Source organism: Centroberyx affinis, unplaced genomic scaffold (assembly GCF_046629955.1).
Source record: "Centroberyx affinis isolate AG114_WGS23_722 - 3 ecotype Tasmania unplaced genomic scaffold, CSIRO-AGI_Caff_v1 ptg001613l_1, whole genome shotgun sequence".
Taxonomy (NCBI): domain Eukaryota; kingdom Metazoa; phylum Chordata; class Actinopteri; order Beryciformes; family Berycidae; genus Centroberyx; species Centroberyx affinis.
This window is the reverse complement of record NW_027280055.1, coordinates 16,007-145,833: the sequence shown is the minus strand read 5'-3', so window position 1 is coordinate 145,833 and position 129,827 is coordinate 16,007. Positions and strand designations below refer to the sequence as shown.

The following is a 129,827-nucleotide window of genomic DNA, read 5'->3' as shown; positions in this document are numbered from 1 at the left end:
GCATCACAGCTTTTCTTCAAGGCAACAATGAAAACTGAGTCAAAGCTTAAGCAGTTGGTGACCTGAACCAAGGCAAGAGTCCATTGAGAACATACGGCCAGTGATTAAATCAGATTTGTCAATGAGAGTCGTGGGCTTTAGCCAACAAGCAGGGAATACTTGGGTGTAAACAGGCCCACAGGTGCTGAAGCCATATGTCTCATCTGACTGTAGGCAGAGAAAATCCCGTACAGGCTGAGCATCCCATTCTGGTCAGGTGGAGAGGTAGAGAAGTAGCTTCACACTCAGATTATCAATGGGACAGGATTACAAGGTGAAACAGCAAGTCCAGAGAGCCCAGGTGTGAGATGGTGCTAAATTTACTGGATTGTGTGGAATATGTATGTTTGATACTGTAGTTGGGACTCTGTATTTACATCTATTCATTTAAATGATGCTCTTTGGAAATGTTTGAAATATCAATTGAGGGCAACTAGGCAGCAGTACTAAAAAAACTCAAACACATGATACAAAACAATCTTGGATGTCTAAAAAAAAGCAATTAAAAAAAAAAAGTAATATTTGAAGGAGGATCTGCAGTTGCATTAAACCAGAATACAGTATTGTAGTGCTTACACAGTTGTTGTTCTCTGACAGATGAACAGCAGCCTATGGCCTTTTGTAATCTTATGCAAAAAAAACCCAAAGACTACCTTTAGCAACGCCAAAGGTACCCAGAAGCAATTCTGTCTTTACCATTTTCTTCTGGCTATTGAGAAAAGCCTATCTAATATATATATGTATATAAAAAAGAGCTACTGCACTCATACAGTATGTGCATGAATTTACTTCAGCATGTCTCAATGAAGCTTAAAGAGTCAAGGTGAATGGGACAGAAATAAAAGTTACAGGTGTCCACTTCCACAAGTACTTCAAAGCTCATAGAAGGCTTACAGTGCTAGACGGATTACAGAGAGGGTAAGTAATGTTGTAAGTAAGTCAGACCAAAAGCTTTTGGCCAAGACACTCAGTTCAAGTGCAAATTAGAAAATGCATCTTCACTGCTCATCACTTTCTTACTTGAAACCTTGCCTGAGCATGTAATCGCAAAAACTTTCGCTGTATAGTCTCTTAGTCATTAGCAGCCTTTAGGGACTATGCTGACTGATCGTTTTATGCATTTTTGTTGTATGCTTACTTTAATCTGCTCTGATTTATATATTTGTAGAGAAGAGAAACTAAGCTATTCCCACAATTATCAAACCAGAATATCCGCATAACATAAACATAACACAATCAGTGCCTTACTTCGCTAAATCGCTTGAAACAGATAATAACCCATCTTTGGTATTTGACAATGCACTGGCACATCGTTTAGTGTTTGATTGCACAACTACTGAAAGTAAAAGAAAGTGGTTTCATGGCTGGATGGTGGGGGTGTCTCCAGGTTTATTTAAGGCCATTAAAGGCTACAGGGAACTGGCCTGTTAGCAGGATGAGAGGGAGAGAGTGCATCTGTCACTAAGACTCAGGGCAGCTGGACACCATTCCCCCGTGCTGCAAAATCCACAAAATCTTTTACAGGATTTGTTTTTCCATTGCAGATGGCCCTTTGCACATGTTTTCTTCCCATTGGTCCGGGGTCCCAGGCTGACAGTGATATGGCTCTGTGGGTGCTGCTTATAAGAGTGCTCACTCCCTGCACTGGGTTTCACCTCAGGCCATCACACACTGAAGGGAGGAAACTGGAGAGCAGAGGCTGAAGGGGATAAACAAGCAGGTCTGCACGAGTGCTGCATGACAGGTAAGAGTCCTGCAGAGACAGCCTGTTTTAGTTTAACCACATAGTCTGGAAACTACATAAGATAATGACTGATAAGTTAATATACTGTGCATTCAATGCATTTGTGTCTGCAATGCATGCACAAATTTAATTTATGTGCATGCTTGATATTGAAAATTAGAAGTTACTGATTTTAAGATAAGCAGCATATAACTTGCAAAATAGTTGTGATGCATATAGCAGAGTTTGTATTGTGCAATGGTTTCATTTGTCAAGTGGCATTTTAGTATGCTACCATATTTAGTGTCATGATCTCTACATTTGTTGGATGAATTCACCCAATATTGCATTTGTTCTGCATATATTTGAGATACCAATATCAGTCAGATTTATAAAGGCGATAAGGTTGTTCTGACAACGTGATATGCATTTAGCTGCATAGTAATTCAAATCTTATTTAAAAATTAAAAAAAAACCATAATATATCATTATATTTGTGATTCATATTTTTTTTTATAAAGTCTGACTGATATTGGTATCTCAAATATATGCAAAACAAATGCAATATTAGGTGAATTCATCCAAACAAATATAGACATAATGACACTGAATATGGCAGTGTACACACACACTATAGTATATATACTATTTTAGAGTACATATACAATTTTATATATAATACTACTATATATAGTTATATTATATATAATACTATTTGTATATAATAATAATAAGGGTTATAAACATTAAAACATGTTATTAAAACCTGGTCATAAACTACTACTACTATATAGAGTGTATAGTAGAATAGTATATGTATAGGTATATACAGTATAGTGTATATATATCTACACATACACACACATAAATATGCGTGTTAAATGTGTAGTTTAGAACCAGTTTATAACAATGTTTTCATCTATAACAAAATCATTCATGTCAAAATAAAAAAATCCTTAGTTTTGAAATGAAATCAGGTGATCATTGCGTGTTTCTGCAGAGGGGCTTTTGCTGTTTATGCTGTCAGTTTGTGCACTTTGATGTTTTGTCTTTGATATACCATAGCTAGTTAATATTGAACTACTCCAAAGAAACAGATGATTACTCTTCCTTTGATACTTCCCAAGATAATTCATCAACTAACAGAAATGTATCATCCCCAGTTTATTCTCACACAGATCCCTGACTTTTATTCATAGTAAGAATAATAGGCTTGTACAATGTGTTCATGGCCTGGATTTGTGTGGTTCTATGTGGTTAGGGGTTTTGCCACTCTTTTCACCTGGTCAAGTTACTGCAAATTCAATAGCCGTTATTGCTCTTACCATTACTTTTTGTAACGGTACAATCTTTTACTCACAACATATGCATTTCTACTAAGAATTAATAGAAATTAAGAATTGAGCAAGAAAGACTGTGAAGTGCAGGTGTTAAATGACATTTGTGTTAAATGTTTTCTGATAGTAGTACTCTGATAGTAGTACTACTTGTTGGCCAGTCACGAGAGTTATCGTAATCCACAGTATCGTTTTGAATGGATTACATACACAAGACTGTAAACCAGTTTAAACAAGAGATAGGCTGGGCAAGCACGTTATTGTACTATTTGCATTATTTTCTTGTTTTAATGATGAACAGAAGAAAAAAAAATCTAGTTTTAATAGAAATATAGCTACGTTCAAATTGGTGCAAAATGTGGAAGTTTGCATTAATAAATTTACTGAGGTTTTTAATTATGCATTTTAATGACAATTTTGAGCTGCAATACAATAAATATAATATATGCTAAAATAAAAATCACACAGCTGATCAGGGGTAAAATAAGGAGAGATGCTGGCTATTATGATATTAATATAGTTGTCAAGTGTGGTAGAGTGCGGCTCATGTTCTGCAGTCTTTGCCATATTTTTCTGTCTTTCAGTATGTAAAAATGTGCCAATAAATGCATTAAGTCAAAATACATATGTCAGTATTACCAGAATAAAGGAGGCTGTATGTGCAGTTGTTTTGCATGGTAAAACTACTTCCATATCCAGCAGATAAAATAAATAGTGCATTCTTATGATGATTAAGGCTCTTGACAGTTACAGACACTTCAAGTAAATGCCATACATGTATTCAGTATGTAATAAATACAGCATTTAGACTATAGTTACACTGCACTATCCATGTCAGTGCAACTGCTATTGGAAATGCATAATTGCATCTCTCTATCCATGTACCTTTTTTAAAGAAGCATACACCCAAACCCCTCTATTTGATTCTCAATCACCAGAGGGCAGTATGATACAACCTGAGAACAGGGCAAACCAAAACACCATGGCAGTAAGTCTCATATATTCCCCAGTAGGGAGCTAGTTTATAGTACACATACACAGGAACAAAACTCTGTGGCACTCTTGGTTAAGGAAACATTTACAGTGTCTACACATCTATTATGTATATTCATTTAACTTGATGCATGTATAGAAATATCGTATGTGACCTATTGTTGAGCTCTCCATGTATTGTCTTTTTTTTTCAACAGCAAAATCAATTCTGAAGAGGAAACGAAACCCACTGATAAAGCTAACCTGGGTTTATCAGAAATGTGAGTGCAAAAACTACTGTTTTCTTAAAGAAAGGAGTAGGATTTAGTAAATAATATAAAACATTTTGTGCATACAGAGCCTGGATTTCCATTATTGTATAGTCTGTTGTAATTTCGTCTATATTGCCATACTTCTGTTTTTATATTTGCCCTACATTTCTCTCATGTCTGTCATGTGTCCAGCAGCTTCTCATTATTTGGACAGATCCAGTGTCACAGTCATCCAGGCAGATTCCACATAATCTCAGTCTAATCATCACTGTTTGATGATGTAGGAGAGGTGTGTGTGATGACCTTTTATGTCTAAGATTGGGTATGTATGCAATAAAGGTAAATTGAAAAACTACTGCATAAAATTATGGACAGAATGTTCAGTGTCAATCTGCCACCATAAAAACAACAATCTGCATGTGTGCCTAGATAGTCCAGCAGTAAAGTCCACCAACTCTGCTGTAATATCTACCCCTGCTGGTCTAGGTCCAAATCCTGATAGGACATTCTCTGTTGTGTATAGCTGCACAATTGATTAAAAAATAAAAAAGCACAATATGAAACTATTTCGATTTCCAAATCTCATTAGGCTGCAATTATTTTTTATCACAAAATTGACTCCTAAACATGGTATTCTGGTGCTGAGCCCAAATTCTGGCCTATAAATTAATTTGCACATTGTAAAAAAAAAAAGATGTTCAAAAAAAAGATTGTATTCAAACAGAGCAAATCAACATCTCAGTTTTTCATTAAAGATGAGATGACAAAAATATTGAAAAATCTGTCTGTATACTGTATTGCAATTTATATTGCAATTGCAATATTCAGCAAAATCATCACAATATGGTTATGTGTCAATATGCAATGTGCAGCTCTACTACTGTGCCTCCACTTCCCCTCTCTGATCCTTTATTCAAAGGGATTTGCCCTTATCCCGGTATGCCTATCTCCATATATTGCATTTGGAATTTATTCATTCCAATCAGCATTTCAGTCCAATCAATAAGCCAATGTGATTTCATTAAATTATTGAATTGTGCTTGAGATTACTCATACTGTGCCTACCCATAGTTTTATTTTTTTGAATCACATGATTTGTATTAAAAGTTAAGTGATTAATTCCATTTATCGATCCATCCATCCATTTTGTTCCCGCTTATCCGGGACAGAGTTATGGTGGCAACAGGTAGCAAAAAATTTATTAATACATTAAAGGAATTAATCAGTTATTAAGGTATTAAGGTATTGGATACATAGCCCATATTTTACTCTTCACCACTGCAAATTCCACAATACTCCCTGTCACATTTGTTGTCAACTCAGGAACTATAACCTGATTGGGCATTTAGTCTTACCTGAGAGAATTAGGTCTCCACAGGAAATTCTGTGTGGTAAGAGCTGAGAGTAAGTGAGGGTTAAGGTGGAACAGCAAGGACTGTGACATTAATTCCCTGAGCTGTGCTGATGCAAGCTCCTGCTGGCCCATGAACTATTTAAATCCAGTAGCCCCTGTCCTCATTGGAGCACTTCCCCACACCCCACCTGTTTTCAAGGCACTTGGCTTCAAAAACCAATGGAACCCATTGGATGTCAGTAATAGTGACGTTGAGCAGGACATGATCCTGACAAAAGAGGGCAGCTTATAATGAGGTCAAGGATATGTGTTTTTTTTCCAGTCTTAATGCAGGGGAAACTAGTTTATATGCAATTGAAAGAGAAATGTACATTTCAAAGCAGGAAAAACAACATACTGTACTGACAATAAAAACAATCTTGATCAGGACATGAAATGTGTCTTGTCTCTATTCACTGCTACTGATTGGATTTTGACGAAACTTCGGGGAATGATGCAGGTCATTGCTTTATTCTGGCATTTTCAAAATTACACTGATTGGCCTAAGGGTGGCGCTACAACTTTTGCTTAATTGTAAGTCACACATAGTATCATGGATGCTGCTGATTGGATTTTCACGGAATTTAAGGGAATTATGCGTCTCATTGCTTAGTTCTGGAATTTGCACTGATTGGCCTAAGGGGGTGCTAAAATTTGTGTTTACTTGTTACTGATTGGCCTAAGGGGTGCCTGCATCATTCATGGGGGGAAGACATGTTTACTTGTGTGTGTAGATGTGTAGCCTACTAGCTATTACTAACTAGTGCACTATCTACTGCACTAGCATGCCTGGAGATAACAGGAAAGATGAGTGAGAAAGACAGTATGCCATGCAACAAATGTTGTGAGCCACATACAAAACCACATATAGTGTTCACAGAATTTTCACGTGCTGCGGTTACCGTTGTCTTTTCAATGCAACTTTTGTGAACATTTGTGTTAGTATGGCATATGGTCTTGCTCATCAGATCATAATGCGATGCAAAATGACATGCAACAAAGGTCCTGGGCTGGATTCAAACCCAGGACGTTGCTGTTACATGGTATGAGACTTAAGCCACCCCGCAGTTGCTGTCTTTAAAGCATAACTCTGGGTATTTTCAACCTGGGCCCTGTTTTCCCATAATTTTCCTTCATACCGATGGCCTAGAAAGCTACACCTCCCATCCACCTGTAGCTGGAAGGTGAAAAGTCAAAGAGTCTGGTTAGGACCAAAAGCACCCAAAGCCTTGTGTTTTTCACCATATTGACACTCAATCTGCAATGGCACATGTATATATAGAATTTATAGTTTATCCATGACCTCACAATTTTCACTATTTATTTTGCACTACTTTACACAGCAGCACATGTACACGGGCAGTTGCAACCGGCTGGCAAAGAGTAAGCAAGGAATTGCTAAAGCAATGGACAAGGTAGCATCAAAACTGTGCAAGAAAGGCATAACTTCAGATAATTTTCATTTACAACTTTTCACCGACATGTCTCATTACAGAGCAAGCCATCAGTGTGCTGAAAAAGATGCTTTGGGTGCTTTTGGGTTGTTTTTTTGAATGTTCATTGGCCCCATAGGACTGTATTAGAGAACTGCGCACCCATACAAGGAAAGCTGTAAGTATTTCTATAGTGAAGCAATTATAAAAAATTTGGTAAAAAATTATTGGTATAGAGGAGAAAGATGGGAAAATAGGGTCCTAGTCGAATTATGAGTTGAGTTATGCTTTAAATACAATGGATACGAGAACATGCACCCTTCCATCCTGAGGGTGGCATGGTGGCTCAGTGCTTAACACTGTTGTCTCACAGCAAGAAGGTGCAGGGTTTGAATCTCGGTTCTGGTCCTGTCTGTGTGAAGTTTGCATGTTCTCCCCCATGTTCACATGGGTTTCCTCCCACAGAACAAAAACATGCAGCCAGGAGACTCTAAATTCCTCATAAGTGTGAGTGTGTTTGTTTGTGTCTGTGATAGACTGGCGACCTGTCCAGGGTGTTTCCCTGCCTTCCGTCCAATGCATGCCGGGATAGGCTCCAGCCTCCCTATGATCCTGAATAGGAATAAGTGGGTATGCAAAATGAATGAACAAACCTTCTAATGACCCTTCTTCTCTGACTTCTACTGACAAAAACTTTGATTGTTTACAGTTGCACCTTGCTAGCTAACATCTAACTTGACTGTTGTACAGAGCATTTCCTACCAGCAGGGTTGTTCCATTTATAAGTTAGCCAGCATGTGTTGTTGGACATGTCCGTTGTTTTGAAAATACATGTTGAGGGTTGTCTTGTTTTTGACTGCTCCAGCGGCTCAAGTTGAATCAGAGAAACCTTGTTGTCCAAGGTTCTAGCTACCTGTACCACAAATACCTGTTGACATGCTGAACAGACAAGTAGGTGCTTCTGAGAGTCTTGAGAGACAAGTTCCAGAGACATGCTAATTAAAAAAAAGTACACTAATATCTGACTACCACAATCAACATGTATCTAAAAATTGCCTGGTCGAAATTCATTACGGTGGCTTCTCATCTAGAGAAACAAGAAACAGGTATGCATGGAAAGTCCATTTCCTTTTGTGCAGTCCTTGATAGCACGGCATCCTGCTTGTTCTACCTTGCTTTAATGTATGTTCTGTAACCTTGACTACAAATTGAAAACAGTAAAAATACAAGTTAAAATGTACCATCTTTAAAGGCACCAGTAACACTGTAAAATTCACAAGAGTTCAGAGATCTCGCAAGGTAGCAGTTAGTTTGGTCATAGCACAAAGCATTTCCCAGTGGTACACCAGTTATTCATCAGGCAGATCCCGTTCCTAGTGCAGCTCATTTGTGTTACATGTTCTTTTACTTTTGTCTCCAAGTGACAGCCATGTATTGCTTGGGGAAAATAGCCATTTACCCATATTTTTAACTATCTTGCTATCAGTAATGTACAGTATGTGTTGTCTTTTCATATTATTTTGCAGAGCCAGAGTGCCAGAGGTCATACAGTGCCAGAGAGGACCTATAATGTGTGATTGTCCTTTAAAATGGGGTGTCCTTTTGCAACCAAAAGCCTAACTTATCAGGTAAGGACTGTTTTGTAGGTGCAAATTGTTGCAGTAGGATAATGTTGCTAGGCATGTTGAATGTGTTTTTTGTTATATGTTTAAATTGCTTCCAAGAGACTCAGTAGCCAACTATCTCAGTTGCCTCAGGTTAATGGAAAAAATAGTCTGAGGGTGTTTCTGGAGCCCTTGCCTGGTCCCCAAACACCGACTTTGGGCTCAACCCTGGGATTTGGGTCTCACTTTTAAGCAGGGTACCTTGGTAACTTAGGCTGCACACCTAACCTGCTCCAAACACTTAAAAAGCCTGCTACCTCACCAATAAACAATCCTAGAGGATCCTATGGACTGGGGTGCACAGATGTTAAGGGCTCTTTACAAAGCAACAGTGTCAGAACCCCTTTACTTTCCCTGATGATTAACTTTATCAGAGATATAAATTCTCTGCAGATGGGATGGCCTACCTTTGCAAGCTGATACAGACTCATATCATTAATGCGACTGGACAAAGCCAAGCCATCACTGTGCTGCAGACTATGTATTGCCCTGCATTTTTTGCTACCACTATGTCCTTTGTGACACAGGCCCCTTGACTCTTCAGAGAGGCAGCAGAAATATACTTCAATAATGTTTTTAGCAACAACCTGAGGCTAGAAAAGTCAGATGTAACTGCTGTTTCACTAGTAAAACAAAGATAATAGAGCCCTGACTATCACACTCAGCATGTGTATAGAAATTCCCAGGTTGGCATGCCCAAAAGCACTACTCTCACAGACATGCTCCTGACATCTAAAGAAACATATCAGTGAGGCTTGCCTAAACCCAAGTCATCTTGACCTCATCTTTCTCTGATCAGTTCCAAGGAATCGAGTGTGCGTGTCTTAACCAAATGAATATTGGCTACAAAGTCAAAACGGCCAACACATAATGTTTCTTAAGGCTCCAGCAACACCTTAGAAGGCAGAGATTCAGAGATCTTTGGTATTCTACTTCAACTTGTCTTCCTTCAAGGAATACCATGTGGAATTTCATGTCCATGGATGTGCTATTCTGTTTTCTTCAACTACATCGCCAGGTGAAGGTTTTGACACTGGAGAGGCATAAAGTCCAACATTAAGTCTAGTGCCCTCTGCTGACCAAACTGTGAAAAGACACAACAGCAGTCACTATTATCTCAATTTCTCACTTTACTGGTCAACTCAGAACTTTGTTGACCAGGACACGGCATTGGTTTGCGTTTGATGACAACCCAGACCAATGCCTGTCCAGATATGACATATTTCTGACAACTTTGGACCCCCTACAGTCAAAAGGGGATACCACATACAAGGGGATCCCTTTAAGGTTCATAGTTTGTACAAGACTCAACCAATTTCTCATAACTAAAATCATCGCTCTGTTGGTCTCAAGTGGTTGACAATCTTGGATTTTGAAATTCTTGGAGGTGAACATGTGAAGGGGTGAATAACCCGATTACAGTAAAACAGGAGTTGATTTAATTGGATTTATTCCCTGTAGTAAATCTGAATGAGTGAAACGCCAGGCTCATTACTTAGACAATGCCACCAAGTGGTAAATATTGGAAAGTCAGTTGACCGCTGAATCAGCAGTTGACAGTATACCAGCAAATATGCTACTGTTTCTTTGGCAGGTTCATGAACATGAACATGAACATGAACATAAACATAAACAAATACATTTTAAAAATATATTTGTATCAAAGTATTTTTGCATATTTTGAATAGTTTTGTCAAGCAATGAATATTTTTGACAATTTGCTGAACTGAATTCAAATGATGCTGGATGATTTGATTGGTTGACAAAAGATACGGTAATGTCACCACTTGATTAGGTTATGAATCATGATTAGATTATACATCATTACAATGATAAGTCAAAATAAATCACAACATCAACATTAGGATTGCATATGGGATATTGTAATATTATTAAATCTGGTTATTGGATTGCCTCTTACTATTTGCTGTTTAGTAATATACTGTATATATATTTACCATCTACTGTCACAACATTTTGCTTTTGACAGCTCTCAAGTTTCCTCTACATAGATAGATAGATGTTGAGTTTACAGGTTTGTTTTGGGTTAATAGGTTTTTTGGAATAGAAACAATTTACTATTTACTACAGCAGACATAACTTAGTCTCTTACATTCTCTAACATTGACACTGTGAGGTAAAAACATAATCTACCACAGCTTCAAATAAATTCAAATGACTACAATTATATGTAATACGGTCTTGCATTTTCTTCTGTTTAATATAGAACTTTATCTATTCAGACAAGACTACATAAATCAAATGACCTCTTTTACCTTGGATATAAAGTAAAAAGTGCAGCTTTATCTTAATAGTGGTAAAGTAAGGTAGTCTAATATTGTGATAATCAAAGTTTTAATATTTACATCTTCTTTAATGTGAATTATCAATATACATTCAGCCCCATTAAATGTTCAGTATCCTTTAACCTTAATTCCATGAATTGCAGAGTTCATGTTAAGGATGCAGGATATTGTTCTGCAGTAAAGCAGTTCTGATGTAACACATAGAGATATATCAGGTAACTGGGTCTGTCGTAATGGGATCATCCTGTGGACTTAAATGTTATGGAAGTGCCCTGTACGTTGCTGAAGGACGCTATCCAGCCTACATTACAGATATATTTTAAAGTAGCTTTCAATATATGATTGGGTTTAGGCTTTATGTCCATAATTTGCATTTCAAATGAGAAAAGTATAGTATGACATTTAATTGATTAGTGAGGCCAATTGAATGCATATTGATATAATGTAGGCTTACTTGAATTACAGCTTAAGTTAATAATATATTATGTGGTTTCTCTTTGACAAGTTGGATAGCTATATATGATATGTGTGTCACCGACTGCTTTAAGGACATTAACATTAACCTGCAAAATGTGTGAATATTTCTGACATGAAACCTGTACAATAATACCTTCATGTGTGAGACACAAAAGAAACCATAGGGAGATCTCAGTGGAAGGATTCAGATAGAAGTCAGCTATAGTTCACATTGTGTTTGTGAAGGCTATACTGCATTGTGCCAGTTCACTGAGCTGGCTCCGTCTTTAGCACAGAGTGGCAAATTGAATAATTGAGCTCTCTGCTTAGGGATTTGACTTGGCATAATCAACAGCAAGTCTCACAGTACTTCTACAGGCTCGCTTTTAAACTTGACAGGCTCACTTTTTAAGCATTTTCCCAATATACACATGAAACACATGAAGATATGACAGCAGGAATTAGTAATATATAATAAATAAGTATTACTGCATGTAGCTGTTTGTGCGCTATTCTAAGCAGCCTACATAATACTGTTGTTTACTGTTGTTACCTGAGGACAGCTGAGGAGAGAGAGTGTGAGAGCGATATCCTCCCAAGCTGTCCTGTCATGACACCGCAGGGACGCGTCTGACTGACACCTACCTTAACCCTCCTCAGGGGATTTGTGGGATTGTGAGCGGAGTGAAGGATTAGGGTTTTAGTGGTACACAGCAATCAGTGTGTCTGTGGGTCAGTGTGTCAGTATATCAGTGAGTCACTAGGTTTTTATTTTTCCCAGAGTAGGCCAGCAATCTTCTTTCCGTTAGCATGGCCAATGCATTCACTTCCTGGGGTCATGGAGTATCCTGTTCACCTGCTCACACGTTGACACCAAACTGCCTTGCACATGCTCTAAAACCATCACACGTGCAGCCACACACTTGGACCCTTTCCCCCATGATCTTGACTTGACATAAACAAACAGAGCTCCATTTTAGTGATGGCTGATGGTGGGGCTTTACATACAGTTTTCTTTCTTTTTTTGCACCCATTAGCAGGGGCGTAGCTAGGAATTGTGGGCCCCATGCACAAGAGGTGACTCTGGGCCCCCCTCCAGTTTCCTCTCATCCCCACACCACCATTATCCCATGTATGACAAACTATATATGTCTACCCATCCACAATTCAAACACTTCTTCACACATTCATTAACTGATCAATTATCAGAAACATCCCTGATTTAAATTATGGATTTTGGAAACTAACCTGATAGCACTGACCAGCTGCTATGTGCATACTGTCACTAGTTAGTCCCCTGTTCAAAATCTGTCTAGGGAGGACATTTTTGTTTTAGTCTGCACTGGAAAAACCGCACCAACTTTTCTTTTTTTTTATTATGTATTTTATTAGTTTGTGTTATATAACACAAAAGTTGCTGTATGATATTTTTGAGAGTTATATTTGTTTTCAGTGTGATAGATTTCAACCAATCCCAATTTCAAAACCAAAGGTGTATGCAATAAATGTATAAAATATTTATAAACATACACTTAAGGACCACAAAAGGCATTTCTGTCCAGACACTTTAGGGTTCCTCCTTCAGCTTGGGGCCGTGGGTAGGCAGTACCCCTATTCCCCCCGCTATGGCACCCCAGCCTGTTAGATATTTTGATGACTCATGGTGAACTTGACTGCACCTAGGAGAAGTGGGAGGGGAGGCGCAGTATGAGTGTATCAGTAACAATCAATCAATGCAGTGCAATTTTGGTGTCAAGGATTGTGCTTGCGTCAGCACATTAAAATTGCACGGTGCACAGTGCAGGTGTTCTTGCAACCAAAGACCGCACCAGGTGATTTCACTGATTAGCACACCTTCAACCAGGGGGGAACTAATCAATGAAAACACCTGGTGTAGTCTTTGGTTGGAATGAAAACCTGCATGCTCTCGCTCTCGCTTAAGGTGCTGTATAGTCTGCACCTCCTGCACAAGGACATCAGTTTCCTTTTGGGAGAAGATTTTGTGTGTGCACTGCTTTTAAAGGGGAGAAAATAGGTGCTTTGACTGGTCATGAAGCCAGCCATTGAAGCCAGGCCCACCACACCTACTGATAATGTATTCCTCCTAATCCAACCCCATTTACAACTGCATCTCAGTCGCACCACACCCTGCAGACACGCAACATGCGCCTGCGCTCTGCGCCATTGATCCACGACAATTTAGCTGAGAGTCATAAACAATTATACTCAATCTTTGTGTTCTTCTTCTTGTTATTAGTGTTGTTGATGACGATAATATCCATTAATAAGAATAACCACATCAGGCCACATTATTTTTTGTATGTAGCTACTGGTAGTATTTAACATAATGATGAATTTGGACCACCGTACCTGGTACCCCAATTAATCATGTGAAATAGTGTCTAGAATCTTGTGTGCACATTATAAAACTAAAATTACTCGAGTATATTTCAGGAATATGCATTTTTAACATTTTTAACATCAGTACAAGAGATACTGATGTTAAATTGTTCCATGCTGGATGTTGTAACACTGTCAATGGCTCTTCAGGACCAATGTTGGCTTTACTAGTGGAGTTGGCAAAGTCTGGCACCAGAGGACCTTATGCTATGACCTAATGTTTTTTTCAAATGCAAGTCAGAGGTTTTTTCAGTTGATCATTAGGGAATTCACTGAGAAACAGTTTTAAAAGTGGTTTGTATTTAAATAATTGCAAATAACTACTGCAATAAATCTCTACACTATATCCGTTGAAAAAAACCCTATGTATATTAGTTATTCCCTCCAAGTTTAAAAGGTAGTTACTCCTGCAATTTAGGAATAGCGTTGCCCTTTGCAGTGTTTACAGAACAGTGTACATTGTGCACTGTGTAATGATTTGTGGTTGCATACTCTGTATGAATACAATATGAATGCAACACGTCAGACATGTTCTATAATGTGAAAATAAAGTTTAGTTTTACCCCTTAATCAATGCTTTATTACAGTTTGTAAACTTTATCTACTGTGACCAATATGTGTGTGCCAAATATACTCACACTTATCACCATATGCAACTTCACCTCAGCAATTATAACGGCAACAGATGCACTTTCTCTGCAGCTCATGATTTATCCCTGTTATCCACTCGTACCAAAAATCATTGCCAAAACGAAGTATAGAATACAATCTACCATTATTGTTTCTTAGATTGTTTACTTCTAACCTAGTGTCTCAGCTTTAGATTGTGATCAATGCATAATGCAAATGCGTGATATGATGATGAATACATGCCAGGGGAATCTGACAACTGTTTACACACCAAACACAGACAGTCCATAAAACTACTTCCACTATTTGCGTGAGCAAACATGCCCTTTGCCTTACAGACAGTACCAGTACCACGTTTTCATGGAGGCTAAAATTGGAAACTTGATCACTGTGTTTTCAAATGCAAAGAATTATTTTGACTTATTTTGATGTATTTTAATCATTTGTGCTGAATCAAAATGCTGATGCTTAAAGGAGCATCTTATACAGTTAAATTTATATTTTGGAAAAAATCACTGATGTTGGCTGTGGCAAGAAAACAAGACAGAGGTGTTTGTCCTGTCCCCTAATTTGTGACGTCACACTGATGTACAGCTTCACTGACAATGAACGGGAAAAGATTGAAAATGTGACTGTGAAAAGCATCTAGGAAGATTTTCTGGGGATATGGTTAAATTTTTCTTGGTCAAAACTACTGTATCATAAAGTTCAGTGCAAGGTGAAAGCCTAAATAAACACTCTACACGTCTGCATACTCTTATTGATAAGCACAAAAGTACCTGCTCACATCTTATAGCCACAAGAGAATAGGGATAGAGTTGCTCATGTTCACAGATATTTATTCAGTTGTCTTCTGCACAAAAAAAGAACAGTGTTCTGCTCTAAGGTGCAGGGAGCTTGTGGAGAGATGGAGAGTGGAGAGATGAGATGGTTTAAAAAAAAGTCCCATGGAAATAAATAATCGCATATTCAGTATGAATTCAAAACATTTATTTATTTATTAAAAATATATTTGCACTGTAATCATGTAATTTCAGGACAAACTATTTACATTTAATTTGTATTACAAAGTATTTATTATGCATAAAATATAGTATAATATAAAAATAAAGATCAGAATTACTCATTTCAATTGATACAGGGTTCAAATGCTGGCTCCATTTTCACCAGTTACAGTATACAGAAATTCCTGCATCATTCCTGTGCTCTGCAAATATATACAGTACCACACATTTAAACACAACTACAGCTAAAGAAAACAACCTGATTGACATTTTCTTTTTGCTTTTGCATTTTTTAGTTAGTGCCCACCAGAACTACAAGTAGTAGATGCTTCAAGCAGAATTTGCTCTAAAATACAGTAGGGTGATAAAGTGCTTAGTAAGCTATGTTATGGTGGCATCTCAATGTCACATAGAGTCCTGGGACAGGAAGTGCTTGCAAAATAAAACAAATAAACAATAAACTCTAGCATTAATTTGTTGTCCGCAGGTTTGAACAATAAGGTGATAATACATGGGCAGCTTTTTGAGGCAGTAAAGTCTGGTGATATTCAGCGTGGATGGCGAATGGCAGATGGGATAAAATCAAAGTGAACATGTTTGTGAGCTATTAGGGGAAACCTGTAATGAAAGATGTTGGTCATAATTGTTTTCAAATTCGCCATCTTCATTGCCTCAAAGTGTTGCCTGTGTATCATGGCCGTACAATACAGTGGTTAAGGGCCTCAAGCCATACAGTTTATCACTAGAGTAAGGATAATTGCCACACAAGACACCATCTAGAAAGCAGAGAAGATCTTTGACTTCTACACTGCTAAGCTTAGTGTAAACTTAGTTGAAAAGACAAACTCCAAAAAATCATTACCAGCTTACCTTTGCCTGGAAAGCTTATGATTTTACATCATCCAAAAAAACTTTAGACTTTGAGAGATGGGAATGCCAACGTGCCCACAGCACATTGACCTACCTGCCTCACAGACCTTCACATTACCTGACACTGAAGCAATAGCTAAATGTTTGCTCATGCTGCTGAGAAATAACCTTGAGTTCATGCCATCAGCCATCAGAACCTCAGTTGCCCAACTGATTACCTGAGTAAATAATACAGTGGAGATGCTGATCAAACACTTTCATAATGTATGTAGCATCGGCTAATGTATGGACAGCTCTCAGGGCGGATTCTACTGTGCCGGTTGTCACTGTTGTCTTGTGTTGCATTCACACAATCACAAGAATTGCTTCTAATCGCTTCACAATATAATCAATATAATCAAACGCTTGTTGAATGTAGTACAAAAGAATTCAAATTATGACCATAATATAAATAAACGTTGATGTGAACATCATGTCACACGTCTACACAAAAGAATGCATTAGTCAGTAATGAGTAAAGTAAAAATAATATACTCATACTGTGTGAAGTATAAATATGAATATAGACTTGATTCTCTTTGTACTTTAGACGTTGTTTTTACAAATGTCTGACTTGATACCAAATATCCAAGTTGCACTTGTACTTCACAAATCAATGTGGAAGGCACAGTTTAAATTTAGGGATATTTAAAAAAAGAAAAAAAAAAAAAAGTTCCAAATGCCTTACTTTAAAATGGCAGCATTTAGGAAATGTAAGGAAAGTGGCAGAGTAGCCTTGGAAATACAATAGCCCTGTAAAACAATAAGCATTGACAGATTTTATATAGGTGGACATTGTCACTGCAACACAAAACAGATGGAAACAAAGCCATTGTGCTTTTTAAGAGCTAGAAGTGTTGTTAGTTCTACTCCCAATTTCCTGAGATCCATTAAAATCTTTACTGCATCCTTGAACTGAGTCCCAGCAGCAATTGTGAAGTACAAAATAAATATATATGAAAATAAAATGTTTGCAGCTATAAATTTAACATTGGATTGAAGGCTTTACATTAATCTCTTTTCACTTTTGTAATGCATTTTTTGTATATATACCTCTGCTACTTACTTCTAAATAGAAAAAAATATAATATATATAATAATCCTGAATATCGAACCTGTGTTTCTGACTTCAACACTCAACTGATTGTAGGCACTGAAATTGTGTTCCAGTCTTTAAAACTGAATGGATGTGGTTTGTTTTTTGCCCAGAACTGCTCTAGACATACTGAACATTACATACAAGACTTCACAATTTAAATGCAAAATTATGATGCATGACAAACAGTATGATTTCAAACAGCAGATTCCATCTTTTCTTGTCATCAGACTATGCCTAGGCACCATCGTAACTGCCTCTCATATATTTCTTATTCTTTGTGCCATACCCTATTATTAGGTTGACGCAATCTTAATTTGAAACGCAGTTTGTGACACTATAGTTGTCATATTTGTGTATGTGTGTGTGTGCGTGCGTGTGTCATTTTGTCAACCAAGGACTTAGATTACCTACTATTTTTTTGTAAGATAATGTATCACTTTTTTCCAAATAGACATTTCACATTTTGTAGCCAAACTTCAGATGTTGTGTCAGAATTGAAAATGTGTAAATTTTCACATCCTTTGTACATATGTTTGTGTCTGTCTGCCTGTTTATAACGTGCTTATGATTCTTTTTAGTTCTCTGCATAAAATAAATGCAAATGTGCATTAACTTAACTCCTCCTCCTCTCTCTTTCTCTGTCTCTGCTTTATGTGCATCCGCAGGACTCCACTATCATGTCAGGGACGTCTGTTTTGACAATGCTGTGCTGTGAGTTGAAGTACACCATGGAGAGGGGCCGGCGCTCGGTGGGAACGCAGCACGACGATACGGCTGTGTTAATGCCATTGACTTTCAGCAGGCTGAAGACGCTGGCGTGGAATGAGGAGGCGATTCCCGGGGAGCCAGACAGGTGCTGGGGGCACTGACCCATGCAGTAGTTCATATGGTAACCCTCGGGAGCGATGATCCAGTCCTGCCACTGGATATCCTTGAACTTGATGTAGAAGTCCCTCTTGCAGCACACGGTTACATCATCACCACAGCGCAGTGAGCGCTTCCTGAGTACGTGTTTGGAGCGGTCCTCACGGAGACGCACCTGGGCCACCAGGAAGGGCTGGTTGGCGGCGTCGGTGGGGCTGTCAAGGGAACAAAGGTTCTTCCCATCCTCGTCACAGCTCACCTCCAGCCGCAGCCGGTGCTGGCCTCCGTCTAGGAAGGCCTGCAGGGTGCGGGTGATGGGGATGGTGTGCCAGTTACTCTCCTGCACCTCCAGCATCTTCTCTATCACCAGGGTGCGGTTAGAGCCTGAAACCCCACCGTCTGCGGAGAGGAAGACCCGGGCGGGGAGGCGCCGGTGAGGGTCCTCAGAGGAGCGGGCGTAGATCCACAGAGAGGACTGGAGCACCTGGATACTCTGGCCGTGCTCCTGCAGGAACTGGAAGGTGAGGCTGAGGCTTGGTCCATCACCATTGTCATCTAGACCAGAGACAATTAAAAAACAACACAGATTGTGGATATGTTGGTTATTTTGGAGATTGTGAACTGTTTTACACAATCAAAAGGTCAAGTCATTTTAGACTAATTTCCTTGCTTGCAAAATACAATTGCGGTTTTATGTAAAAATAAATATTGTTCAGGTCAAACTGCTTCCAGCTGTAGTTAAAAGCCGTTTTTTTTCTTTTGACTACGTTATGGATGATCAATGAACCTTAATATTTTGCTTCCGACAACCACACAGGCCTTAACAAAGGTATAATCTGCATATTGAGGACCAATGATTCATCTTCAACCACTTTATAGGCTAGTACAATATCAACAAGTAGTTAACAAGGCATATGGAAGCCCTGACCTCATTCTGGGTGTATTTTACGCACTGACATAAAATGCGCCCACGTAGGCTTAAGTGTTTCAATGCCAAAGAAAACCCAGCTATACAATGTAAACGATGAATGCCAAACTTACCTATATCTGCAAAGCTCACTATTTCATATCCTTGGTCTTTGGTTGGTATATTGTTGTCTAGTTCAAGAGTGCCATCCTGCCTGACGCGTCCTGAGTGCAGTTTGCGCAGCGCAGTGAGGAGCGCCACCCGAGGCACGGTCTGAGTGATGTTTGGTCTCTCTTTCAGGTGTAACTTGTCCAAGATTTGTTGCTTTGCGATTTCTATCATCAGCCTTTCCTCGGCGTCCTTCTCCATCGCCGGCAAGCCACAGGACGCGCACCCCGGGGAGTCACCAGCCCAGAGACCTTTCAACAGCAAAGATGCCAACAACAAAAACGTTGGAAATACACAGGACGGCACCATCCTGGACTCCTTCGGTGAAGTGAATAAGTGCATTTTGTGGTCGGCGTGCGTAAACGAACGAATAAAAATCTTGAATGCGTGTTTGAATCTGTTTCCCTGAGTTGTTCTTTGGCAGTCACAAGTTTTTTCAAATGTTGTGAGAGGTCCTTGTAGCTGCAGGTGGACACCGTGAAGACAGGAGTTGAGAGAAAGGAGTGGTGTTTCACCCACCTGATGGTGGAGATATCTGGGATAATCCACCAAAACTGGTGACACGTTGGAGGGACGCACCAATGAGCGTACCGGGGCATCGAGGAAATTACTGGCAAAGCATCTCTCGCCCTTTCACAACACACACACACACACACACACACACACACACACACACACACACACACACACACACACACACACACACACAGTGGGAGAAAGGAACGGGACGGCAATGACACAACGGAGCAGCAGTTGCGGTGAAGGACATACTGTGCCGCATTCACCATGTATTAATACTGACAATAGCTTAAAGCCACAACTAATTAGCTTGGTTTAACATTTCAGGAAGAAGCAGGCTATGTAGGCTGTAGCCTATACGTATGACAGCATACACACGGGACGGGCAGCGCCCAGTGCCACGTTGCCCTCGTTTAGTCTTACCGATTGACAACGGAACGCGCAATCTGCCACCTTGCTGACCGATCAAAGTTGAAGATCCGTGCACTTTAACCCAGTTACATATATCTACGAGCCTCCTAACCCAACAATTAAATTTCACTTGGAAAGGTGCTAAAATGGCTTAGGGTGGGGACCGCAATTTGAAACACGTTCTGTCATGTTCCTTGCAAGGCAGTATAATGTAGCCTAACATTGCAAACTGATGCGTCGTGCGTGAGTCAGTGTGTGTGTGCGTGAGAGAGAGAAACAGAGAGAGAGAGAGACACACTTTTTGTCATGGTGCTGTCTGTACAAGACCATTCAGAGCTTTCACACCAAACTTTATTTAAAATTACAGAATGTGTACAGGTGAAAAGTTCAATAGCCTGATTTGTTACTTTTGTAATTGTGAATTACACACACACACACACACACACACACACACACACACACACGCACACACCCCTAATAGCCTAGGTCATCGTCCTCTCCACACAACCAGCTTGAGAAATGGCAGAAAAGTTTCCTCGGTGATTTTTTTTTCCACAGCCAGAACATTGAACATCAACGCTATGTGATTACCCAGATCACTCCCAGGACAGGTTCAGTTACCCCAAATTTTGAATGTAGGTTGGGTGTTGAGGGAAAAGTAATGTAACGTGTTTATTCTATCTCTACTTTCTATTAAGTAATTACTTTTGAGAGGAGTGCGAGTAGCTAATAATGACACATTATTTTTTAGTGTATACAAGTAAGCAGAGAACATACAATGTAACATAAAAATGTGTGAATAAGTTTGGCGCCAGCTAACATAAGACATTATTTGATAATCAGATCATGCGAACTTGTCCTGAACAACATAGGTAGCCTATATCTTTTTGTGTTTCCTATCACTATAATATTCCTACAAAGTTAGTGGTAGGCTACTCAGTGGTAAGTTTATTGTGACCTTATCGTATTTTATGGTATGTTTTATACCCCATGATAGCCCTATCACTATACAATTCATATAGGCTACTATTCTTAGGATATTCCTCTTTGGTATTTGTACAGTAGCTATCCTTCTGAAATGTAGGCCTATAGGTTGAATGTAGATGTTTTTGCATTAGGAATGAATAGTAGTACTTGGCTGCCGACATGTGGAGTATTTTAGGAACTACAATAAATTAAAGTAAGTAAGTATATAAAGTAAGAGTAAAGTAGGCTAAGCGTAAATTGAAGTTTCACTGCACTCAACTGCCCTCCTGTCTGTTTACGAAAATGCAGACATTCGTCCTCCTAAGTCAGGTTATCTGTAACCTACTGAGAGTGGTTATAAAGAGATAGAATTCAAATAAAAAAACAGTTAGGATGCATCCAAATAGTATACCATTCTAACCTACCTATCAGACTGATATTGGTTACTACACATATAGGCCTACATGTTTTGATATGTTTTTTGCCTATGTAAGTCTAAGTATAGAAAAAGCCTCCATAAAACCCCAGATGTCATTTAGCAGCTTCACCCTTCTTCGATCAATGTTTTCAAACCATGCATGCAAAGAGGAAATTTGCCCAATCTAATAACAAAATTGGTAACTTACTGACAGATGTTCAGATGCCAAAACCTCTGGCAGTTTTTACATTTAGTGGCCAAACGCCTGATTTTGCGTAAAAGTTTACTGTATCCTGAACGTTTCCCTGCGACTGTCAAGTGCGCCGCTGACGTAAACTATCAGTGAGGGGAAAAAAAAGTGACGCTGACATACAGAAGCCGGAGCCGAGAGGGGGAACAGCGTTTTGTTTCTTTTTTTCTTTCATTTGGGTCCTTTATTCTTTGGTGTTTTTGTTATTTAGCTATATTACTGTAACGATTTCGCGTAGCCGTTTAGCTTTGACTGCCTTGGCCCGTACTAGCTAGCTAACGTAAACGTTCATGTCCCTCTTCTCTCTCACGCGGCGCTGTTTTGACAGTCGGGGTCGCAGTGAACCATCACAAGCTAGCAACACCATTATATTAGCATCGGTAAGTCATTCGGGGAGCTAGCTAACCATACCAGCTAGCACCTCCTATTTTGAGACCTGTCAGTGCTGGTACAGTTTCATTACGAGGTTGACCTCACTGTAAATATCTGTTCCGTTGTTGGACAACCAGCTGTTACTCGCTTAACATTAACGTTTGGTATTGTTAACGCTAGGTAAGTTACCCTACACAGAAAAGAAAAGGCTAGCTAGCAGGCTAACATTAGCTAGGTAGGTGGCTAATTATACTCGCCGGAGGAAGCAAGCTAATGCCGTGAGCTAGCTATTGTTAGCGTGTGGGTTAGCTAATGTTTCAGTCGGCACTGACCACATTACCACCTGTGCTCCACAGACACAACTTGAAGACTTCTCCACACGGACTCCCTAAATACAGCCAGCAAAACGGTGAGCTGAACCTCACTAATAACTCTACTTCAGGTTGATTCCATAAGTTAATCCTTTGTCAGATATATAACGTAAGCTCCATCTTTCAAATCCATGTTTCCCATTCCTGTCATGAGATGGCCATGTTAACGTTATATCCATCTAGCCTTAGGTGACAGTCCTAAAGTCCTCATGGGAAACAGGTGGATGCGTTGTCTTGACTGCGTGACTAAATTATTGATTTAGTTGAATTAGTGACTTAGTAACTATTCTTGCCTTATGATCCAGGCGTGTGTGTTCAGTGGCAGTCAGAAATTACAGCCAATAAGGTGTTGATGTTATGACAAGGGCAGGTGGCAATAACAAACCCATGGCTGGTATTACTGATGAAGGATTATGGACATCTTAGGCCTACTCTAAGTTAGTTTGTTGTTTTAGAAATGAGTCTAAAAACAACTTTGCTACACTGTTATGATGCTGTGTTTATAACTCCACTGCACTGAAGTCTGTTTTTGTGTTTAATGGGCTCCTAAACTTTCTCTGCCCCATCCAGATTTAGTTAATTTAGTATGGCTCTAGGCCCTAATTGTTCTTTAGTTTGCTGGGATCCAGCAGAAACAAGCCTGTGACTCATTTTGTGTTTCAACCCATAATTCATAAAACACTGGTGTTTCATCAGTGGGTGAACACGGGTGAGGAAAACTGGAATAAGAAATAATTGACAAATAGTCATCTCTCTCTCATCTCTCTGTGTCTTGGCTCTACATTTTGACACTTGAGCCTAAAATAGGAAGAGTGTGTCAAACTAGGTGGGATCACAGCGCAGACTGCTGGATCTGTGATTCAAACATCTGCTCTGGGTAAACGGCATGTGTGACTGGAAACATAAATATGCATATTAATTGGCATAGGCCAGGCCAGTGACGTCTAGGATTGGTAATTGTAAGGCAGGGACTGCCACCACGATTACATTGTATGTTCAGATTGTCTTGAAAATGTCACCATTTAGCCTACTTCTTCTTTTATAGACTGTTCTGAATGAGATCAAGGATAGGTAAAGGAGATATTACCTTCCTGAACAACATTCGGTGTTTTTGGACAGAAGGCACTGGTACACTGAATGGCTCTTTTTGTATCAGAGACTGGTGACCCATCTGTATCTGCATCTGTATGTCAGTCACCTATCTTTTCTGAACAATCTTGGGTCAGATTGTAGATGAAAGGGCAATGCATTTAGACTAAGTTTATCCACAGCAGGATCTGAGGAGGTGAATCATTGAATCAACAGTCTGCTGTTGCTAAGGCCAGTGATAAGAAAGATGGAGTATCCTGCCTGCCTACCAGCATGTTTCTTCCTTATGCTCTGCACCTTGCTTAGCTTGGACATTGCACTACCTATCAAACCATCTAGCATTGATGGATAAAGGCGAGTTTGTTCCAGTTCCAAATTTGCATTCTCAGTTTGAGTGTGAGATTTTCTCAACTGATTACAAAATTAGGCTTATTCATTTTTTTTGTTGCAAGATGCACGACTATAGGAGTTACTGTATTTGCACGCCTGCAGAGCATATGATTTTATGGAATAAATATATCCTGCTTGGTTTTACTGTATTAAATATTTAATATATTAAATATTTATACATGTAATGTTTCTCAATATAGGCCTAAATGCTTTGGTTTTTTTATACTGTACTTTACAGGCCGAAGCCATTCAGATTGGCAGCTATTATCAAATAAAACATGATCTCTGTTAGTTTTTTGACCAGGTATCCATATCTGCTTCTGTCTCTGAATCTGTGTTTGCAGCAGCAGCAGCAGAAGAGTGGCTTTTTCTAGAGAGATTTGAAGAGCTATTTATAGATCTCTGCCAGAGCACCGAGCGTGGTGCTGTTGCTGCTGCTCCTCTCTCTCCCTTCTCTTCACCACTCCTGCTTCTGTTTCACCCATTCTCTCTCCATCTGTATTTGTTTCCTTTCCTTTTCCTGTTCTCTTTCTCTATATTGTTCTCCTTGCTCTTTTCTCCTACCTGTCTCTCTCTATTTATTGCCGTTTCTCCATCCTCTGTTACCGTCTCTATCCTCCATTGCTTGCTTGATGTAAATTATTGATCAGAGCAGAAGGGAGGTGACTGGTTGCGTGGCTTCAAGTCTGGCCTCAGATTGGGCATGGCTGCCTGACTGACTTCACTGTCACTGCTGCAAAGCAGGAAGGTTTTGGCATGATACTTTAAAGGGACAGACAACAGACAAACCCTCATCCATCACATGTTGAAATCCACCATCGGACCGCACAGCTCCAAGTCACAGCTTGAAAAAGTGTCTGTTTTGTTAGAAAAACTACTTGGGGAAAAAAACTTGCACATGTTTGGAGTGTGTATCTAATGACTTAGTAGGAGGCTTTTTTCTAATCCAACATAGGCCTCATTTAACCCATGTGTTCTATATCCAAATATCCAAATGAAGTTGTCTTTAACAAAGACCTGTTTTGGCCTATTTTTCAATGCAACATATTTTTACAGTGTTTACTAATGACTTTACTCCAGTTCTGTGCAATGTGCAAGGTCCTCAGCACCTTGTTAGGTGATCGTGTTAATGGTTCAGTCAATTTTATCTGTGGTATCTTTGGCTACTGATCCTCCTCGACTCCTCCCCTTTCTCCTTCCTTCGTTCTCTCCCTCCCCTCCCTTCTCTTACCCTCCCTTGAAAGAAAGAGACTACCTGCCTGCCTAGATGCAGAAGAAGCTGCTGGACTTGGTTGGAAGCATTAGGTGGCATTAGTGCATGCCGTCCCCTTTATCCCACTCATGTGGCCAGCCTAAGACAAACCTTTTCCAAGGGACATTCTAGGACTGCAGAGACATTGGTTGGATTTTGCTCTTTAACTCGGCTAGATGAGGACAGGAGGACAGCTCAATATTAAATGTATACAGTTTAAAGTGTAAATACCATATACCCTAAAAGAGAATTCATATAGACTAGCTCATTCCTATGATCTAGCTTGAGTTTTTGTTGTCACTTGTTATCATCAAGAGACAAATCCTAGATCTGATCCATACTAGTGCACTGCCCGTTCGTACCGCTGCTGCACAGAGCGCTGTACGCTTGTTTATTCAAAGTTTACTAATATTGAACGTGTCGCGTGTCCAAATTGCACCAAATCCGACACTGCACTTCCTTGGGTCCCCAGCTATACACCCGCCAAGTGTGACGATCGGATGAACGGTTCTCGAGATATGCCACAGACAGACGGACAGAGATTCCTTGCTTTATAATATGATACTGTCAGTGGGAGACTGACTTTGTGGACAAAGTGACAGCCCCCAGGGTGATTTTTACAGGGATGTGGGCCTGTTTTCTGCTTCATAACTTTTAGCACTGTTGTGAATGTAGTTCTCTTGGATATAAAAGCTCAAACAATATGAATCCACAAAATCAGTCTCCTATTCACTGCCTAGGAGCAGCCCCCATTTTTTTCCTCTTCATGGCAGCATAGCATCCTCTTCATGGCATCATAGCATAGAGCTGTGTTTTTTAATCTTGTTCCTCTGGATCCAGAGTGCTGCTGTTTTTCTCTCCTACCAGATAGTTAATTGCATTCACCTTGTATTCCAGGTGTAAAATAGACCTGTATTAGAGGCTAGAATGAAAACCAGCAGGGCTGTGGGTCCCGAGGACCAGCATTGAAAATCACTGGCATAGAGCATTGATGCTCTGGGTTCTAGCTTTGGGAGAGATTGGTTCATGTTCACAAATTATTATTGATCTGTCTGAGACTGTCTGGTTCAGTGCTACTTGAATGCAAAGCTGGAATACTGCCTAGTTTGGCTGCATACTGTTCTATTCAAATTTTACTAACGTGCCTGGTTACGCCTGGTCACATGGCATCAACTCAAGAATCCGGCCACCTATGGGACAGATATCCCATAAAGGATAATTTTGGTTATTTTCAACCTGGGCCAGCCTAGTTTTTGCCATTGTGACGGTTGATTGTGTTAAATATTTAGTCACTTACTTCACTGTAGAGCTTTGAACCCAAGTTGAACCCAAAAAACGATTAAAAGAGGGCCTTTCAACACAATAACACCCACACTGCAGTCACAGCAGTCACACGTCTTTAAATAGGCCTAGCTGTTATTAAACAATTGTCACAACATTTCAGGTATAATGGTCCATTTGATACCTTTTAGCTTTGCTCACACACTTCCTTGTTTACTTTGCTGGCTCACGTCACGCCGTTTACGTCATATCAGAAGAACGGGATTTTGTTGCCCAAGTTGTAGCGGCAACAATCAATTGCATTTATTAATTTAAAATCAACCGTAAACAAACAGATATTTCTTGCTTTTGTAAGTATGGTTGATGGTATTTGTGTGAATATTACTGACAGTTTTGATTTTTGATACCTTGGACTGACGACATCGGTGGATTCCCTGCTATGTTTACCACTTGTGTTTACACACTTCCACAATTCGTAATACCAGGTGGGACATAACGGAGCCCACAAAAAAATCTGTATCCTACTTGTAATTACCACTTGGAGGTCAACATGTACAGTTTTTCCATGTCAGCAGTTTGTATTGAATGTGACATCAGATGAATGTGGCATCAGAATACTTGAACGGTCTACTTGCCAACTAACTCTTGCTAGTTAAAATAACATCTCATACTGCAATATACGTGAGTTTCAGGCAGTGGATAATTGTAAAATGTAGGCAGGCCCCACTGCAGTGTGGTTGTTATCAGAATCAGAATGAGAATCAGCTTTATTGGCCAAGTATGTACACATACAAGGAATTTCGTTTTTTTTGTTGCTATGTGTTGTTTTGTTGCAATGTGCTTACACAGAATAAATATACAGCTAAAAACAAGGACAACAAGATGAACAGAGAGAGAGAGAACACTAGGACAATGGTGCAGAGTGCAAAGATGCTGGAATAAATATGGAGTTGTTGGTGTAACAGGTTACATTATATACATGAGTTATTACACACATTATATACACATCAGAAAAGTAATTATTGTGTTAAAGGACATGTTTTAATCAATTTTTGGGTGTGACTGTTGGACATCGTGTTGGCCCGCTGGGTGTGTATTGGAGAGGAGTGCTACCTGCAAAGTAGAAGTAGGTAAAGCTCTACAGTGAAGTAATGGATGAAACACCACAATCGTCATGATGGCAAAAACTAGGGAAATAAGGCCCAGGTTGAAAATAACTGGAATTGTCCTTTAAGCCATGCCACCTTACTTGAAGTTCCCTGCTGTAGTTTCCTTTGATGCTGAACTTTTGACTGCCTCTCTCAGGCATTGGTTGCAGTGAGGGGTTGCAAGGAGAAGAAGATGCAAGTATGTAGTCTTGTGGGATTAATCTTTTTCCTAGCTAATGAGGTGTTTTCGTTACCCCCCCCCCCCCCCCTTCAATACCCGCTGTTATTTATTTTTGACCATAGCAGCAGTGCTCTATTTCACCAGCAGTAGTCAATAGCCCAAGCTTGTTCATGCTTTCGAGACACAGGCTGCAGATTACGACTTTTTGGATTTGCAAGGAATGGAGAGTATGGAAGATCTGCTATTAGTGAGAGTCAAAGCAGGTGCTTGGATTGTATCTGTTCCTGCAGATGCTGATCTGTAATATGTGTATTTTATGCAAAAAAGTAAAAAAAGGAGTTGTGAAAGAAGAAATCTATTTAATTACTTTTCGCTCTCATTTAACGGTCTTGCCATTGCAGCTAGTGACATACTGACTGATCCGAGGAGCCCTTTAAACAGCTGGGTTTCTTGACGAGCCCTGGGCTGGCTGTCATTGCAATTATATTGTTACAGAGAGAGGGAGAGAGGAACAGATAGAGAGAGCAAACAAGATATATAAGAGAGCGAGAATCCACACAAAAGGGAGGGTTGGAGGAGAAGGGAGCGGTGAGAACTCTGCGCATGATAGGATAAGAGCAGTAGAGAGAGAGAGAGAGGGAGAGGGAGCCAGCCAGCGAGCAAGGCTTTCCGTTTCCCTGTAGTGCTTGTGCTTCATTCAGAAAAAGAAAGGGGGCAGTCAAAAGAGAGGTTTCTGTCCTCGTTCACAAAATAAAACAAAACAAGACTGAGGTGTTGGCACCTATAGACAGGAACGGGACCAGAACGTGCGTGAGGAGAAGAGAAAGAAAGAAGAAAGAGCTGAATAGAGTGACAGAGCTATCCAAACCTTAAATTCAGCTGATTTAGTTGCTGCAGGGGATGGAATTTATTCAGCTCCGGTATTTATTGAGACAAAACTAATGTCAGTGCTGTCTTGGTCCAGAGCTGCTTCCTCTGCTTCTGCTGCTGCTCCTGCTTCGATAATGTGCTTTTATCTGTGAGACACCTGATCCTACTTGGCTGGAAACCCACAGAGCTGAACTCTAAATACAGTAAGCCTGTACTGTGTGTGTGTGTGTTCATGTCTTTGTCAGTGAGTGTTAATAATATGAAGGTAAGTCAAGTAAGCTGTTGCCTATTCTTGTGCATTTCACAACTCTTGAGTTTTGGTTCAACTTGCAGCCATTGCCACTGTTATAATTGCCTCTTATCTTGGCACTTTTCATTGTTGCTCTTTTGTAATGTTCCTGAGGTATGATTTTGCTCTCAAAGAGTTCAGCTCTTTTTGCCGTCATCTCCCTATCGGAAGCCCATTATAGCTGTAAAGCGCTATAACAATTTGTTTAATTAGGCCCTAGTACCAGTGTAAAAATCAAAGAATGGGGCTCGCTGTATGACACAGTGTGACATAGGTTACATACTCTTTCACTTGCATAGGCTCGACTCGCTCTATTACGATATGCTATAGCTGGAAAAAGAGCCCTGATTAGTTTTTAAGCAGATGGATTTGAATGATTATGGGCTGATGGTACCGTTTCATTTGTGGTGACTTGAATGGTGGCGGTGTGTGTGCCTTGTCAGTTTGTGTATGTGTATACACACACACACACACACACAAAATGTGTTTAGTGAGGCCAGCACTGAGGTAATGAGGAATTCCCTTCTACTGTGTCCCTGTGCAGGAGGAGGGAGGAGGGAGGGGGTGGAGGAGGCCTGGTGGGGGTGGAGAGTCACGGAGAAGTGGGCGTCACTCTGCAACCCTGTCATACTGAGGAGGGAGGGGTGCAGGGGAGAAAGGACACCCTATGGGTTTACATACAGCTACATGTGGGAAACCTTGCTTTGCATGGGGACCCTAGAGTTTATCCAAGAAGATACTTCAGGCTTGAAGGAACGGTGATGGGTTATGATTAATACAGTTGATAAATGCACAGGAAATTAAATCTCTTTTTTTATCTCTAAAGATAATATGCATTTATTTGCACTCCCACCCTTGCATGTCGAGAGAGAGAGAGAGAGAGAGAGAGACGCTATAAATAGCAAGTCGTCCTGATGGCCTCAGCGCTGTTTGAAAACCTGGCTTTTCCCTCTCTTTCTCTGTTCTGATGGTTATGGTTAGTCCTCCTTATCACTTGTTCCTTTTATTTTTTTTTCTTGCAGATATGTCTTGTGCAAAACATGGCTGTTTACATGATGAGTGTCCGTGTGTGTGCATGTATTCAAGCATTATAATAAATCAAGGTGCATGAGTGATGCATCCTAATTCAACTAGCTTGATGTTGATGATGCCATGATTCTAGCCTCTTGCCAATTAAAAATCCAACAGGCAGACAACAACCCCCAAATTGGATAGAAGCAGCCCATTTGGTGTCATGTTGCCAGTGCTAATGCTGTTTTCTCTGTAATGTCTCCTAGCCTACACATTTGGACCCATTCTCCAGGGAGAAAAGACAGACTAGCTGAAGTGGCGAAAACCAGCAGCTTAGCCCCAACCGACATAATGAAGTCTGTCCTTTCACTTTTAGGAATTGTGTGCACGCATGCCTGTCTGTATGACCATGTGTCTATTTGTTGTTTGTTTGTTCTGCTCCCCAGGTAGTTGGTGCTCCTGCAGCATCCCTCCTGCATGCTAATTAGCAATCCGTGGGAAAAAGACTGAGCACGAAGGAGAGGGAGCTAGAGAGTTAGAGAAAGGGAGGAACAAATCAATAGCAACCCCTGGAGTGGCTGCTGCTGTAATTGCTTTTAAAGTCAGCAGGTTCACACTTTTCTCATTCTCCTAACTCATATGCCAGAGTTCTTTTCTCTTCATGCTTTTCTCTTTTTAGATAAACATAAACATGGAGGGGAAAATGGTCATACAATGTTAGCTGTACTGTAGTGTAGTAGCAAATCCCACCCCCACATCCCCCTCGTCTCCTCCCCATCCTTATCCTCCTTCCATATCACCCTCTTTCTTTGATCTCTTGCTGCCTTGGCTTTCGCCATCATGTTGTTATGGTGTGTTTGTGTGTGTGTTGAATGTATAGATCTCCAAGCCTTTATTTTGTTCAAAGGCAATTCGATCAGTTTAGTTTTTAAACTCCAGAAGCGGAGGAGGATGATAGCAGTCACATGCGCAAATAGAAGTAGCAAGTCAAATGGACACAGTGAAAGCAGAGGGTACGTTGGTAGCCAGCTAACAGTAGCCGGGCAGGGGGAGTGGGTGTCTTAACCCCTTCAGTATCATTTTGTACAGTCAGCAGACACAGTGTAGGTTTGCCTGTACAGGGTAAAAACCTTGTCAAAAAGTAACAGAGCTTGGATATCTTTTTACGCCATTATCAATCATTAACCACACAAGTTTGGCCCATAAAGCTTGCAGAAATGTAACTGTTTGTTCACATGTGTAGTGCTTTGATGGTTCTTTGTTTCAGCAAGAAAAGATAGGAAAAAACTTGCATCTTAGTCTGCTTTAGGGCAGACGTGATGAAGTGATGGCCTTTTGGTTTGCAAATTAGCTAGGCCTAATCTTGTAACTACTTAAGAGAGAATAAAAAAAGTGCCACTATACTTAGCGCGGTGAAGTGATTGCTTTTGGAAGGAGAAAGCACTAAGGAAATGATGTGCAAATTGAGGGAATGATAACTAGAGAGAATAGGTAAGATAGGAGAGGAGGAGGATACCGAACATGCTATACTCAGCCACCTTAGGTTTAGGGAGTGGTTGCTTATGATGTAGCGAGAAGGCAGGGATGATGGATGGAGAGATTGAGGGACTTGGAGAAGAAGAAAAACTGGAAGAAGGTGGTGATGGATAAGCTGCTATACTTAGGCGGATGGAGGTTTTGGGAGCGGTTGGTTGTTTTTGCAGGTGAGCAGATGGCAGAGCGCAGCAAGACGCTGACCTGCCACCACTGTCAGGCCAGCTACGTGATCTGGCTCCTCGCGTGCCGTGTGCAACTCCTCTAATTAACACTACCTCCTAATCTGAGCTGGGGCTGCAGTGCTGCCAGTGCCATACACACTCGCTCTCTCTCTCTCTCCCCCTCACACACAAAATGGGTGAGCAGAGCGCGACAGATCTGATGAGTTGAAAAATAGCAACAAATTTCAAATGCAAAGATGTTCTTGATTAAACATGCATAGGCTGTTTGGGGAGACGTTTTTATTTGCTGAGGTGGAATAAGCACAATGAAGCAAAGGGACCTTGCGTTCAATAGGACTTTTATCCAAACCTCTATGGAATAAGAGTTTACTCTGTGTTTTGAAATGAAATGTTAAATATTTGAAGTCTGGGGGGGAGGGCTAGATTGGGATCTACTCTACTGTATTCAAAATATAGTCTTACCCATACTTAATCTAGCCCACAGGTCTGTCAGATGTTCTCTGTAGAATGTACAGTATGTCATTTTGAGACCGTGGTCCATACATATCCCAGCCAACAGCAGGTCTGTCATCAGCCCCCTATTTTCCTATTTTAGCAGAGTGTCGTCATTGTCAGAACATCATAGTAGCTCCTTGCCCTGGTGTAATGGCAATGCATAAGGGACAGAGACCATGTTTATATCTGTCTGTGTCTGAGCTGACTTGGTGTTATTGTTGCTGCTGTTCCCACTGTTTATGCTGTCCCTGTTGATGTGTGTATGAGATCACATCTGGTGTGTGATAGAGAGGTCTTCTTTTTGTGGTGTGTGTTTGGTTTGCAGACCATGACCTGTGGGTCTGTGGCCTAGGGGATTTGAGGGGGCTATATTTAGCTGGCTGGGTGCCTGGGGAGAGGAGGAGGAGGGGGAGGGTGGTGGGAGGGTGGATAGGCTATGAGGAGGAGTGGTAGGGGGATGCTGGCCGGTAGACTGAGATGTGACCAGGCCTCTGTCTCTCTGTTGGCTGGCTGGATGTCTGAATGACTTGCTGGCTGGCTTGTTGCCTGCCTGCTGGCCATTTTGGGAGTGGACAAGCCACATTGAAAGAGGCCACACTGACTGCTGGCCCAACAAAGACAGCCTGGCTGGTTGACTGGCTGGATGCCTGACTTCTGGGCTGGTCGGCTGGCTGGCAGGCAGGGCTTGTAGCTCTTGAGAGTCACTTACACAGCCACCATCACTATTTTGGCAAGGCAGCCCAGCCAGCCAGCTGTCGTTAAAAGTGTGGCTGTGGCAAATGGAGGTGTGTGTGCAGGTCATTGAGGACATTGGCTACCATCTGGACACATCAGCTTTTGGTCTATCTGTGGGGCTTTGTGGGGCAGTGCTTTGATTGTGCCTTTTTGATTACTTAATATATTTCAGGGTATAGCTAAGACCATCTTTTTCACCATGCAAATGCAAGTTCCAATTACTATCAGTCCACAATTAATCACTAAAATAGTAGCAGTCTTAGCCATAATAAGCAGCTCCACAGCATTTCATCTTGAGGAGATGACAAAGGTGTTTGTTGCCAGTGGGATAGGTTTGAAAATGCTTTGGATTTAGGAATAAACATAATGTTTGACCCAATTAAAGACACCACTGGCACTGTGTGTGGGGGCAGTTCATATAAGAAATGCAATTCATCATTTTGGGATTCCACATTGATTCCACAAAGATACCGGCTAGTGTGACTGTGACGGGTGACCTTTATTGATTCATCTGCTAAAGGCTATTCATTTCTGACCCCTGCTTACTTACTACTTACTACAGTGGGTGTTTTAAAAGGAGTTAAAATGAAATCAGATGTTTTAATTTTGATGAGGTAATTGTAAAATTTAAAATGGTAAAATACAATTTATTGTGCAGCCCTGTTCAGAAGTTCAGAGTTTTGATAATTGGGATTTTCATTTAAGTGGTCAGAAAGAAAATAACTTAAGTGGGCTACCTAAGGGTTCAGTAAGCAGGGAAACCCCTGTCTGGTGTGGCCTGAACTGTGGAAGTTGGCTGTGTTTAATAGCCTAGAGTCCATTGATTCCAGTCTTCTAAAGGTGTAGATGCTGCCATCAGTCTGTTCTTCAAGTGCTATCGTCATGTAGGCTAGATTTGTTTTTTTCCTTTTTGGCTGCTCCCAGTGGGTCATCCATCACACTTGACTACGCCCACAGCATGTGTGTCAATCACAGGAATTGAGTGGGTCTGTATTGATCTACAATCTTCATTATTGAAGAGTGGGCAACTCAAATACACCATGTTGCTGTGGCTAATCATTTCGTTAACAGAGCTTGAAAATGTACATTTCTTCTACAACAACACACTTTTATGAGTATGTTGATTGCTGACTTGATAGTGAATTGGTGGAATTTGATCAGGCCGGGCATTGAATGGGTGTACAATATTTAGGTTTCTTTTAGTTACTTTCTTTATATTCTGTGTTCCTTGCTTGCTAATGTTGCCAGAGTTATTTAGGCCTTGATGTATTCAGGATGTTGTTTAAATGAGCTGTCAGGAGGGGTTATAAAGATGATGGAGAGTGGATGTTGATTTTCCTGTAGTTGTTGATTGAGGGTTTGCACTCTGTAGGCTCAATGTCTTAACCTAACTTAAAAATGTAGGTGTATATCCATGATACAACACTTGCATTTAGTAACCACTTGCACTTAATAAGTTACATTTTAGGCATGTATCTGATGCTCTTGTCCAGAGCAGCGTAGCATAAATGTAACCAGTTGAATAAATTAAAAATCATGAACCATTGTAATTTCATGTAGCCTAATAAGATAGGGGTCCAAGGGAAAAATTCATAGAGAAAGATAGATGCTGGAAAGAAACCATTCCAGTAAGCATCTGTTCAGAGGAGGGGAGGGAGGGGGGTACAGAGAGAGATGACTAGAGAGACAGACGGCAACAGCTGGAGGCAGCTAGAGAGGGAGAAGGAGATTGAGGGATAGGACTAAGAGAGGTGTGGGCAACCTGTACAGTAGCCCTTTTACTGTATTTGCTGTTCCCCACCTGGGGCCAAGTCAGTAGCCTTGTCAGTGTGTGACCTGGAGGATGCTGGCCAACTTGGCTGATAAACAGTGGATCTCTAGCTGGGGTAAAGAAGGGCCGAGTGAAAGAGCGGCAGAGAGACAGTCAGCTACAGACTTCCAGCTAAACAGAGAGACAGTTAGAAATGACAAGAGAGAGAGATGGTGAGAGAGACACCTAGAGACAGCCAGAGAGAGAGACAGCGACAGCTGGAGATAGCCAGTTGGAGAGAGAGAGAGAACAAGAGACCGCAAGAGGCAGCCACAGAGTGAGTGCAGGAGAGGGATGGGGATAACAGAGCAAAGTAGTTGTGTGATGGCTCAGGCTTGATTTATGCTCCAGCAGTCATCGGTGGTCCCTCCCCGGGGCCTGGGGTTCCTGCCTGCCTAGCTGGGTGAGGCACTCCAGGAAAGCCCCAGTGATGGAGCTGCTGACTTGTGCTCTGCCGGACTAGGGCTTTCCTCATTAATACATCAACCATGGAGATTGGCCATGTGGAATGGCACACAGGGTTCACAGTGGCAGGCACACATGGAGTCATACACATGCACACAATTCCCCATTGCATGACAAAGTCACATGCACAAGCATTTGACACACGCTCAAAAATACAAAGCAGGCGCAACAGATTTATTATTGCCTTTGCGTGCATCACAGGAGACACGAACCGGCCAAGGTTCTTGCATTCCTTCTGCTGCTCCTTGCCTGTGGACGTGAGCCAATGGTCCCCTGGTGGGTTGGTGGCACTTCATTTCACTCGACAGCAGAATTGATCTGGTGGCAATATGGAAATCTAATTAAGTTGTTACATAGATTGAGCTAAGAAACTGTAGCTTTTTAGGGACTTTATCATAGCAATCACAGACACTTAAAGGCAACGACCAATAGTGCATGGTAGCCTAGATTTTTGTCATTCTTTGAAATGCTAGAAAGTCTTCTGAGTAAGAATACAAGCAGTAATCATGTGATATTGCTCGTTTGATTGCTATTTCACCGTGGCCCTCTGGTTTCCACTATACAGCCCAACTGAGGTAGTCTGGGCTTAGTCATTTATGTCACAGAATTTACCCCAAAACAGCACTTTAGTGTTTCTCTCTGCTGCGTGTTGCTAGCACAAGTGCCTGTTGTCTACACTTTGAAATAAACAAATAGGCCTACTGCAGTGTTTCCCCTATATGCACCACCTATCATAGGTGGTTGCTTGTTGATAAGTGGTTGTTGATACAATATATTTTTTGTTCAATATAGCCTAATTGTTTTAAAGATTATACTTTTATTATGTTCAATAAAAGTGTATTTTCCTACATATGTAAGCTAGACAGACATTTCCCCTGCTCATTACTGTGGACAAATGTACTGTATGTACTTAGGCCTCAAGATCCCTTCTGGTGCCGGCAGACACATAGAAACCTCCCGGCAGGGCACGCTTTGCGAGCGCACAAAAAAATTTTGTGCAAAAAAAAAAAAAAAATTCGCTTCACCTTCGCTGCTACAACTCCATCCTAGGGGAAACACTGTACTGCTTTGTCATTTTCATCAAGTCCCACTTGGCCCCTCAGTGGGAACGGGTCTAATGTGTCAGACACTGTGTCAAACTTTAACTTGCACATTTGGAACAATGTCCCATGGTCTACCTCCCCATGTGAGCTAGCTATAGCATACTAAATGCGGTAGTAAATCTGGCTCGCTACTTAGGAGTGATGCCTAACAATGCATGCTGAGTTCACCTTGCCCATATGTCAGTGAGGGAAGGGAACTTCCTCTCTATCTGCTGAGGCCTACTTTCTTATTCTGGAGGCCTGTTCTTCTGTCTGTGAGCTCAATCTGTTTAGTTCAGGGTTCAGCTCAACCAGACCTTAGTCACAGCTCCCATCAGGATGGAGTGGAACAGTTCTGTCTGAAAGCAGACAGTGTGTGAGGGGAGTCACTGTCAATCTGCACACTTAAATAACGGTGTGTGAATGACTCTTATTCTGATCACTTTGCAATCCCCATTAACTGTGTGTGTGTGTGTGTGTACGTCCCTGTGTGTACATCGTCACGTGCACATTTATGCATGTACATGTCTGTGAGAGTAAGCCGTGTTGCTATAAGTAACCCATGCTGTTGTGAGTGTGTATTAGTGAGTGTATCTCTGTGTTGGTGTTTATTTGTGTTTATGTGAGTACCCAGTGTGTTTGTACACTGGTAAATACACCGAACTCAGTAATTTGGGAAGGGGGGGGGGGGGGGGGGGTAGAGAGAGAGAGAGAAAAGGAGAGAAAAATATGGGGGTGTTGTGGGATATGGCTGCTTTTCTCTTGGTGACAGAGCCTGTTGCCATGGAGCTGGTCCTCCCATTGGTGGAGACCTGGTCCAATCGCTTAACAGCATAGACTGTTTCATCATTGAGAATTTTTTCCTGTCTTCCTGTCTCACTAGCCATCCCTCGCTCTTCCATCTTTCTCCCTTCTCTTTTTTTCTCTCCTATCTCCCTTGCACTTTCCTCTACTGCTCCCCCCTTCCCAGAGTAAAAGAAGTGCAGAAATTACATAAGGTTTGTAATGAGAGCAGGAGCTGCTATCCGATTTCGATTTGACACAGTTATTTTTATTTATTTAATTTACATCAGCAGCCCAAGTAAAGCAGGCAGCATCTTTCACAAATCTCCCTACTATACTTGAGAACGCAAGATGAGCCCTCCAACCCCCCACCGAGTCATTTATGCTTTTATCTGCCGGCTAACATATTTCGTTATCTTGAGTCATGCTGCTGTCAGGGAGATTTGAAGGCTCGGAGATGCTGTACGGCAGTGAGAGCATCATGTAGCCCACCTTTTGGGCAGGCAGTGCTTGTTTAGAAGTGGCTGATGGTGCAATATATGTTTTAAGTTAGAAGTTAGTGTCTGTCCAACACCTCAATAGTTGGGGAAATTAAGTTGATGCTCTCTTCAGCATATCAGTGAAGTAACTACTTTGCAAAGCTTGGCAACTGCTTCAGTCCTGACCCTAACCTTTTGTTTGCTTTACTTCAAACAACATGCAGTGCACTTGCTACTGCACAAATAAAGAGTTTAGGCTACATCATCCCCTTAGCACCTGCACTATTGCATGTGAACGTTTTCCCATATCTGCTACTCAGCAGTTCAATCTGCCAAGCTTTACATGAGAGTGGTGTTTTTCAAGGGTCCTGTGCTATTAGAGCTACTATGCTATTCTATTGTTCTTCATCTTCCAAGGTAAAACACTGTGATGTGCTCTGGTATTATTAATGCATTCCCTAAGAGTTCCCTCTTGTTTGACAGGCTGATGAGAATATGCCTCCTAGGCCCATTTGCCCAGCATGCTCCTGTTATTGGACATTACAGTGGCTAATGATGGGGTCAAAATAGAGCTGAAGTGCATTAAATAGCAGGGTTTTCCTGGTTTCTGTAGAGGCTTAGGTAAAAAGTGCCAATGGTGTGGATTTTGCAGAGTGACCTGGAGGTTTAAGACTCTCAAAGATCAAACAGCAATCTTTGTGGGCAACAATAAGGCGATCAGAATCCAGTGTGATGTGCTGTGCAAGGAAAAATCAAGATAGGAAGAGACTTCAAAAGCTGCATGCTTTATTTTCTGCGTCAAGTTTTGTGTTGGGTTGCAAGAAAAGAACATCCCATCCCATCATGTCCCTAAAATTTGAATAGACATGGCAAACTCTGTTTAAAGTTAAACTCTCGGCATGCTACTCGTGCATTGTGTTGTTGTCCAAAAGTTCCACTGTCCCTTGCATTTATTTTTTCCTGTGGGTGAATGTTTTATTTGTCAAGCTGAAGAACTCTTTCATCATCTCTGTCCATCAGTGTCTTTTGCTCACTCCTCTCTCATGTGTTTCATTTTCTTTCACTCTTGTCTATGTCTCTGTTTATCTCTTTCTCTCCCTCACCCACATTCCTGCACTCTTGCCTTCATCAATAATACATGTGAGATCAGGATCCCTTCTTTCTCTACTGGCACTCATTCATTATGAAGAAGGGAGGTTGTCGTTCATTTGGCCAACACCACTTTCTCTCCATCTCCTCCATGTTTAAAATTTGGTTGCCTCTCCATACATTCCTTCTGTGTCTCTTTCCCTCCATCCACCCCCACCCCACACAGCAGAGAACATAGGTTATAACCAGTGAGAGAAGCAGAGCCAGAGTTAGACTTGGAGAGAGAGCGACAGAAAGGTAGGTAGCTAGCTAGCTAGGGAGGGAGGGAGGGAAGGAGGGAGAGAATGAGTCATAGCTTGTCCCACAGGACTGCGTGGGCTGGCTGAGTGGAGGAGGATGGCGTCAGCAGCAGGCCTGACAATTTAAGAGGACACATTAAAAGAGGAAGAAAAAGAGGAAGAAAAAGGAGGGAGAGCTAACGGTTAGCAGTGGGTGGATGGAGAGAGAGATATCGATGGGAGGGGTTGAGGTGGAGGGGGCGGAAGGCAGGCAGGGGTATCCTCGCTGCACTGAGAGAGAAGCGAGAGGGGGTGGCAGCAAGGACAGAGAGACATAGATGGAAAAAAGTGAGAAACTCTTTCTTCCGCTACGTTTCGCCGTTGACGTATTTTTCCTCGTCAGTGTCTTTGCCTCTATACACTCTGCCTTTGGAATGTCTTTCTCTCCATATCTTTGTCTTTTGTCATCTTAGTTTCCCCGCTTTGTTCATTTGAGCCTTAGAGACGCCTGTTTTGTGAAGACACTTTTGTCTTCATCACTGTCACACATGACAGTGCTGTGTATGTGTGTGTGTGTGTGTGTGTGTGTGTGAGAGAGAGAGAGAGAGACGGAGTGAGAGAGCGCATGACTGCACCAGTTATGTGTATGCATGTTGGTCGTTGTCACAAGCAAAAAGCAGCAGTCTCTGTATTGGTGTGGATGCGAGTCGTTAAAGTAGCTTACCCCTCCCAGACCGTTCCCCCTCCACCTCTACAACCACTCTCGCTCTGCCAGCCCTCATTCCCTCCCTGTGTGAAATCATACAGTGCAACCGACGGAAAGGGGAATCCTCTCTGACATGCACAGACAAACACACACTGGTGTGCACACACCGCAAGCACCGCTGATATATAATATGCACACACTGAGCTTGCACAGACTCTACCAGTCACACACCATCCTCCACTGTGAAGACATAACCTTGCTGCCTTTTGTGAAATGGGTTCTCTCTGACGTCAAACGGGCTAGGTGCGCGGCTGAATACAGAGGAGCTGAATTGGGTTGAGCTGCCTCTGTACTTCTCTCCCACTGCTGTGTCTGTGGGTTCGTACGTGCCTGCTCACTCTTGTTTGCACTGTGCTCCATTTCCATTCACCTTCATCTTTCATTCAGCTTCTGCAGAGAAAAGGGAGAGACATGTCTGTGCTCTGCATGTCTGTCCTATTATGAAATTTCCCTCGATAAATGACTATGATTACAGATGCGGTTCTCAGAGATTACTCAAGATATTGTAGGATTACACAATGTTCATTCTTCGTTCACTTGTACTGACTGTCATTAATGAGCATTAACTAGGATAGGATAGTACAGATATAGCCATTGCCCCCATTTTTTAATGTATGCACTCACTGCATGCATTCATAAATTCAAGATGCACTGTTGCACTGCTGGTGAATTATTTTTCTGAATATTTTTTTTATTCATTCATTCAGTATTGTTTTCAGTGCAAGCAATGCTCTTGCACCTATTTGATCGAGTTTTGTGTTCCAGTATGCCTGTTGGGATAGATGCATGATGGGGAGGACTCAACACCGACTGCCACTGCAGTTTAACTTGTAGCTCAATGTCCCCTGTTTGTGAAAATAAAGACTTTTCACACTTTGGTAACAGTTTGCATAAGACCCTGCCTATCAGGCTGCTTCTGTATGTCTGCCAGTAGTGTAAGGGTTTTTTGTAAGAACATGTATAAGTGGTTGATGACCCTCTAAGAGCACACAACAACCTTAAATAAACAAGCTGCAAATCTATCAGATCCCATTCAAGAACTCTATGTAAAGGAGGAGGCATCAGTTGAACTCATTCAGAAACCTTGTGCAATTTAACAGTCAAAATATTTCCTTGACATTTTTAGGCTATGAATATATGACAATTTAATTTATGTGGTAAAGGATAATGTTTAGATGGGCCACCATAACCTCAGCTTGGGGATACTATTTGGAGAAAGCAATGATAGAGCAGAGGTTTCTTTAAAAAGGTTTAGGGGGCAATGTTGCTTGTATAAGATGTTGAGGATTCTCCCCTGAGCACAAAACAACCTTTTTGGAACAAACTAAAGCTGTTGGAACACATTCAAATTGATGAATGTATTCATGGGAGTAGAGATACATCATTTGGCATGACATTGAGTGCATAGTCTTCCGTGGTCAGGAAAACAAAATCCACTTAGATCAGCCACTTGAGAGTTTAATAGTTAAATAGTTAAAAGACTTGTTATAGCCAAGCTCTGCTCTCCTAGCCGCTACCATGCAGTAGAATTCCTCTCATTTCTGTGGCTTGCCCCGCTGCTAACTATTGCCGAGACCCTGACCCAGCTTGACCTGGAGTGGCTAAATTTGACAGCGAGAGTCATACCTGCACTAAATATCTAGCCTGACTAGCCTACTGTCTGCGAGGTGGTCATACACCTGCTTGTGTGCCCGAGAGAACACGCACACATTCACTCACACACACACACACACACACACAGCGTAGGCCTACTCTCTCTTGTGCTTACACACAGACAGCTCTCTCTGTCTCTCTCACTGACTCGCCCACTTACTCACGCGCACACACCATCACTCAGAGCTCCCAGCATTGGCTGTCTGTTGTGTGGTAACCTGACACAGTGAGCAGAGCAGTGTATGACCTGTGTCTCTCAGCTGGTTGCCTGTCATCAGGAGGGCCCATGTAAGAGACTGTATGGCCATTAATGTGTGTAGTGGGTCAGAGTGCCCTGCACCGCATTGTGAGAGTTGATGGTGATTTTGTGGGTGGTGTGTGGGTGTGTGTATGTTCCTGTGTGGCCCGTGTGTGTGCTTACCTGCGGGATGTTGTCAGATTTTGTAGGATTCTCAAAGCTTGCTTGGCTTCTGTGGTACTAATGCCAACGTTGAAGATAGGAAGCCAAATTGTGTGGGATTGTTATTGTGTGTTCATGTTAAAGGTGATGATCATCGCTATGTTCACATGGTTGCTGTGAGTTATCTATCAAAACATCTTATTTTGCTGGGTTTTACCATAAAACCTTAAAGGAGCATTTTTTCTTTGTGAATTATCAGTAGAGGTGTGAATCTTCACTGGCCTCACGATTTGATTCGATTACGATTCAGAGGGCTACGATGCGTTTATAAAACGATTATCGATGCATCTTGATGCATCAAAATTTTTGATTTCTATACATGATTTATTTTTTCTCACTGTGTGACAACTTGCTACTTTTAAACCATAGCGTATTTGTAATGATCCATAATTTAACAAACAGACAAACAGAGATGCAAACTCCTCACCTTTCAGCGAAATTCGCCGTTTTGAGATCAAAATAGGTCACCTATGAGATTCGTGTAGATCCGAGGATAATTCTTTTTAGGGGGAGGGGGGTCAGTTGGGTTGATCGGGTTAGATGCAGAAATGGTTAATTGAGGTGAAACGGACTGAGCACCGAGTTATTTTCTTCACCTCAGAGTTGGTTTAAGTTGTTTAAGTGCTGCAGTGTGTGTTGGTCAGCCGGTCTCATTGTTTGTTACTGCTGATCGCTGCTCCGCTGTGCTAACGTTAGTCTCTGAATGACGCCGTAGAAAGTTCACAATATACTTTGTCTCGCAAAGGTAATTATTAAGTCATTAAATCAAAAAATGCTTGCAACCGCTGCCTTTTTTTGAAGATGAACTACAAAAAACATGGATGTATTGACAAGATAACTCTAGCATGTGCGCGCTGTAGACTGTCCGGGTGCTGCACTGCCCTCGCAGTTGAATTCCTTTTTCATTCCGTCAACATCACGTTATTAACTAACATTTAGAAAATAGATTTTTGACATTTGTGAATCGATTCAGAATCGACCACGTCCGCATCGCGATGCATCTTAGAATTCGAGAAATTTCCACACCTCTAATGCAGCTATTTATTGAAAGTGAATCCAAAACTTGATATCCTGCTGAAATATACCATTTGGTTCATATGATCTAATTAGACCAATATGGTGCGATAATCTCTGCTGCTCCAATATGACTGACCTGAGTCCTGCTTGAATGCGTTGCCCTGCTGCATGGCTGTAGTCAGATGTGATGAGTCCAGACGGCTGGCAGACAGACGTCGTCATCAGCCCCACAGACACACTGACTGAACTGGGACACAACAGGCAGAGTTCAGTGCTGCTGTTGCTGTTATTGTTGTTGTTGAATCTGCAGAGTACAATCCTTATTATGACACGCTGAAGTTTAGGCTGTCTGGTCTTACACCTGCATCACACTTAAGGTGTTGAATACATTACACTTCAATGGAAGGTCATTAATTTCAAATGAGAGAATTCATTACCACTGCATCATTCTGTTACAGATGCATTGTGTTGCGATTAGGGTGTTGCATGTGTTTTTTTTCTGCAAATGCGTAGATAATGCATGCGTAAACTAAAGCCAGTATTGTGTCCTGTGTTGCTGCCTCTTGGAGAGGTTTTTGTGCTAAAAATATTTTGTCAGTGAATCGGAGTTGTGGCAAACAACATCTAATCAGTTTCATCACAACACATTTGAGTCACAGGATCCTTGAATAGAACTCTGCACATAGTGTTTTAGCAACACAGATGCATTGCAGATAAGGTGTGATCCTGACATTACTCTGAGACTCCAAGCAATCACATTGCTGTGCTACTGTTTGGTGGACAAATTGAGCTAGCTGATTGCCAGCTGTAGCTCCCAGTGGTATTGCAATAACAGGCATGGCGTGAAGCAGTGCTCGGACATGACTGGCTGCTAAGAGGGCTCTTCCTCAACTCTTCCTCCCTGATGAAGAAGACATGAAGACCGACTGGTCTCAAATCATACAAAATTAATTGATTTCCAGAAACTGGTTGTTTTGAGTTGCTTGCAGTGTGAACACATAGTTAGCTGTGTCACTGTTATGTGTTCATCCAGGGTATCATGTCCCTTTGTATTTAGATGTTCAGCCATCTTTGTTATGTTTACGAGTGTGTGGAATGTAGGCATGTGTTTTTCTATTTGCGTGTTTAAGGTGCTATTGTTGTTCAAGTATTAATGTCTTAGATTGCTTGAGCTTAGAGGAAATTGGAATACCAACGACATGCATATTCTGGTCTCTCACTCTCTCTTTCTTTACCTCCTCCCCTGTTCTCTCCCCTCCTGTCTCTCCATCCCTTTCACACTCACTGCATTCCACATATTTATTTTTAATATCATCCTTCTCCCTGCCCTTCTCACTGGTACTCGCTCAACGCAAATGGCAGCAGTTGAGAATGACGTTGCCGTCTCCTTGGCAACCCTGTGGGCCTGTGTGTGTGTGTGTGTGTGTGCGTGGAAGAGGGGAGGGAGTGAAGAGAGAGCCGAGGGAGGGCGAGAGAGGAATGGGTGGAGGAGGAGAGAATAGGCAAGGCTGGTTCATTCATAAGCGCCCCCATCTGTGGCTCTCATTCACTGTGTGTGTGTGTCTTACCGCCTGTCTTTGTCATATAGCGGGGACAGTGCCACTCATGTGATTGACACTTTAGATGAAACATTTGCATTGCTCTCTGACCAACAATATTCACTTTTTTTGTGCAACAGTACACTGTGTGCGAGCAAGCAAAAGAGGGAGATTAAAAGAGACTGAGCCCGTGTCAAGCTTTTGTATCTGCCTAGATAGTGTGGCTATGTTCTGTTCTGTGCTGCTGCATGGTAGGCTTGTATAAGCGTCTCCAGAGTGGGGTTGGGGTGTGTGGGTGTCCTGGTCATTGATGCAGTGTGGTGATGCTGCTGCTGCTGCTGATGATGACGCCTTTGCTGTTGCATTGCCTGGGTCTTTCCCACACTGGGAATCCCTGCCTCGTCTGTTCGCTCATCTCATCTATCCTGCAGCACAGCACAGAACGGCGGTACAGGCAGGGACACACACGCACGAATGGCATTTATCCACACAGACTGCATGCCCACATGCGGATAATCATGCTTCCATAACCTGAATTTGCTCTTCTCTTGCACACTCTTTGTGTTATAATTGTATGCATGCACATAGGATTGGATTCATTCACTCGTGTGCTCTTTCAATCTTTTTTTTTCCTCTTTTATCCTTTTCTCCTCTGGCGTTCTCTCAACATATAAACACAACCACACACAACGCATGCTGTTGTTGACCCTGTGACGCCAGAGGAAATAGGCTTGTAGGACAGATGGAATGTTACTCAACTATGTGTGTGTGTGTGTGTGTGTGTGTGTGTGTCTGTGTGAATGAGTGCACATATGCTAAAGTCGTCAGAGTTACTGCACTGGCGCAAAGATTCACCCTGAAGCTGTTTGTGATTCCATGTCATGTTTTTCCATGCTGGGAAAACTGGTTTAATGATGTCAGTGATGCTGAGAGTGAGCGCAAGAGAGGATAGGAGTCATGATGATAAGGATATGATCAGCATAATGATTGCTGTAATTTAACAATTTTGTTAGCTGTGTTTTTTTCTGATTGGAGGAAGTTTAATTAAGAGTTAGTAGTTTGTAATTGGAAGAAGTCAATTTCTTTTCATCTTTTAGGTTACCGTTTCAATTTTCCATTTTCAGTTTCAATTTTCCATTTTTTTTTGTAAGACATAGTAAGACATTTAATGGTAAAACAAAGACCTTTCCCATTCAAAAGTAATGGTGTCTACACATTGGAGAACTAATTTTTAAACAGTGGCAAGGGAATACAAAAATAAACATCTTACCAATTGTTTTTGGTAGAATAAACCAAATTGACTATAATTTTGCTGATGTTTGGTTGATTTGCGAGCTCTGTGTGCCAGTGGGTTCTGAGCTTTCAGCTGCTCTGCCTCCCTGCCTTCTAGAAGCAGCAGTGATGAGTCACTCAGTGTGTGAAACATGACGTCATCCGTGTCTTCCTCTTTTCCTTTCGGTCTCCAGGGCTCCTGAGTGGAGGGCAGACCATGTTGCTGCACTGAGCTGGAGGGAGAGAGAAGAGAGAGCGAGAGAGATTTCCCAGGAGGAACGTTGAGGTGGTGGCTGGTCTGTCGGTGTCCCCCTCCCCCCTTCCCTTCTATCTGGCTGGCTAGCTGCTGCCCATTCCGTTCACCTGATCACTGTAAATATCGCTGCCTCTTTTTTGTTTTAAAATTTTTGTGTTGATTTGCTTGTCATATTGTTTTCCTAAATGTGCACGTTTTGGAATGAGTTTATATCCATGCCAGGGAATTAAACCTTTGTGTTTTTCTTTTTATTAGTTAGTTTATTAGTTAGTACAAATTTGATCCTAGGGGCAATGGATTTTCAAACTAATTATCAGGGCTGGATTAGGTCTGGGTTTCCCTAAAACATCTTGGCACCTCGGCCAGACGATCATATGTTTTAACATTTACTTGGAATGGAACAGAGATGATTATAGTGTCAGCTAAGATATTATTGATAAACCTAGCTGAAAACATAATTGAACCAAATCATGCCAAACAACATCCCTTTTTAAATGTATGTGCTGTATTCTTACACAAAAATACACAAAGTAAAATCAAAGAAAGTAAAAGTCAGATATCTAGGTTAACTATCTGGTTGGGTTTGCATTCTTTGCAGTCCATTCAGGTCAGTTTTCAGTGCATAATTCAACCTACTGTTAATGTTTCAAAATTGGCTGAAAAAGTCCAGCTAATATTTTTCATCAATGCTGAATCACCACTGCATATTTTGCATTGCAAAACACACAGAACATGTGACATTTACTGTTCTCTTTAAATCTATACACATTTTTACATTTAACACTATCCTGAACATGTAGCAGCTTTTGTTCTATCTAAATATTCACATTTGGACTTTTTTATACTTTGAACAGTAAATAGTCATCATAGTATAGTGACGTGAAGTGAAAAAGTTGGCTATCATTGCAATCATAATAAAACTTGGTGGTGTTGTTGCTACTTTCAAGTTTTGTTTACCACAGTATATAGAGTGTATCGGCCTACCCATGCTGTACATTATTACTATCAAAGCAGACTAGCAGGGCAGTAATATCAGCAGTTTCATTCTAATATTAGAGAGCGACAATTTGAAAAAGACTGCTGTCTACTCTCACAAAATATAATCTCTGTATGAAAGTAAAGCACAATATGGGTTGAATATTCTTTACACCTTTGCTTACAAAATAGTTTTGTTTTGGATGCATCAAGATGATGGAAGATGAATGGTGAAAGGTGACTGAATATAACCAACTAATTTCTATTTTCACTGGTTACCAGATGGTGTCAAGAGGTTAATAATTTTGCTGCAAAGAGCAGTCATTTCACCAAGTAAATATGTCATTGTTTATTGTTTATTCATTGTAATTGTTGCATTTTATTAATCTGTCTGTTGTCTCCTCTCAGCCCCACCCCTGAGGCCCTGGCTAAGGTTTGCTATGGACTGCCCTGCCCCCCCTGCTGCAGCCCAGCCCAGTACACCACTCTAGCGGGTTCCCCTCCTCTTCCTGCGTGTGGTTCCCATTCAGACTCACTGTACAGCGAGTCAACACAGATCTGATACCAGCCACAGGTAGTCAGTATAGTCGTACACTCACACAGACTTGCATATAGACACACACACACATGCACATGTGCTCTCAATCTCCCTTCTCTCTGTCTCCCTCTCTGACACAAATTTGTGCAGTCTATTGGAGCTTTCATCTGTCAGAGCCTAACTCTTTCCCCTCTTTTCTCTCACCCCTTTTCCCCCAGCCTCTCCTGGGTCGTCCACCCTCCCCCCCCTCCCCTCCCCAACTCCCACCCTCTCCCCTCCCCTAAGAAGATGTCAGTGAGCCTGGCAACAGACATCCAGCAGGAGGGAGAGAGTGGGCCACTCATCGAGCCCTGCAGCCGAGGCAAGACCTCCCCTCAACCACAGGGCACCAAGGAGGGGACAGGAGAGGGCCTGGAGCCCGAGGACAGCACCCCGCAGGATGCACAGGTGAGAGGGAGGCAGGGAGTAAGGGTGCTGCAAGGAATTTTGGACCAAGATATGGCGCATCACAATGAGTTAAGTCTTGTCCCAGAGTTTAAAGTATTAAGGGCTTTTTAAACGAGATGCGACAGCCACATGTGTCTCAACACCTGGTGCACCGCGCATGGTAACCATAGAAACAGCCGCAACACACAGTTGTGTAGTCACTACGAGTTGCTGCTAAGATGCTGCTATAATGATAGCTAGCTAGCTAATGTTTGCATACGTTTACGTAGCTATTTATAACTACCTAATTGTAACTTGTAACTTTACCAGGCAAAGGCTCTTGTTAATGTCCCAGTAACTCCTTAGAAAGCAGTCATACAGTTCTTGGATATCACAGACCGCAATAATAAATTTTCCTCCATTTTTCAAACTTGGCGACAACAGAGCAAACTCTCATTTCACTAGTCAGGCAAAATGGTGTCCCCTGGTTAATTAATTGTGCGGTGAATCTCAGCGTTGCGGTGTCAAAAAGTTCAAGACAATTCAACATTGTGCAGGATACGAGCGCAAATGCGCTATTTTCACGATAGCGAGCCTCTCATTGAAAATGAATGAGGACCTGATTTTGCTCATCTTGTTTCATTTTGATTGTGTTACTTTGTCATATCAGTAATACCTTACGTGTTTAATGTGCAACTTCATATACAGTACAAGGGATACTGTAGCGTACAGTAAGATCTAAAATATCAATTTTGTCTTGCAGAGACGGGCTCCTAACCATGGCCATGGCAGGAAAAGGGCCAAGGTAAGTGACTGATTCATCTTTGGTGCCCCAGTGGCTGACCTTACATTATTAAAATTCTTATCCTCTCAACTACAGTCTAATAGTCAGACACCCCTCATATTATCAGTGGCTTATTATTCTAATTCCGATGAGAGGTTTAAAAGTAGGTGTGGCAGATTGATCTCACTGAGGCCATAGAAGCCCAAAAAGGAGAATACATTTAAGCCAGTTACGGTAATATAATTTTAGGCTCAGTGGAATTGTACCAATAACCTTTGCGCACGCAGGTCTGCTGCCACGCTATAAGAGTAAGAGTTCTTCCTTAAAATGAGATAAAAAAAATATGTGTGTGTATAACTGTTTGAAATAACTATATTGTAAATCACAGAAAAGTATGCTAAATTGATTTTCAGATATTTTCCTGTGAGTGTCTAAACTTATTATATTGACTGTCACTTATTATATTGACCCAAGACAATGTAAACACTAAGAATTATTTACATTTACTTTTATGGCAAACAGGTAGTAACATTTTCATAGGATACTACGAAATAGAAATTAAGATAAATTAATTATGTTCAAACCATCATGTTTTGGCTGTTACAACCATCATCACTGTTCAGATATCTTACTCTGAACATGAAGATGTGTTTGTATTTGTTTTGCCTCTGAGTGCAACTTTAAAGAGGCCAGGGCAGAGGTTAGTAATGCTGGACATAAGAGTTGAGCCTATTACTGTGTGTATTTATGGGAGTGGCTTTCTCACACTACATCCTGTACTTGAGCTGCTCATAATGCCTTCCTGTAAGTGGGATCAGATCAAATCTTATTTTCTTTTTGCTCTTCTGCATAGCTATGTTTGCACACACTATTAACACACATGCACACACGCACACACACACACACACACACACACACACACACACACACACACTCACTCACTCATACAGCCTCCATTCATCATCTGGGCAATGTCTTTGCAGCAAAACCTCTCTTGTCCTGACCTCATTTCTGCTGTGTGGATCCTCTCATCTCCACATACCACTGGATGGCTAAGATGCCAAGTGTGTCAGTGGCATTCTCTTAAGACAAAAACACTATTAACACAATGATAGAATTTGTGAAGATAGATCATCCTCACTGTGTGTTTTCCTCTAGGTTTTAGTCCATAATCTGCCAAGGGACAGCGCCCTAATCAGCTACATTGTATTTATGTTCCCTGTGTTCTCCCGGTCTCCCTTCAGCTCCTCCTCTCTTCCTCAGGGAATCACTCTATCATCACTCATTATTCAGGGTTTATGTAAGCGTTACAGTCGCAAGAGGCATTTAGACAGTTTCTAAGCACTTGCTTATGGAATCAAAACAAAAAGCAACAGCAGAACTTACATATTGTATGCGAAAGAAAGGGTTAACTTTGTGATATAGAGATGCTTATATCTGTATATTAGTATATGGAATTCTTCTCAAACGAGGCTTTGTAACATACGCGTTGTAACATATTTGGGCCTAACAAACATTAATATTTAATCGTTAACTAACAGTGCAAATCGATCAAGTTTTCTTTTGAAAATGTGCATCCTTAATACTAGTAAAACATTTTGAGAGCTACTATGTCATGATAACTAAAAGACAGTGAAGCTATGGAGTGTAGAGTGGATCTGTTCCTCTTGACAATATTTTGGGTGAATGATTTGGTTATCTTGATTGTTCCAGGACTGTAGTAACTACAGCAACATTTGATGCTGCACACCTAGCTAGGTGTCATGGGACTGTACAGCATCTGTACTTGTTTATTATTATTTCATGTTGTAAAGTCTAATATTGAGAGATGTACAACAGATGTATTTGATTGTATTACAGTCTAATGCCAAGCTGAAGCTAGTACGGAGTCTGGCAGTGTGTGAGGAGTCCTCTGGTCCGTTCTCCAATGATGGACCTCCAGAATCGGTAACATTCCTATATCCCTTCCTATTCCATTCCTATATATATAGATTTAGAAATCCTTAGTCTGTTAGTCTAGCTTGCAGGTTTTTTTGCATGCAGCTGTGGTTTGTGGAGGATCAATAATACGTGACAGACAGCAAATGAACAGAATTAAAATACAAAATGTTACCATCTTCAGTTATAGCAATGGATTGTGATTTTCCAGGATATCATCCAACTTCACATCAGCTGTCCATCAGACAAGGAAGAGGAGAAGTCCTCCAAGGACGAGTATGAAAATGAAGAGAAGGAGAAGAAGGACAAGACTCCACGCAAGATGTTGTCACGTGGTAAGATGCATTCTATTCCTTTTTGTGGCATGTTGGCCTAGTCGTAATCAAACCCCTGATAACATCAGTTTTGGTGCCATAATCTACCTGCTGTACACAAAACAAGACCACAAGCCCTGCTAAATATGTGAGGAGTTGAGTCAATTTTTTCCCTCATACTAACATGATCACCACTACAGTATAAGTGAAAATATCCTACGTTTGTCATTTTTAAATGGATGTTTTCAGGAGTGATACATGTACCACTGATATCCACTGAATTATTACAAACCAAAATGCAATGATGTCACAGTAATTTCTTAGAAAGGCAAAGGGATCCCTCTCTTCTTTTTCTTTCATTCTCTGTCTCTCTCTTTGCCCCTCTCCCTCCCTCCCTCCCTCCCTCCACTGAGGCCTTCAGGCCTCATTAGAATCTGAGAGCAGCAGAGATGAAACGGCTAGCCTGACTGTCTAGTGTGGCGGAAAATAGTGGAAAATGATCCCCCTGAAGTGTGTGTGTGTGTGTGCGCGCACGCGCGCATAAGAACAACTACCTTGGAGCTAGCCGGTGTCTCAGTGTATCTGCTGCTGATGTTTATTCTCCCTGAACAACCTGGCATGTTGTTGCTGGTGTGGTGGGGGGTCATTTTAGCAGCTATGCTTAGCATCCTGATGTTTGGCATTCTGATTTAACTCTTTCTATCTCTCTTGCACTCTTGTGACAATGTCTTAATCACTCTCTCTTCCCATCCAATCTCACAAATGCCAACTTTTTCTTTGTCTCCCCTGGCTATTTTCTTTCCGTTTTTCTTTTCCTCTCCGTCAGACTCCAGTCAAGAGTACACTGACTCCACGGGCATCGATGTTCACGAGTTTCTGGTCAACACACTGAAAAACAATCCCAGGTATGAGACTGCCACGCAAGATTGATTCGGTCTCTGTAGCTGTGAAAGTGGCACCTCTGCTGCACCAAGGAGACACACTGACCAGTGTTCATATAGAAAAGAATTGTGTGGGATAGGGCTGGGTACCGACAGTTGGCACCGACCAAATCTTGCTGGTACTACTGATTACCAAAATATGTTAAAACATTTGTTGGTAAAGTTCTGTACTTTTAATAGTTAATCTTACATAATCTTTGATTCAGTAACTACCTATTCTATCTTCATATTCTATCTATAACTAATAACTAAAATGACTGTGGATTGGCATGCTAGGTAACTACTTGCCACAGGCAGGAAAAACAAATTTGTCCTGGCATCACTGCACCTTCATCTCTGTTTGTTCAAAGTTAGTACACACATTGCAGAAACAGTCCAAGAACAAGACTTAAGTTATGTTCTTGTCCGGCAACACCTCGACCCAAATGAAGCACAATGTAGTGCACAGTTTTAACCTGAAGCAAGAGAGCTATACCATGTTTGACTGCAAGAGAAAAAAAAATGTTCTCTTTTTTTTTTTTAAACTGCATTTTACACAAATGCATATACAATTTATTAGACCTTGATATTCTTGAAATGGTTCTAAATGTGACACATTGTTGACATAGTTATAAATATTTAAAACGTAGGCTATTAAATAGTTTTAATAGTTATAATAAGGTTTTGAATCTGATTAAACCAAAGTGTGATTTTCTTTTATATTGTAAAATTGCATTTTAAACACACAAATACTTTGTTCTCAAGGGCTTCTTTAATAATGTTTCAGTGATGAAGAACAATAAATTCTTAAAAATTCGTACTTGCGAATTCAAATGTTATTTCTTTTGGTTGGGAAAATTGCATAAATTATATGATGGTCAATAAAATTGTCTACTGCAATTACATAGGCTATTATTACTACAGTATATAATACGATTTTATCCAACATATGTATCAAAAAAGGACCAAAATACCCAGCCCTAGTGTGGGACAAGATAGGCCTCTGTAACATACAGAGAGGGGAATCCCATCCTTTCTCATTATAGGATTTCTGTTTTGAGGTTTCTGTGGTGTTTGGCATTGAATAGTGCCCCTGCTGTAAGCCTCTGGGGGTGTGTGGTTGAGGATAACTGCCCATCCTCACTTTAGATGGATTGGAAAAGTATTTATTGCAGTGCCTCTTGTCTTTGATCTTTGCTTGGTACACTGTCTGCACTCTGCCCAATAATTCTCTCTCTCTCTCTCTCTCTCTCTCTCTCTCTCTCTCTCTCTCTCTCTCTCTCTCTCTCTCTCTCTCTCTCTCTCTCTCTCAACCACACCCTTTCCCCCTCTCTCCCCCTTTACCTCAACAGGGATCGAATGATGCTGCTCAAACTAGAACAAGATATCCTGGAGTTCATTAATGACGACAAGTGAGCCACGTCTTCACAACCACTCACTCACATTTAAATTTAGCTCTTCTAAGTCCATCCCTTTTTATTTATAGACTGCTGTGGTAATGAGATAAATATGGCAAGTTGTAGTTGATATTATGGAGCAAGTTTAGACTGACAGTTCCCTCTTGTATTTTAACCATAAGGTATTTTTGGCTGGGACTCTGTGTTCTCCTGTCACTGGGATGGTATCATCGCTAGTGCTACTGTGTTTAAATGTATTTGAAATACTTCTGCAATAAATCCCCTTGTGCACAGTGGAGCCAAATTAATTGTCATTAAAGTTCAGACCTTGTTTGTCAAACACTTCAGAAAGGCAAAAAGTTTACAGTTTTTTCTCCCAAGTTATTTAATTTGTTTAATTGCTGAAAAAGAATTTTAGACATTATCACATTATGACTGTTTACATCGCAACATTAAGCAAAAAAGAAAAAAACAGCAATAGTTTACAGTTGTATTTCTTTTTCAGTGCCTTCCAGTCTTTTGGAGTAATCTTTAATTGTAGCCTCCCTTCCCTAACCCATATGACATGTTTTCTGATATGCACTTGTTTGCCCTCTGCAGTAACCAGTATAAGAAGTTTCCTCAGATGACCTCGTATCACCGCATGCTGCTGCACCGTGTGGCAGCCTACTTCGGCATGGACCACAATGTGGACCAGACAGGCAAGGCCGTCATCATCAACAAGACAGGCAACACGCGCATGTGAGTGGCTCACTGCATAAGGTGTAATGGCCGGTTTCACAAATATAAGTTAAGTGTAGTTCTAGATTAGTTAAACCATTAGTTGAAGAGAAGGATTTAAAACTGACATTTGTCGATCTGGTTTCACACACAGAGTGGTACTTTTTCATTGTTTAACAGGGTTGGGAGGTTAAGCAAATACTTTGCATGCATGTTACACTCAGTGTATGAGGAATGTGACCCTGGGAGGGTTAATGGATATAAACAGGCGTAACCAACCATATATTTCATAGCAGCCTGGGTTGTGCACCAGTTTTGCAGGGAACAGCGTGAGGAGAAAGAGTAGTAAGCTTCCTGAAATTGTTTAGATGGTCAATTTTCCAACATGTCTTGTGCTACATTGAGCACTAAACACATGGCTAGACCAATTCAAAAAGGGGGTGCGGCCAACCGAGACAGAAGATTGCTTAGCACAAAGCTAGCTAACTTGACAGGAGTAAGCTAGCAGTAGTTGGCAAGGAGACCTAGAAATGGTAAATAAAAAAAAAAGGAACCAAACCTGTCTGTCCCTTGCTCAGTGACTGGTAGCAACCAAAAAATTATTGTTTTACACAAAACAGAGCAAAGCACATATAATTACACACATGTGCACAGCCCATAGGCCAGATAATGCCAATAATAAGGCTGACACAGAGCCACCTCCTAACAGTTGTAGTTTTCAAAATCACTGCATTAGGATTGAAAATGCAATTTTGACTTTGCAAATCCTGTAACCCAGAAGTAGGAAAACAAAAATATCTGGGTATAGGTGGTATTTCCGATCAGAAGCACTGATACTCCTATATCTGCCTACGGACCTACTATAAGATATGTGTTGTTTTTGCGGTGTTGCCTTTCTGTAATGTTATCACTACAGGCAGCCAAACGTAGGCAGCCGTGTGTAATATTTTGTTTGTTTTAACACTTCTGTCATCTATCCGTCTTATTTTATCAGCAGTTCATTGCAAATCTGACAAAGGTTTTCATTTGAAATGTCTACACAAAATCTGACAGAAAGTTTGATTTCAGCCATCATTTATACCTTTTGCAACTGCATCCATGATGGAAGATATTTAATCGACTGTATGTACTTAGAAGGAACTGTGTTCGCTGGATTCTATATGCTGGTTGGTATGCGGATACAGTATGACAGTGTGTTGGTAGTATGTTGGTAAGCATGGCCTTTGTACTCTTTTTCTTCCTGCAGACCAGAACAAAGGTTCTCTGAACACATTAAGGATGAGCGCAATATGGACTTCCAGAAGAAGTTCATCCTCAAGAGAGATGATGCCAGCATGGACAAGGACGATAATCAGGTACACTGCACTGCCTTCAGCAAGTCTGTCCCACTTCACCCAAAATTATAGTCCAGTTCACATACAATGACTTCACTGTACAAGGGGAGACTGGAATACAGATTTTTTTTTCTGAAGTGTAATTATATAAATAATTATAATAACTTTATAATATAGAACTTCTGAACTTCAAAACCAGGTTGCAAAGTGCTTTACAGAGACAGTGAAGTAAAACAGAGGTAATAGAATCAGACAAAAGCACAGGACAGAAAATGGTAGTAATAGTTAGAACAAAGCCAGTAAAAGTTAATAAATCTAGGGACAAGTTAGAGGCCTTTTTTAGGCTGCCACTTGTCACAACTGCCCCAATAAGGTAACCTGCACCATTTTAGTTGCATATTATCACAAATTACATGCTTGTTTCTAGAGACTATATCAGAGAAGTATGTTGTGCGCGTATCCTTAACTGGTCTCTGATACTGTCACATAAGTTCTTTCTTAAGGATGTCCAAATTGATTTGTAGATTCTTGGCTTTCCATTTCCATTTGGCTTGTCTACATTTCCTCTATAGAGCCTATGTGTGCTTGTTTAGCCAGAGAAAGGCTTTAGCCTTTCTGTTTTTTAAAGGGGCTATTGAGTCTAAAATGGCCAGGGAAACTATTAAAATCATTGACTAATTCCTTAGTGGGCTGTGGGAGTAGGTCATGAGGACTACTATAGGTAGCAGCAATGAAAGCTTCACAGAATTTGGTAGCAGAGGTTGAGTCAAGGATGCAAGACATGTGTCGTGGAATGCTTGGAATCGGCTTTATGATTAGACACACATACATCTTCTAAAACCAATTTATGAGGAATAAAACCAGTCGAACTATATCAAGAATATGACCTTTCACTTGAGTGGGGCCTGTCACAGAGTGCACCAGATTGGAGGATTCTATAAAATAAATAAAATCATGGCTAGATTAAGGTGCAGACAGCATACATGGATATTGAAATCACCTAAAATGTCTGTCACAAGTGGGCATGACAATACAAAGGAGTGAATTCATCAATGAAAACCTTAATTGTTTTTGGGTTTTTTTTTGTAGACTCAAATGCATAACAGAGCGGCCTTGCCCATAATTAAAAACCTGAGATTCTCAAAGGAGCTAAAACTGCCAAATGAAATGGGCAAGTGTTTATATTCAGCTTGGACAATATGGGCATATGGAAGTGGGAGTAGTCAGGGGAAAGTGGCCTCAACAAGTGATGCAGCATCACCTTAACCTAGCCACGATTCAGTAATTAAAAAGAACTCTAAATTATTTGAAATAATACAATTCCACCAGATAAAATATTTTTTAGCAAGAGACCTGACATTTAACAGCGCAATCTTAATGGATTTTTCAACAGAAGCTGTGCAGAGAGCAGGCAGGGTTTGAATAGTGATTATATTATTGTAGTTTACAGAGGTGGCAGGTGGGTATGAAACAGAATGTCTGACAGATATGTGAACAGGAATGTGGTAGAAGCAACAATCTAAGATCAGGAGAGCTACTAATAATAGCGGAAGCATAGTGCACAGTTTGAGCCAGGGTTGAAGTCCAAATCATTAACTGGTTATTATCATTTCTGAAAATAACATGGATTTCTTAGCATATTACTGACTCTGGCAGGAGTTTTTAGATGCAAATGAACGGAAAACATTATGATGGGACTGACTCACCGTGACGTCAAAAGCTTGACGCCTTGCAGGACTTCAGATCAGTGTTCCTAGCCAGTAACAGAGAGCCAGTCCTACTTGGGTGCAATGCGTCCAGTCTAAATGGGCCAGGTCTGCCACAAAATGCCGTTAAATTGCCCAAAATGCCCAACCAGCAGCAGTAGCCCTTCAACTAGATGTGTATTTGGCAAATGCGACTAAACTTTTTTCACCCAAGCGAGGGGAGGGTAGTGCACCAGAAATTCTGCATTATTTGCAAGATCAACACATTACAGGTTTTCTGTATGCAAAATGTTTTTGTTTAATTGCTGTTGAGAAAATCAAGGTAGTTGATTTTTTACATTAGTTGTGATTCCTGACTCCTTATCCGTGGTGCATCATGTATGTATGAATTCAATGTTTTCATTTACCTCTACCTGAGTATTGTGCATTGGAATTACATTTGATGCATTGTGTTGTTGTATCAGGCGTTGCTTTGCTGGTTTTTGTCACCCTAGTTGATTTTGGATGATCAGTGAAGTTATGTTCAATTCTGTATTGTCATCCCAAATGGCAGATCCGTGTGCCGCTGCAGGACGGGCGGCGTAGCAAGTCCATTGAGGAGCGAGAGGAAGAGTATCAGCGGGTACGAGACCGGATCTTTGCCCGAGAAGTAAGTGTAGGACCTCGACTGGACAGATTAACACTCAAGTCACAAGCCATGTTCTGATCCATTAACGGTTTCCCCCTGCTCTCTTGACTAACAACGCATAACTCTGTATGGGCCCGAGGAAAGATAGGCATGAGAAATGAGAATCCTTAGAGACAGTATTTCTCAGAGAAGAGTGAGGACCATATGTTTGCAATAACTGTTTACATTGAAACACGGTAATCTCAGTGCTTTGTTACCCCATTCTAAATCCCTGTGATGTCAACTTTGAGAAGTTTTGAAATGCTGATCTGCGAAGGTTTAGCTTTGGGCCTAAGTGCTTCTGGTTGGATGGATGAATGAAGCTATTCGTAATGTGCAGGTGTCTTTTTCTTTACAGTCCTCTCAAAATGGATACATCAACGACAACAGGTAAGATGATGCATCCTACTGGAGACTCTATTGTGTGCACTTTATAAGACTAAGACGTCCCTGCCCCCCTGTCCCCCTAAGGTTATAGTCTGCTTGTCAGACTTCAATTATAAAAGGTAGGGAGCTATCCACCCATAAAGATAGACAGTCTTAACAGAATATATGAATTCTCTATACATACATAGGACCACTTACAGTAATCTAGCTTCTCACAAAGTTCACTTCATGCAATATCTTGTAGTAAAGGAGCATTTGAAAAATACACCATAGTTGCTTCTTACTTGTTTATTTTATTTTGAGTTCCAGCCAAATTCTCAATATTCATTTGTCATTTTCTACTCCTGTGCCAGATTTAAGTAATTTGTAATGACCAAAGGGTTGTCCTGTGCTATGGGTTTAAGCTGAGATTGACTGCAGGGGACATAATGTCTGTGACAAAGATGTCTAGGTAGTGGAAAACCGTTTTCTAGGAATAAAAGTTAGCTAGCACGGGCAGTTACAGTCAGCCTCCCTCCCCAGGCCCCCTGACTGTTGAGAATGAAAGATTAGGAGACAATATGCTGAGAGGGAGAGAAAAGAAGCGTGGGCCTTTCAACAGTCAAAGTTTCTGCTTTGTGTGCATTTTTTTCCAGGGGTAAAAGTTCTGCTCTATGCCTACCTCAACCCCCACCCCTCCTTTTCTCTCACCCTACCCCACCCTCCCCAACACCTTCTCCTCTTCTCCAATCCAGTCCTGTAATCCTAGCATTTTTCTCCCAATGTTAACCCCAACAGACTTTCCACTGAGGGCTACTCCTCTAGCTCTCAAAAGAGGAGGCAGATCTTTAGGTACTGGGGTGCTGCTGACTTTGACTTGTGTGTTGCCATGCCCATCTCTGAAAGTGGTTTGGTGGTGGTAGTGGTGACTTGACTTGTGGTGGTGTTATATCTTTGCTTGGCGTAGTCGGCTGATTGATGGCTATTCCAGCACTGCACCGTGGGGCTTCCCATGGCCCATGCATGGCTGCTTTGTGGTTTCACTGGGGACTGATTGACCAACTTACCCTTCCACTTCGTCCACCGTCACTACATTTTTATATGCAGTAACTGCATTGCTTCCACAATAATTTGTTTGTTTTGTGGTTGATTTGGTCTTCTGGTTTTTGTAAACATGTCACCTGTTGTATAGTAGTTCATACAAATGTAAGCAATACCGATAGTGCTTTTGACATTGTTGCAGTTTAACTGCCAAAAAATGTTGACGGAAAAGAAAAGAAATCAGTCAAGTACTGCATTTTGTGAAGGATATATATTTTTTCTTTGTAGGCTTAGGCTATTCACAATCACATGTGTTATCATGTTTCATTCAAAGAGTGCAACACCATATTCTGTTGACTATTTGTTTCCTTTCATTGTGTAAAGGTACGTTATACTTTCAGTTGTTGGCCATTGGTTGTGCACACATACGCCTCCTATGCTCAGCATGTATAGTAGATTCTTTAAGATTAGTTTTTAGCTGTAAAAATCATTTGTCAAGCTTTTCTAAGACTCTTTATTTTATTTTATTTTTATCTAAAACCATTAAACCAACCAATGAATTGATATCCACCATGTCACCTCCTTGCAATTCCTTTTATTTGTGCTGCTTGCATAGATTTTAGTTTCATTAGAGTGACTGCTCTTGAGATCTAGGGTTTCATCCAGTCAAAACCTGTGTTCCTCAGGTTTTCAAGCTGATTATTAAATTGTTATTGCTCTCTTTGTAAGGTAAAGCATTTTAGCAGCACAAGCTATATAAAGCTGTATTGAATAGCCAGACTAATTGACATTTTCTTTCGGTTTCATTTATCAAGACACACAAGCATGTCTGAGGACTGAGAGACTTGTAAATAATATATAATCTAAAATTTACCAAATAACAGCATGTTGTACATAGTAGGCTGTTGCAATCAATTGTACAGTAGACTTTGAATATATGGCATAAGTGATATATGTTTTACATTTTGGCTGTTTATGATAGTCTTTTCACATTTCAGTCATATGAAAATATACATTCAGATAGAGTATATTTGATGTTAAACCTAGTTTATAGAACACGTGAGTAAACTGTAAGAATACCATAAATAAAACAACAACAAAGAAAACACCTTTTTAAACATATAGGAAAAATAATGAGGTCTTAGTGAGACAGACCTTAATTAATCTATCTAATAAAGACTGAGTAATAAAAGCGCAGAAGAAAAATAACAGCTTGGCTTCCCTAGTGTGTGTGTGTATGATGAGATGAGAGATGCTGTCGTGAGAATACAGGGGAGATGGAATATCATGTGATGAACAGCAGAATCCCTCCTCCTTCTCCTCCCCCTCTCCCTGCTCTCATCTTTGTCTGCAGAGCGAAGCGAACAAGTGTGCGCTGTGTGAGAAAGCGGCAGAGCACCCGCCCTTCCTTAAAATAGGCTGTGCAGAGAGAGGGCTTAAAATAGGTCCTCCATTAATTACAGTCTCTCTGAAATATTTATCAACTGCTGCCACCTTCAAACACCACTCACTATCGCTTGGGTTTTACAGCCCTTTCCACCTCCCTGTTCTCCTCGTTGAGATTCCCCAGAATCATCCATACCTGTTTTTAATTCATTTTCACTCTTGTTCTGTACCTGAACCTACTCTGTTCATCTCCCCCTTCCGCCTAGTTCTCAGAGGATGCAAAAATAACGGTTTACAGCTGACTTGGCTGTTTTGTCTCTGCTGTCTTCAATGTAGACGTGTAGTTCTCTGTTGGTCTACAAGGCTTGTTATCCACATAAATTAGATGCCATACCACCGTATGTATTTATAACTGATATATATTTTTTTCTTTTTTCATTGAATTTCATGGCTCTTGTAATTTTTATGAATACAGGGGTTATGTCTGCAAGCACAAGAGCTAAGACCATCACTATCCTATCGTTAATTGGAACAGTACTGTTAATGCTGATATGTCATTGGGAAACCCAGCCATGACCTGTGATGGAGGGGTTTCCCAGAGTGGTGGTTACGCTTACAGTCTGATCGTTGGTTTTCTTGGCAGCTGCCCTTATCCAGGGTGACAGCATCACAACAACACACCACAAAGACAATGAGTGTGTATACAGAAATATAGTTGAAAAAACCATAGTGGTGAACCAGTGCTAGAAGTGGTTATTTTGTAGATAGTGTGTGTGAGTCTGAGTGTTTATGTATATCTGGTCTTAATGTACAGTTGTGTGTGTGGGTGTGTGTGTGTGTGTGTCTGTCAGTTTTTTATGTCTGTGATATGGTGTGTTCAGTATATTCTGTGTGCATGTGTTTTTGTTTGTGACTGTATGAACTGTATAACATTGATGTAAGTACTCATTCTGTTAAGTCCCTAATGTGAATGTGTCTCCAGTCTTGGATGGTTTGTGTCTCAGACTCGTGGACATTTGTCTCATTCAGTGTCACTCTAATGTCTTTTTTCACCCCAGTGTTGATTGTCTGGAGCATCTGTTCTACCTGCATGTGTGTTTTCTCCTGTGAATGGGTTTGTGTGGGTGTGTGGTTGTATGTGTATGGTGGGGATAATGGCGTGGGGTGGTTTGTTGCCTGATTTTGTATTGTGGTTTCACTCAACCAGCCAACATGCATCTGTGTTGAATGCCCCATCCTAAAGCCTGTCACACTGTACGTCCTCTCTACCTGTTGATGACCTTACTGTGCTCCTCTGCCTCTGCTCTCCCCCCTCTATCCTGTCCTCCTCTCCCTTCTGCTGTCCCTCTCTGTTTCTGCCTCCACCTACATTCTTCTCTGCTTCCCACTCTGTACACATCTATCCTTCTCCCCCCACTGTTTCTTTCAACCTATTCCCTGTCCTACACACTGTCACCTCTCTCCTCCTCTGTCCTCTCATACTAACCACCCTTCAACTCTGCTCTCCCTTGTATGCACATTTCCCTCCCTTTCTGCCTCTGCTTTAACACTTCCATCTGTTACTTTACCTTTTCCCCTTTCCTGTCTCTCTCCCCCTTTTATCCCCTTCACTTCCCCGCTTTCTCTCCTTCTTCCTCCCCGCTCTCTCCTCTCCCAGGGGGAACCGTGAGAGTTCCAGCCGGGCGTCCAGCAGCCGTCAAAGCAGCACGGACAGCGACATGAAGTGCCTGGAGCCACGGCCCTGGAGCAGCACCGACTCGGACAGCTCCAACCGCACCCTGCGGCCGCCTGTCACTAAGGCCAGCAGCTTCTCTGGCATCTCCATCCTTACCAGAGGGGATAGCTTGGGCAGCAGCAAAGGCTCACAGGGCAGCTGCAGAGGCTCTCGCTCTGGTAAGGACTGAAGGGAAAAGTAGAAGAGGGAAAGAGGAAGAGAGAGATACTTGAGTCTCTCTAGTTGTAGTTTAAGAGGCTAGCATTAGCTAATTTGCTACTGCAACATTAGCTGACTTTTTTACTTCCATCTGATTATCACTATTTTAGTGAAGCAAGTACAACATACAGATAATTACAAATGGGTTATCTCATCATCTCATGAAGGCTACATTTGAAAGACAGCGTGATGCGTCATTCGCACCCCTAACCCTAACCCTCGCACAATTAATTATGGTCATTGTAGTTCACTAATACACTTTCAGTACTTGACAACATTAAATCTTTTTTTTAAACTACATTGACGAGAAGTGCCAGGTTTGAATGTCAGCCTTGTGCATCACAGCACGTGAAATAAATCTAAACATTTACCAATAAACATGATTTGATGTTCCTTTGTGCCATAATCCAAGGTGAGCCTTCATACAGAAGCCAAATTCAGATGTCGAAAGAATAATGTACTAACCCACAAAATGGCCACTATAGACAACATCAGGCTATGCTGTCATAAATCTACAGGACCATCAGACAAGCAGTGCCATTTACTAGCCACCTAATCTAAAGGTTACAGGGTTGAGTGTGTGTGAGTGCAGGTACTGTAATGTCACTGAAGTTGTCAAGTGGCCACCTTCAATCACAGATGTTTCATTGAATTAGGTCTCATTGTTGAACCACAAGGCTCAACAATGATTTCTGGCATCCCAGAACCATCCTCCTTGACATCTGCTTTCAACACCACATACAGCTAAAGTTGCTTCCACTGGACCTACACATAGTTTATCCCTAGTTCCCAACATTACTCAATAATTTCTAAACTTGCTATTGATTTCAACAACAACAACCACAGGCTAATGGGATGGCTGACACTGCTGGCTTGGAGTGGCCCGCTCAGCAGTTTGAAAACCGAACTGTATCAACACTTATAGGCTAAGGGGATGCCCGATTATGCCATGTCACTAACAAACAGCCAGAGTAACCATGCTACTTACAAACAATATGTCAGCTAGCATGCTACAGACAACTAACAAGCCAACATATGAAACTTCTATAATAGAATCAATAGACCAGCAACCATGCCACTAACAAACTGCCAACTACTAGAATGCTACAAGAACAAGCTAACAAGCCAACATAACAATCGATATCCCAGAAAACGTGCTACTAATGAACAACCATAGCAACTATGCTATTAGTAAACAATGTCAGCTAGCATGCTACAAAGGAACGGACAACAAACAAACTTTGCCAGATCCACTGACTGGCTGCCATTGCCACTTCAGACATACCCCTCACTGTCTGATTTAAGCTCTGCCAACAAATGCCTAGTAGTCTTAAAGTGGACTTGGCTACAAACCCTTGGCATCCAACCTCCAGGGGTGTAGTCTAGGCTTCCAACCCCACTATTCCACCTCTGCTACCAACTCGTATACCTAAGCATTTTCCTTTCATATGCCTCATTTACTGCATGCTCCAATGGCACTAAGCTCAATAAAATACACTATCCACTGTGTTTCTGACCACAACTTCAAGTCTGGCCTCTAGCTAGTGCTCACTATTTCCTGTGGAACTTTTCCCCCAAATCTACTGCCATTTGCCAATTTCTGCCCACCCTTAGTTGGCCTACAATATGCCTGGCCAGAATATAAGGGACCGGAAGTGTCCTGACCTACCCATTGACTGAGATTTTGGGGAGATGGTAGCACAATATCAATTGCAGCAATAACAAAAAGAAAAATTACTTGCACGGCTGCTAACTTACCTGGGTCGGCCCTGCCAGGAATCAGACTAAATAGTATTTGAAGATGGTTTTTATTCTTATGAATGTGAGTGCCAGTGTGGGTGCCAGATAGTTGGGGTTTGCCACATAGGACAATACAGTGAGTACTAGAAAGTTTAGACAATAACAGCAAAGTATTCAAAAATCAATTTACTATACTTTGTGTGATTGAAAACTTGAAAATTTGAAATTCCCTGTAGGTTAACACAAACAGGAATTATTTGCAACTCCTGTTTGACCCAGGTCAAAGAGAACTGAACTTTAGAAAGACTTGTTACAAGAATGTTAACTTGAGTTTGCCCTCTAGTGGTCCAAAATACACATGTTGTAGAATAGAGGGTGATACAAGAATGATTACAGGCACATAATAATAACACCCTAAGCTAGTTTCTTCTCTTACTGTTATCAAATTGTTTTGATAGGGAACCTGTAGTGGGTTCGTCGTTTTTCTGAGTGCATAAATAAAAAATATGATAAATAACTTAATTAAATTGTATCTAACTATGCCTTTTCTCCACATCTCCAGGCCTGCCCCTGGTCAGTCCTGATGTGTGTCCCCAGGCCCCAGCTCCTCAGTCCAGCCGTAGCCTGCTTCCCTGTCCATCTCAGCAGCCCCAGCCACAGCAGCCTCAGCCCCAGCCCCCGCCTCAGACCGCCCTGCTACCCACCCCACAGCAACACCCCATGGGCAACCACATGATGGCCCAGGTAAGTACCTCTAGCATCTGTATTTTTGTCAAGTACCGGCCATGGTGTACAGGCAACATTTTCAGGCAAAGTAAATTTTTAACTTCAATTTACCATTTAAAAAAAAAAAAAAAAAAAAAAGATTTTCTTGTAGGCTGCTATGATAACCACAATAATTTAGTCTTGAGATGCCCATCCCCATCCCTGTTCGAGCCAACATTGCCCATCTTAAATGTCTCAAAATGTTGCCCGTGTATTCTGCCTCAGTAACTGAGGTGGTCAAGAAGATGTAGTGAGTGATTCTACATCCACACTCTGCTTCTGGCAAGAATGATTAATAAGTTAAGACTGTGGCCTGAGGCTGACTCAGGCCGTATGTAAGAACATGGTACTCTCAATTACAACTTGTAGGACATCTGATGACACCAATTTCCTCTTTTACTTTCCTCAGTAGTAGCAATTTATTTTATTTTTGTACATGCAGTCTTATTTGAAAGTATTCTGGAACTAAACATATTTTTCCATAACTATCCATTTTTTCCATTAACAACTTTTCCTCTGTGTTCTAACCTACATCTTTCCTGTGTCTTCATTTATTTCTATCCATCTGGCTCTCCAACTCTACTTCTCACTGGCTTGGTCCCACCTTTCTCTTTCTTTTCTCCACCTCTATTTCCTCCCTGTTTCTGGCGGTGTGTATAGCCGGTGGCATCTCTGCAGCCCTCTCAGCCTGTCTCCTACTCCAGCCCTTCCTGCCCCCAGGTCCTCCTGCCTGTCTCTCCTCCCCAGCAGTACACAATGGTACTTGCAGCTCTTGCAGCGTCTCACTTTACCTTAATTTAGTTTTAAGACTACATTATCATGCTCAAGCCCCTTGCATTAGGTAGTTAGGTTGTACTCTATGGCCCAGGAGCTACTTACAACCTCATTCAGTTAGGCAGTGCTGTATTCTACTGGTGGTTCTTGCACTCTCATAATCTGCCCTTATTTACTATGATTAGCTAATACATTTGGGCATTGACAACTCTGACGGACACACACTTTACCATTTGGGGTCATGACCCATAGATTATGCTATACATGATGCATCAAAGTGAATAATGTCATTGTATTTGGAAATAACTCAGCATGCTCATCATTTACACAACAGTAACTTGCACACCAACTTCCTACTAATCTTTTCTGCTTCACATTATAGCCTACTATTGGCTACTGTATTACCATCACTCAATGTACACAATGTTAATGTCAACACAATGATTACAATTAACCTATATCAGTCAAAATGTTGATGCGCATTTTATATACAGTATGCTATAATCCAGATTTCATCACAATAATTTCCTACTCAAAACCAACCAATAACATTCTTCCCATCCCTCTCAGGGAGAAGAGCTGCCGCCCCAGTTCAGCCAGATGACGCTGAGTCGGCAGGGCTCCAGTGAGAACCCCGAGCCTCCCCCCATGTACCAGCCCCCTCCCACTGTGCTGTCCCAGCACCCTCCACCTCAGACAGGCTACATCATGGCCACCACGGGTCAGCCTATGGCCCCTCCATCTGGCTACCAGCCCACCACTGGACACCCCCATCCTCCACCCCCTCCACCTCCTCCATCCCAGCCCGTCATGCAGGCCCCACCGCCTCCACAGGGCTACATGCAGCCCCCTCCACCCCAGCAGGTATGGCACTCTCCACAGGTGGCAACAAAAGATACCAAACCTATCTGAAATGGTTTTTCAAAATAATTGTGGTTAGAGTAGCAGATGGCAGGGGTTTACCTCAACAAGATTACTGTGTGAGATAGTATCAGGTAAATTGTTCATCATAGAAAAACATACTAAATGGTCACAGATTTTGCTTTAATTGTCTAAGCTCTTTGTATTGCACTCTTTGTATTGTCCTATGTGGCAAACACTACCCATTTTGCATTTTGTAGGCTTAAACATACCATAAAATATTGTGGTTACTATTGGCTCCAGGTCTGCAGGATATGTTGTCGACCTAACTTTTGCAGTTGTCTATGGTACTCCCTGCCTGTGTGTGTGTGTGTGTGTATGTGAGAGAGAGAGAAAGACAACCCATTAATGATGGTGGGGTGACCATAATGATTGTAGAAGTGGCTCAGGTATAGAGGTGTGAATCTTCACTGGCCTTCACTGGACGATACAATTCAGAGGGCTACGATGCGATTATAATACGATTATCGATGCATCTTGATGCATCAAAATGTTTTTGATTTATTTTTTCGATTTACTAAATTTTTGAATTTACTAAATTCATCTGTTTATTTTAGTTATTACAAATGATCCATAATTTAACAAACAGACAAACAGAGATGCAAACTCTTCACCTTTTGGAAAAATTTGCCGTTTTGAGATTTGTGTAGATCCGAGGAGAATTTTTTTTTAGGGGGAAGGGGGTCGGTCGGGTTGATCGGGTTAGATGCAGAATTGGTTAATTGAGGTGAAACAGACTGAGCACCGAGTTATTTTCTTCACCTCAGAGTTGGTTTAAGTTGTTTAAGTGCTGCAGTGTGTGTTGGTCAGCCGGTCTCATTGTTTGTTACTGCTGATCGCTGCTCCGCTGTGCTAACGTTAGTCTCTTGACCAGGTCTCTCTTGTGAATGAGACCCTGTGTCTCAATGAGATTACCTGTCTAAATAAAGGTTTGAAATGAAATGAATGACGGCATATAAAGTTCACAATATACTTCATGTTCGTCTCGCAAAGGTAATTATTGAGTCATTAAATCAAAAAATGCTTGCAACCGCTGCCTTTTTTGAAGATGAACTACAAAAAACATGGATGTATTGACAAGATAACTCTAGCATGTGCGCGCTGTAGACTGTCCGGGTGCTGCACTACCCTCGCAGTTGAGTTCCGCCTTTTTCGTTCCGTCAGCATCACGTTATTAACTAACCTTTAGAAAATCGATTTTTGACATTTGTGAATCGATTCATAATTGTCCACGTCCGCATCGCGATGCATCTTAGAATCAAGAAATTTCCACACCTCTACTCCGGTACAGTTGACCAGTGGTGAGGGAGATGATACTGAGATTCAGTTTAAACAAGGACACTTCCTGCTTGTTTTGCAAGTCATTACAAATGTTTAATAGAGATATTCATATCAATTCATATCATAGTATCAAAAGTGCAAACGGGGTACACAGTAACATGCTAGGACTGATCACAGATATTTTAAAAGCAACTGAATTAACAGGGGTGAATGACCATTGGAAAATAACCTGACCTTATATTGGTAACATGCTTGCATAGCTTTAAGTACAATTTCACCCTCAGATACTTTTACTGTTATATATCATCAATCTGTGATGTTCAGTTAATTCCAGTTATTTTGTGATGATGTATTATAATTTACCTTTTGTTGTATCCGCTTTCCCTCAACCTGCCTCATTTACTTCTACTTAGTTAGTGATGTCCTACATTTCCCAGAATTACTTTTGACACTCCCCAGGGAACTCTACCTCACCTGGAATTGTGGTATTCAGCTGGCTTTTTGGTGAAGGTGGAGCGAGCAATAGTAAGAGCAAGAGAGCGAGAGTTTCAGGTTGAAGAAATGTGTCCTGCGCCCTTTAATCAAAATGCAATGTGTCTTGTGGCTGCATTGCATTATGGTCTATTGAGGCTACTGTCGGTGGAGAAATTGGTATCTGTACGATGGATTTCTCCCTGTATGATTGTTGAACATTGGTGCAAAGTGGTGAGTCTAGTAAGAAGACCCTGCTCTTTGATTCTGAGAGATTCCTAAGTTTTCCTCCTATTAAATTTGTGCTGAAAATATCTCAATGTCATGTCGTCTACATATGGCCAATTTTCCATTGGAATAAGAAAAATACAACAAAATGGAACCAGAAATGCAAGGTGCATCACTAATAGCTGTTAGTCTTTTAGGGTGTATTTTTCCTTTGAACATTTATTCATTTCAAACACGCTGTGAACACCACCTTGGTTCACATCAGAGCGTTCCTGCTCCCTTCAGATGAGCACCAGTGTGGAGGATCATGTTCCTAACACCTCATATCAGTGAGTGTTAATATAAAGATTTGCTGATGAAAGAGAGAAGGGTACACAGTGTAATCATCACTGCACCTTGTTAACACACATAGCCAGATCCACAGAGATGAAACTTGATTTCTGCCTTACTTGCATCACTCAGACATAGGAGTAGGTAATACATAATGTAAAGTTACTGCACAACTTGCCTTAGCAACAAATCCTCAAAAATGCATTTACTGGTTTCATGTATGGTAGTCATTTGCTATGATTAATGGTTCCCTTTTTTACTTTGTGTGAAAACTCACATTACCGCCAGAATGGGGGTTAATTTAGCTCTTTTTAAACATAGAACTAAGTGCACCAACCTCCATTAGGAATTGGTTAGTCCATGAACTGAAAGTGTAGAATTGTGGGGTTCAAAATCTTGCTCGAGTACATCCTTGAGAATAGCCAAACTAACCAAACAGTGATGCCCTGTCAGAAACGGTATTGATGTAAATTTCAGAATTTCTGATTAGCTTTTATTTGTCATGCATTTTTGTTTTAATAAATTGAACAGTTCACCCCAAAATGCGATTTATGTCATCTGCTCACTCCCATGTATGTTCAAACTCCTTTGAAGTTCCAAAAAAAACATAATTCAATTTGTGCAGCATAAGTCAAGTGTTTTGTAGCAAACAATTGCACTGTGGCTCCCAGCGTCCAACATTTACCTCATTACATACTATATTTTAATCACTGAGCATAGCACAGCGCATACAACATGCATGCACCCTACAGTAGCAATCTTCTGTCAAAATGCTTCAGGGTTTGTGCGTGATCAGAACATTGTCAGTGAGGAAAATATAGGAGATAATGATGTGAATATTGGACTGTTGGACTCACAACACTTGGATTATACTGCATGAGCTGTTGAGAGAAATTTAATGGACATATGCTTTTTATGGAGCTGCAAAAAGATGGTCCTGTTGCTGAGATGGAACTACGGAGGCTAACTCACTATGTTTGGTGGTCCTACGAATTTCAGTGGAGTTTCGACTGACATGGGGCTCAGTGGCTGATGACTGATTTTTTATTTTTTTTATTTTGGGGTTCCTTTTAAGTTATAACTTAACTTGCGTTCAAAAAAATATAAATGTTATGACATTTCCTTTTGTTTTGGCATATACTTTGTTTAAAGCCACAAATGGAGTACCGTGCTGTTATTAGTTGTGTTGTACTTTTCAGCAACTTGCAACTTAGCCTTAGAAAATCCAAATGAGAAATATTGTGATGCATATCGTGAATCGTGATAATATCTGAAAATATTGCAATATGTTATTTTGTCTATACTGCCCACCCCTACTCAGACAGCAACTGCTTTGTCAGTAGATACAAACCAGAAGTAAGGCTACATGTCAAAACTATAACAGAGTGTGTCCTGGCTCAGTTGGCTCAGACACATACCATTTAACTGCAATGGCGTAGGTTAGAATCTGGCCTGGGACCTTTGTCTTCTCTCTCTCTCTCTCTCTCTCTACATCTTGCCTGACTCTCTCCTCTGTAAAACTATCCAATAATGCAGATATGCCATAAAAATCTAAACAAAACAAACTCAGTCAAGTTTTTGAAAGGTGGAAACCTTCAGACTTGACAGTAATTTTCTTCTGTAAACTTGTACCCAGTGAACCAGCTCTCAGACTGAGTGTGAAGTGCGACGTCAGTGGTATAATTTCCTGTGATGTAGCAGGGTTCAGCCAGTGGGGAGTCTGATCTTCTCACTCAGAATGCCATGCATCACCTTCACAAGCTTGGTCTCAGTCAGTCAGCCAGTGAGCTAGATTGTCACATTCTTCTGATTGCAGAGGCGGTGACAATAATGAGTTCTCTCACTCTTTTTCTCACTCACACACTCTCTTCCTTCCCTCCCTTTGGCTCTTGCTTGAATCCATAAAGTATTTATTGGAATTCATTGAAGGAGAGAGGGCTAAACTGAATTGACCACTCTGTACCCCGTGGGGGAAATTAGGCCCTGTAATGTAGCTTTGGGGCCAAGTTGTTGAGGCAAGAGTCCGCAGGGATGTTTTTAGTAGTTTAGTTACACATCCAACACTGGTACATTGTTGTGAGGGAAATTTAGGGTCAGCAATGCCCCCTTAAGCAGCTGGTCCACTAGAGCATGCCCTTCAAATCACTAGAAAATTAGACTAGCCCAGAGCCACAGTCTATCTCTGTCACAATAAATCTAATAGAGGGTTGGCCCAACTCAAATCAGGTGCACATTTTATATTGTACATAGACTACATTGCAACCCAAAGACTGTATTGTTTTTATATGTATATTTTTCATCTACTTATGTGATTTCGTTATTAAATAATATACTCATTTGTAGCATCTGTTCGCAATTGTAGAGCTTGCAAATAGTGTTGTTTTGGCATGTAACTGTGTGTTTAAAAAAAGCAGGAATTTTTCCAGTGTTATTCTATCTCTCTTACAGTTTCCTATGTTTTTTTTTTACACCTTTCTATCCCTGTACTCTGATACTAACACTTTTTATTTTGTAGTTCCAAGCTCTGATCCATATAGACACTGTCTCCTTGTGCCTTTTATCACCCTACACACCTCTCTATATCCTCCTTGTCCTATGATATTCATACTTGTATAAACAGTATTGCCTGGGAAGGGAAGATGCACGGTGTTCAGTGTGTGGGTGGTCGACAATGTAACAGGAGTGCAAATATTGACACCCCTGCAGCCTGTAGACTGGCTGAATGTTGTCATGTATGCAGATGAAGGTGGAGGCAGCGGCTATCGATCCTCCTAACTTTCACTTCCTCTCTGTGTCCTTTTGTTGCCTCTTTTGGGAAGGGGTGGAGGGGGGGGGGGCAGCTACATTTAGCCTAGTTGTGTAAGCCACAGTGCTCTGAAACCCAAACTAGTAACTAAAGGGAGCAAGCTTCAACTCTTGTGCCTCCATAACCACTGTGCATTGTGTTTAGTCGATACTCTTTCCACTGAACAATCTCATTGTTTGTGCGCCTCATTGTTGCTGCCGCACACTAATGAGGAAACACAGGCTGGAATTCTTTTGGTGTACTGCTAAACCACCAATGTGTTCCAGCTGATCCATGATAGCGAGGCCCTGACAATTTGCTTACCAAGCTCTCTTTGCACCAACTGGCTTATAAAGCAGACCCCTCTTTTATAAAATGGATAGTTCTGGTCCTCAGTTCTGATTGGCTGAGTCACATTCAAATAATTATGTAAACTTGTAACACCGTAACTGTTTAAAAATATGAATGCACTAAAGCTATTGTTCAAGAACCATATTGCTTGGCAGAAGAAACGTCACTTTGAATTGTGCTTAACACCTCTGTGATTTTCAGTGATTTTAGAACAGTTATGTCTCCCATGGCTTATTGCTTTACTGACCATCTGATTCAGTGTGATTTACCAACAGTTACTCTTTTATCTTCTTGATTCTAATTTATTGCTCTTCAGTCAAGGTGTATTGTCCCCTAAAGTAACTCTCCCCCTTTTCTTATTTTCTCTCTGCAGATACAGGTGTCATACTACCCCCCTGGTCAGTACCCCAGTTCGGGCCAGCAGTACCGTGTGCCCCAGCCCATGTCCCACCAGGTGTCTTACCCTGCCCAGCGCACACAACCCATGCCTCAACCCACACAGCAGTCAGGTTAGTATTTTACCACACTATATATAGTAGATTATACCTGGATTTTAGATAGATAGATATAGACAGTAGAGGTGTTAATCTTCACTGGCCTCACGATTTGATTACGATTCAGAGGGCTACGATGCGATTATAAAACGATTATCGATGCATCTTGATGCATCAAAATTTTTTATTTCTATACATGATTTATTTTTTCTCACTGTGTGACAACTTGCTACTTTTAAAACATAGCGTATTTGTAATGATCCATAATTAAAATAAACATATGAATTTACCAGAGATGCAAACTCCTCACCTTACAGCGAAATTCGCCATTTTGAGATCAAAATAGGTCACCTACGAGATTCGTGTAAGTTGTATTAAGTTGTTTAAGTGCTGCAGTGTGTGTTGGTCAGCCGGTCTCATTGTTTGTTAGTGCTGATCGCTGCTCCACTGTGCTAACGTTAGTCTCTGAATGACAGCGTAGAAAGTTCACAATATACTTCACGTTCGTCTCGCAAAGGTAATTATTGAGTCATTAAATCAAAAAATGCTTGCAACCGCTGCTTTTTTTGAAGATGAACTACAAGATACATGGATGTATTGACAAGATAACTCTAGCATGTGCGCGCTGTAGACTGTCTGGGTGCTGCACTGCCCACGCAGTTGAGTTCCGCCTTTTTCGTTCCGTCAACATCACGTTATTAACTAACATTTAGAAAATAGATTTTTGACATTGGTGAATCAATTCAGAATCGTCCACGTCCGCATCGCGATGCATCTTAGAATCGAGAAATTTCCACACCTCTAATAAACAGACCTTACACGGACCTGTACATTCACTGCGTTCAGTTACGATTTGTACAGAAAGGCACACTTGCTGCTATGAGCCAAATAGAGCAAAAACGGACGTGTCTGCACACACCTAATTTATGCAGAACGATTACAGAGGAGTGCTTCTCACTTGTCAATACTATGCACGATTCACCTGGCTATTTCTTAATATATAAAATGAAGGCTTAAAATCTCCAAACTGTATCCATTCCTATGCTTCTGTCCCAGACCAATTGATCACGTCACGTTGCACACAATTCAAGAGCTTAGTGTTGTCAAAATAAAGGTTCTGTGCTTACACACTTACACACAAGTAACAATGTATATGTAATCAGTTGTTAGTTACTTTCTTGCATTTCATTACTTTTATTTTCCTTTCAAATGGTTACATTTTAGTTAGTGGAAATTAAAAAGAAAAAAAATGACATGACACTTAAAAGCAGACTATAGTAGGTTGTTGTTGGTGCATGGTGGAGGCTTGTAGGCTCTGAGTAGCTTTTGGAATGGGCACAACAATAAACTTGAGGACTATATTCGCAATATTCGCATTAGTTGAAAAAAAGGACAGGCAGGTGTGGGGATACTCATGAGTTAATAATGTTATAAATGTTATACTATAAAACTGGACACAATATTTTCATGTAAAAATACACCCGTCTTATCAGCCTAAATCACAAAGCATGGCTGCAATAGAGAGGAGCATCCCATCATCCCAATTGAGATGCCATAGTTTCTGGTGTTGGATATGGACACTTCTCAGCCCACAGAAAGCGAGGAATCAAAACTTAAGAGTGAAATACAAACTATCTCCTGAACAGCAGCGAGCAAGCACTCTGTCTAGAGAAAGCTGAACTCACCACTGTGACACCAGGTCTTTTGCCTCTCTCGGCCCTTTGATATCTTTTGGTATAAAGCAATCACAGACCAGCCAGGTTGGTAAACATGAGTGTGCTGTGTACAATTTACTGACGTCAAATTACATCGTTTCTAGGTACTGATGTTACCATTGCCATTTGGAGCTGCCATCATGCGAAATTGCCAAGTGTAGCTTTAAGTACTATATTGTTGAACATTTTGAAATTTTTTTGAAGTGGCAGATAGACAGTGAGCAACTTATATGCAACTTATATATAGTGTATATTTCCTGTCTTCCCTGAGTCCTCAATACACCACATTCACACACACTTGCGCATACACATGCAGGCACACACAGGCACATACATATACTGTATAGACACATACATACACACATAAAACACATTTAGAGAGAAGGGAATAATGAGAGGAAGGGGCACCACCAGTATGAAATGCAATGAATGGCACAGAGTCTGATGTTGGCTTTGATAAGAATAGTTGATCATAGAAGATTACAACTATTTTGGGTTTAATGTCGTCTAGACATTTGTTAAAGCAGTGTTGGTCAAAGTAACTTCTCAGATTTTATTAATTTGTATAGATATATTTAAAGCCATGGTAGGTAAGTTTGAAGGAAAACAGGAAGACTAACGCACTGGGTGTGTAGGGGAGGGAGGGGCCCTCCCCTACCTACCGAGCCAGTGGCAATCGCAGCTGATTTGACAACTCAGAGTGAAACTCCTCTGCTTCAGACATTGCCTCAATTGGTTGGATGCCCAAGCGACAACATTTACTTAGAAAGCAAATGTCAAAGCAATGGTGCTATCGATACTGCAGAGATTCTAGCATAGTATGTTAGTCATTTATGTTCATCCAGCATGGGGGTTACTTCTTACTGAATTCAAACAAAATGTCAATTTATAAGACCTACATTTACTACATTGGGAAATGTATTATGTTAACAGGATGATTGTACTGTTAGTTGTAATTTGTTTGTCTGTGATCATGCTACGTAAAACTTTCTTTTAGATCTAGTATTGTGGTATATTCTACCGTTCATCTTTAGAACACATAAGAGCACAAAGGAGTTCATTGACTTCTATCATATACTGTATATATATTTTCAAACATTCCAGTGTATTTTATAATTGTATTAAATTGTACCTAGGCAAAGAAACTGCTAAATAATGCTGTCTAAGTTTACCAGGTGAAAGGTGGATTTTAAATAACCTTCTGCCAAGTCAAATATGCTTGGACCAAAATAGACTTTCCTTTTTACTTGGAAAACCATAGCAGCGTTATACTTCAGCCTCTTTTCATTAGGGACCTGTGAAGGTTGACTGTGTGTGTTTATACAGTAACTGACAGATAGACATTGTTGGCTAGCTGAATGGACTCTGGCTCATAGTGAAGGCCTGCCAAATCAACATGGATAATGTTCGGCCTGGCGGTCAGTGAAACCTTGCATCAGTCCATGGCTGCCGCCTGGTCTGAAATTTGACTGAAACATGAGCTTTGTGGTGGTGAATATTTATACTGGCATTCTTCCACCTCAATTCTTGGAATTGTTATTGATTAAACATAACAATTTGTGTGAAGCCCATTTGGTGTCTGAATATCTCTACAAATGTTTTATGGAAGCACTGCTTTTTTGCGCCTAGAATAGCACTAAAAATGCTATTCTTTATGAAAATGTTGTGCAAAGCTATACTATATATAAATTTAGGATTGCATATTGTTTGTCTTGGCAGGAGAAAAGTAGGTAGTATGATAGGTGTCATTCATCCACCACCTCAGTAGCTTTAATTTTAGCTGTTTTGCAAGGACTACACTAATGCATGTTAGATATTATTTTGGGCTGTGTTCATAGAAAACTAGTTTATGAAGTAATTCATTTTTAAGACATTGCAATTTTGAAAACTGCAAAAATTCAGTGAATTGTAAGTGCCAACACTAGTTGTGTCCTGCTTCCTTTTGCCCACAGTTCTCCAGATGATACCCAGCCCGTGTTCATGCTACCAGGGCTTAATCAGGACACAACTATGCAATTCATCTCTGCCACGCTACCATAGTCTAGCTCTTGTAAAGAATGTTTCTCCTCCAAGCCAACATCCCAGCTTCCATGCTTTCACCTTCTTCTACCTCCTTCCTCCCCTTTACTCCTCTAATGTGCCCTCCTCTCCCACCCTACCCTAGCCTAACTCTTTTCCAACTGTTGTCTCTTGTCCCATCAGGTCTCCAGACCATGATGCCCAGCCAGCAGCCTAGCTACCAGGGCATGATGGGGGTGCAGCAGCCCCAAAATCCTGGTCTGCTCAATTCCCAGAGGGCAGGCATGGGAGGACAGATGCAAAGCATGATGGTCCAATACCCACAGATGCCCTCATATCAGGTACAGGACTTGGTGTTCAGTCAGTCACAGAATGTAAGTAGTAAAGGGTAAATAAAGCAGCAGTTTCCCTGACACTTGAGTACACAGAGCTACATTTTCCCAGATAAATGAGCTTAAGGGAGATAGTTCCCACTGAAAGCAATTTCGCACTCACTGCAGGTCAGTCGTCTCTCATGCTGGCATCATAGAATCCGTGGTAAACTTACCATGGGGATTTGTAGCTCAACAAACATGTATCTGCTTTAACCTCCCCCATTAGTCTTTGACTTGTAGGCCTTGGCAGCAGTCAGATATTATCACCTATTAATTTTAATTTATTGTAAATAGAGTGTCATTTTGCTTGACCCTTTCCCCTTATCCAGGTGCCAGTGGGAAATGAGTCTCAGCAGGTGGTGCAGCAGCAGTACCAGCAGCAGGTGATGGTGCCAGTCAGCCAGTCTGTCCAGGGGCCCATGCCTGTCTACTACAGTGTCATCACCCCCACACAGCAGAACAGCACAAGGTATCAAACCACAGCAGTGTTAGCCCTTTTGGAACTGAATACATCAGTGGGAATGCAGCCTGGAATAATTCAATTATTTGTCAACATGAAGCAAACTCTTCTAAAACTAGAAACAAGGGAACCATAGCCTAATCATTTATGCTGGTACATGAAATCTGTATTCCATTCTAGACTTTTTACAAATGATATACTGACTCTTCTGTAACATAAGATAATTGCACTTTAAATTCCACTTTTAAATGTTCATGTTAATTTATGCTGCCATTCACCCTTCAGTCATATTTGTTTTTACAATCAAGGACCATGATGGAAATAAGTCTGACTTTATTGTGTAATCCTTGACAATGCTCTTTTTTTTACAATAGTCTAAATAAAATAAACTATGCCATACCCATATCCTTCATTCACTCCATTGATAATCAATAGGAGACTAACATTGTGAATTCAAATAATGTTTGTCTGAACTTTGTATTCATATAAAGTTTTGTATTTTCCTTGTGCAATTTGCTGTAAACAATCCCCAGAAGATCCTCCTGGGTGTCACAGCTGCCTTTTCCATTTTTCCACTTCATTGCTTGTGGAACTATACATCAGTATAACACGAATTAGAGGGTCAGACAAGCCATTAGCCTTTCACTAATACTCTGTGAATGGCCCTGGGGCATAGGAATAGCGTAAAATATAAAGCACTATGCATAGTACGTAAACATTAGGCACAGTGTATAAGATGCACATAACAATGCAAAGTATGTTGTCATTAATGTGACATGTTACATCTGTAGACATTGTTGCATGGTGGAAACTGTCTAAATAGCAGTCAGTTAATTGTTTGTGGGAGTCTTTCCACATATCAATTAAGCTGTTTTCGCTACGTTAACTGTGCTGATGTCGTTGTCATCCGCATGAGCAAGCTGTAAATGGCCGAACCTGCTGGCATATTGTAAATTAAGTTGCTAAATGTTGTATAGATTCTCACCAGTGGAATCGATAATGTCTTAAATGTTTTATCTTCCTGTATTTGGGTTTTCTCTGAGTGCATCCGCATTCTTCTCGCTAACTTGCCTACTAAAGCAAACGATTAACATTGTAATTTAAGCTCAGCAGAGCATAGAGCGTATGGGGGTGATATGTTTACAGATGACTGCCAAACACTGAAACTGTCTTTTTGTGTGTGTGTGACTCCTTGGTATATGAATTTCCTTTCTTATTCTTTCTGCAATGTGTATTCTGCAACACACATGTCCTCCGCATGTGTGTGCTGAATTCCCTGTGTGTGTCTTTTTCTCAACTGTGTGTGTCTGTCTGTCTTTCCAGTCCGTCAGTAGGTTACCTGCAGCCCCCCAGCTCTGAGCAGTATCAGATCACACAGTCACCGTCCCCCTGCAACCCTCAGCAGTTGCAGCAGCAATATTCAGGTGAGACTTGGTGGCCCGAGGTGGCGTAGTGGTAGATCTTCACCTGGCAATTGAACTGACTGATGGCCCACCTAAGCATTTTTTCTGACTAGCAATATTCTATGAATTTCTTTTTTAAATTTTATTTATAGGCATAATGCTTCAAAATGAATGAGCAAAATAGGGCAAAAAACGGACACATCTACACACACCTAAGAATTGTTTTTCATTTAATTGATTTCCAGAATGGGTTGCATTAGCCTCATCAGGACTTCACCCCCTAGAACAAAGTAAAGCCCATCCCAGTGCCATCCCAAACATAAGTGATCAGACTGGACAGATGTACTGTATAAATGCCAATATAAACACTAAACTATAAAATCCCATCGTGCTGTGTCACTGCAAACTCATGGCGGAAAATAGGTGAAAGGTTTACAGAGAAAAGGTTAGACAGAGGGAGGCAGGGTTCACGTGTTAAACCTCAAAATCATTGTCCTTAGAAAAGGTAATGTTTAAACCTAAATTTTGCAAAGGCCTTAAACACTCAGTTTGGCTTAAGTTGATGATCACTCTAACCTTTCAACATCAGCTTTGTTTTGTGCTGTGTGCTCAGGTGTGAAACATCGGTACACTAGTTGGTCATCAAGGCAACTTGCCAAGTTTGTCCAACTGACCTGTTGGGAGTCATTGGCTGACTGTCACAATGAGGGACATTTTGTACGAGTAGGCCTCTTAGACTGCGACTACCTGTTTACTGATGACTCTATATGATGATGATAATTATAATTACATTTTTTATCATATAGTTTAAAATTATTTGTTAAATTAGTAATGGATTGGTCAAATTTTCATTCAAAAAATAGCGTATTTCCTTTTTCCAAGCTAAATTCATTATTTATTCCAAAAGCAGTGTGAATGCGATGCACTTGAAGATTCACCCCCTCTGAGACTAAAATCATGCATAGGCCTAAGCAGGTTGCCTTGGGTCTTCTTGATTTCTGTTGTTTTTGTGATGTCATCAGCTTAGCCTAGATGTTGGGAATTATCGGAAATTGTGAATGTACAATTGATCTGCTTGGATTTGATACTTTAAGCTGTTATGTTGGTAGACAAAACAGGTGGCGAGCTTGAAACTAGCACCAATCTAGTGTTCAGTTTTGCATTGTGATGTATTACCTCTTCACTAGATTTGTTGGATCTCTGTTTTAATTAGCTAGCTTACTCATTCTATTGTGAAAATGTGAGATTATTTGTGTCAATTACAGGCCAACGTAAGCTGTGCCAGAGACCTAGTCCAGTCATGTTTATTTATATAGACCTATCACAAGCACATAGCATCACTATATACCATACTGCATTATGTATACTACATTGACATCATATACATACTACATACATATACTGTACATCACCTGGCAGTGTTGTTACAATTTCTTGGTGGCCTATAGAAGTCGATAAACGTCATAAATCACTTAATGCCCCTTTTAACTATTTGTGTGTGTCTGTGTTTGTGTCCATTTTCAGGAGTACCGCCCCCCGGGCCTGGGGTGATGGTCATGCAGCTCAGCGTCCCCAATGGACCACAGCCTTCCCAGAATCCTCCTCTGGTCCAGTGGAATCCATGCAAGTACTACAGCATAGAGCAGAGGCCCAGCAAGCCAGGAGAGCTCTACAAACCTGACAACACTCCACAGGTACACACGCACACACACGCAAAGGTCCCCTCCAAAAACACGTCTGGATTAATATTGGCAACACTCTATTAATAGGCAAAAGGGGACTCTTTCAAAAAACAAAACAAAAAAAATCCTGGGCCCATCACGACCTTGCTGGTGGAGCAAGGTCATGATGATATCTGCAGGGCATCTCATGTTTCTGTAGTGTGTGTGTGTGTGTGTGTGTGTGTAGCTTATGTGTATGACCCTTTGAGTTTGAGTGGAGTGATGAAGTGCTGAGGATGTGTGTATAATGTGACCAGGAACATGGGGTTCATGTATCAAATAGTACATTTCCTCTCCATTTCTCCTTGTGTGTCCAGGCCAGTACCCAGCTGACCAGCCCCCTGGCCTCCCCCACACAGTCTCCCACCCCTTCTCCCTCCGGCAGCGTCAGCAGCGTCTGTCCAGGCCTGGGACCATTACCCCTCATCTCCCAGTTTCCCCGGCCTGGAGGACCAGCGCAAGGTAACGGGGTTCCTGGGGTTTTTCCTGGAATTGGATACAGTTACAGTTTAGCTAAACTGTTCCAAAAAAAAATTTTGCTTTTTGTTTTTTTCTTTGGCCTTGCTGTCTCCTTTGCTTGCAGCAATGCAACACTTCCCTTATTATCCGTGTCTGGTGGCCTCTTAACTCCAACAATATGTCGCCACATTCTGCCGCCAGTCTGACAGGCTTATCTAGCCTCAGGGTAGACAAGTTAAACTCATGTAGTGGGCGATGAGGCTGCCCTATTTTATGTTCTCCTTGGTAACAAGATTTCATATCAAAATTACTTGTGTTGAAAGTACATTTTAACTACAGTGCCTGAGAGTGGTCATGGTCCTGACACTGGAAACACTGTCGTCACCACTACACCATCCACACTCACAGATGTACACATAAATGTTACACATGCACAGCAACACACATACATACTACACATAACATGCACTTTCTGTGCACATCAGCATCAACTATTACCAATACCAGGTGGTGTGCAAATACACACCAACTGCCTTTCAAGTTGTTGCAGCTGTGTTTTTTAACCCCTGCTCCGACTCTCGCCCTTTCACCCACTTCCACAGTGAACCTCTAAACCTTGTCATGTTTCTGTTGGCCCCAAACCAAAGGGCCTTGACCACCTCACGGCAGCAGACTCACGACTGGCACCATGCCGCTCAAACCCCTCGCACCCACACATGCTTTACCCTGCCCCAATCCTCTGACCTATACTCACAGTCAGAGCCACAATACCTTTACCTGCCAAATACACACACACACTTACGAATGCATGAGCACACGTACAAACAGAGACTTTCATCAGTCCACCATCCCTGTAATACCACAATGACGCAAGCCTTCATCACACCATCTTCACAAGACAAAAACACCCAAATAGTGAGCCACGTTCAAGCCCTTTGACCCAAATCCGAATGGCTTTGGTTGCTTTGCAGGCGTAGGCCTACACGTAACTCTACTCCAAATCATGTATAGAGATCATGGACTCTTTTCCATATCAAGCTTCATCTTTTAACTTCTGTATGACAGCCACATTTAGCAAGGAGAAGTGACTCCATTGAGATACATTAATTCTTCCAGTTTTACAATATTGGAAATGATTTTTTAACTCCTTCTCCATCTCCTGTTTTATTGCTTATTGCTCTATGTTAGTTTGGTAAAAAGGTCCAACTGTTCTCTGCTGGAACAGTATAATACTAAATGTAGTATTTCGGGATTCATCTTTTTCACTTTAACTTGTGGTGTATGTTGTTTAGGTGACGGGCGCTACTCTCTGCTGGGCCAGCCTCTCCAGTATAGCCTGTGTCCTCCTCCCCTCATGCACGGCCAGTCCTCCTACAGCTCCCATCAGGTCAGTACTGGATCCCCTTCCAACGTAACCCATCTACCTAAAAAGACTGCGACATTGAAGGGTCTGAATTTCTTCTTTTTTTTTTTTACTTCCAGTTATTCAGTCAGTATCAGGTGACTGGCAGCATTTGCTTAGTGAATATTATGTTAGGAAACATTTAGGTCTTTTAGGTCCTTGGTGACTTTCAGTAGCCAAAGTCTTGCTTGATAATTGAATCTGCTCTTAGAGTCACAAGGAAGCGGCAATTTGATGGTGTCTTGCTTCCTTAATTTGATTTATTTCCGGAGATGTTGGGGCGAGGCATAATGCAGGGAAGGACTGTTCAAAAGTTCAAACATGCTTTGCACTTAATCTTGAGCTGTCACAAATTCAAGATTCAAATGAATAAATTCCAGCCGCCGCAACCACAACCATGGCGTCCTGGGAAAAGGACTAAGGGTAGAGAGGACCCGGAAACTACTTACCAAAAAAGAGAAAGGATTATCTATCAAGTTGAGGCTTGCATATAACTTTTTATATTCTTATGCTCACATGTGACGAACAGTACCAAAGGTGCCAAAAGTACAGATTAACTACAGTTAATCTGTCCTTGGAAAAGGAGACTGTGTTTTCAGGTGTGAACCCAAATACATTGTCGTACCATGTTGCCACTCGTGTCACTTTGAAAGTTGTGGAAAGTTATTGCAGGTTTTATATGACAGAGGCAGAGGGGGGGTTGTTAAACATCTGTGATGGTACTATTTTTATGTAGGCCTACTGGTAATACGCCGTTTTCCAATAAGTACAAGGAATAGGATTTTGATATAAAAACTTTTTGTAATGTAAACATTTTGTAATTTTTTTTACATGTATTGTTACATAGGTGTACATTATGATATGGAGAAATGGCTAACAAGGTGGAAAAGTCAGTTTTCATTTCATTGCGAAAACTAGTTGCCATAGAATTCTCTGGTTCTGTGAAGGTAGACATTTTTGTGGAGTTGGACTTCAGCCACAGAATTCTTGATCTTCTGTGTGAGATGAGATGAGCTGCAGAATCATGCACAATCACTGAAAATATAGTGTTTAAGTTGTCACCATCAGTAAGCGCCAAGCTATTGATCCAAGTGTCCTCCCCACCTCAATATCACACAAGCCATCAAAGCGCTGCTTGGAATTCACTGAATGTGCTTGCAACTCTTGGGCTTCCATGGTCCAAAATAAGAAAAACAAGAGTTTAGGCTGATTATAGCTAATTAGTTTGCTCATACTGTGTTCAAATTTATAAAACACTCAAATGGCTATTTGCATTCCTTTCTCTGGCGTTTTTATTGTAAATAAACATTTCAACAAAATAGGATAAAAAATTTGTGGAAAAAAAAATTCTAGACCAACCAAAAATTAAATGTCTGAGCACTGTTTTCTCACAAAACGTGGGCTGTGTTGAAATTTATTTAAAATCTTTTCATCTCAGTGCCTTTTTGTGTAGTTGTGAGAAGGTAAAAGTTTTCTTTTTTTCGACCATCCAATTGGAGGCCGAATACTTACTGATACCTGGTCATGATTCTCTCTGCTGCAGCCTACCCCACTTCTCTTGTGCCCTCTGCTGTACGATTGTCTGCATCTCCAACTACCACACAACTCAGTCTAAGCCTCCTATTGACTGCTTATACCCCCATCTACTGTCCTGCTGTATTATTGCATGTTAATAATCAGCCATATAATCTGTTTTCTTGTATTAAAGGGCCAAGGAGTAATGAAACATGGGGCACGAGGGAAAAAACAAACCCTCAAATCTGCATCAACGGACCTCGGCACCACTGATGTTGGTAAGATACAGATGTGCTTCACAAAAAGATAAAAAGCTCTTGCACACCTGCAATGCCTTAGTGACGTGTAGGAAAAAATAACCATGAAAATTAAAAGAACAAAACTTCATGCACACACTCTCCTTATGAAGGTCTAATGACCGGAATGTCATTTGAATAAAGTGAGTACAAGTGATGAGACGGTGTGCGGGAGGTTTTGTTCTTTGAAGATACAGATGAGCATAACATCCTCTACCAGTGTTAGGACATGATCGTGTTTTCCTGCAGATTTTGCTATAAACACTCCTACAAGGTCTTCTATTTTCAAACCACTCTGATTTCAATTCCCCAAGCCACTTTGCTCTTAATTATCAAGTGTGCTAACACTTTCAAGGTGCTCAGGTGGAGGGGTGGGGTTTATGCATGATGGGAGCGAGTGAAACTATTGACTTTAAAAACTCCACCTGTTAACACCAAAGTGCTGTGATAGGACAGTGTTGTTGTAACCAAGAGAATGGCTGAACAAAATATTTTTGTTCATGCACTTCAGTTCGGAAATCACCATGCTACTTCCTGGTATGTGGATCTTCGTGCACCAACCTAGAGCTGGCTCACGCTTGTTTGGTCTTTTACTGTCTGGTGTTCGAGCTCACACTGTATTTCTATTATGTAGGGCTCTGCGCAGCCTAAAGAGCGCATATTGTAATTCCACTAAGCACTATGTATTGCAAAAATCATTTTGCATGAACAAACACAGAGTCCAGCTATTATAGAGAGAAGTGAAAAATACAGTTTGAGCAATCAAGCCTGCTCTACATCTCATCTCTCGCTCTGATTCTCCCTGTTTCTCCTCAACCCAGTGGTAAGTCGAGTTCTCGAGGTAACGGACCTGCCAGAGGGGATTTCACGCCCTGAAGCTGAGAAGCTCTTCAACCAGCTGTCGATGTGCGGTGCCAAGATCCAGTGGCTGAAGGACCCCCAGGGAGGCCGGGGAGGAGCAGGAGGCTGCGGCCCCTGCCCTGGTGCAGGGCCTGCCGGGGCGGGAGCCGGTGCCGGGCCCGGGGGAGGGAAGGGCGACGGCCACGACCCGGCCCACCTCTATACAGTGGTGGCAGTGTTCCCCAGCACCATGGCTGCACAGAGTGCTTCCTTCAAACTCAACAACAGCGGGGCCTGCCTCTTCAAACTGAGGGCCGCCAAAAAGAACTATGACCTGCGTGTGCTGGAGAGGGCCAGTTCTCAGTGAAAGGAAAAGAGAGGGGGAGGAAAGAAAGAGAGGGAAAGAAAGACAGAAAGAAAGAGAGAGACTCCTGGTCGAGTGGTGGAAAAGGAAGGAGGACTGAGGGGGACTGCTCTCAGTGTAAAATAAAAAAAAAAATGGAAACTTGGACGATGATCAAGGTGTGTCAAATGCATAAAAGGGAAGAAGGTGTGAATCATGAGGTGGCTGGTGTTTGTTTGCAAATATGATTTTTTTGTTTGTTTTTATTCTTTGTTTTTTGTTTTATATTTATATACCAGAAGAGCACACAAGACACGTGAGCATGTGTTTCACTGTTGCCGTGGAAAGTGTGCTGCCATTATACAAAATACACGTGCGATTCCACACACACACACACACACACACACGCGCGCATGCATACACACACTCTCCCACACAGACACACATGCAGATCTCGCACACAAACGCAGGCAACAGGGTCACGTAGCACATAACAAGAACACACTGGACAGTCGACCTCAGTCAAACCTTCCCCTCCTCTTCCTCGTCCCTCCGCTCTCCAGCCTTCCTCCCTTTCCTCCTTTTTTCTGTCTATGCTTTCTCTCCTCCCTCCCTCTCCTACCTCCACTCTCCCATCCGCCCCTATCCTCTCTTAATCTCACATATTTATAAACTTTCATACGCACAGTTGCGCGCGCTCTCTGCCTTTTGCTCCCCCCCCCCCCTCTCTCTCTTTTCTTGCCACGTCTCATACTGCCTCCCCTTGCTCTATCTTCCTCTCTCTGTCCCTCTCTCCCTCTCATGTACTCTCTCACTGCTCTCTCCTCTCTTGCTTTCTGTTTGCCTTACTGCTGTTGTGGGTTTCTGTATTGCGCTGTTTTTTCTCAGAAGAGTATTGTTCTTTTTTTTTTCTTTTTTTTTTGGTTCGATATATTTATATAAGTGATGTAAGGAATAAAAGAAATCTATATATTCAGTGATTTTTTTTTTCTCTCCCCCCCCCCCCCCCCGCCCCCCCAGTGGATAAGTTTAGGCCTTCCTTTATCCTTTACTCCTTCCCTCTTAAACCCTCTTCTCCTTCCCACAGTCTCTCCATTTGTTGCCTCCTTACTGCCCTCTACCTCTCTTCTGTCCCCTCCTCTCTCCCACCACTGACCTACCCCAACCCCAACCCCCCACCCCCATTGTGTTTGCGTTTTTTCGTTGACAGCTGTGCAGAACGTATCAGAAGAAGTAGTTAAAGTGCACAATGATTGCATATGTCTACTGTAAATTTTATTTAATCTGTTATTTTTTGTTTGTTTTTAAAAATATAAAAGTCAAGAAAAAAAATCTATCAAAACATCCTCGGTGTCATGTGGTTCGTTATTTGATTCACTGAAGCAGATTCTGGAAGCTGGGTTATATAAATAGCTACACACACACATAGACAGGAGGTGTTATTGAATTAATTGTCGATTTCCAGAAATACACCTGAAAGGTGAATCATTGTGGGCTGTCGTCACACTAGAGGCAGAAAAACCATGTTGGTGGTCAAATCCAATTTCGCAGACGGTGCTCTTTTAAACCCACTGTCTGGATGTTTATGGCGCAACACTGAAACTTTTACGTGTTGATTTAATTTGTCAGGCCAGTTTAGCGTGTGAGACGGGACTCTTCAGTATTATTTGGTGGGGTGAAGTCAAGATGTCCTTGGCTGTATGATTTGACAGTAAGCGCTCGTAACTTACGGTCACTGGATGGAACTATTGCATCAGATGTACTGATACACCGAGCAAACAAAGTGTGTGAGTCAGTCTGGATGCCACATTTCAATTGTAATCTTAAAAGAACATTTTGTGATTTAGATTAGGCTGATTTAACTCTCACCAAGCTATTTTTTTTGGTTGAAAGGGATTCTCTTCTTTACTTGTGTTTAGGGAGCTTTCCATTCCTGCACTGCATCTCATTAGTACAAGTTTATTTGGTGTCCTCTGGCGGTTCATTTTGTAAAATCATAAAACAGGCAATTGTCAAAAGTAAAGTCCACAAGTAGTCTGCGAGTGTGTTAATATGATAAGTAACTTATAACTCTCATTACTGAGTGAGGAACCTGAAACAGGGCCCTCTCGTTTTTACCACTCAGCTGGGGGGCTTGTCAGCTTTTAAAGTGCTCAGCTGTCCCAAGCAGTCACATGGACACACACACATACACACACACCCACACATACATACAGAGGCTGGGCTGGGCTGGACTGCTGGCATTACTCATCCCAATCTCCCACCTGTTGAAGCCTCATTTGGAAAGTTGACCATGTAAAGGACCAAACAAAGGGGGCGGCAGAAAAAGCTGGAAAGAGTCCTATGAAGTTCCTTGTGGCACTGAGCTGTAGAGGATCCCTCCTGACGGCACAGTGTGTGTGAAAACCCCCTCACTCATTGAAGACCTGCATTCAAGTTTCACGGTTAGTTGATATTAGGCATGCATGGGTACTCATCCAAAATAATGATCTGACCAACTTGCTCTCATCATTCTTAATTGCTTACTAATACCTTCTAGGTACTTGTTTAGTGGTAGATGAATGTTTTCCTGTGCATGCACTGAAGATGTATTTTTGCATGTAGAGCAACATGAGATGAGAAGGGGGATACCCTCTGTAGATGCTTCAGCCGTATCTTTTGCCAGGTTGTGACTGTTCCTGTTTTAACTTTGCCAAGATCAAGTTGCTTCCCCAGAATAGGCCGCACTGTTGGCTGCATCGCGAAATTAACCGCACCTTATTGTCACACTACACTGATATTGTAATGCTATTATGGTGAATAGGTGTGTAGTCATGCTTACCTGTCAATTTGTGGACAAATCTGATATATCAAATTTAATTGGTTTATTGTTGATTGTGACTGGATGCCAAAAAGTTTCGCTTTACCATGAGACACTTATATGGATTTAGTTGCACACTTTTGTGGGAAATCCCAGAATGGCATGTGGCAGTGACAGCAGTGATGCCGGTGTTCTTTTTTTTTTTTACAGTGCCCTCTACTGGCCTAAAGCCCAACTACCTGGAGGATCTAAACCCTGACTGACCGTGCAACACCATGGCTAATTATGACGCGTGAGTCCAGTCTTTTTTTTTTTATAACTGAAGATGGGAGCAGGAAATTTGTTAAATCCTCTTGACAAGTCACTTAACTTGCGTGGATTGTCCCCATAGATGTCTATGAGTAGAGTTTTCCCTGACTTTTAGACGGGCCGAGGGGGTAAGGCTGCCATTGTGGGGGGGGATTTCCATGGGGTTAGGGGGTTGAAGAATCTCTGAAGACCCCAAAATAACCTTTACAAACAAACAAAGCACTGCTGGAAATCATTTAAGGGCCCTGTATGAAAATGATACACAATAAAGTTTACATTTCATAATACATAGGAGGCCAGAAAAAAAGGAACCCAGGTGGTCCACCTATGAGTGTAATGGGCAAGGAAAGCACTGATAGGCCTAGCTGAGCATGAGGAAATATTAGTCACAATTTGCCTTCTGTATCAACATTTGACCTTTGCTGCTCGATGACAGATTGGATGACAAGGACTCGGTGGATATTCACGACAACCCACCTCTCCCTGATAACGTGGTGAAAGAGGAGGACAACACGGTGAGAGATCCAGTATCCACTGCTTACCATGCTGTGCATACATCCAGGGGGTATTTATTAGCCAGACAACTGACTTCCCAATGCCAAGTAGCTCTGAAAATGTGTCACCTGGCAATAGGAATGATAATCTCTATTTGTGATCAAAGTCAGAGGCTACTTAAAGGTATTTTTAGAGGTATCAGGGGTTGTATTGATGAAGAATCAATGAATTAGACACTGTCTCACACCCTGGTAATATAAATCCAATCATTTAACACATATCGATCTGTCTTAAGCTTCACTCTACATTAGCAGTCCTTTGAAATACTTGATAGACATGTCATTGCCTGTTATTGATGTTTCTTGATTTGTGGAGGATTGCTGAGTATAAGTGAGCATGAATGAGTTAATTCTAAGCTGACGGCCACATTGAGGCGTCATAGCGGTTTTGCTTTGGAATACTGACAGCTAAACAGAGTTGCAGAGTGATGGTCCTGTAATGTGTGAACTGTCCCTGGTATTAGTCAGCTATTGTAGTGTAAATCACCGGCCTGTCTGCCTTCTAATCCTGCCAGTGATGGAGAGCTTGGAGCCAGTTCAGTCTGTCAGGCCTCTCTCTTTCTGTGTGTGTGTGTGTGTGTGTGTGTGTGTGTACATGAACGCTATGGCTCTGTTTGACTGGACTGTAGTATATTTAGGAGGAGTAATGTCAGACTCTTTATTACGTGCAGCAGGGAATTCTGTCGGTCCCTGTTAGGCTATTTTAAGATCTAAGCCCTTTCAATCTACCCCACCTGTGGTTTGTGTGTGTGTGTGTGTGTGTGTGTGTGTGATTGTATGTCCAAAAATCTAGCAGTAGCATGCATAACCACTTTCTCAAATTTGGACGGTGTCTATGAATGTTAGGGGAAATGAAAACATCCCAAAAAAAAGCTAATTTCAATAATGACATAGTTGCTCCATTCATCAGTTTTAACACATTATGCGTGGATCTGGCTCATACTGTGTTCACTGCAGCCCTCGACACAGACCAGACTGGCAGACTCCATATGACTCACACCCCAGGGTGATTCAGTATTAATAGAAGCTTTCTAATAGAAAATCTGGCATGCAGTGGGAGGTACAGTACAGGGATACTGGGACTGTTTTGGTTAAATGAAGAGCAAGCAGAAGAGAACAATCCAGTGGAGTTGCTATCAGTCCTGAGACTGAATCCTTCAGGTAAATTTAGTTGGTTGGTTTAGGCTTAGGCTTAGCTTGCTTGACTCCTACTATATAGCACCATGGCTTCGTAATATCTTACAGTTTTGTTGGCACCTCTCTACTACCACACCCAATTAAAAAGTTTTGATTTTAACAACCAGAACCTCTGATCTAAGACCAGGATTCAAGTCAAACCTCTTACTCAACTTAAGCCTGCTTGTGCTTTGTCTTCTGACAGGAGACACAACTCATTGTTATCCTCTATATTGATTTTGAACTTGCATTCCCATCCCTACATCCATATCCAGGTATATTTCATCTATGATGAGGAGGTAGAAGAGGAGGAGAAAGAGGAACCGCCTCCTTCAGAACCAATAAAACCAGTCAACGACAAACCTCACAAGTTCAAGGACCACTACTGCAAGAAGCCAAAGTTTTGTGACGTCTGCGCACGCATGATAGTCCGTAAGTCCTTCTTGTCTCCTGTTCTCTGTCCTGCACGATAAAAAAGTGCACTTCAGTGTGCTTTACTCTTCAAAATGTGGTTTCCTGATGTAATTTTTCTTACATTTTGCTCATTCTCTCTTCAGTAAACAATAAGTTTGCATTGCGATGTAAGAACTGCAAAACCAACATCCACCACCAGTGTCAGTCCTATGTGGAGTTCCAAAGATGTTTTGGCAAAATTGTAAGCTTCCTTCCATATTCCACAGTGCTTGAGCTTTAATTCAATACTACACTGCAGAGCATACCTTTTGTCTGAAGTGTCCTGTCCTCTCCTCTCCCCTCCTCTCTTGTTTTCTTCTCTCCTACAGCCTCCAGGTTTCAGAAGGGCCTACAGCTCTCCTCTCTACAGCAGTCAGCAGAATGCCACAGTCTCACAGCTGCTGCCCTTTTGTGAGTCCAACATCCACACATTGTCCTACATGCTGCGTAAAGAGAAAATTCACCCTAAAACCAAATTAGTAATTTATTCCTATGATGAATTTCTAGAGGACTACATTTTCTGGAGCTAGTCTACTGGCAGTGTATGAGATGCTCACTCGATTCAATGTTTTATTTGTTTGAATTGTTGTTTGTTCGTATGAACTCTCTGGTCCACATTTTCTCTCCAGTCAATCATTGTGAACATGACTAACTTTCTCCCAGAAGGATTTCCAGAAGACTATTAGCTCTTATCTGTCGCTGCTCCACTGACAATGTATTGAAAGGATGACTTGGGATAAACTATAATTCATAGTTGGGCTAACAGCTCTGAACCAGAGAATGGTCCCTAAAAAATCCATCTCAGGACAGTTGGTATGCTTTTCATTGGTAATGGAGCAGGTATTGGAAGTGTTGCTTGATGCCATTACAGATGAGCGGCTTGGCTGTCTTGTTCTAGTCTTGAGCTGTTCATGAAATCAAATCTAAAATGAGCCTTCCAAGATTATAGGAATAATAAATACGTTGTACATAAGTAAAACTCAACTCAAATCCTAAAAAATACTTCTGGTTAGCAAACCTCAAATGTATTGATGGAAACATTTCACTTAACTGCATTTGACAGTGTGATCTCTGGTTGTTTATTGATTAACTTTTATTGGCAGCGCAGTCAAACCGCACTGACCCTGTGTTTGAGACGCTGCGCATCGGTGTGATCATGGCCAACAAGGAGCGCAAGAAAGGATCAGAAGACAAGAAGAACGTGAGTGTGAATGCTTTCAGAGCACCAATATTAATTGACTTTTAAATGATGCTCCAATACAGAGCCACTTAAAATGTGCACACCGTGGAATAATTGAATGTTTTAAAGCATGGTTAGGTCCTGCCCTAGGCTCTATTTCAGACCTTTTAACTCCCTCCCCACTATGAGACAGTATGCAGCCTCAGATTTTCGGGCAAGGGCATTTGGCTGTTCTAAAGTCCAGGCTTAAAGGATAAGTTCGGCGATTTTGGACCTATATATAATTTGTCTCTTACATACCTGTAGTACGTGGACCCACATACAATATTGACTCCAGAGTCAGCTGTCGAGTGAAACGGCGAACTCTGTTGTTAGGACTCCTGCTGCTAACAATGAGTCCAAACGGGGTTTGTCAAAATATCTCCAAAAAAGCCAGTCTGTGAAAACGATATGGCGATCAACCGACGTATTTATATTGACAGCCCGGAAAGCAGCAGCACCGCACCATTTTCAGTCAGTGGACAGTCTTCTACCAAACTCTACCAAAAATACCGTTTACAATCTGACCTGACTGCCTGCAAAACTAGATCGCACCACCGGTAATGCTGTTTCACCCCACAGCAGTCTGCGCTGCAGCAGAGAAAAACATTTCTGTGATTTCCTTATTAGTGAAAATGTGCGTAATGTCTGAATTGTGTCATGTTTACTCTCAACTCCCCTGTGGAGCCTACAAATGCCTTTTTTGGAGATATTTTGACAAACCCCATTTAGACTCATTGTTAGCAGCAGGAGACCTAGCAACAGAGCTCACTGTTTCACCTGACAGTTGACTCAGGAGACAATATTGTCTGCAGAACCAAGTACTGCAGGTATGCAAGAGACAAATTATATATAGGTCCAAAATCGCCAAACTTATCCTTTAAATACTAAAGGTGACTGGGTTTTGCCATCAGGGCCTCTCAGAAGGCTCGTAGAATCAGTATCTCATTTTAAATAATTTCTTGCTTTTATTTTGTCTGTTATCCTGTTCTTTTACTAATATATTGTTTTTATCCTCTATTTTAATCTGTTTGTCTTGTGTTGCCTTCTTGTTTTTACTTGTTTAGATTCATTTCATGAGTATGGTGTTTGCTTTTATTTGATCGTTAAAGCACTTTGTAAACTCTGTCTTAAAAAGTGCTATACTAAGTGCTATATAAAGTTTATTACTATTATTAACATTATATTATTATATTATTACATGTGGCAATGGATTGTTCATTGACTGCAAATTCCTGAACGGTCCAGATGATGATGATGATGATGGAAGAAGATGAGTCTCAGCCCAAACAGGAGGAGGGAGGAGGTGAAGGAGGTGAGCTGAGATGTTAACCACTTTGTTTCTGAGTTTTTGTCTCCATATCTGGATTTTCCACAGCAGCAAATCCATGCTAAATAGTCAGCACTCTAGTGACTGGAAAATATGTTGGGTTTCAGTTTTCTCCACATGGCAAATTAATAATTTTTTTCTTTGTTTGCTTGTCATACTTTTTGTTGTGTTGTGTACTAGTAAACACAGAGGGAGACAAGAAGGGAGACAAAGCTCCGGCTGATGACAAGGTCAGAGAATGTGGAGATGAAGATGGCAATTAAGGATGATGATGACAATGATGACAATGATTATTTTAATTACGATGAGTCATGATAATGATGATTTTAATTACATTGAGAATTATGAGAATGATGCCAGTGACAATGCTGACAGGAATGATGATGACAGCAATAGTGATGAGTGTGATGGGCTAACAACAGTGGAGGTAGTGGTCATTAGGATGGCTGTAGCGGTGGTGGTGATAGCATTATTGAAGACAGTTATGAAAAATGATGATGATGATGATGATAGTAGTAAAGAAAGTATCTCTGTATGTGTTTCTTTAGAGTAAGAAGCCCCAGCCAGGGAAGATCGGTGTGTTCAGCCAGTCTCACTACTACCTGGCTCTCTACCGCTTCAAGGCTATAGAGAAAGATGACCTGGACCTGCAGTAAGCTCTTCACCTTCTCCACACCTCTCTGTCTCTCTTGCTTTTGTCATCATTCAGTATCTCAATATTTCTGCTCTCCTTGACATACCCATATCCTACTTGTTTCTAAGTGCTGGGGACCGCATCACAGTGATAGACGACTCCAATGAGGAATGGTGGAGGGTGAGTCCTAGTTTTGATTTCTCATACTATTCAGGCAGCATATGTCACTGTATTCATTACCTCTGCCAGCTAAGTTGGAGGGAGGTTACATTCTCACTCTTGTTTGTCTGTTACACACAGATTTGGTGGACAGACAGCCCTTGGCCCAGTGATCAGTTGATTAGATTTTGGTGATGATTCAGATCTGGGATTTCTGCCATTAGATGATTATCATTTTTTATAGAGGCTGCAGCTTTGCAAGTTGGAGAATTGTTCAGTGTTGGTGGAGGTTTGCGCTCTACTTAGTGCTTTCTAGTTCATAGTAATCCCTTTCAACAGGACTGTTTTTTAGAAATCATTAAAACTCCCCAGTTAAGACCCTGTAGATTCGCCCTATTTGCACAAATGAAAATCAGGTGTAAGGTATAGTTACTGGCCGGAAATCTCCTTGGCGTGCAAGAAGTGACAAATCGAAAGTTACGAGCAAAATACAAAACTTGTCCTAAAGAGCAACAAGCGAGCGCTACATCCAGAAAAAGATGGATTATCATCAACGATGGATGAATCTGCTACCCAGTTTCCTAGCGTAGCTTCTAATGGCAATTAGCGTGACTGCATGTATTTGCAGGAGGACAATTACATGGGAGAACTTAATATTCACCTTTGCAGATTTGTATATTAAATAGGCTACACAATTAGGCAGTGGAATATCAATTAATTAAGAATCTTGTTGTTGACACACTGAGATTACAGCACCTCACTGTTGAAGCTTGTGCTCCTCCAGGGGAAGATAGGAGACAGGACAGGCTTCCTCCCCGCCAACTACATCATCCGAGTGCGAGCAGGAGAGAGAGTCTACAAGGTGACACGCTCCTTTGTGGGCAACAGAGAGATGGGCCAGATCACTCTGAAGAAAGACCAGGTTAACACACACACACACGCAGACACACACACATATACTATACATGTGAAGAACATAATTGACTAGATTCATTACCCTAAAACTAACCCTAATTCTAATCTTAACCTTAAAACCATGCCCTAACTCTAAAATCTTAAAGAAGTGAGGACCGGTAAAATGTCTCTATCCCTGTTTCTATCCCTGTGTGGACATTTGGTCCTCATAAGTATGGAAATACAAAGACACACACACACATATCCTCAGAGAAGACACACACACTTCCAGATTGCATGGTATCTTAGTTAAAACAAGCCTTAGTTAAACAGTAGACTTCCACATACTTGTAAATTCCAGTCTATTGTTCATACATATAATTAAGAGACATTGATCCAGTGGAGTGTGTACAAGTGAAAGACAACCGATACATGGGGCAACATGTACTGTATATGTAGATGCCATCATCATGTGCATGGACACAGAGGCACACACACATACAATACACACTTATACATACATAAGCATGCATCATGTTGACAAGGACACACAAATGTTGCAGTTACTATACTTGAGGACGTTCCGCTGATTTACATTCACTCCCTCACCTCCAAACCTAATGTTAACTCTCACAACTGCATGCCTGTACCTAAGCCTAATATAACCCTCGCCCTAACTTCACCCTAACGCTAACATTAACCTCTGACCATAAACCACGTTGGAAAAAATATCCTTACAAATCTTTTTCTGGTAACCGCAGTAAACTTGTAAGAACTTCTGGATTTTGCAAGTCGAGTTAAACCTGATACACAGACCATACACACACATGCATGTGCAATCTCTCTCTCTCACACACACACACACACACACACACACACACACACACACAAACAGACATACACTGGGCGCACACAGACACAAAGACACACACTCGCATGCACACAAGCATCAAGAAATACACACACACGTGCATATACTGGTACACACATACACGCACTCTTGGGCACACAGACACATGCAAAAAGAGATATACATACAAACACACACACACACACATTAAGAAATACACACAAATACACACTCACACATGCACACATAAACACACTCCCACGTACATACACACAACACACACAGATACACACACTCATGTACACACAGGTACACACACACACACACACAAAATGCACACATATACAAAGAAATACACACGTGCACATATACACGCTCAGACACAGATACACACACTCATATACACACATACAGAATTAAATATACAGACACAAACACACACAATTGGGTGCACACACACATACACAAAACTATACACACACATGCACACACAAACTGACACGCTCACTCACTCTTGTGCACACACACGCACACACACACACACACACACACACACACACACACACACACACACACCCTAACCCCTCTCTCCCAGCCTGAGTTTGTTGTGTCTCCTCAGATTGTGGTGAAGAAGGGCGAGGAGGTGAACGGCTACCTGAAGGTCAGTACAGGACGGAAACTCGGCTTCTTCCCCTCCAACCTGCTGCAGGAGATCTGAGGAGGAACAACAGGCTGCCAGCAGGCTCGCCGCTCAGTTTTAACACACAGCTGGCACACTTTCTTCTGATCCGCCCGTCACGACCTGAACATCCCTCGTTGTGCAGTAACATCTCATACTTGAATTTTTATCTGCAGATATTGGTATTTTCATGTGTTTATCTGTCCACTTTGCACATCTTTACCTATGTGCTACATATATTGTGTTGAGCTCACTCAGTATGCAGACAGATAAATAAATAAATATAAAAATATATAAAAAAAATATCTATGTCTGTAAGCAAAAAGTCACTGTAAATTGACGCATGATAGGAAAGTTAAAGACAGTTGTTTTTCAATATACTTTGTCTGGAATGTTATGCAGATTTTTCTTCTTGTCTTCATACAATTATGTGTGTTCATGCAACTGTTTATCTGATGTCAATACCAAGACTGTACACGTTATCTTCACCAAGGTCTAGCATTGAACACATTACGTATCTCTGATATAGGGCCACTATAGATAATTTAAGTTACTCTACAGTGTTATTATAGCAGGACTGCATAAATGGAACCTTAGTTTTGAAGTTAGTCTTCACAGGTTTTTCTCTAAATAAGTGCAATAGTAACTGTTTCCATATGGGTTTTAAATTGAACATGCAGGTATGAGAGAATTAATAAGGGGATTTCAGTGTCTCTGGGCCTCTTTTTCCTTCTCTCTATGACAGTGAGCACCTCAGTGGCTGGAATGGCCTTTCCATCAAATGTGATACTATTTCTGGGCTGCTGTGTTTACCAATGAGAATACTTGGCATTCAAAAGGCAAAAAAAGGCATTATCACTCTTCTGAAACTTCCTTTTCCTGAAATTCACTGCACAAACAAGGATTATATGTCATTGATTTCTATTTTGCCCTTTAAACTTGACTCTTATGTGTCTCATCTGCCTGTTTAGTGAGCATGCTGTAAAACTACATTAGCTGAAGTCAGGGAGCTATTTGAGGGAGGCTGGCAACTTCTCTTGTCAGCACAAATTTTGACATGCAGCTCCCTTTTTAACTGTGGACTTTGGGGAAAAGGAGAGCAACAGCTTACCTTCCCACTGTCCTTGTCAAATGTGAACAAAACACCTTGGCAATAATGCTCTTGCAGCACAAATGTACCACACCCAGCGACTATTAAGCCTCTCATATCTTTCCAAAGTTAGAAATATAATTATCTTATTATGCCTGTTAGGACACATGTGCCTCTTTCCATCAGTTGGCATCATGATACAGTATTGGGACACGTGCCTGTCTTTGATGAGCGTTGTAGGAGTGTTTTGCATTATACATGCTGCTTTAGCTAAGACACTGTAATTATTGTGTGTGTGTGTGTGTGTGTGTGTGTGTGTGTGTGTGTGTGTGTGTGTGTGTGTGTGTGTGTGTGTGTATGTGGCTGTGTATGAATGTGTGTGAGAGAGAATCTGTGAGTTTCAAGGAAACAGAAAGAAAAAGAAGAACTTGTGGAAACCTGTAGGATTTGTTCATATTTCCTCTGTGGGAATTGTTATCAATTGGTTGTTGGAGGCAAGAGGTCATTCATGGTAAAGGGAAGAATGTGTTAACTTCCTCAGACATGAGAGAGAGAGAGGAATTTCCAATAGCTCAAAAGGATGTAGAGCCATTCTTGGTCACTCGCTAGCTGCTCTAAGTGCAGTGTAATTAGCGAAAGGAGACTGTGTAGGGACGGTTTGCTATGTAAAGGGATGGCTCAGAGAACAGGAATGCAGGGAATGGCATCTGTACGTCCCGAGAGACATTCCAGTGGTAACCACCGGCCCGACAAACACGACACCTAGACAGACAGGCACAGGTTCATTTTAGCTTCATTTTCCGTATGGTTTTTTTTTTTTTTTTTTTTACCCCTCCATCTTTTCATCTCCAGGCATTCTCCTGTCCATTGCTTTCTGATTGTTGTTACTAATAAATGCCCTCTTTCTTTCTTGTACTTTTGCTCTTTCTCTGTCACTGTTTGTTTTTCCATATTGATTTCCCTAATTCTCTCTCTCTCTCTCTCTCTCTGTTTCCCTCTCCCTCTCCCTCACACACACTCACAACCACGTCCATATCCAGATGATGAGTTGCGTCACGCCTCCTTCCTTCTCTGTTGTCTGTCAGAGGAAAGAAACAGGGTGGCCTGACCAGGTAGCGCCGCTAGGCTTCAGCGGTCCCCTGATTGGACAACAGACCACCCCTTCAGACACGGGTCACTTCCTCCCAGGAAACAGCCTCTGCTTCATGCCACTGCCGACCACGGGACCGGGCTGAGAGGGATATCACAGCTGCCATGTTGTCATCCCCGACCCCCTGACCCTGCCACTCTAGACAGGCAGGGTGGTGGAGGGTTGCCGAAATGTGTGTATGTGGATGTGTGTGGGTGGATGATTTTCTCTGTGTGTGTTCCTGTATATATGTGAGTGCATTGGTGAGAGGGCAAGGGCAAAGAGGAGGGTCAGCATGATGCTGTGGCACAGAATACGTGCAATTCAAGGGAATTTTCATTTTTGTCGGGGACTCCACATCAAGAGTCAAACTTCGAAGTCCTGGCCAAACTTTCAATACCTGGGTACTTCAAAAAGGATTTTCACATCAGTCTTCTGCATTTGTGCAGGACTTCCCATTTGGTGCTTAACGCTGTAGCATGTTTCCAACCAGCGATACTGCAGTGGACTGACAGTCAGGCAACAAACAAAGAGGATTCCTTTGTGTTCATTTGGACAGAAAATGTGTAAACGTTTTCGACTACTTTTAACTAAATCCAATCCCCAACCTGCATCCAGCATTTCCAAACATCCTCTAAAATCTTTGAAGAGCATCCAAATGTTTGATATTTAGCTGCTGAGCGCTGTGGAACAGTATGACATGTCCATCTTGTTTGCACCTGGATAACTGCATGCCGTGTGTTGTTTTGAGACACAGAGGTAACGGTGGCTGTGATGTGGAGTTCGACCAGCAGAGGTCCCTGTTGCACCTGATATTACCCAAAGTATAATTCTCAGCACAAGGGCAGAGTGTGTATGCTGTTTGAATCAGTACTGAGGCCGATGTCCAGTTTATAAGCAAGAACCATCGACTCTATGCAGGCTCGAGCCCATGGATACCAGCTTGCCGACCAGACGAGTTGGCGCGAAGAATTTATTTTCATTTTTAATGCTAATGATCACATGGTCTTTAAAAACTGTGTACAGCTGCTGGAATAATTCATGAGCTTTCTAATAATCATAATAACCCCCATAATTCTATCGTATTTAAGTAATTTCCTGACCATTAGGTACAATGCAATGTAGACATCAAATTTACACTTGCATTCAAAAGGCTGTCATAGGTCACTATCAAATAATATCAGTAAGCCCATTCTAAATGCAATGATCTAAATACAATGTAAAGTTGATGATGTCCATGATCCTGAATCGACTGAGCTTGTTACTTCTCACGTCTTGGTACATTCATGTGAGACATGTTTGTTTGCAACACTTGTGAGAACAGCATTTGCTGCTGTTGTGTTGAAAAGTAACTGCGAGGTGTCAAACTCCACCCATGGATGTACAGAACATGACACATCCTAAGAGTGCAGCCTCTGCATCATCTCATTGACCCACCGCATTCAGAATCGCATTTAGCATCCAGTCGAAGAGAAAATCCATCTTCCCTCCACCAGCCTCTGAGAAATGTAGCAATGTGTGAGGAAAAATAATAACATAAAACTATATTAGAGTTCCTCTTTGTCTGGCAGAGAAGGTATTGATTTTTAGAGCAATGTTTCAGAAAGTATCTTCCACGGGCCGATGCTAATGCTGCTTCTTCTCCCAGCCCTCAAAGCTGCAAAACAACATTTAGGCTTTTCACAAGGCTTGGGGACTGGCTTTATTTTTAGCGTTTTTTGTTTTTTTTTGTTCGATCTGTTTTTTGTGACGTGTTGTATGCATATGTGTGTGTGCATGTGTGAGTGAGTGTGTGCATCAAATCCCATATTTTCCTGACCGAACCTCTGAAGCGTTAGATTAAAGCCCTGACATGATTCTTTTAATAACTGTTGCAGAATAACACCCCTTTTATTTCCTTCCATCTTTCATTGAGGCGCCAAAATTCAATTATCTAATCTGATTTGTATGATTATTAATCTCCATTACTCATACTTTCAAAATGATTTTCCAATCTTGTGAGTTACAAAACGGTGTCTTTTTTAAGTGGAAATGTAATGGGGTACGGAGATGGGTGGAGATATGCTTGGCCTAGGGCAGGGTTTGGAGTCATTGACTAGACAGACAGATAGATGGATGGATGGATGGATGGATGGATGGATGGATAGATAGATAGAAAGATGGAAACAGATTTTTGTCTGGCATCACAGAGCAACTTAAGGTGTTTTTTGCACAGGCCACCAAAAACATATTATAGGGGACAACTTGACCTCCATAAAATGTTGTGAAATATCCAGAAAGTCTGAAACTAGGTGTCATGGACACAAATTATGTGAAGATTAGGCTATGTTCCTCAATCACAAATTGGATTATGTGACAATAGCATGAATTGGACATGCCGTTTTCACCTGTTCCTCACGTGAAAAGGTTAGCTAACGGTTAAGGTTAGGCAACTAAAACAACTGTTAGGTTTGGGTTAAGGTTACGGTTAGGTTCAGGTGACTAAAACAATTTGGTTAAGGTTAGGGAAAGGCTTTGCTCATGGTTAAATAAGAAAAATAAGATTAGTTAGTTAAAAATGAAATCTTCACTCACAGTAGAATGTTGGTATGAGCAGGAAATCGAACCCGGGTCGTCAGAGTTGAAGGCAAATGTTTATGCCCATCTACCACCCCGACCACAACACCATTACTTTCTACTGCTGATTCGAGTCGTACCTTAATCCTTTCGTGGCAGGAAAATAATTTTTTCTCACTTTACATGCAGTGTACTTGCATTTTAAGACATACCTGAAATTTCAGGACATCAGGCTGGTAGGGGAAGACAGTGGCAAGACACTGGCAGCCTTTTACCGCAGTCCATGTCGGTGTGTGTGCGCGTGTTTTGGCACGTCTGTCCATCCGTCTGTAAGGAGAGAGAAAGAGAGAAAGAAAATGCTGGTGCACATGTGTGTTTTTGTGCTTGCGCAAGAATAAATTAAAGATGCTGATGACACACGCAATGTGAAAGACAAGTTTACCGAGTCAGTCCCGAGGCCCAGAGAGAGAGATCGAGCCTAAGAGAGAACGAGGGAGAGAAGGCTGGAGAGAAGACTGCAGGGTTGGAACCAATTAGGCCAGGAGAAGCTCCCTCCACCTGCACTGCGAGGCCCCCGGGGGAGAGCCCCGGTGACAAGATGAGGGATCATCATCATTACCATTATTTATTTGCTAAGCAGAGGCCGACTCTGGGGCCACTCCTAATAGGATTCACGAATTACAATGAGAGTCTTGCTTTTGGGGCAGGTGGGACGGCTTGGGGAGAAGGGGGAGCTAAAACATGGATAAAAGCGAGCATACATTTGGAACATCAGCCGCAAAGCTGCATCTAGACAGCGGGCTTATGCAAACATAAATGCATAGCTCATTCTAACGTATGCACCTTTTAAGCAATTATATCGATCCAATCCAGGGTCCCTAAGTATTATAAATAATGTATGTGGTAATGTTTGCTAGTACGGTACATTATGTGTAACTGATTTGAAGAAGTCAGTTAACCTAACCCCCTGAAATAAAATCTTTCTGCTAATTCAGGAGCATGCTGTTGAATTTCCTTGAGCAGCTGTCTGTCACACTGTACAGGGCAGCAGGGTTTCAAGACGAGGGTGAGCCTCACTCTGAGAGGAAGCCATAGTCCATAACATGTTATTCCTTCGGAGGACTCGCGTTCCTCTACTTTACTGAAAAGTTACACCCCGAGTCTTCTCTGTGCCGACCGATTTGTTCAGCGTTTCCCTCGTCCAAATTTAGCCACTTCATCTGCTGTGCACATAGGCTGAGAGCTCCCAGAAGTGCTTGTGGTTTTTAGAATATGCATCGTCAATATTTAATTTAGATACTTTCATGCCTAACTTAAAAGAAGTCTGTACTGTCTATACTTTCTAAACTTTTCTACATTTACCTCTAATAGAATGAAAATGAAAAAAAAATGAATGTCAGAGGTCACCAGTGGACGAAATCTCCCAGAATGCAAATTATGGCCCTAGCAACAGTACAAGAGGTTAGACGAGGCCCTTGAGCTATAGTTCCATCGAGCTGAAGTTACCATGTCTACATTGATGATCAGATCTGTGGTGTGTATGTGTGTGTGTGTGTGTGTGTGTGTTACTGCTACTGTCACATTGCGTGTGTTCTTGTATGTGTCTGTGCACACGTGTCGGTTTACATGGAGGATATGCTGTTGTTTGCTCGTGTGTGTGTGTGGATGTTGTGTCCGTCCGTCTGTCTGTCCGTGAATCAGGTGTTGTGGAGGAGTGACTATAGTTAGTCCATAACTCATGATGCTCTCCATTCAGAAGACACCTTAGGGCCCACATTACACCCAGTGAGACTCAATCACAGCCTACGCTAAATCGATAATCCTGGAGATAGGTGGTGGGAGGGAGAGAGAGAAAGGGAGAGAGTGGCTGAGAGAGAGAGAGGAGAGGAGGAGGAGGAGGAGGAGGAGAGGGGGAGACAAAAAGACTGGAGGAGGAGGGGGCTGAGGATGGGAAGATGAAAGATGAGGGCTGGTTTTCCCACAATCTCCCAAAGGCCCCTTTGCTGACTGTGTTTTTATCTGAGGATGAGAGGACATTGTTGAGGTGAAAGGAGTGAAAGAGAGGGAGAGAGAGAGAGGGAGAGAAGGAGCAGGAGGAGAGTGACTGAAACAGAGAAATCATGGGGAAGAGAAAGGAGAGAGAGCAAGTAGAGATGCACTGTAAAAACAAGACGTTGTCCTCCAGCACAAAAAGGAGCAGCTTTGGATTTTTTGTCCGACTTCATTTCGTATAGTCTTGACAGAGCAGAATCATTTTATAGCCGGTCCTGTGGCTTTTTTTTTTTTTCCCCAGAGGACAATATTTTTTTTGTTGTTGTAAAAGGAGAGTGGGCAGTCTGCTCACCTTCAGTATTTTTTTATGTAATATCACTGTAGGGAAGTGGAGAGGGCGAGGGAAGAAAGCTCTGGTGGGATGTGATCGCAGGCCGGCGGAGGCTGGCATGACTCCAAAGGCAGGGAACTTAACTAGTTGACAACTTCTGGACACAACAGGACGATATCATCAGGCTGGCTCACATCTGCTCAACACAAAACAGGACGGGGTTCTTCTTTCTCTGTCTGTCACTTCCTTCCCTTGCTGTCTTTTCCTCTCTCTCTCTCACCCCTGCACTCTCTCTTCTCACCCTCTCTCTCTCTCATCTACTTCCACTCACACCCTCTGCCTCTGATTCTTACACTTCTCGCTCTCTTCCGCTGCCCCCTCTCTCTCTCTCTCTCTCTCTCTCTCTCTCTCTCTCCATCTTCACCCCTCTCTCACTCTCTCTGTCTTTCTCTCCGAGGCGTCGAGGCGTATGGGCCCTCTCTCCATGACTTGCTGTTGTTTTTGAGTGATGTGCGGCTGATGGCGAACGCTGGGCGATGACAGATGGATGTGACAAGCAGATGGTTTTGCTTGTCGTCTCTTTAATCACACGAATTCAGTCGGCCATGAAGCCGGAGCTCTGTCTTGTCAAAGCAACACAAACTGGAGACAAATTTATCCGCCACACCGCAGATTTCGTTACAGAAAACGCGGAGGCGTTCGGGAAGAAAAGGGGCTGAATGTAAATAGGGGTCTTTGTGTCGAGGTCAGCTCTGATATTGTTTTGACGAGTGTTGAGTGAGATGTTTGTTGCGAGGCAAAGAGTTGAACTTTTCATTTGACAGCTATGACAATGTAAAGTGTAAGTGTGATGTAAGCAGTCTAAACAATTGCTGTTGTCATTGTGATTATGAAATTGTTTGACATTAGTTTGTCTGACACTGAGTGCATTTTTATGACAAATACAGTATTATGCTAATACAATTGGTTTGATAAGCACACACACACAGCCACACACAACTTGGTACAACTACACTTGTGAGGACATCTAATTATACAATACAATACAACTTTATTAATCCCTGACAATTTGATTTTGGGCATTAAAAAACACGACATAACACAGACACATTTATAGACATATAGATCTAGATACAGTCATTCCCTTACCCCCAACTGTAGCCTTTATGACTTACAAGCTTCTTTTATAAGACAGTTCAAAGTTGAGAGAGACAGGAAAGAGGGGATGACATGCGACAAAGGTCCTGGGTCGGATTCAAACCCAGGACATTGCGTTTACCACTTAGCCACCAGGACACCCTCCCTCACAAGTTTTCTGGTAATTGTACCATTGCTGTAAGGCCTTCTGGAACCTCTCTCTCTCTCACACACACACACACACACACACACACACACACACACACACACACACACACACACACACACACACACACACACACACACACACACACACACACACACACACACACACACACACACACACACACTCTGTGCACGGCCAAGATGGTTAGCTGTGAGAACGGAAAGTGAGGCTTTGCAGCGTTTTCAGGTGAGAGGTGTAATTAACACCTAAATGATGAACTCAGCAAAATAAGCTGGCAATCACCTCACTGTGTGATAAGGGCTAATGTTGCATACACACACACACACACACACACACTCGCACAAACAAGCCACAAACACATACAGAAAAGGGGAGAGAAACATATCCCATACCACTGCAGTCCGTCTTTGCTCAGACAAGAAGATACCACAAGTGATTTCTCCACCGGTGTAGAGATAAGTAGACATTAGTCTGTCGCTCCCGTCCTTCCCTCCCTCCTTCTCTTGCTGCCTCCATCCCACCATCAACCCCATTCTCTGGCTCCGTGTCGCGACAACCACAGCTTTCAATCTCAAGGTTAGGCTGGCAAGGTCAAATTGACTTTAGATTAATTAACTGTCAATTAAGGGAGTAATTGTTTCATAATGTGGTGTGCCCCCGAGACAAGGTGTGTGTGAGCGGGGCCAGCACTGTCAGAGCTGGTTTAGGCCGATAAGGCAGTGAGTGAAGCTTTGCGGACAGAGAGAGAGAGATACAGGGGAAAAGGTGTGTGAGAGGAGAGAAAGGGGATAGAAGTGTGTGTGCATGTGTGGTGTACATTTGTGTGAAAAGAAAGAGATTGGTAAGAGGTGCATGTTTATGTGTGTGTGTGAGACAGAGAGAGACCTATAATGAGAGAAAGAACGAGTGATACATCCTCCATTATCCCATAACAGCGGCTCCGCTGGACGCCTCTACTCCTCTCCACGGCCATCAGGCTGCAGCAGGTCGCCCTGAGGTGGCACCACATACATGCACACATACATCAACACGCACTCTCTCTCTCACACTGGGATGACATTCCTCACTCGAATCAACATTCATCAGTGTGTACAGAGGCGGAAGGATGGATGTATCCAGTACCACAGTAAACCAAGGGAGAGGGAAGGATGGAGGACCACAGAGAGGGGAGAGAGTGATGGAAATAGCATGAAAATGAGAAATGGAGGAGGAAGAACGAAACAAAAAGAAAGGCGAAATGAATAAAAGAGACAGGGAGAGAGACCGTGCGGTGAACGTTGATGAAATGGTGATTGCCTCTTGCTTGCTAATGGTTGGCCTGGAGGGGTCTCAGTGAATGACATCCGCAGCTAAGCTCTTTCCTCTGCATTCGTTCCCTCTGTTCTCCCTCCATAATATCACTAGTGAGGTTTGCCATTGCAGACAACTGCAGAGGTTCAATTGAGAGAATAGGGAAAATCAATAAGAATTCAGTAATTTCTTAATTGTCTGAAATAGCAAACGTCACAATGTCAGATATTCAAGCCAAATATTCCTGTTTTTATTCCTGTGAGTGTAATATTTTACAGTGCTGCAGCTTACTTTAGTGATTTACAATTGGTATATTCAATATCAATTTCCATTGCCTGTTTCTCTAGGGACCTCCACGTAAGAAAAAAATATTTTCTTTAGACCAAAGCTGCTAAATGTTCAGTTGTAAGTAGGGCTGGGCGATATGGACAAAATCAAATATCACATTATTTTTGACCAAATACCTCGATATCGATATTGCGACAATATTGTAGGGATGACTATTGGTGCTTTCACAAAATATTTACACAATAAGATTTTTGATAAATAATCATCAGTAATGTGGATATAATGACTAAGTGGGTAAAGGCAAATAACAGAACAGCTAGAACAGTCTGGTAAGTTCAGAAAATTACATCACTTTACTGTAATGCAGCCTTTAAAACCAGGAAAAGACAACACTTATGCCATATCACGATATTACGATCTAAGACGATATCTAGTCTCATATCACGATATCGATATAATATTGATATATTGCCCAGCCCTACCTGCTACACAGTTCACACCTTCACACCTGGGAGCTTCCCAGTAAAACCACAGTCTACTGGTGGCCACTGAGCAGCTGCAGTCAAACACTTGGGGGTTGACTGTCTTGCTCAAAGGCCACAGTTGTTGTGGGAGGGAAAAGCGTTATTCATTCACTTTCCCCAAACACATTTTCCCACCTGGTCCAGGGATTTTAACCGGCAAACTTTGAATCACAAGCCTGCTCCTCTAACCTCTAGGCTACTGCAGACTAATATAACAAAATGTCTTCTAGACTATTCATTAACCAGCCAACAACATGTTAATTGGCTTACCATACATTACAGGGACGTAGGGAGCCTATGGCAACATCATACAAAATATGAAATGTCCGTCCGTCAAAACCGTCATCTGCTGAAACTGCTAATGTTTCTGAAATATTTTGAGGATTCAATTTAATCTACACTGATTGTGGGTCTGGGCCCGGTTTTAGAAAAACACTGGCTTACTGTACATGGGATAGGGGAATATTCTTTGAACACTAATCCATTTCAATTACAGCTTATATCTGTAAACTGGTAATTAGTTCCAGAGACTAGAGACTCTCCAGCCAATCAACACTATCACTGTACATTCTTTTCCATCAATGCATTTAATTGTTTCCCCTGTTGCTTTATTTTTGTGTTTTTCTCAGCACTATTGAGTAACAGGAGTGATTACAACTCGCCCCGCCTATTGATTAAGAAGCTCCTCTGGTTTTCTGATGTCTGTTGGAAGCCTAACGTACAGCCTGTTTGTATTCATGTGAAGCACTTCAAACAACTGAGGTGCAGTCTCGATGGTGCCGCTGGAGATTGATGGAAGCAAGAGTGTATGGATGGACGGATGGATGGATGATAGACAAATAGATGAATGATGGGGAGATAAGTGGATGGGTAGATGAATTGCTGGATGGGTGCACAGATGGATATGTAGATGGACTGATTATCTGAAAGATGGAGGAGAGGCGGAAGAATAGTGGAATGTGATGGGTGGATTGTCATCAGATGGACTGATTAATAAATGGCCAGCTACATAAGTAGATGGCCAGAGAGAGATTGATAGGTGTTTTTCTCACTGGGCCACCTGCATCCTCAGGGTTTAGAAGAGGGTGGATAGCAGATACTCATCTATAATAGGGGTAATGGAGCTCAAAATAAACTCACAAACAACTCTCTCTATTTCTGTCTCTCTCCCCCTCTGCCCCCACCCCCACCCCCCCACCCCCCAGACTCGCTGTACGAACATTTCCCATGTATCCAGCACTCTATTTTGACATTTTTTTCTGAAGGAGCACACATGCTACAAAAGTAGAAACAAATTCACACACTGGAGAAAACAAACTTTGGAGCATGATCTGCGAAAATAATGGGCCATAAAATACCCATCCTTTCTTTGGAATCTCAAATTGTGCATGTGGTCAATTACAGTTTTCTCTAGGTTGAATTTATGTAAGCCTAGTTTTAAACACATACCACTATTAACAAATTAGAGTTTTCTCTTAATTTTTTAAAGCCTTGTTCTATGATGATTCGGATTTGTCTTCTCACTTGTTTCTTATTGTACATCTATGTTTCATCAACTGACGCCTGATGTTACCTGTTGCTTTCACGCACATATTAAATCATAATTTGTGTGTTTGTCTGTGTGAGAGTGTGTGTGTGTGTGTGTGTGTGTGTGTGTGTGTGTGTGTGTGTGTGTGTGTGTGTGTGGCGTGTGCCCATGTTTTTGTGCACATTGTGTACCATTCACATATGTATATGTTTCTGGTGTGTGTGTGTGCTTCAATACGGTGCGTCTGTGTGCATAAGGATGTGCATAATCATGTACCTGTGTGTATAGCTATGGATATGTTCATGTTCCTCTGCATCTGTTTGTCTGTGATTTTTCGTACATCATTCTGTTAGCATTCTTGACGCTCTCTCGACAGTCAGCGTTATCAGTCCAGGACATGACTGTCATTCCCTCCTCTTCTCTCCTCTCCTCTCCTCTCCTCTCCTCTCCTCTCCTTGTTTTGCATGGAGATATTTTGCTGTCCTCTCTCAACAGATGGGCTGGACACACATTGGTGGCTCAGAGTGTAGAGTAAATGTTAGTGAGGCAGCAGCGTTGGATTGATGTGTGTGTGTGTGTGTGCGTGCACACATTTTCTGTAAGGACACATGCTATTTTTTTCTCTTCCTCCTCTGTCTCTTTCTCTTTCTCTCTCTGTGTAACATGTGTGTGTGTGTGTGTGTTTGTGGATATACAAGTGTGTGTTGACAGGTGGCAGTGGAGGTGGCAATGCTACCAGCCACACACTCAGAATACATTTCCCCTTTCTCTCATCATCCCCCCCAACCCCCATCTCATTTAATAGTCATCCTGGCGGCTCCTGCATTCAAACCCAGTTATGCTAATGTCCTTTTGGATATCAAGCTGCTTGTTCTTTAACCATTTTATATTAGCTCTATTGATCGTCACTTCGCTACAAATAATTGCGCAGATAGCCGTTATCTACTGGGGGGGGGGGAATGCAGGATGTACAGATGGGCAGAAAAAGTGAAGAGTCTGCAGAATGGGAAAGGCAAATAAAAAAAAGAGAAATCAATAGAAAGTAAGCAGTTTTTCCCCACCTGAGAAAAGTTCAGGAAAACTACAGCGGTGTAGAACCTCGCTATTCCGAAAAACATGGAGTCCTTCAAACCAGTGAACTGTTGGGACAAATGAAAGGCAGTGATCTGTAGGCACGCTTATTCAAAATATGACAAAAAATGTCAGCATCTGGGTAAATTGTAAAATGCCCTATAGGCCTATAGTCTTGATTTGCAATTTAATTGTCCTTAAATTGCATTCAGCATTGTGGGAATTCAAAGTACTGTGCATAATTACTCGAAATTATCCTATGGGCCAGCATCCTATGGGTTTGATTCCAACAGTCTCATTTTGACACATTTTTCTGACTAAGAAATTGTTATATTTTTTGAAAAACGATCCCAATTTTTTTTTTTTCATTTTGAGTCTCTAAAGTTACGCATATAGTCTGCAGTGAGATTAGGTATTTAACTTTTCAGGTGAAAATTCAAATTGCTAACCCTGCAAAGTGGTTAATGTTAGCTTAGCTATACAAACATTAGCCTCTCCTAACTTTATTACCAAAACTCTGGCCATGGTGAATTTATTCCTCAGTTCAATATGGTTTACTAGAAGCTCTCTTACAACAGAGTACTTCAACATAATTATGAAAACCTACATCCAGCAACTATTTTAGTGCAAACATCCAACAAACGCAATGCACCTTGGTACAGTGACTTCAACTATAAAATCAAACAAACCAGTGTTGTAGAATCAATTCACCTTCTCAAGAAATGTGGCTCCAAAAACACTTCCACGACCAATTTAAATCACATAAAATGGTGCAAAAGAAACAGTTGCTTTCACTTCAACAGGTGCTTATAGTGAAGTTTACACATGTGCAGTTCAATGCGGACCTTAGCAAAATGAGAGAAAAAGCGCAATTCCTGGCCAAACTGCAAAACCTATTTCTAGAAGTTTGCCCCAGTAGTGGTCAGCTTGAAAACAGAGGTACAGTCAAGCAGACAAGATTTATTCAGTTCAGAAATGTCATCATGATAAATACTCAATTTTAGAATCCTCTTGCTCATGCTAGGTGTTTCTGCACATATGCATGTTTTCAAAACACAAACCTCATTCCTTTCCCATTTTTTGCATTACTCCATATTTGCATTCATTGCCCCTGTTGAGCATCTTTCTAGTTCGGATATCTGAGGTTTGGATCAGTGAAAGCAGTGGCAGTTGGGGCAGTTCTTTGAAAGAACAAGATTGACAGAGAGAACGAATGATGAGTATTGAATGTATTGTTTCAAGTCTTTGTTCAGGTAAATCACTGGTGTTGTTGAATGACAGAATGGTGCCAGTGATCAACAAATACCCACTAGAGAATATTGTGTTTGTACAAAAACAGAGTTTGAAAGATGGACTGTCAAATCAAACCTGAGGGAAGTAGTCTTGCAGTAACTTGCAGTGGGATATTTGTTCAGATTGTACAAATGAATAATGGAGAGCAGATATTGTTAACAAGGTGTATGCATTTAATAATTCGGGTTAACAAGGCAGGTGTAATTTCCCCGTCATACCCACTCAAAACACAGCAGAAACACCTGTCATTTTAGCAACTGCATCCTTATGAATGAATATTAGGAACCAGTGCTATTGCAAGTATATTATATATGGTGGGTATGGTGGGTGAGCCGTCGCTGCATGGAGCCAATCCCTTCAGTCAATAGACAAACAGAATAGACTCAGCACCCTAAAAGTTGCTCCCAAGTTGTATAAATTTAACTGAATGTACTTCATCAGACAAAAGATGTCTGAGCACTGAGCTTCAAATGTCACAAGTCGAGGTGTTAATAAATTCACACACTTTAGGAGCAGCTTTCAGAGTGCAAATTGAACTTTTGTTCCACGGCTTGTTTTCTGTCCGGCGCCTGGTTAAGTTTGGGATGTGACAATCCATTCAGTACCTACTTCTATCCCAGAGCAATGTTATACATACATGTAAGAGCCCACACACACGCACACACACACACACACACACACACACACACCTGCACTCCTTGTGAGTTCTTGCCCCAAAGGCAGCACAATCAGTCAGGGTCTCCTGTGGGGAGAGGCAGGCTGACCTTCACAACCATGGGGCTGCTAGGACACAGTGGGAGGGAGGAGGGAGGGAGGCAGAAAAAATGGGGGAGAAACGGTAAGAGTTTAGATGCCACATGTAAAAGGGAAAAATGATGAATAGATCTTAAGTCTTGAACAATAGATTTAAAGAAACCGAGAGAGGGAGTTGGAGACATACCAATCATCCTGACCATTTGTTTTCTATCAGCTGAGCAACTGAGACAGGTCGGCTTGTATTGGCAGCAGTTTGAAGTTTGCAAGGAAAAGTTGGCAGCAGTACTAGCAATATTGCTGGCCAGCTGCTAATCACATGCTAATGATGTTATATTTCTTGCCTATATGCGACATTGTTATCACTGTAACAGTCATTTAAGTAATTAGAAAGTTTTCTGCAAATGTGAAATGACTTTAAGCAGTCTGAAACCCATAAACACAACGAGAATCCCAGGCCCAGATTCATAAAACTCAGCGGTAACAGCTTTGCGCCATGCAAACCTAACGTCTGCGAGCACAAGAGCTTTCCACTTGTAATGATAGTAGGATGGTTAGTGTGATTATAAATCCACATAGTACATCCAGTGTCATCTCTAAAAGATAGATCTATATGTGTAGCCCCCCTTTCAAAACAGAAAAAGGGAAGCCTGACCTGTCAGTGATGTGGCCCAATATTAAAACAAGTGTTTTCTGTGGCAATGGTATTATGACAGTATTCCACTATGCAAAACTGTCAAGAACATAAAATTGAAAATCTGAATTCAGAATTGTTCAAAAAGCTGTTTTCCATATGTTTTCGGTCAGAATAATCCCCGATGACACGATGAATGAAATATTCTTAGTATTAAAACCTATTTCCATACATTGTTTGAATTCAACATTTAACTTACTGCCTGGTTAGATGAGACGGTATTCTTTGTGGGACGGTGTGCCTTTTTGAATCATCCAAAGTAACTGCAGCAATGAGCTACACCGTCAAAGTATCACCTCCCAAACGCATATGTATGTTGGTCTGTTCCTTGATGTGCTGTGATGACCTGCCAAACAGCACCAGACCGTGTTCACAAGAGCAGCACTACTATGTTTGTACTCCAGTCCCAACATGACACTCCAAGGTCTCAGGTCAGAGCAAAAAGTCTGACCTGACCAACCCGGGGTCAGATTGCCTTGCAGCTGAACCGTAACTCACAGAGCCCATTAAGAAAACCTTGGTGTGAACTGACAGGTGTGAGCGTGATATGATGTTCTCTCAGGTTAGCAGGAAAATTACCATCACATGCCAAAAGTAAAGCTGCATGTGTTTGAATAGTGAGAAGGGAAAAGAATGGGGATGACCTGTATGACGAAACTACGCAGTAAGATGCGAGTTGTGTGTGTTTTTATCGTCAAACATGGACATACAACACACAATATTATATAATACACAACACATGCTTTCACAGGCACACATACATGTATACAGTATATAAATGACTGCACACCTAGACTGCCCACCACTCTACACACACAGTCTTGAATCAGTACTACCTCCAACACACACGCACACATCTACAGTTCTTCACACACCAATCATGTCCCAGTACTGCCGTGTCAGTGTTTATGCAGTTGTGACCTTCCCCTCTGTAACCCTCCTGATCCTCTTCAGCCTATATAGTTTAATGGCTGACTGGCTGGCTGTCCAACACCAGATAAATCGCACTTGATCCGTTCTCTCTCTCTCTCTCTCTCTCTCTCTCTTGCCTCCATGTCTCCAAATACTGCTCTCCAGAGAAGACATGGGAATACCAAGTAAAGGCACAGACAGGACGGACTGATGCTGGCTTGACAGAATCAATGGCTCCTAGCAGGACGAGGGGCAGAGAACAAGATGCAGAGCAAGGCGTTTGTGTGTATGTGTGAGTGTGAGAGAGAGATAGAGAGAGAGAGAGAGAGAGAGAGAGAGAGAGCTCTTTCCCTTCCCCTTTGTATTCTGATTTTATACCTGAATATGTCTCCATTTAATAGTTGAGGTAGAGTGTGATGCGTTTGCATAGCTGCTAATGTCAAGCAGATGGCCAGGCAGACAGATTGTGTGTATGGTTTTAACAGTTGAGGAGGTGGAACTGAAACATACAGCATATTATTATGTCTACTTTTAAAACTCACCCATTACCTGTTTAAAAGTTGGAGGAAGGGGGGGGACCTGTACCCGTTTAACAGCTCAAGTGGAGTTAGAGAGGGGCTCGAACGCATGGGAGGCCTCAGGAGACGCATGCTGACAGGGAATAATGAATCAGGAGGAACCCTCTGGAGGGTTAGGAGACGAGGGGAGAGACAAAGAAGGACGAGGCAAAGATGGAAGGAGATGAGGGGAGAGAGGAGGGAGAGGTGAGAGGAGAATGTATCTGTATCTGTGTGCAATATGTGTTTGTCTGTATTTGTGTGTGTGTGTGTGCTTTGTGTCATATGTGTGTTTATGTGTGTGTGTTCTGTCATTCTGGGAGAGGTTCTGTGTGTTTGGGTGTCTGCGTGCATGTGCATGAGTGTGTGTGTGTGTGTGTTTGTGTGTGTGTGTGTGTATGAGTGTGCACTCCCTCTTCAAGTCAGCTCTCGGCGGAGCAGCTATCACACACACACACACACACAGACACTCACCCGTTCCCCTGGGAGAGAGGCAGAACACCTTCGAGTGAAAGACAGACAAGTGTCACGTCAACATTAGACTGAAGGAAGAGACACTCAACCATATGCTAACATCTGTTTATCGTTATTTTCAGTTATCATTTTAAATTTTCAGAGGTGAGTTTTGGAGGGTGATTATTTTTCCGAGGAGAACCCCACCTCCCTGCTGAGAATAAATGAGTTTTCCAGCACTAGTTGCGAGAAGAAGAGGCAGCACTCTCAGACATAATATTAAATCTGACGAGTGGCCAGAAAATTAATGCGTCAGTCAGTGCCACATTACAAATTCAGACAGTTTACATGCAGAGGTGAAACATTACCGCCATGGAAGAAGGATGAGACATTCTCTGGCAACAAAAGCCTCCCCCCCCACCCCCCACCCCCCTTTTTTTTTTTTCAATGGAGAGGGAAAGTGATTGTGTGTCTGTATGTATGTGGGGGCTAATGGAAGATGAATTCCGTTTGAGGAAAATGAATTAGTTAGAAAAGGGTGTCTTGGTGAGAAATGGCTCTGTCATGGAGAGAAGTCATGAGGATGGTGATAATAAAGTGAAATGATCTTCTCAGCAGCTTGGGTGGTCACAATAACAGCAACAACAGCAAACACCATAGTTACACACACGCTTTCTGGCTACTTGCACGGTACTATTAACTTGCTAGTGATGCTACCAGTCTCTCTTTGTATGCCCATTAGCATTACAAGTTATTCATTCTCACCATTTCATAGTCTGTGGACAGCCAAGACAACCAAACTTGTGCAAGTCGACATGGCCGGCATCATGGTTCACCTGTAATCTAAATATATATGGTACATATTTGGATGGTAATCTGTGAGAGGGTGACAGGTGTGTACCCAACTACATTATTTAGCGGGCATCACACCTCTCTGTATGTACCCAGTTCAACACTTTCTGTGCTCAGCCAATCGTGACTTTATCTGCCACACACCGGTGTGACTGGATGTAGCCATCCGTAATGCTGGTGAAATACTGCTGCGCTCTTGCTTTGTCGATGAAAGGATTTATTTCAGTCATAAGATGTTACTGTAAAATCAGGTGACCAGCTGACTGACAGATTTGCACAACTATATTTGTCTGTCGAGTTCTACTTCATTTGAATGATGAGAATAGTTGGTGCAATACTAATATTGGATAGATGCAGGAAAGATCTTTAAATAAGAACTTTAAATAAAATAGATAGAATACAGTGGAGCTCTATAAGACTGAATGTAATCCTCATTTCCGGCTCCTCATTTGTACTTTATTTATAAAATGTCTTATATTTGACAAATTTCCCATATAAAATGTTGTTTTAGAAGTTAAAAATGTTAGTTGGAAGAATGCTGTTATTAATATTTTCTATATATTTTTGGAATTTTTACAATATAAACGACATATATTTTGATTAAAATACATTTCTTGACACCAGTATTTTGTAATTTATTTTCATCCATTTGATGAGGAAGTTTGTAATTTGAACCGAAACACATTTTCATCTATTTTTTAGCTGTACGTATACGTGTGTGTGATGTGTGAGTGTGTGTGTTGAACCCATCTGTATATGTGTGTGTGTGTGTGTGTGTGTATGACACTCCAGTGGGATGTCTTTGTGTTTTCCTTCTGTTTCACACCACCCAGATGTAAAGTGCTGACGTCTGGTGATACTCACTAACACATTCAGGCATGCTGATGTTCGAGTACACACACAAACATGCACATATGCTGAGGCATGCTGATACTGGCTTACAGAGACATACACACCAAGCGCTGACACTCTGGCCCCTGTCCTATTCCAGCTGGGATCTTATCAGTGTGTGTGGTGGGTGGTAATCAGAAGATATAAATGCATCAGGCTGGCCGGCCGACCACAATGTAGGGAGCAGCGCTCGCTACGGCTACAGCTACAGTACCATCGTGCTCCCAGCAGGCAGCATGTCCTTGAAATGGAGAATGAGAGTCAGGTGGAAAAAATAGAAGTCCAGCACCCAGTAATGATGAGTTTACCCAACCCTGTCCACACAATCTGATCTCACACTCTCTCTCTCTCTCTCTCTCTCTCTCTCTCTCTCTCTCTCTCTCTCTCTCTCTCTCTCTCTCTCTCAGGATCAGATTGGATTCCACATGTGGTCATTGTCTACTCTAAATCTAGTATGACTTGTCTGCCAAACATCTGAACCAGCTGAAAGCTCATATATTCTGTATTGAAGGGAACAACTTCCAGTGTGGGTGCTGTTTTTCATTTTTTGACCAGCTTTGTCTGACTCAGAAACTCTGAGAATATTAGTCAATATATCTGAAACTGTATTATTACTGCACAGTATAGATTTTATTTTAATAGGTGATTCCACTTTTATCATGTGATAATTGTGCGCTGAATGTTGAAATAAGTGTTGTCTGCTGTAACTGTTTTAAAGCTGAAAAACAAACAAAACAAATTTAGATTAGTTTGTTTTGTTTTGTTTGTTTTGCATCTAATCTAATCTAATCTAATCTAATCTAATCTAATCTAATCTAATCTAATCTAATCTAATCTAATCTAATCTAGTGTCACGCAAAACAAAAACTTTCCAAAAGGCTTTGTCACAGGTTCATTAAACACATTTGTTGTGTGAGGGACAATGCCAGCCATCAGTTACCCTGGAAATAAAAAAAATGCACAGCTTCTGTAGGACTATAAAGGTTGTTATATCAGTGGATTTGAACTTTTTCCTGCCAGATTTCTCAGATGCTGTAGTCTACAAGCAACTCCAATGAGAGCAGAGCATCAACATGGCGACGTTGCCCTGTGTGGGATTGTTTCATCTAAATTCTCTTATTCCATCTGCTGCGGTGCCTCTCTCCAGGGGGTCCAGCAGCGGTCGGGGGCTGGCTGTCACGGCCCTGCTCCCTGCCTGCCTAAATGAACAGCCCTGCCAGTATCTCAGGGTCACCTTCCCCAGCCCCGAGCCTCTCACTACCGCCACCTTCCTGTCTTTCTCTCTCTCTCTCTCTCTCTGTTTTCCTCTGTGTCTTCCACTGTCTCTGTTTCTCTCCCTGTCGTCACGGTTACCCTCTCTCTCCCTCATACTCTTGACTCTTCACACAGGCACAGCTCTCCTTTCTAACTGGGGTCCATGTCACCATAATTACAGTTGTCTATAGGGAAAAGCATGTAAGCTCGTCAAAGGTGTCGCATGCTTCATGTTGACATGAAGCATGTTGGGAGCAGTTTATTCCAACTCTATTCCGACTTATTCCAACTCCAATTCCGTGCCAACAACTTCCGTGCTAAATAACTGCACCAAGACCACCTGAAAACGCAGATCTCTGTCCTCTTCTAATTGAACTGCGGTGTGGTTCATTAGGAGTGAGAATGTAATCAAACTACAGAAAACAACCCCAAAAAGTGCAGTTTAATCACTGTAAGGAGATGGATGTTGACATCTGATAACCGGCAATTTCAAATGTTTGGAAAGTCTAGTATAACAAAATGAACTGAGGGCAAATTGCACGCTGGACTGATGCTTACACTGTGATCACTTCCCCAGTGTTTATAATGATTATAATTAGATTGTTTTTCAAAATATATTGAACATTTGCAACACTTACTTCACACACTCTGCAGTTATTTGCATTGGCACTATTTCTTTGATTTCAATCACTGGTTATACCAAAAAGGTCCACATACACACACAACAAATTCAAACACTCTTCACCAAAAGTGAGCATCAGGATCCAATTAAGCTCCTGATATTCCAGTTAATTACACTGGGTTTAGGATTCCAATTTCCATCCGAGGGCCTTTTGATGGTGCAATCATTCCATCGATCTTTGGATCAATCCAGCAATTAATCACCTCATTAATTACATCAAGTGCTGATTGTGATCAGGTTGAAGGTCAAACCTGAGTGAGAGACAAGATGATGTAAGCTCTAAATGACTCAGTTACAGCAGGAACCTCCAAATAGATATGCTCCAAACTAAAGACCCCCATTCGACAAATCTTTTGTCCCAGGGACCCCCATCTCAGATTTTTGTGATCAGCCTTTGTATATCATGCACTGTTCGGATTTTCACAAACTAAAATTTTATAATTGCACTGATTGGCCGAAGAAGGAAGCTACAATGTTTGTCTTTTACCTGTCAGATTTTGCAGAAACTTCAGGGAATGATGCATCTCACCACTGCGTTCTCACTTGTTCAGAATTACACTGATCAGGGGGGCACTACATCATTTGTTCGCTCAGCCATGTGTGACACACAATACCTCAGACTGATCTGATTTTAACAAAACTTGGGGGGAAATTATGCATCTCACCACTGCATTTCAGCATTCAGAATTACACTGATTGGACCAAAGGTGAACTACAATTACAGCTCAAAACAAGGTGACATATTTGTTACTGACTGGCCCAGACGGGAACATCATCATTTATGGGGGGCGACATGTTTACTATTGCCCTTTTTAATATGACTGTGACCGAAATAGACTCTTGATCAGTTGTTCTCAACTTTGTTTTGGTGCTGGGGAACACTTCAGCCAAATAGCAACATGATACACTGAACTACTGAAAATATTACACAATTATATGAACATATATACATGATATAATCACAGCTGGTCCAGGCATGGTCAAAAGGTCATGTAATTGCATTTTTTAATTTCTGAAAAATGGTAAGAATTGTTCATACATGTGCTTTGGTATCAGAATTTTTTAAATTTGCCTAAATGCTATTTTGCCAGTATTGTTTAGTAATCTCTAGATCCAATCAAACGTGTGAAACCACATATAATCCGCTACACATGAATGGTCAAAACTCCCACTGAACCAGGGAAACCATGTGATTTCTCTGCTCTCTATCAACCTGTTATGCTTGCGTGGCAGGAAAACACTTTTACTGGTACCATATCTCTGGCCATATAAACACTCCATAACTACGAAGTGTTCATCAGATAGAGAACACTGATAGTGAGGGTAACACTGACGACAATCCTGAGAGATAGCATCCTATGCCATGTTGATAACACACTGCTCACACCTTCCCATCTCTCTCTCTCTGTCTCTCTCTCTCTCTCTCTCTCCCACCTTACACTGATGACTTGATAACACATTACAACAAGGCTGTATCACCACATTACTTCTCCCCTTCTCCCTCCCTTCTCCTCTTTTGTGAAGACCTCATTGTTTATCATGCGCAGACCCAAACAACGTTCATTCCCTCGGGACAGTACTCGTACTGCTTTTGTAAGTGATAAGGTTGTTGGCTACTAATTGCATTAGCCCAGCGGGTTATTGAAGTTTTGCTCCATAACTTGTGGTCAGCGCAGTAAAAGATGACCCCAGTCACCAACCCAATCAGCAGGTTGAGCATCAGTGAGCTGCACGCATTCAGGGCGGTGAGTGGTGCGACACAGCGTGGTTCCCATTACTGTCAGCCACGGGGGGAAATATGGAGGTTATTTAGCTCTGATAGTGGGATGCAGAGCCAGGGACTGTCATGACTAAGAGACCCCCTGCTTTGTGGACTCTGGAAGCTACTAGTACTGCTACTGCAGCCAGGATGAAGACTTGACTCTGAAATTACATTAAGATCTTTCTTCCTGAATTGACTTATTGTTGTTGGGTGAAAATCTTATGGTTAGGGTTTCAGGAATTGAGAGAGATTGTTTTATTTTCCTTCTTGTCCCATTAACACTGATTTGTTTAAAACTATTCAACAGGTTTTGACAGTTTATGGCAAAAGATTTCCAGTTTTTTTCAATTCTGCAGAAAATCAACATACTAAATTGATTAAACTGAAAATGAACTGACACCAAAGCTGCCAGCTGCACCAAAGTAAACTAATACAAAGAACACTAGGATGTGATTTTGCAGTGTTTTCACATGACAGTAATGTTACACACCCTTCCCTCCTGAGCCTTGTAGGGATGTTGTGATTATATTTAATAATGACATTGGTGGGCAGCTAATTAACTTGTATGGAGGCACGTGGAGGGGGCTGGTGAGGAGGGGATAGAGAGGGCACAGATATGACAGCGGGTCATTATTTCAGCCTTGGGCGCTGTGCCTAGGTATCTTAGATAAAAACGAACATGAGCACACATACACAAACGCCACACAAGCACATACCACATTGCCCACGGATGTCACATGCAGGCAAACAAATATAATTGACCACCCACTGACTCTCGCTACATCCTTCTCTTAGTCCATAGCTCATTTTACCCAAAGGGACTTGCAGGAAACATGGGTCAAGCTTCATAAAAGCAGCACACTTCAAAAGTAATGCCTTGTACACATGAGCGTTAGTGAGGCCTAAAGAGTCTGGAAACACTGAAGAAAAAGATGTTACTGGAAGTCAGATTTCCAGGCAGTCGTATACCTTAGCAGCTACTATATGTGTTTTAACTATAGAGCAGTTTTTTCATCCTGCAGACTGTTTTGATTGAAAATTATTGTCAGTGGGTTGTTGGGAGGCATGAGATCATTCACAGTAAAGGACAGAATATATTTGGTTCCTCACACATGAGAAGATGAGTACGAGAAATTCTAACAATAAATAGAGGATGGAAGAAAGAAAGAAAGAAAGAAAGAAAGAAAGAAAGTGAGAGAGTGAGCATTGTCTTATGAATGTGTGATAGGATGAGTGATGGAAATGAAAAACACATACATTGTAAAAATATATACAAAGTACGGAAGGGAGGAAGCAGGTACTCAATCCAAACTTCATAGTAGACTACAAAACACATGAATGTTTTGATAAATATAACTATCAACTATCAACCTAATATTAGCCTGGATTTCAGGGGAACACATCAGTCCTGCATGTGTCCTAGCCAAGGCGGAGTGGATTTCAAGTAAAAGAAGGTCAGGCTCATCACCACCAGAACAGGGAGCAAGGGAAAAAGAGCCATAAGCTATTTGGGACATGATCTGAGCTATAATCATGGGAGAGGAGAGGAGAGGAAAGGAAAGGAGAGGGGAGGATGGAGGGATAGTATCTTTACTTTCACTGGACCCTCTATGGAAGAGTCTGAAGAGTCTGACTCGGGGCCCCGGGTCCGCTGAGGCAATTCCAATTTGTCGCGAGGGCGTCGCTCGTTGGTCACAGTGAGTTAATGAGGCGAGGCCCGGAGCTCTAAGTCATCCTGCCACCGCCGCCGATCCCAGCCCTGATTACTGTAATGAAACGGTCAGGAGATTATTAACCAAACGCCACTATATATCCACATACACACGCACACACATACACACACACAGATTGAATCTCACACACACAAACAGAAAACAAGACAAACACGTGCAATGAAACAGAGAAAACAAGTGACACACGCACATGATAGAGAAAACGCATGACAAAGAATAACGGGGAGAGCACAGCCTGTAATATCTCTGAATCATTCCTCCCATTCTTCTAGAGCGGGAGACCGTGGACGTTGTAGATGAAGTACACAAACAGACATGACATAGATAGTGATCTGTTTACATGCCACAGGATTCCCATAGCATGCAGAAAAATGTTTGAACAAGGGGCTGAGTGCTACGCAGAACCTCCCATGCTAATACCGCAACATGATATGTGTATGTGCCGGATCTACCGATCCATCTTTTGATTCACAGCATTTCTGTTTAGATAAATTGGCCAACAGGCCAATGTTAACCCACTGATTTTCTTGCGTCAAGCTTTTAACATGCCGTAAAACACTCGCCCATAGTATAGGAGCCTATCAGAGGAAAATTTGAAGGTATTAAAAGGGGAAGGCATCACCTTGTATGGAGGAATTTTATGGTTCTATCAGTTTACTGTCCTCCATGTTGAAGCTGCACTAAGCGATTTTCCGACCACTAGAGGGTGACAGAAACTGCAACACATTTGTAAATAAACCACAGCAAAGCTGCTAGACTGCGGAGGCTCCAAAGGACAAACCTAGTGAAGGACTGTGCATAAAGGCTAATAGCTAAGCTAGACATACCTACAGAGAAGTGTCACCCGTTACCAGTCTCGCCAGATTTTTCTCCCGCTGAAGGTTACATGTCCCACAATGACAAGTGAAGAGGTAGGTAGCAAGTTTACGAGTTGAACAAATTTACTCGCTTGTTTCATCGGTTCTGCCATTATGAGAAATCTTTTCAGGAATGGGTGGGAGAGAGTGCCACTGTTAAACAGCGAGGGAAGAGACAAGCCAGGATAGGCTAAGATTACAATGAATTCTTCAGAAGAAAATCATTAACAGAAGGTAATTTAACAAGTTGAAAATACACAGAATCACAATATTACATATTATATAAGAATCTAGACAATAGGGCACATTGACTAAACACTTTTTTATTTTTTAACAGGTTTTGACAACAAGCTTTAGAAAAGAGGTGAAAACAACACAGCTGGCCCGCGTGTGTGGCTATTTGTTTATATGATTAAGGCTCAAGGAAATCTCCTCCCACGTTAGTTTCAGGATTGGTTACAAGGTCTGAAATCACTTATTGCAGGTTTAAGTGTTCCTGAGGTGGATGGTCAAAGCTAGTTTCAAAGTCAAATTCTGTTGACAAAGTAATACACTACAACAGAAATCTCTTCTCGACTATACCTCTGGTGGAAGCCAGGTGCACAAAGCCTCATTTTTTACTTGCATCAATAGGCCCTATGTGATGTAGCCTATGGTAGTTTGCACAGAGGAGAGAAATTGGCCTGTGTACAGAGCAGCCCGTTCGTCCGTCTGCCGCTTTGCTGCTCCCACAGAGAGCAGAGGTATTTTTCACTGAATTATCACCCCTTAATGACCAAGGGATTCTAATTAAAGGCATGATTAGGGATCGCTCTTAAGCACCTTATTGGAAATTAAGTACAATCCATTTTGCCTGACAGCGAGTTTCAAGAGATACTCTTCTGCTGATCACCAGGTGAAAAGTAGGGGAGAAGATGCTTTGTCTTGCTTTTTTGTTTACATTGGCACAACAGTCCAGGCAGGCAGGCAGTTTTTATCCACGGAAATATTGCTGGGATGTGTATCTTTGGCTAAGATGAATGATACCCCCCTCCCTCAGAAATATAGAAAGGATTATAATATCTGTCCCGTTTCTCTCTCCATTCTCTTAATTCTCCCTATCCTCCTTGTGAATAAGGTTAATGCTTCATATCTCATCTAAGTTATTTCACAAGTGACATCCTCCAGGGCACGCAAGGGGTATTAGGAGCAGTATAAAAGGTTTTTTTCAAAGAAGATGTTAAATTTTTCCCCAAGCTAGTTTTACATACTGTAGAAGCTCACTTATCCGAACCTCAGACATCCAAACACAGTGGTTAACAAAAGTGAACTGTCAGCTGAGGTGGCATAATGAATAAAATATATGATGATGTGAAAAAATAGTCTGTTCGTTTTTTGACATTTTTTTATTTTTCTTGTTAAAATATACAGTATGCAGTATTGAACATACAGATTATACTTTCCATTTTGCTTCAGAATACATATGCTCACATGTTTTATATTTTGAATAAGCTGTGACTGCCATGCAAGTCTAGGACTCTGTGTATGTAAGAAACGCAGCCTTGCAAGTTTTTCGTTTTTTTTTTATGTATTTGTCTTCTGGCTACTGAAAAAGTAATAAAACTGCATCCATTCTGCATTCTGGCCCTATTGAATCTGTTCCATCTACTGTACATACTGTACACACACACAAACACACACACACACATAAGCAAACACACACAGCCACATACATACACTTTAATGAACCATCGCCTATCATCTACACACACAACAAAAAACAATTCTATTACAGTGCATTGATTTGCTCCATTCAGCAATAACAACTGTAGAGTATTGATCCTATCTAATTCAGCTATACATTACTTGAAATGCATTACTTGAGGTCTGGAAACACTTAAAACTCTCCTATTGTAAATATTAAATGTCTCTTTTCAGAACTCCATTTGATAAGATTGAATGCTGAAAGGACATACCACTCTAAAAATCAATGTGATTCATAAGTAGTATTGTAGTATTATAAAATATAAGTAGTAACTTTGATTATAGTATTGTGATTGTTGCTATTCGTTTGTTTCTCCCTATAGTCAGTATCGCAGTGACGGTAACAATTAGCTTCACTGAATAATTTTGATTAACGAGGGGCTCTGCTAACTTTCTGAAAATTTGTCATTTGAGAAGAATGAGTAATTACTTGATTTTTCAATCTATACAAAATGTATGTAGCAGTCCTTCTCTGAAAACAAAGGAATCCATATTTTGAATTTTAAAGGCGTATGCTCCACAATTACTGCATCGCTCACTATTCTCACAAAGTTTCTTGAAAAGGTCACTTCCATCCTGTTAGAAATGAAAATCCTTTAGGAGAAGATTCTCTACCCTTTTGTAACCTTTACACAAGAAATCCCATTGGGTTGACTCATTGTGTGGTGCACGCACTCATAAATCTATATATTCCTATGGAGTGGATGTCCCTAATCAATGGCTTTGGGTGCTTGTCTTGTCTAATCACCTGGTTACATCCATTGATCATGACAGCCAGGTTAGAACTAGGGAAGCAATTACCAATTGCTATTATTATATATGCAGCCAGTGAACTGTGAGTGTGTGTGCATATCTGTATGTGTATACGTGTGTATTGTGCACATTGGTTTGCATGCACATGTGTGTATATGTGCATGCTTAAAAGCCTGTTGTGCATGTGCTATTGGCTGTATGTGTTAATTGAGCTGCTGTGGGATTAAATGGATCATAGTAGTTCAGCTTTAACAGCTCAAGTGTGGAGCACGTGTAAGAGTTTGCAAGTGTGTGACAGGAAGGGTCAACTGTTCCCTCAGGGCCCCGGACACTCCTGACCCTCCTACAATACCAATTTAGCCCTCAGTTAGTACATGTGTGGCATGGGGTTTATATGGGAAGGTATTGGAAGCCGATGGTGGGCTGTCGCCGCGTTCGAGGGTTCTGGATGTGTTCAGGTGACATCTTAACTAAGTCTGCTCCTATCAATTAGAGTGAAGAGGAGAGTCTGCGGCACCACAGGGGAGGGCAGAGGTGAGAGAGGGACAGAAGAGAAACAGAAGGAACAGTGTTGGTTGGAAGGAGGTGGGCACAAAGCTCTGTGATAGCTACACTTGAATTAAAGTGTTACTTCCATTTGTATTAAAGATTATTCCAAAAGCCAGATGAGAGTGACAGGAAGGATGGTACAGGACATCGCAGCCCCCTGAGCCACCACAACGCCTCAGTGGAAAGTCTACACTTGGAGTATGGCCTTTCTCTGCCTTTCTCGGCTCCTAAACCAAAAACAGAAACATTAAAAGTCTGCTCTTATTGATGTGAATTTGACTGATGAAAAGCTTCATTAAGTGGTCATTACGTCCCTCCAATCTCATGGAGATATATGAAATCAGTAGAAGCATTAGTTGAGTTAATCTCAGTTTCATGTCCATGAGCTGTTTAAAGTTAACGACCGCTAAGATAAACTAAGCTACGTTAGTTTATAGCATAAGGGGTTATATTATGTTAAAGGTACCTGTTTGATGATGCTTACCAGCTAGATTTGCTAATATGCTGATTTTGACTAGAAGAGCTAGCGAGAAAAGCATAATCTTTGATAATGCTAGTCTGTTGCAGAGTGCTTGCACACATCTGCTCAGTTCTCAAGCAAGTGTGACAGACTTTACAGCCTTAATGCCCAGACGTTGCGTTGTCACCATAGCAACTAACTCTTAAAATTCCATATTCACCATTTTATGGTGTACTAGCCAAATTACCATGGTAAACAGTGGAAGGACCGTTCTATCAATTCAAGTTCTGTGGTTGTATCATAACGAGAGGCCCTCAAGGCTCCTCTAGCTCTTCAGCAGCACTCGTTAGCTCTTCGACATCATTTCTCCTTCCATGACTTCTCCTGCTCCCTTTCTCCTCCTCCTCTTCGTCTTGTTCCTACTCATTCTCCTACTCATCCTCTTGCTCCCTCTCCTTCCAACTCCTCCTCCCCCTCCCTCTCAGTCTTGCCTCCAAAAACACTTATCTTGTTGCACTGCTTGCACGACTGCTATTAGCACGACAGCTGCTTGGCAAACAAATACGCTTATATGCAAAAGAGTAAAAAAAGAAAAGATTAATAAATGAAATAAAAAATAAATAAATAAACAAACGAAAGCAGTTTAGAATATAAAACTTGACATCTTAATACATACTGGCCACCTAATGGGTGTTCCATCACAATTAGCCTCAGATATAGATGTAGTGGCTCCTCGTGTATCAGACAGTGCCTCATCAATCTTAGTGGTGCTGTCCCCACAACAAAAAGGAGAGGAAAGCAAATTGCTGTATTTAATTAATGTACTGGCTCTTTTGTTATACTGCTGCTCAGCATCTTTCCATCCACAGTAGGAGAGAAGGAAGGAGAGAAGGAACAAGAGAGAAACTCATTCACATTGTGCTGTACACACAAGCACATGCGCAGAGAACGTAGGAGAGAGAGAGAGTGAGAGAGACAAAAAGATGGAGATGGAAAGGGTGGGGGGAGAGAGAGAGAGAGAGAGAGAGAGAGAGAGAGAGAGAGAGAGAGAGAGAGAGAGAGGGGTCTAAAAAATGAATGGCCGAGCAGAACAGGCTGCATCCATCGGCAAACTTTATAATGAATGTCTAAGTTTGGCAAGCATGATGGATGAGTGGGGAATGGTGTTTGTCACAAATGCAATCTTCTTTGAATCGCTCTGCTGTTTCCCAGTTCGGGAGAAGGGCTTGAGTGCTGTGCTGAACGACTTATAGCAGGACCCTAATCATGTAATTAACGTTTAATGATCTCACAATTAACTCCATTACTACAGAGTACATATGTATAACAAATTTGTCATATTCATGTAAATGGTAATCTCGTTAGACTTGTTTACAGTAACATATTGGACAATTAAGGCAAGGCAAATTCATATTCAATTATTAACGAGTGATGTGTGGTAGCTGTCCTTCGCTTGAAGTGACATGAAGCTTATAATGACAGTCATTTCATATTGTGACACTGACTGAACTGCGAGCCTGCGCTGTGCTACCTCAAGACTGTTCTGGCTCATAGTCTCCTTATCTGCATATTTTCAAAAACTGTGATTAGTGAGTAAGCAGGTCAGTTCAGTTGGGTTTAGTTCAGCAGGGTGAAAAATCCCTTCATGGTTAAAACCTTTGGTATGAATGTAGACAAATTTCCACCCATTTTCTAAGAGATCAGATATTTGGTCTTGGTCTTGAATAGGGCTCGATTTGCTGTAGTCTCCATCTTGACTTTGGACCTGGTCAAACTTGACTGGACTTGGTCTTGCAATTGGCCCTGGACTTGACTAAAGCGGTCTTGACTAACAGCCCTGCTTGATTCGAATTCACACTGCAAAGTTCCAGCAACAATTGTGAATGTTCAGAAATCAAGTACAGTTGGAATTCGCAAAAAAATTTTAGCGAAAAGATCCTCGACTTACAGACCACTTACAATGATAATTTGCGGGGTAACTTTTTGAGGTGATATCAAACAATACTGTTGGTCATACCTGTCGACATAATCGCTCACAGCCGTCGCCTGTGACTCCATGCTACCAGGATGCTGCCTCCCCCGGTCTGCTGGATCTAAAGGACGAGCAGCAGGATCCATTTCTCAGAGATGTGGGTGGTCGCCTACTTGCTCACCCATCGATATCATGCAAGCATGCTGCTGTGGCCTGCCATGCGTGTCCCTTCAGCCCAGATCAATAAGAAGAACAGATTGTGCCCCTACCATCGCCACCTCCGCTCTCTGAGGGATTACAACACACTGTATCCTTTCTCCATCATTATCATATCTCCCCTCTTTGAAAGGGCAATGTCAGCTGGACTGTAGAAACATACAGAAATTCAATTGACAGGAATAGGCTCTGTGGGATTTAATTGGATAGGTAGTAGTATTGTATAGCATAATTGGTAGTGAAGCGATCAGATGATGGGCCTAAGTGAGTGTCTTCCTTTTCATTCTGATATGAATTAATTTTGTCATACCTTACAGTACTGACTGTTCATACTGTCATCTTTTCTCATCTATTAAAATATACAGTATATAATACTTAAGTCATCTTTTTTCTCTCATGGGACAATATTCTGAGACATATTTGTGGGTAAAAACAGGCTCTTGTCCTTTGATGATACATATATGCAGCCCTAAAAAAACATTTTCAACTGTTAATATGCGCAATAGCATAATAGAAACAGGAAAGCATCATTCAAATTCACTGGGTCAAAACAGCAATGTAGAAAAACAACCACAGAAGACTGGGACAACATTTGGAGAGTCTCAGTGGAAAGGGGACGCATGGGATGGAGGGAGAAGAGAGAGGAACAGAGGAAGGGGAGAGAAGGAGAGGTGTTCACCTTGAGAGAGCTCATCCATTACAGGCAGGCTGAGGCCCGCTCTGTCACACTGTCACAGTGATGCCACCTCTACACCACCCGAAAGGTCACCTAGCACTTCACCACTTCAAACACATATACACACACACACAAACGTACACTTGCACATACAGAGATACACACACTCCCATCTGTCGCCCCAATGCTGACAAGTCACCGCTGCTGCTACGCAGACACAAATGAAAATACACAATATGCAGATACACATACACAAGGGGAAGAGATAATTTCATCAGTCAAAGCAAAAATAAATAATTAGATCCATTTCTTTTTTTGGTTCTGATCATTTTCTTGAGCAGGTGATACAGTGTGCAGCCTTGCATGGGACTCCCCTCTCTGTCAGAGATAAGGTGTCATCCTTGTAATTTCTTGTTGCACCTATTGTATTCAAGATATTTCCCAGGCTATGGTAGTATGACTAATTGGTGATTAAATTATAAAATTGTAAATTATGAGTAACAGTCAGGCAGGGGTCCAAACTGACACATATGATTGGTTGGTTCCAATTATAACAAAATCAACCTCCTCGTTACTGACACCAAGTTGTTGACTATATCATTGAGGCTTCCTGGAATTTTCCTTTTTTCTGGTAATTTTTTTTCCCACAATGCTTCTCAGACTAAGAAAGCTGGGGCATCATTTATAAAAATGTACTTGTAGTCCATTTTCAACTTGAGGAGTTTTCTCAAAATGTACTTACATACTTAACATAAAATGAAGTGTGACTGTGTAAAGTTGCATCATTTAGCTTTACATGCCCGTCATATTAACACTACAAACCAACTTCAGTTCAAATCCAGTTCAACAAGCTCCAAGCTCCATCCATTTACCATTAATATCATTGCCGTATAAATCAAATCTCGTTGTGAAAGAGGCTGGTTTGCACTCAGCTTACTCCTCTCCGGAGCCAGCTGCAGCACTGCCGCGGGGAAAAGTCTGTACAGTGTATCAGGTCTATAACTTCATGCAGACCATGGTACATTTACATGTTGAATTCACAGTTAATAAAAAATACTAGATGAAAAATACTTAATTAAACGTAAATTAACGTAACAACGTACATTTCTATGGATGCCTATTGTTCTGATCAATTATACCTCTCTGTAAGTGACTTCCCTGAC

General features: G+C 41.5%; 3 protein-coding genes across 3 annotated transcripts; 2 read left to right on the top strand and 1 right to left on the bottom strand.

Annotated features, from left to right (window-relative positions):
• Positions 1–18,286: 18,286 nt before the first annotated feature.
• Positions 18,287–20,128, bottom strand: LOC139651243 (inhibin beta B chain). The gene is made up of 3 exons (XM_071528087.1): positions 20,096–20,128; positions 19,543–19,827; positions 18,287–19,056 (listed from the first exon to the last, which is right to left on the bottom strand). The coding sequence occupies exons 2-3, from the start codon at positions 19,775–19,777 to the stop codon at positions 18,287–18,289; spliced, it is 1,005 nt and encodes a 334-aa protein (XP_071384188.1). The 5' UTR covers positions 19,778–19,827; positions 20,096–20,128.
• A 2,120-nt stretch (positions 20,129–22,248) lies between these two features.
• Positions 22,249–86,741, top strand: LOC139651240 (R3H domain-containing protein 2). Its single transcript, XM_071528084.1, has 28 exons — positions 22,249–22,520; positions 22,869–22,921; positions 46,229–46,406; positions 47,674–47,839; positions 48,022–48,250; positions 48,993–49,034; positions 50,874–50,960; positions 51,142–51,286; positions 52,092–52,170; positions 53,538–53,597; positions 54,183–54,323; positions 55,549–55,657; positions 57,896–57,991; positions 58,368–58,399; positions 59,174–59,227; positions 62,460–62,695; positions 65,038–65,219; positions 65,901–65,999; positions 66,585–66,878; positions 72,755–72,890; positions 76,793–76,950; positions 77,313–77,452; positions 78,767–78,867; positions 80,371–80,540; positions 80,885–81,029; positions 82,319–82,413; positions 84,137–84,221; positions 85,061–86,741. Exons 5-28 carry the CDS (start codon positions 48,092–48,094, stop codon positions 85,444–85,446), a joined length of 3,231 nt encoding a protein of 1,076 aa, XP_071384185.1. The 5' UTR covers positions 22,249–22,520; positions 22,869–22,921; positions 46,229–46,406; positions 47,674–47,839; positions 48,022–48,091; the 3' UTR covers positions 85,447–86,741.
• Positions 86,742–88,497: 1,756 nt separating this feature from the next.
• LOC139651242 (SH3 and cysteine-rich domain-containing protein 3-like) lies at positions 88,498–96,607 on the top strand. Its single transcript, XM_071528086.1, has 12 exons — positions 88,498–88,514; positions 88,968–89,046; positions 90,537–90,693; positions 90,819–90,916; positions 91,044–91,125; positions 91,818–91,915; positions 93,182–93,248; positions 93,444–93,493; positions 93,812–93,915; positions 94,026–94,077; positions 94,841–94,978; positions 96,420–96,607. The coding sequence occupies exons 1-12, from the start codon at positions 88,498–88,500 to the stop codon at positions 96,516–96,518; spliced, it is 1,041 nt and encodes a 346-aa protein (XP_071384187.1). The 3' UTR covers positions 96,519–96,607.
• Positions 96,608–129,827: the final 33,220 nt, after the last annotated feature.

Excerpts from the sequence above, each read along its gene's own strand:
- LOC139651243 (XM_071528087.1), bottom strand. The coding sequence starts at position 19,777 with ATGGAGAAGGACGCCGAGGAAAGGCTGATGATAGAAATCGCAAAGCAA. Across the intron at positions 19,057-19,542 it reads AGTGAGCTTTGCAGATATAG|ATGACAATGGTGATGGACCA; the intron begins GTAAGTTTGGCA and ends TCTCTGGTCTAG.
- LOC139651240 (XM_071528084.1), top strand. The coding sequence starts at position 48,092 with ATGTCAGTGAGCCTGGCAACAGACATCCAGCAGGAGGGAGAGAGTGGG. Across the intron at positions 65,220-65,900 it reads GCAACCACATGATGGCCCAG|CCGGTGGCATCTCTGCAGCC; the intron begins GTAAGTACCTCT and ends CGGTGTGTATAG. Across the intron at positions 81,030-82,318 it reads GCCTGGAGGACCAGCGCAAG|GTGACGGGCGCTACTCTCTG; the intron begins GTAACGGGGTTC and ends TATGTTGTTTAG.
- LOC139651242 (XM_071528086.1), top strand. Across the intron at positions 89,047-90,536 it reads TGAAAGAGGAGGACAACACG|GTATATTTCATCTATGATGA; the intron begins GTGAGAGATCCA and ends ATCCATATCCAG. Across the intron at positions 90,694-90,818 it reads CTGCGCACGCATGATAGTCC|TAAACAATAAGTTTGCATTG; the intron begins GTAAGTCCTTCT and ends TTCTCTCTTCAG.